The sequence below is a fragment of the Adiantum capillus-veneris genome, chromosome 17 (genome assembly GCF_014529385.1).
Source record: "Adiantum capillus-veneris isolate H3 chromosome 17, ASM1452938v2, whole genome shotgun sequence".
In the NCBI taxonomy this organism is placed as follows: domain Eukaryota; kingdom Viridiplantae; phylum Streptophyta; class Polypodiopsida; order Polypodiales; family Pteridaceae; genus Adiantum; species Adiantum capillus-veneris.
Genome location: NC_140947.1, coordinates 117,195,172 through 117,315,666, shown reverse-complemented (window position 1 = coordinate 117,315,666; position 120,495 = coordinate 117,195,172). Strand labels below are relative to the sequence as shown.

Genomic DNA, 120,495 nt, shown 5'->3' with positions numbered 1-120,495 from the left:
ACGCACATATGATAGTGTTCTAAAATTTGTGACACCTTGACTCATGATGAATATGCCTTCAAGCCTTTTTGGGAACAAGCTCTCTTTACTCAAGGATGTTAAGGTGCTTCAAGAGTGAATTAGTTGATGAGCAAGCATGCTTTGTAATAATCAAGGTTCCTTAAAAGAGGAGTTTCTGAATTGCACCTTGGAAAAAGGTTGGGTGTGGCGAAATTGGAGCTTGATGGAAGCCGCACTAAAGCAAACGAACTTTGGATATGCCTAGTTTCAAGAAAAATGTGGAGCATTGGGGATGAGGCTATGTGTTGAGACTGTCCAAAAAACTATCGACGCAAAAGAGAGTAGGTGGGGTAGGGACAAGCGCGTGCATGTGATAGCACCTATCAATGGGCGAGGCTTGTGAAACAATAGTACTAACAAGCGGTGCAAGGTAGTTGACAAATGGTTTTGGACATGTAAGTGGTTGTACTATGTGACAACATAAAGCCAACGTAAAGCAAGTCTAGGAGCAACACTTATTCCACCAAGAGCTCACAAAAAATGATAAAAGAGCAATGGCCTATAGCGTTGCACAAAGAGGGAAGGACGAGGAGCACCTAGAGCATGTGAATGGGCCAGTGCATCATGATAGTGTTGAGGAAAGGGAGCCGTTCGGATGCAGATGGTGGGGCCAACTTTTAATGATAGTAATATACTCTTCCAATTCTCCCCTTTGATTTTTTCACCAAATAGGGCCAAATGGACAACTAGCAATTGCAATGGTTAAGAGGAGGTGCCAATGGAATCTAGCATAGAGAGATGCTTAAGATCTCATTAGATTAGAAAATATTAATCTAACGTAGTTTATAATACCTATTGATAATAGCTAGGGTAGATACACAAGTGAACCATTGATCAAAATTAAAAGACGAACTAATACTTAATTAATGGCCAATTCACAAAAGAGTATATAGTTGCAAAATAAAGCTTGATTATTAAGCATTAAGGTATACAAAGTGCCCCTAGACAGGTATATAGAAAGAGGCAACCTATTGACATATTAGCATTCAACAAGGCCTGCATGTGGCTGCAAAAGACATGGCTTGTCTACATGTAAGAGGAAGTTCACACACAATGGCCAAGTCTACAAATGCTTTCAGAGGGTGTTCAGCTGCAATAAAAGCTCACACCCAACACTTCTTCCAATGGTTCATGCAGTATAAAGATTCTACAATATTACTCCAATGAGAAAATTACATCCGCAAAATTCTTTTTAGAAGTTATCCCCATAATAAGCTCATTTATTTGACTCAACAGTCATCCTCTCACAAAGTCGCCTGAAATGATTATTTGAATTTGATAAACTCAATGGTTTTTTTGAACAAAATCCTTATGATCAATGCCCCACATACCATATTAAATGCCTCTGCCCATAAGTATTGGTAAAACTTCTATTCCAAAATCAATGGCCTTCTTAGGCCAACTTTTGACAAAGTTATGAAGTCAAAGCACCCAATCTGCGAAGTAGGCTAGAGTGCAATGACTCTCTCTCTCTCTCTCTCTCTCTCTCTCTCTCTCTCTCTCTCATTCTCTCATTATAACAAAGTTCATGACAAGATCCACCGATGAAGCAAACAAGATTACTAGTAGGGACCACGGTATGGATGACTTGCACAGTTGAGGAACAAGAAACTAGAACTTGCTAAAGCATATAAAGCTAAGAAGCAGGCAAACGGGTTGCTATCAACAAAGTAGAGCAGTGATCAAAGAATCCTGTTAGGCAAGAAAGACACCAAGTATGTTACATGAACCACATCCATTTTGTTCTATGTAGCTCATCCTCCTGGAGAACATTTTCTATTTTGCCAGCCTTTACTCCTTTTTATATACCATTTATAGCATTTTGAAGTGGAATGTCGTAACAATCTTGTTCCTGATCTGTCCTTTATGCCCACTTAGGCCTCAATAGGACAATAATAGAACGATAATAACACACACACACACACACACACACACACACACACACAACGCCCACACCAAATTACAAAAATTACAGATTGCACCACGACGAAATCACACAGAAACAACCTGCCTGCTTGATCAGCCAATTGGTATGAAGGACATAACTTGGGGAATTGATAATCAAAATTCCACATTGAAAGAACCAAGATAAACTTTGTCAAAGCAATTGAATGCAAAAGTGCTTTTATCTTTCACAAATTGTGACACAAATGTGCAAAATCAACATACTTTCGCAGTTTGGCTAGTTCCAGGAAAGGGGTTCAGGTTTCTTTATTTCTAATCAGGGTATAGTACCATTACTACTGAAAGCCACTCTCGCCATTATTTCCTTAAAGGGCCCTGAATAGCAGGCACATTAGTAGGCAGTGTAAAAATACCAAAGTTACACCCTAACAGAGGCCTTTTTGAAGTATTCGGAGATAGAATCAGCACTCTCATATGCTCCCTCAACGCATCGGCCAAGAGCAACACCGACAACATAATTTCCACCTAGAAACAGCCCCTCCAAACCTGAACTGTCCAATGCTTTGCGTGCATCATCCAAGATGTCCAGATGACCCACTTCAAATTGTGGAATAGCTTTTGGCCAGACTCTCACTCCAAGGACCTCTGGACTTGGCGCATCAGGTTTTATTAACATCTTCCGCACGTCCTTGTCGACCTGTTTCACAAGCTCTGCTTCATCCTGCAGAGTGAGTGAACTCGCATATTAGCACAAGCTGCTGCATTGCACGTAAACGTGCAACAATAGTTTAGCCCTGTTAGTTAATTTGGATAAACAAGATCAGGGAGCTTAGAAAAAGAAGATGAATTCACAGAGAGAGAGAGAGGCAAGAAGAGGAAAGGGCAATACTTTGCTCGTAATCTCTGTATTTGTAGCACCCCCTATGTAGTTCAGTAACATAACTCGATCAGCAGGAGCCCGGCCAGGAAATAGAGAAGAGGAATAGATTGTGCCTGCAGAAGTATAATATCAATCACAAATACAAGGGTATTATCTCTGAAAGAGCTTACATCTGCACCAATCTTAATAGATTTAGAATTGCAATTAAAAGAAAATAATATACCTAATGTCTCTACTCCTTGACTACGAGGATGAAGCTGGCCAAATCCTTTGAGCTCACCATCAACAAGACGTTCTTCTCTGACGGCAGACTTTGGATAAGAGATTGTAACTGCTGCAACAGGTGGATAATAGAACTTTGCAAGCGAATCTGCTGCCCTTGGCTGAAATGAATTTAAAAAACATTGTAAATTGGTGCACACTGACATTTGAGTACTAACCGCCTCAAACTGCGCCCATGACGTGTGTGGGCAAAACCCCCGTTGTGTCTGCAACCAGTGCTAGGTAGAGAAAGAGAGAGAGCAAAAGAAATGATCAAGCCCACAAAAGTCTTCCCACCTGCATCTTTTCTTAGAATCAGTTCATGCACAATCAACCATGAAGTGAGCTTCCGCAAGGGGTCAGGTTGCCACACTTCACTTTGTGCAATACCCCCCTTAAAAGAAGAGTAATCATCCTTGATTACACTTGCCAACAGACAGTAAACAATAAACCAACTTAGAAGACACCAATTCTATGCAGACATGCAATTTGACTACTCACTAGCACAAAAAACACTCGTCACTGAACAATCGCAATCACATACATATCACTATCCATGTCGAGATCTTAGACATGAATAGTGATCATTATGACTTATTTACCCATGAAATTCAAATCACGCTGATATCTAACGGATGTCTTGATACACTAAATCTCGTCACTCAAGATTCATATCACCTGAATTAGTTAATCAAGATAAAAATGCTACAGAAATTTCATCTTACAAATATACTCAAACAAACACACATTTGCAAGAGTACACGAATCAATCTATTTGAAGGAATTCCACCGTAACATTTTCATATCATGGAAATCCAGCTATGTATACATCATATAAAATCACTCACCGGAGTACTGTAAACCTGTCAACAGTGCGCATCCCCAAAATGTCAAAAGACAGATTGGTAGACTTTATCTATTTCTAGGCAATCTGTAACAAAGGGAGTGAAGTTGCTCCCCTTCTTGTGCAATACGCACTACATGAATCTATTGATTCAATGTGCACTTTGGAATAGTCGAGACCGAACCACAAGCCTAACGGTACAGCTCTAGTATCTGGTATGTGTCAGTTCTCCTCCTCCATCCACTTCGCATCAAGAGCAGGATAGGATAGTTCTTGAACTTGACCAAGTTAGCTTTTCGTCAGTTTCCTTTCCTTGTGCGCTCGTACCTCCTCAGGTAGTATAAGAATCTCCTCAGTTTCTTCTACCTCTCGTTGCTCTTCTAGCTCCCTGTCCTTAAGGTCTCAAAAGACTTACATGAAAGGCATTGCGAATCTTCCAAGTCTTGCGATTTCAGTCTGAAGGAAACATCGTTGATCTATGTTTAAAATTGGAAGGGCCCATACTATCGCTTGGAAAAAGCACTTTCTTCTTTCCATCACCCAATCATCTTCCTCCAGCTGCAAGTCGCATCGATGCTTGCTTGCTGCATTCTTATGCCGTTTTGAGATCTTTGTAAAGCCTCCTAAACCTTTACACATGCAGTCTCTAGATCCTATCCGAAGATCTACCTGAAATATTGTCTTTGGTGCACAATATAGGCATAACCTTCTTGCCACCCTCGATAATCTCAAACGGTGCCTTCCTGATCGAAGTGTAAACAGTGTTGTTCTAAGCAAACTTCACCAATGGTAAATACTTCTCCCACTCAGACTTATTTTCAGAGATGTAGCACTTCAACAACAAGTCTAATACCATTGGTCTGGTCATCTTTGACTATCCATCGGTCAGCAAATGAAATGACAAAGAGAATTTCAGTAAAGTATCCATGTTCCTACACACTGCTCTCCAAAACAAACTGGTAAACCTCAGGTCTATTTGAAACACGTCATGTGCACATCTAACCCTACGTGCACCTGGACAAGCTAACCTCTGATTGGAAGCACCTCTTATAAGTGAGTTCATAAACTTGCTAATAAGTGACATTTTAGCCAGCCAATTAAAATTGTGGGTTTTTTATTGGCATTGCCTGATCCATCTTAAATTCCATATATAAGTGACCCTAGGAGTCACTTCTGAAGCATAAGTCAATACCCTCAGTACAAGCACAAAGTACTTGCAATACCTCAGCATGCTAGCGTTTTTCACCAACACATCTAGCACCCATGTCATTTTTGCCTAGCATCAGCCTACCTTACTCGAGTCAGCCTGCATACCAGATCAGCCCTAGCATTAGTAAAAATTTCAGCCATAACCTACCGTCACAGATCCAGCAATCACGCCAGCGTTTTCAGATTCAGACCTTAGATCAGCGTTTTTTTAGTTTTTAGCCCACCCTCGATGTCGGCCTTAGCATATCAGCCATAGCCTCGTCGAGCTTGTAAATCTCATTCAGCATCCCTGGCTTTTTCTATTTTCAGCCTTTAGCCTCGCAAATGCAAGCACCTACAGCAAGATCCCATCAACATCTTAGCATCTGGGACCATTGTATCAACATTTGTGCAATCTGAAGCAAATACCTCTCTAGCGATAGCGAGGGGGGACCCTTGAAGGGGCATCCGGTGAAGTCTTCTTCTCTCTCTATCCCTCACGGAACCTTCACTCACAATATCTCTCTCTTGTCTCTCTAGTCTTTGCACATCTCATTCAGTAAAAGGAACTCACTCATAAGGAACCTTGAGTATGCATCGAGCACTCATAAACATAAACCACTTTCGCTGCACTTTACAAAACAATAGATATCAGCATCCCATGTAACCGGAAAACATGCGAGACAAATAGCTTGGCCAAATGATCCCATGTAACCGAAAAATATGGGAGGCAAACACCTTTGCCAAAGGATGGGCCTTCACGGTCTTCTTCATTGATACAAAGAGAGCTTGTTTGCAGAATCTGTCCACTAGAGTTAAAATACCATCATGCCCACTCTTTAGTTTGGAAAAATCAAAGATGAAATCCATAGCTATCCTCTCCCATGGTTGGTCAAAATACCATCGTGTTCACTCCTGGGAAGATCAAAGATGAAATCCATAGCTATAATCTCCCATGGTTGGTATGGAATGGGTAACGGCTGAAGGAGTCCTGTCACTTTGTGCTTGTCATACTTCACTTTTTGACACATTATACAAGTGCACACAAACTCATCCAAGTCCTTTCTGATCTCAAGCCAGTAGAAGTAGCGCTCAACAGCCTTAGAGTCGCACCTCAATGCCTCGATGACATGACCAACAAAAGAGGGATTGTGGCACTTCATCAACACCTTAAGCCTTAAACCACGTGTCACACTGAACATAGTCTTTTGCATCAAATAACCTTCTTCGCGAGAATATCCTCATACCGTCTCTCCACTCTATACCTTGTCAAAGATCTCACTAAAATCGCGTATATAGCATACTGTTCCCACATCTCACAAAAATCCTAATGATGTACTGCTGTAACTGGGGATATCCGTGGCTTGCGAGACAAAGCATCTGCAACCACACACTATCTAGAGGTGAAATTAAGACAATATGTTCACCCCTCTCATCTGCTTTTCTGACAACTTTGTATGGGACAAAAAGTACTTCAAACCCTAATGATTTATGCACACTATAAAATTTGTGCCGAAATCATATCAATTGAGTGATCTTCTAGTCTTTCTAAATAGCTCATCCAATAAAACCTCCAATCCAATCGGCACAAGTTTAAAGGAAACTTTAACACACCGACTCTGAAAAACATGAAGTCTCAAATTCATTCATAGGTTGTAGAAAGATCGAGTAAGCAAAAAGACTTGATTTCATTAATTTTAAATAGTCGTATCATGTGCGCATAGCACTTGGGCCACGTGGACAAGCTATTGCTACACGTTGTTGGGAAAACAAGAGCAAGGGACACCTCTATAGCAATGTATCTCAATAGCGCTCAAGACACAAATTTGATACCACAAACCGTATAAAAAAAAACTCCCACAACACAACTCAAAGGTAAGTGATTCTTTGGGACTTTACAAGCATATGCCCACGCAAAAGATCACCATGGAAACTAGGAAGCACCTACCCTGGCATGGATTTTTAGCACATGCCAACCAATGCACTTGAGGAAAAGAGCTTCCCCCTTTACCAAATGATTCTTCAAAACCACAATTTCGAAGTGTATAAACACCACAAAACAAGCGAGCTTCCACAACTCACTTTACACCAAACTGCCTGCGGATTGCCATATCCTGTACCCTGAGGGAAACAGACTGTAATTTTCAAAATTACAACTCCAAAAGGGATGCTTTCAAGCCTAAAAATTTCTCTGCATTTTTTGCAACAAAAGTTTGGAAGACTACAAATTTCAAATCTATGCACCTTTATGTGCAAAATTGGCATGAACAGCAAGCTGCCCAAGCACGACCACATGTAGGCAAGGCTAGTCGAGGGCAAAAAACTACATCAAAAAGCATGGAGGAGACACAACGACCCAAGAACTGCAAAATTTTGATATTTGATTAAACTTTTTTGTGTTTGTGCATGAGTTGCAGTTATATACAAGTCATACTTCAAAAAACTCAGTACCTAGCACTTACAACAACCTGTCAGCTGGTGCTAGTCTAGCGGCTGTACATGTGCTTGCTCTAAAAAGCCCACATGGCGGCTCCACAGCAATTTTCCCAGTCCAACAAGAAGAGGGGTGCCCAAAATGAGGAGGCTGAGTTAACTTTTTAAGTGACTACAGTGTGTGGGTGAGTAGTGGGTGCAGATTTCACAACTTTAATGAAAAGCTTGCCTTCTCCCTTGTCTTATGTAGAGCGATGACTCCGCTCTTGTGCATCTATCTCCCCCTTTGAATACAGAATCGTAATGCCCCACTCGAGGGCTTTTCATCTGTATGTACATTTGTGTGGGTTCATGCGCGATTGCCGAAGCAAGAGCCTCTTGCATAGGTACTGGATTAGCTAGTGGCTAATTCCCGCAGGTAGAGATGGATTCAGAGAGGATTCACGCGAGAAATCTCGTTTGATTCAAAGGAAAAAAAGCCCTATAGGTGCGGGAGCTCAAGGGCTTGCAGATGCGACCGGCGCAGCCTGTTGTGTATTTTTTGTAGGTTTAGGGTTTTGGCCCTAATTGATCCCTAATACCCAGGAGCTTCGAGGAAGCGTTGGGATCACTCTACATGTAATCTGGTGCATTTTTGGGGCAGAAAACAGAGAATTCAACGTGTTGCAAATTCTCGCTAGGTTTGGGAAAGTGTTCGTATGCGTCGAGAAAGTCACCTTTGGCATGGGGATTTTGCTTGTGAAGCCTCCAATTGCTGTTATGCTGCCGAAATCGAGCTAGGGTAGGCCATTTTCAGTCTGGTAAAAACGAGACAGCTCGTAGGAACTTGGAGGTTTTCTCCAAAGTTTTATAAGTATAAAGAAATACCAAAAGGGGCGCCAGTCTTTGGGGCCTATAGGGTGTTGCTCTTTGCTTGGTAGCACACTAGCTCCTAGGCCGTGCTTTGTGTGAAGTGTTAATTTCAATCACAAGTTTATTTGTAAAGTCAAGTGAAGTTTATCAAGTAAAGACTCGGGTGAAAGCTAAAGTCTACCACCCTACGGGCTGGTTTTATGGTTCCGTCGTCGCGACGGAATCACTTTTTTTAAAGAGTGAGCCTTGGTTGGTTTGTGGCGAAGACACAGAGCACAGGAACTTGGAATTGCACTATGGCTGACAGGACAAACAATGCCAAGGAAGAGGGTTCCTCTTCACAGGACAGACAGGCTGTTCCTCCTCTAGTGTTCGAGTGTGGCGAGAGTTCACAACCACCCCTGTCTGTGCCTTTTGTTGATTTGAATGCTCCACAAGGTCAAGGGTTTATGATTTGGCAACTAGACGAGGATGCGTTCAGGACACAGTTGATTGCTGCTGTGAAAGTGTTCTCTCAGTTGGTGCAGAATCCTAGGTTTATGGAATATCCGCAAGCGCCGCCAGTGTCAAGCAGACAAGGCAACCGTCTCATGCAATAGAGCCTGTTGAGGCTCAAGCCCAGGTCCCTTGTGCGTCCCAACAGGTGGGGAGCACTCTCATGTGCGTCACAACAAGGCGGGAAGCACTCTCAAGAAAACTGCTGCTTTCTTGAAAGGCAATGCGCTTATGTCACGTGACACATCCAACCCTATGTGTCCGTGAACAAGCTGCAGCATGATCAAGGTTCAATCAGTCCAACCAGTCTAGATTAGAAGGGACCTGGCACTTTTGTGAGTCTATTCGTAGACCGTGCATGCCCAGTCACTTAGTGTAGATGCATATCCTCTGGTTGCACACAGCATGATCATAAGCATTCCCATCAGAATCCATCAAAATCCTTCAGGAGAATTTTTCAGTGCATTTAGCCTATGTTCCCTATTTTTGACATTTTTCACTATTTATTTTTAAGTGACTTTTGTTGGAAAGTAGGTAGGGCAAATTGAGTAAGTTTGTATATAAGCAAACCTAGACTAGCACTAAATGGCAGAAGAGGCGACAGGAGCCAAGCTCAGCAGGCAACTTCTCCAACAAGACCCCTTGGTGGATTTCCTCCAAGCAAGAAGAATCAACCCTAGCGTTTTCTCATCAACAGATCACCGCGCGGGAAGAACTCAGTACATAGCGTTTTTGCATCAGCATCCTCGCTAGCAGAACCCAACAAACCAACGTTTTTGAAGAGCACCATCAGATAGCGTTTTTGCAGAGCATAAGCCTGGAGTTTTTGCATCTAGACACCATCGCCATAGAACCCAGCAGCTAGCGTTTTGAGAACTTCATCACTTATCCTTTTGGGCACCTTTCAGCAGGGCGTTTGCAGCATTGAAACACCTGCAAGTCTAGCCCTAAAAGACCAGCAAGATTCAGCCTAAAGAGAAGCAGATTCAGCCTTAAGGAACCTCTATTTTCAGCCCTAAACCTGCAGATTTTCAGCGACAAAGACCTCAAGAAACAGCCCCAAAATCAGCGTTTTTGGACTTGCCGCAGATTTCAGCCCATAGCGTTTTTGGACAGCAGATAGAAGATTGCAGATTTCAGCCCTTAGGTCGGTCTCGTCATCCCCGTCGTCATCGCCGACATAGCCTAGACTTGCATCAGTTTCATGCATACAATTTGTACCAGTTTGTGCAATCATAAGTAGACCACTCTCGCTGACGAGAGTGGGGCCTTCGGAGGAGGGTTTTACGTCTCTGGTGTCGTATCTCTCTTCTCTCTCTATCTCTCAGTCTCATACACTTGCATGCACAATGTCCATTCACTTTGTTGTGATCATTGCACTTTCTCATTAAGAACGGAAGGCTCTACCTTCCATAAGAACAAAAGGAACCTTGAGCACAGTTCGGAGCACTCATCTTGAGCAAAGTGCAAACATTCATTCCGCTGCATCTAACAGCTTACATGGTGGACAACACTGTTGATGCAAGGACAGGCACCCGCCACATGGGTATACTTCAAGAAAATGTTTACATCTACGTGGCTGTCAAATGAATTTGAAGCCGATGTCACGACGGATTGACATCAACTCACTGCGGATACTTGCAAGAGCCTACAGGAGTACAATCGGAGGTTCTGTAAAGCGTTGCTCTTAGTCACCTCTTACAGGTTTGTGCCACTCACAGAGCACATTGAGAAGTATTGTTGTGGGCTGCCTAAAGGGCTTTGAGATTACTGTACAAAGAACAGAGTGGCTACCCTCACTCAGCTTATAGACGTTGCCAACACTAGTCTTGCCTTGTTGAAGAGAGAGGACAATGGGTTCAAGGTGGTAAAGTACGTAAGGTACGGTACGTATTCGGTACGACCTGTACGTAGTACCGAATGGATAGAGTTGTTAGGTACGTAAAATTTGTAGGTTTTTTTTTTTTCTAATGCCAAAAACCTACAATATGGTTTGTACTTGATAAAAAAATTCATAAGTATCACTCCAAGGATGTTAGTTCACTATTCTAGAAACCAAGGCAAAGCTTTCATACAAGTTCCTGATCGCGCTTGCCCTCCTTATTCACCACCGCAATGACGTTCATGTGTGCTCTACAGATGCAAGTTGTGTCGAAATGTCTACAAAACTACGTGTTGGGATAAGGCTAAAGAAGGGCAAACCAAAAATTGCTGCCACAATAGAGTTTATTTCCACATTACCCACAACACCGCCCCAAAGGGGGGGGGGGAAAAAAAACGTACAATACGAATCCATACGGTACGGACGTACCGTACCGTACAGATCCGTACATACATACGGATCCTACCTTGGATGGGTTTCAGGGCAACGTGAAAGGGGGTCAACAAAAGAAAATTCGGCAAAGAAGCCCGTTGTGAAAGTGACTCCTAAAGCGTCCCAGGGGTCAGAAAAGGCAAACAGAGGCAAGGACTTTAGCCGAGACGTCTGAAGGACAAGCCAAGAAAAAGAAAAGGAAGCCTTTGTGCACAAATCGTTTTGAGGAGAAGAAGGCTTTACATGCTTTAAGAACAAAAAGCATGTTGGTGTTGTTTTAATGGCTGAGAACAACTGCTTTACATGTGAGCAGCTTGGTCATTTTGTTGCAGATTGTCCCCAGAGGAGGAGGCCAGTTGACTCAGAGGACAGGAAAGGCAAGAAGCCTAAACCCACGACAGGTCTAATGCCAGATATGGTGGGTGATAGGCCAAGTTCAGATGCCAGTGGAGCTATGCGGAGCGTGGGGTAAAGTCAGAGACCAGACAACACTTATCTTCTTTGATCCAGGTGCTAAAACAAACTCTATTTCAACAGAGTTGGTGTCACAAACGGGAGCGCATAGCAATATAAAATATACTCGGATAAATAAAATTTATCACTTAATATTGAAGCCAGAGGATAGAGAGAAATAGATAGATAGAGAGAGATAGAGTGAGAAGATCGACACAGTACTGGGGACCAGAAGATGGGCTGGTCCTCCCCCGTAATAGTATCTTTATTACTGAGGAGAAGTCTATACAAGTACTTGAACCGAACGTATACCACGTTCGTTCTAGAATAAGACTTGATGGTTCCCAGAAGCCTCGGCTTCCGAATCCTAGGGCAAAACCCTATTCCAAGGACCTTCCGTTCCTTATTCCAATTCCTCGAGAATCAAGGTTCTCGCCTCTAGATCTCACTTTCCAGACTCAGGGCATGGCATCCCTGCAACTCTTTTCCAACTCTCTTTCCAGAGTCCTCTTCCCGCAGAACAACTCTGCTTTCCCGGACACGAAGTCCGTACTTGGGAATTCCAACTTCCGGATCACAACTTGAGAGACTACCTCTCTCCGATCCGTGGATCTACTTCCCAAACTCGGGTACGAAACCCTTGGGCTGATCTGGCTCTAGTTCCTCAGATCGCTTTTCTCCTGTAGAGGCTCATACCTTCCTCTGCTCCTACTCCCTCACTAAGAGGAAGTACACCTGCAAACAAATACTCAGAGTTCATAACATGAAAATCGTTACCTTCAAAGTCTCAACGCTCGAAACGCAACTCCGTTCTCGAAAAGCAATTCCTCGGAAGAGATCTCTCCATAGAAAATCCTCTCTTCCAATCCTACACACAAAAGAGGTGTGTTCTCAGGTTCCTTCTCGTAAATCAGCCCCGTCTACGACGTTTATGGGCTGAAAACAGAGAAAAACAGCAACTTGTTGCGATGGAAACACGCTTCGTAGGCACTTCTTCGCGAGGGAACTCACGCACTAGGTCTTGGCGACATCTGGTACACTTGGGGCAGCCATGGGCATCACCGGCAACGTCTTCTTTACGGCTGAAATTTGCAGCAGCATCTCCTCCTTGCAAAGGTTGGTCCCCCCCTCTGAGTGAGGGCATGTGATGCTTTTATAGCTCCTAGCCACGGGCACGAATAGCTGCTCACGTAGAGATCGCGGCCGTTTTTTTTTTTTCAATTGTTTTTTTTCGCTGTTCTGCAAGAAAAAGAGAGAGAAAACGCTGGCTGATCTGTTGCCTTATTTATCAGATGGCCGACATATTTTAAAAATAGTCTGAACCTGCCCAAAAACTCAATAAAACCTTATAAGTTAAAAATAATGCTTTCACAGCCCTTCACAGGCGTCCCTGGATGCAATCACATGCATAGTTGCAATGCAGACATAGACTTCCTCGCGGAAAAGCATCTGCTTTCCCGAAAAGCAATCCCGCTTTCTCAGAAAGCATTTGTTTTTCCTCAAAGTTTCCTCTAAACCCATCTTCATTCAAGTGCTTGCTTTTCCTTGTGCACAATTCCAACACAGTTCGGAATTTCCTCCCGACTATGGATATTCCTTTTCCGATGCACCCGTCAACCACCCTGTGACGCATTAGGAATACCCATCACCTAGTCCTTTCCTACCGAACTTACGGTACAATCTCCTTCACGATGCTCTATGTCACCCATCCTATGACGCATCAGAGATGTCCGTTCCCGGATGGTCGGATACTTCTTTCCGATGCTCCCTGTCACCCATCCGATGTGACGCATCAGAAGTACCCGTTCCTGGTGGCCTTACAGATACTCCCGTTCTCAGTGTTCCCGTCATTACTTTAAATGACGCACTAGGAATACTCTGTACTCGGATGTCTCCAGTGAGAAAAGCCCTCTCACTTAAAATTCCAATAATTCATTTAGAATTATTTTTCCTTCGTGTTCCAAGCGAGAAAACCCTCTCACTTATAAATCCAATAATTCATTTAGAATTCTTTTTCTGTAAAGCCAATTTAGCAACAGTTGGCCATCAAGTTGGGTATTAAAGCTGAAGAGATGGGGTACACAGTAGAGGCAGGGTTGGCATGTCTTGGCCACTCAGAGTGTGTTACTCCTATCATTGGAAAGTTGCGTCTGCATATTCAGTCATATGTGGACACAAAAGAATTTTACATCATGCCACTAGAAGGGTGCGATGCGCGGTTGGGAATCCCGTGGATGGTCCGTACACATGGAGTGTTGGATGTCTTCAACAAAAAGATCACCCTTTAGCATAGGGGCAAAACTCACATCCTGGATGTAAAGCTTAAAGGGGAGTCTGTCCCTATTGTATCTGCTTCGGTTATCACTTCTGTAATTGAGAATCATCTTTCTGCGTACTTGATTTTTGTATGGGATATTTCAGATAATTGTCATTCAAATTTATCTGTGTTAGATAAAGAAAGGTCAACATTTTTGCGAGAGTTTAGTGACTGTTTCTTTGATTCATTACCGTCTCAGTTTGCAGTCGCAAAGGCGTGAGGATCATGCGATAGATTTGGTGTCAGGTTGTAGCCCACCAAATAGGCCTCCCAATAGGGTTAGTGCGGCTCAGCAAAAAGAGATTATGGGCCAAGCAGAGGAGCTACTAGAGAAAGGGCCAATTCAACCTAGTTCTTCACCATTTTACTCCCCAGTGCTTCTAGTGCAAAAGAAGGATGGCTCTTGGCGCATGTGTCTTTATTATTGTGGGTTGAATAAGAATACCATCAAGAACATGTTTCCTATTCCAAGGATTGATGATATTCTTGACCGACTAGAGGGTGCTGCAATTTTCAGCAGGATAGACCTTAAGAGTGGGTACCATTAGATTCGTATTAGGCCAGAGAATGTGCACAAGACTGCGTTTAAGACGACATTTGGTCTGTATGAGTTCTCACTGATGCCATTCGGTCTTACAAATGCTCCTGCTACGTTCAGCTTTTAATCTCTTAAAGGAAAAGATGACTTTGGATCCAGTTATTGTCTTACTAGATCTCAGAAGTCATTTCTGGTCCAGTGTGATGCATGTGGCAATAGTATTGGGCCAGTGTTAATGCAAGATGGTCGGATAGTAGCTTACGAGAGCAGAATCTTACAAGGGCCAGCAAAGACGATGCAAATCTATGAGAAACAGCTATTGGTCGTGATTCATGTGCTTTCTGGTTGGAAGCACTACCTGTTAGGTGCTGATTTTGTTGTCCTGACAGATCATCAGACCTTGCAATACTTCTTGATGCAGTCAAAGTTAGCCGAAAAGCACATGAGATGGGGCAAACATTCTCTCTATGTTCCATTCTCAGATTTTGCATGTGGAAGGCAAGAAGAATGTTGTGGTTGATGCGTTATCAAGAAAGCCACAAATTTTAGCTGTGTCAATTCCTTATCATCATGAGCTTGATGACATGAAGGAACAATATGCTACTGATGAAGATTCTGCAAGGAAGGATCTTTGAACAATTGCAAGATGGGCAATGCCATGAGCACTACCTCCTAAAGGATGGTTTTATGATGATGCACAACAGACTATGTGTCACTAGGCCATTGCGATTGAAGGTTATGGTATGTCCCACCCTATGCAGGGCTCGTGGTATAGATACGATAGTAAAAGCGATCGAGCCATTCTTTTATTGGCCTACTTTGAGGAGAGATGTGGATGCCCTGGTGCAAGCATGTGTGATTTGCCAAAAGGTCAAGTTTGACATGCAAAAGGCACCACGTTACAGCCACTGCCTATTCCAAATAAGCCATGGAAAAGCATTGCTATGGATTTTATCTTTGATCTTCCAAGTACGCCGACAGGGAATGATGGTATATGGACCATTATTTGCAAGTTCAGCAAACAGGGCCATTTTATTCATGGGAGGAAGAAGATAAAATCTGACCAGATTGCACCATTGTTTATGTACAATGTGTTCAAGTATCATGGTATGCCACAATCTATTGTAGGTGATCGTGATGCTCGTATGACGAGCCTATTTTGTAGAGGCTTGTTTGAAAACATGGGCACCACACTCAAGTTTTCATCCTCATTTCATCCACAAACTGATGGGCAGTCCGAAGAGGCTAATTCTATTGTATTAGATCTGCTGAAATGTTAGGTGTCAGATAATAAGGGCAAGTGGGAACAATATCTACCCATGCTTGAGTATGCTTACAACAATACCGTGCATTCGTCAACAGGCAAGGTGTAACAAACTGCTGACGTGTCAAAGCCTAAAGAATGGAGCCAACTTACAGATGCCGGCCGAGGGGCCTAAACCCTAAGAAGAACAAGTAACAGAAGAAGTCCTACCAACTTATGGGGACCCGGTCCGATGGGGCCCCAAGTCACATAAAGGATTAAATAAAGCAGGACCCGCAAACTGATGACATGGCAGTTTTTCCGAAAATTGCGCTGACATGATGACGTGGCATACTGTACGGATTTCCGTGTTTTGCATTGGTAAGATGATGTGGTAGCTATACGAATTTTCGTGATTTACGATGGCAGCTCTTTGGCATTGCTTTTGAACCAGGTGCTTTTGAGTTTGAAGGCTTTTCACTGTAATTGCTTTTTAAGCCAAGGGCCTTTAAATATGAGGTTAGGGCTTATTCTTTGGCATGCTTCCTGGAGAAGGCGCACAGTCTGGAGTACCGGCTTGTACTGAGTTGATGCAATATAAAGAAATACCGAAAGGGGCTCCAAAGTTTGGGGCCAATACTGTCACCAGCGTGTGACTACTATCTATCCTTTTTGTTGATTTCTTTCTTATTATCTATTTACTTTCGCTTTTTGGAAACACCCCTCGGGAAATCTAACTGCCCTGCATTGCATAGCTAGTGTGGAACTGTCCAGAGGGAGTCCAGGCCTGAGGGCAAGAGAGCACTAAGGTTGGACAAGGACTGGTTAGCCAAGTGGGGTCATTGACTAGCCAAAGTGGAATCCTTTGCTACAGAGGCTACATTTCAGTTTTGGATATGGCCGCAGTGTACAAAGAGGGTCGGATGACCTAGAAAGATACAATGGCAGCATCTCCTAAATTTTAGGGAACTGCTATTTTGGGACCTGAAAATGTGTTGACGTCATTACCTCCGGAATGACAAGGGGAACATTTTCTTACTCTGCCGTGAAGTCAACTGGGCAACGGGTTGGGATATTTTTAGACGGCAACCCCGAAACGGGAAAATGCTTATAAATGTGCCAAGTGGCACATTCTGGTGCACTTGCCTCATGCAACAAGAAGTGGCGCTGAATTTAGGAGGGGGAGAGCCTCCTTTTCAGATTTGTCACAGGTTAAGAGCTATGGAGTGCTTACTTTCCCTCTTATGCACAGTGCGGTGCCAGGAGTGATGCCTTGCACGCTACGCACTGCCCTCTCTCTCCCCTTTGGCAGTATGTTATGCCCCTCTAGTGGGCTCTTCATTTGACCAATGTACAGTTGTGTGGGTTCATGCGCGATTGCCGAGGCAAGAGCCTCTTGCACAGGTACTGGATTAGCTAGCGGCTAATTCCCCCGCAGGTATAGGTGAATTCGGAGAGGTTTCACGCCAGAAATCTCGTCCGATTCAAAGGGCAAGGAGCCCTACAGGTGCGGGAGCTCGAGGACTTGCTACGGATGCGACCGGCACGCGAAACGGAGCCCGAAACAGTGAATTACAACCTGCTGTGTATTTTTGCAGGTTTAGGGTTTTGGCCCTAAACGGACCCTAATACCCCCAGGAGGTTCGGGGACGTAAGGGGACCGTTGTACAGGTGATCTGGCGCATTTTCAGGGCTGAAAACAGAGAATTCAGCGTGCTGCAGATTCTCGCCAGGTTTTGCAAAGTGCCCGTATGCGTCGGGAAAGTCATTTAATGCGTGGGAATACTAACCGTGAAGGGTTCTAGTAGAGTTGTGCTGCCGAAATCAGGTTGGAACAATGGAAATTCAGCCGAGTTTGTGCGGGGCAGCTTGTAGGGAACCACAGCGTTTATTCCCTCTTTTGAACAATAAAGAAATACCGAAAGGGGCGCCTAAGTTAGGGGCCAATCTGGTGTCCGTCTACTCATACAGGTGCAATCTAGCAGCCTGTATCCCTCTCCCCTTTGTTGTGTCTAGAAAGTACAGGTAAAATAGACGACTAATAATGGGTGAAAGCTAAATCAAGGTTTGAAGTAAAGTCTACCGCCCTTTTTGGATTGAACAGGCCGGTTTCAAATACTCTCTGGGGTGGAATTCTGCCACTCCGTGTCGCGTGTGCTCTCTCTCTATTTCAATTCAATTGTTATTGAAGTGCTAAAAGTCTGTTCAGTCTGTTCTTTTCTATTGACACGTGGTGCCCGCCTTGTGACAGTGGTATCAGAGCATTAGGCGTGTGCTTTTCTGAAAGCATACCGGTCCTACAAAAGAGGAGACAGAGATATTGGCATTTTTATTTGAGGTATTTCGGCCGCGAACCCGGACTTAGTAGCCACTGCCACCCTTACTTCATTGCGCATCGGGCGCGCTCCCGTCTTCACCACTCATGTCTTACAGGGCATAAGCCAATTAAGATCACTTGCAAGAGAAGGATCCAGATTTGTTTCGAGTCACTGTTTTTCTCAGAAGCAGTGCCATGCAGATGTTGGTGTCTACAGCTACCAAGCAGCATACTCCAAGTACTTGGCCAGCTTTCAAGAGAAAAAAAAATTACCTGAAGTTATATGGTTTCTAACATCTTCCTTCAAAGTGCAACTTCTCGCAGAGTGGGGTATCTTGAAATGCTTGCTATGGAAACCCTAGCAAATTATAACTTGAAATTTCTCGACATCTCTCAGTAGATGTCTCTTCACAAGCAGATGACCTTGGAGATCCAGTGCGATTGCTATCTTGGGACTACCATCGCCGCCAACGTAAACACTATTTGTCCAAGAGCTGATGGACCATGTTGTGCTCGGCTATGACCTTATGGAATGAACCTAACCCTAAGTGTTGGTGCAGGTTTCAGGATGGAAAGTTTGTCGACTTTTCGAGCTCGATTGATGTCGAGATTGCTTTTTAAGTTTGAAATCTGTTTGAGAACTTGTTTGGTGATCCTATTTGGAATGGATGGTATCGGTTTTGAACCTGTCTTGGTGCCACTTTGAATTGTTTGACTCTGGTTTTAATAATGGTTTCAATGATTGGTGATTTTACTTCCGAGTGGAGTAGTGAGAAAATATGTTTGAGAATGCTTGTTCATACTCATGGCCCGGACCCTTGTGGTTATTCGCGGGGGGGAGTATTGAATGAATAAAAAGTGACGTTTTTTTTCACTCATGGCCCGGACCCCTTGTGGTTATTTACGGGGGGAGTATTGAATGATTGAAAAGTGATGTTTTTTTTTACTCATGGCCCGGACCCTTGTGGTTATTTACGGGGGGAGTATTGTTGTTGTGACTCCCGGCCCGGACCTGGATGGTTATGTGGGAGGAGTATTAAGAAGTCTGAGTAGTGGTTACTCTCAGCACCTCCAAACGATGCAGGCTGCGGTCTAGGGGGCGTTTGGTTATAAAAGGCCTTTATATCTCCCGGCCCGGACCTTTTTAGGTTATGCGGGAGGAGTGATGAGGGAGTCGTTGAATATCTCCCGGCCCGGATCTTGTTAGGTTATGCGGGAGGAGTGTTCATTGGCGGCTTTAGTTCTATGTCTTGTAACATGCATATGTGAGCATTTGTGTTGCATTGTGATGTGCCAACCACTGAATATTCCTAATTGGATGAGATTGCATGGGTATGTAGTTTTAGTGCATCAAGACACCCGTGGAAGATCAGTACGGTCTGGGTGTGATGGCTAATTTTACTACGCCGGAATATCAAGACTTCCAATCTGGAGAAAGGAGAAGCTAACTCCTTGATCAAAATAGCCGAAAGGAGATGCTAACTCCTTGATCAAAGGAGCAGAAAGGAGAAGCTAACTCCTTAATAAAAAGAGCAAACTGATTGTCGCTCGAAATGTCCCTCGGAAATTTTTTGAGCTAGCATATGTTGTAATCGCGCACAATTATTCTCTTTCAAGAAGGGGAGATGTAACAAACTGCTGACGTGTCAAAGCCTAAAGAATGGAGCCAACTTACAGATGTCGGCCGATGGGCCTAAACCCTAAGAAGAACAAGTAAAAGAAGAAGTCCTACCAACTTATGAGGACCAAGTGACATAAAGGATTAAAATAAAGTAGGACCCGCAAACTGATGACATGGCAGTTTTCCCGAAAATTGCACTGACATGATGATGTGGCATGCTGTACGGATTTCCGCGTTTTGCGCTGGCAAGATGATGTGGCAGTTGTACGGATTTCCATGATTTACGCTGGCAGCTTTTTGGCATTGCTTTTTGCACCAGATGCTTTTGAGTTTGAAGGCTTTTCACTGTAATTGCTTTTTAGGCCAAGGGCCTTCAAATATGAAGTTAGGGCTCATTCTCTGGCATGCTTCCTGGAGAAGGTGCAGAGTCTGGAGTACGGCTTGTACTAAGTTGATGCCATATAAAAAAATACCGAAAGGGGCGCCAAGGTTTGGGGCCAATACTCTAATTCCACCACTCTGTGTTGCGTGCTCTCTCTCTCTCTCTCTCTCTCTCTCTCTCTCTCTCTCTCTCTCTCTCTCTCTCTCTCTCTCTCTCTCTCTCTCTCTCTCTATTTCAATTCAATTGTTATTGAAGTGCTAAAAATCTGTAGTCTGTTCTTTTCTATTGGCACGTGGTGTTTGCCTTGTGACACAAGGCACCTTTTGAGAGACGTGGCAACTGTTAACTATATCACGAGAACGTGGCAACTGCTAACCTTAGTTGTTGGTTTCTTTCCAATGATTTTGTTTAATTTTTGAGACCCTCTTTTGAAGTTTAAAATGGTTGGACATTTATGGCCAATGTGAACGGTAGTTTCACCCGCAGACGGGAAGTTGGTCGGCACTTGAACTCATATAGTAAGAGGATGTCTAGGCTCAGTTCAAGATCACGTAGTTCCCCACGTCACACTTAGCAAGTTGGTGGATACTAGGAAATGAACTCAATAAAGGCATAGTGCCAAGGTGGGATCACCGAGGGAAAGTACCCAACAGCTGGGCCACATTGCATTTTTTGATGTGGTCCCAGTGGACATAGATATTCAGTTGACCAGTGCGAGTCCAACGGAAGCATCCCCTAAAATTTAGGCAATTGCGATTTTGGACCATAAAATCTGTTCGTGACAAGGGGAACATTTTAGAACTCTGCTGCAAAGTCAATTGGGCAACCAGTCGGGAGATTTTTAAGCGGGAAGCCTAAAAACGGGAAATTACTTGTAAATGTGCCAAGTGGCACTTTTTGGTACACTTCCTTGTAGAAGAAGAGGGCGCTCGATTTCTAGCTCGGAAGGCCTCATTTGCAAGCTTGTCACAGGTTAAGAGCTATTGACTGCAAGTTGTTTATGACATATACAGCTGTGTCAGGCCATATACAACTGTACACAAGAGGGCTCTTCATTTGACTCATGTACAACTGTGTGGTCATATGCATTTTTGCTGAGGCAAGAGCTACTCTGAGAAGGAACAGGAGTAGCTAACTGCTACTCCAAAAGCAGGCACCGGTGAGGGTGATAACCTCACCGTACAGGTGCATATTCAGCGCTGGTTATGTGCTGAATTTGGACTTCTTTTCAGCCATACGGATGCCAGAACCATTGGGAACAGTGCCGCACTGTTAGAGAACAGTTCAGGGACTGTTTAGGGCTGAAAACAGGGCAAAAACCAGTAAATACAGCGTGCTGTATTTACTGTTTTTGGGCAGAGGTCAGAGGGCTTATGTCAGTGGAAGCAAGTTCTAGTAGGTGAATTGGTTTCCGGCAAGTTTTGGGCTGTTATGCTGCCGAAATTTCGCCAGAACAGGTGGTATCTAGTTGGATACACGTAAAGAATTCCCACGACTCTTCTTGTAATTTACCCTCTTAAAGTATAAAGAAATACCAAAAGGGGCGCCAATTTTGGGGCCTACAGGTTGTTGGCATCCGCTCCGAGCATTCTAGCTTCCGAGCTGTGTAGAATGCTCCGAGCTGTGTGTGTGCTTTAAGTGTTGATTCCCGTCGCGGGTTACCTTTCCAAAGCTCTCTCTGTGTGTGTCTAAAGTAAAGAATTTCGGGTGAAAGTTAAAGTTTACCGCCCTACGGGCGGGTTTCACGCTCCTTCTCTCTTCCTCTCTTTGCAAGTTTTGTTCAGTTGTTTCCAGTTCTCTCACATGTGTTGTTGTAGATCTTCGGCTTGGAGTGTCCTAAGTCTATTATAGTGGTATTAGAGCTCAGACGTTCTTCTTCCACGAAGAATCCGATGCCATTTCCACCACACACATAGATTCCGGCAATGAATCTAGCAAGGAGGATACCGTTCAACCTACTCGCATGTGTGAGGAGACCAACGGAGGTGCAGGCTCTTTTGAGGACTCGAGAGCCGAGTATGGCCCTCTTCCGCCGGGCGACCTCGAAAAGATGGAAGCCCAACGACAACTTCAGGTTGACATCTGTGCCAACTAGATGCTCAAATACGCCAAGGATCCGCAGTATGTGAAATTTTTGAAGAATTACTGACTTAACGAGATCTATTCAGGATGGTGGGCGGCTGGCACGCAGCCATTCACCCACCTCTCAAGTCGGCAATGAAACAAAAATCCAAACCGAGTGCAGATAAGCGAAAACTGTATTCACAAGATGAATTTGACAGTTCGGTAAAGCAACACATCAACAAACCATGAAGTCCTCAAACAGCTCTCGAAAGAAAAGTCGTGCAACAGATTACCCCGGCTACCTAGGCCGGAAATTTACATTCGAAGCAGTTAGCAAATCAAAGAAGCGTGTACGCTTTGAGGATGATCCCAGTTCACCTCTGTCTTTAGACAGCTCTGCAAGTTGCTCTTCCTTCGACTCCAACGGGGAGGACGGGAAGCACCGGACGCGAAGAGAGACTCAAAAGAGCAAGAAGAACAAGAACAACCGACAAACCAAGAAGGGAAGACCCCACAAAAACACCCGAAAGCATAGAAAACATTCTGACAGTTCTGATGAGGATACGTCGTCCTCAGACAGTTCTAATTCGGACGACAGTTTGGAAAGGGGTCGAGACGACATCATCGATTGAATCAGTTTGACCATCTTGAGAAGAAGTGTAGGAAGACCAAGGACTTTAAAGAGGGTAGGCAAGCACTTAAGTTCTCTTGGGAAGTAGTGCGGGAGGACCAAGGACTTTAAAGAGGGTGCGCAGGCACTTAAATTTGACACCTTTTCAGAATATAAAAACACCGACAACACTCTTGCTTTCATACAACAGTTCGACATTGTTTTTTCGGGGTCTTTCAGATAAGAAAATGCTCTTCGTACTTTGGAAATACCCAGACTTGGTGGTCCACCCTACCTTTGAGAAAGAACATCATGGGTAAGCTCAAAGGAGTTTTCACCTTTGCATGGCTCACCGAAGAATATGAAGAGGAGGTTATCACAGCCTGGAATGATCTTAGGATGATCAAAGAAGACACCCTAGACGATTACTGCCATATGTTCTGGGATACTTTTCTACCAGATTCGTCCTTCAAGGAAATTACCTTCAAGCAACAAGTTGAGCGGTTTTGTTGTGGTTTGCCCAAGGAGATACGGCGATATTGTTTGCAAAAGAAGGCGTACTCCATTCAACGACTCATGGGTCACGACAAGTAGGGATTCGGTATGTACGCCGGCACACTAACGTCGGACAAGCCAGTGTCTACTCCACGGGGGCCAAACCAATCAAATAGTAACAAGAAGGGGAAGCAACAAAAGAAGAAACCAACCGGCCCTAGATTGTCAGCTTAGGGGGAAAATGTTACAGATGCGGGAAACACGGGCACGTTCTTGCCAAGTGCCCTAACAAAGCATCCAATGATCAGGCCAAGGACAAGCTAGAGAGTTCCAAAGCTGCAGATTAGCAATCAAAGAAAAAAAGACAACGGCAGGACTAGTTCCTGATTTTGTGGGGACTGACCTAGAACAGATCGATGAGAGTACACAGCTCTGCAGAGAGTGGGGCAAAGTACGAGATTAGAAAGTCTTGATCTTCTTGGACGGAGGAGACAAGGCCAACTACATATCCACAAGAAGGGGAAGCAACAAAAGAAGAAACCAACCGGCCCTAGATTGTCAGCTTAGGGGGAGCTGAGTACTACAAAGAGGGAAAATGTTACGGATGCGGGAAACACGGGCACGTTCTTGCCAAGTGCCCTAACAAAGCATCCAATGATCAGGCCAAGGACAAGCTAGAGAGTTCCAAAGCGAAAGATGAGCAACCAAAGAAAAAAATTACAGAGGCAGGACTAGTTCCTTATTTTGTGGGGACTGACCTAGAACAAATCGATGAGCGTACACAGCTCTGCAGAGAGTGGGGCAAAGTACGAGATTAGAAAGTCTTGATCTTCTTGGATGGAGGAGACAAGGCCAACTACATATCCACTCAAGTGGCAGCTTGACTTGGAATGACGCCATAGGAAATGGAACCACCAATGGAGGCAGTTCTAGTGGCACTAGGACGAGATGTGGCCATTACACTTGTCATAGACAAACTTTGGTTGCATTGTCAAGGGTATGTAGGGCACAAGGACTTCTACATCATGCCTCTTGAGGAGGGGTGTGACGTCGTGGTCGACTATAGGGCAAGAACGGCGTCGTGGTCGAGTATAGGGCAAGAAAGGCCACGTTGAAGAATGAGAAGGAAAGAGATTCTACTCGATCTAGGGTAAAAGCGTACAAAGTATCCCTAGTGCGTCATTCAAAGTAATGACGGGAGCACTGAGAACGGGAATATCTATAAGGCCACCAGGAACGGGTACTTCTGATTTGTCACCTCGGATGGGTGACACGGAGCATCGGAAAGAAGTATCCGACCATCCGAGAACGGACATCTCTGATGTGTCATAGGATGGGTAACATAGAGCATCGTGAAGGAGATTGTACAGGAAGTTCGGTAGGAAAAGACTAGGTGATGGGTATTCCTGATGCGTCACAAGGTGCATCCGAAACGGAATAACCATAGTCAGGAGGAATTCCGAACTTGCACAAGGAAAAGCAAGCACTTGAATGAAGATGGTTTCAGAGGAAACTTTGAGGAAAAACAGATGCTTTCTGAGAAAGCGGGATTCCTTTTCGGGAAAGCAGATGCTTTCCCGCGAGGAAGTCTATGTCTGCATTGCAACTGTGCATGTGATTGCATCCAGGGACGCCTGGGAAGTGATGTGAAAGCATTGTTTTTAACTTATAAGGTTTTACTGAGTTTTTGGACAGATTCAGACGATTTTTAAAGATGATCGGCCGCCCACTTAATAAGTGGGCAGCCTATGATTAAATAAAGCAGTAAAAACCAGCCAATGATTTTTCTCTCTTTTTCTGGCAGCAGAGGCAAAAAAAAAAAAACAAAATGAAAAACGGCCGCGATCTCTACGTGTGCAGCCAATGCTCTGCTATCTTTGCCGTGGCCAGGGAAATATAAAAGCATCACACGCCCTCTCCCAGAGGGAGGACCGGTTTTCACAAGGAGGAGATGCTGCTGCAGATTTCAGCCACAAAGAAGACGTTTGCTGGTGATGCCCATGGCTGCCCCAAGTGTACCCGATGTCGCCAGGACACAATGCGCAAGTTCCCTCACAAAGAAGTGCCTACGGAGCGTGTTTCCGTCATGAAGCTGCTGTTTCTCTCTGTTTTCAGTCCATAAACATCGTAGACGGGGCTGATTTACGAGAAGGAACCCGAGAACACACCTCTTTTGTGTGTAGGATTGGAAGAGAGGATTTATCTCTGAGTATTTGATTGCACGTGTACTTCCTCTTCGTGAGGGAGTAGGAGCAGAGGAAGGCATGAGCCTCTGCAAGAGAAAAGCGCTCTGAGGAACTAGAGCCAGATCAGCCCAAGGGTTTCGTACCCGAGTTTTGGGAAGTAGATCCATGGATCTGAGAGAGGTAGACTCTCGAGATGTGATATGGAAGTTGAGATTCCCAAGGGAAGGACTTTGTGTCCAGGAAAGCAGAGTTATTCTGCAGGAAGAGGACTCTAGAGAATAGAGTCGGAAAAGAGTTGCAGGGATGCCATGCCTTGAGTCTGGAAGGTGAGATCCAGAGGTGAGAACCTTGATTCTCAAGGATTTGGAATAAGGAACGGAAGTTCCTTGGAATAGGGTTTGCCCTAGGAATAGGAAGCTGAGGCTTCTAGTAACCATCAAGTCTTATTCTGGAACGAGCGTGGTAATACGTTTGGTTCAAGTGCTTGTATAGACTTCTCCTCAATAATAAAGATACTATTATGGGGGGGGGGACCAGCCCATCTTCTGGTCCAGTACTGTGTCGATCTTCTCACTCTCTCTCTATCTATTTCTCTCTATATACTCTGGCTTCAGTATTAAGTGATAAATTCTATTTATCCGAGTATATTCTATATTGCTATGTGCTCCCTTTTGTGACACATCTGGTCTCCAAAAGCTATCAGTGCAAATTATGGAAATCCGTACAATTGACACGTCAATAACCTGTGCCAATTTCGGATGTCCGTACACTACGAGGTCAGCATGTCAGCGTGATTTGCGGAAGGTCTGTACAACCTGCCATGTCATCAATTTTTACGCAAGTTGATTTTTGTGTGTGTGGCGTCCTGCTTTATTTTATTAATTTGAGCCTCATTGGACGGGGTCCCATAAGTTTGCTGGGGTTTATGGTTTTAATCCTAACCCTTCTTTAATAGCTGGGCCACTCGATGAGGATCTGTAAGTTGGTGAGAACTTCGTCTTCTTCTTGTGCTTCTGCTAGGGTTTAGGCCCCTCGACCACGATCTGCAAGTTGACTGGGGTTAGGGAGCCCTAACCTGTTAGGTCTTCAATGGCTCGACACATCAACAGTTTGTGACATCCCCCCTTCTTGAAAGAAGAGTAATGGTCTGGATTACATTATATTTGCAAAAAAACTCAAGGTAGCCTCAAATATCCGAGGGTCATTTCAAGGGTCATTCAGTTTTTTCATTCCATATCGGAATCCGAAGGTCATTCAATTTTCTCATTCCATATCAGAACTCTTGATATTCTAGCATATAAATTTGCCATCACACGCAAACCACGTTGATTTGTAACGGTGTCTTTATGCACTAAAATTACATACCCAAGCAATCTCACCCAATTAGGAATATTTAGTAGTTGGCACATCACAATGCAACACAAATGCTTACATATGCATGTTACAAGACACATAAATATATATACCTTCATAAGTTCATAATAGTCTGAACTCACGAATTATAAGATGGAATAAAGCACTCATAAAACTATAAAAGCAAGGGACACAAGAAAAGAAAAGAAAAACAAAAACAAACAAACTAAATCAATTTGTTTGCTACGAAACAAAACTAGATAAAACAAAACATTATTAACTTAAAAATGTTTTCATAAAAGGCATGCGTAAAATAAGTTGACGTAACTTATTTGGCTTAAAACAAGTACTCAACTTTAAGCAAAAAAGGATAAGACATCTTAAAAACTTAATTCTCGTAATCAAACTTCACACGCAATAACCATCCCGGTCCAAGCCATGACTGTTGAACGACTCCCTCATCACTCCTCTTGCAGATAACCTAAAGAGGTCCAAGCCATGAGATATAGAGGCCTTTTATAACCAAACACTTCCCAAACCCCAGCTTGCGTCACTTGGAGGTGCTGAGAGTAACCACTGCTCATACTATTTCTTTTTCAATACTTCCCCCATAAATAACTGTCCAAGTCGGGGTCATGAATAACAACAGCACTTTACGAACATTCAATACTCCCTCCGTAAATAACCATCCAGGTCCGGGCCATGAGTAAAAACACCACTCTTTCAATCATTCAATACTCCCCCGCAAATAGCTACAAGGGTCCAAGCCATGAGTATATGCAGGCATTATCAAGCATCAATTTTCTCTTCAATACTCCTCCCGGGAATAAAACATAAGTCATTGAAACCAATATCAAACCCAGAGTAAGACAATCTCCAATTCGCGCCAAAACAGGTTCAAAACAGATAACATCCATTTCAGACAAATTTCAAACAGTATTTTCAAACAGTTTCTCAGACAGATTCTCAAACAAAGTTCAAAAAATGTCTAAATCAAACTCAAAAAGCATTCTCGATGTATCTCGATCACTCGACCTTGAAAAGACGACCGGCTTTCCATCTTGAGACCTCCATCAAATTTAGGGTTCGATTCCTTCCATAAGGTTGTAGCCGACCGCAGCATGGTCCATAAGCTCTTGAATGGTCGAAACTGGCTTGGATAGGCAATGTTCCTATAGCGGTGATGGCCGTCCAATGATATAGCAATCACACTGGGCCTCCAAGGTTATCAACTCGAGGAAAGAAATCTGCTGATACATGTCTAGAAATTTCAAGTTGTAATCTATTAGGGTTTCCGTGGCAAGCATTTCAAGATACCCCACTATGCCAGAAGTTGCACTCGAATGAAAATGTCAAATGTTATGTAACTTCGGGCAAAAAATTTCTTGGAAGCTTACCAAGTCCTTGGAGTGTGCGGCTTGGTAGCTAAAGTCATCTGCCATTGCATGGCACTGACTTTGGGAAAAGCGGTGGCTTGAAAGGTCTTTGATTCTTTTGTGTAGTTCCCCATGGCATAGATGTTGTCAAAATGCACAAGAACTGTAAAACTTTCTCTTTCGTAAAGGAAAACAATTTCTTTGAAATCCGGAAGTGCATCTTTCTTTGTTTGCTCTTAGGAGGACCGATATGCTTTCTAGAAATTACACGACTGAAGCTTTGATACCACTTTAACAAGAGCAAACCACGTGCCAATGAAAAAGAGTAGACTGAAAATTCTTTAGACGCTTCAAAACAACTGAATTGAAAGAGAAACACGGCACACGAGACACAGAGTGGTGGAGTTCCACGTCAAGAGAGCATCGGCCTCAAACCTTGTCGCCCTGCTCTGCATCTCCCAATGGAAACCTACAAGAGAGTTGACATTGGCACATATTTAAAGGCCCCTTCGCCATGAAAAGCAATTTACGTGAAAAGCATCAGATCCTAAAAGCATTAGTCTCCAAAAGCTGTCCGTGCAAATTATGGAAATCCGTACAACCTGCCGCGTCATCAGTTTTTACACATTGATTTTAGGATTGTGGCGTACTGTTTTATTTTATTGATTTGGGCCCCATTGGATGGGGTCCCATAAATTGGCTAGGAATTAGGGTTTTATTCCTAAACCTTCTTCAATAATTGGGCCACTCGACGAGGATCTATAAGTTGGTGAGAGCTTTGTCTTCTTCTTTTGCTTCTGCTAGGGTTTATGTCACCAGCGTGTGACTACTATCTATCCTTTTTGTTGATTTCTTTCTTATTATTTATTTACTTTCACTTTTTGGAAACACCCCTCGGGAAATCTAACTGCCCTGCATTGCATAGCTAGTGTGGAACTGTTTCCCCAGAATTGGCTTCAAAGTTGGGAATTAGACCTGAAGAGATGGGGTATACAGCAGAGGCAGGTTTGGCATGTCCTGGCCATACAGAGGCTGTGACACCCATCATTGGAAAGTTGCGCCTACATATCCAGCTATGTAGATACTGAAGAATTTTACATCATGCCACTTGACGGATGCGATGTGTTGTTAAGTATTCCTTGGTTGTTTCGTGTACAGGGAATCATGGATGCCTACAACAAAAAGATCACTGTACAGAGCAGGGGAAAGACTCACATTCTGGATGTAAAGCTTAAAGGGGAGTCTATTCCCACTGTATCAGCTTCTGCTATTACTTTTGTAATGAAAAAGCATCTTTTTGCGTACTTGGTTTTTGCACGTGAAGTATCAGATTGTGATGAATCAAATTTATCTGTGTTAGATAAAGAAAGGTCAATGTTTTTACAACAGTATAGTGACTGTTTTTCTGATTCATTACCGTCTCAATTACCGCCAGAGAAACCCGAGGACCATGCGATAGATTTGGTGCCAGGCAGTAGCCCACCAAATAAGCCTCCGTACAGGGTTAGTGCGGCTCAGCAGAAAGAGATAATGGGCCAAGTACAGGAGCTATTAGAAAAGGGGCTGATTCAGCCCAGTTCATCCCCATTCTGTTCTCCAGTGTTGTTGGTGCAAAAAAAGGATGGCTCATGGCGTATGTGCATCGACTACCGTGCACTGAACAAGAATACCATCAAGAATAGGTTCCCTATACCTAGAATTGATGATATTCTAGACAAATTAGAAGGAGCAGCTATGTTTAGCAGGATAGATCTAAAGAGTGGGTACCATCAGATCCGCATTAGATCAGAGGATGTGCACAAGACTGCTTTTAGAACAACGTTTGGCCTTTACGAATTTTTAGTGATGCCCTTTGGTCTCACAAATGCTCCTGCTACGTTCAATAGGATGATGGACAGAATTTTCTGTCCACACCAGCAATTTGTTGGTACATTTTTTGATGACATGATAGTCTACTCAAAGAATGAAGAGCATAGGCATCACTTGGCCATTGTGTTCGAAGAGCTACGCAGTCATAGGTTGCTCATCAATGCAAAGAAAAGTAAATTTTTTCTGGAAGAGATCCACTTTCTGGGACACATTGTCTCAAAGGATGGTGTCAGAATGGATCCTGCAAAAGTTGAAGCGATCAAGTCATGGCCAGATTTGAAGACGATGCACGATGTCCGAAGTTTCTTGGGACTATGCTCCTATTACAGAAGGTTTATCCGAAATTTCGTTGAGATTGCTTCACCTTTACATGCTCTTCAAAAGAAGGCAGTCACCTTTAGATGGACACAGAAAGAGATTTCAGCTTTTAATCTCTTAAAGGAACAGATGACTTCAGATCCAGTCATTGTGTTGCCAGATCTTAGGAAGTCATTTGTGGTCGAGTGTGACGCATGTGGTAGTAGCATTTGTGCAGTACTAATGCAAGATGAAAGGGTAGTAGCCTATGAGAGCAGAATTTTGCAAGGGCCAGAGATAACCATGCAGGCCTATGAGAAAGAGTTACTAGCTGTGATTCATGTGCTCTTAAGTTGGAAACAATACCTACTAGGTGTAGATTTCGTTGTCCAAACGGACCATCAGACCTTGCGATACTTCTTGACACAGACAAAGTTATCTGAGAAGCATATGCGATGGGCAAATATCTTGTCCATGTTCCATTTTCAGATTGTGCATGTGGAAGGCAAAAAGAATGTTTTGTGGCTGATGCCTTGTCAAGGAAGCCACAAATTTCAGTTGTGTCAATTCCTTATCATCATGAACTTGATGATATGAGAGAACAGTATGCAAATGATGAAGATTTTGCAAGGGTCTTCGAGCGGCTAATGGATGGACAACGTCATGAACACTATCTTCTTAAAGACGGGTTCATGATGATGCATGGCAGATTGTGTGTCACAAAGCCATTGCGACGCAAAGTTATAGAAGAGAGTCATGTCCCACCGTATGCAGGGCATCGTGGTATCGATGCTACAGTTAAAGCGGTTGAGACATTCTTCTATTGGCCTACATTGAGAAGAGACGTGGATGCCTTTGTGCGAGAATGCCTAATTTGCCAGAAGGTCAAGTTTGATAGGCAAAAGGCACCAGGGTTATTGCAACCACTACCTATTCCAGACAAACCATGGGAAAGTATTGCTATGGATTTTATCTTTGATCTTCCGAGAACGTAGACAAGAAACGATGGTATTTGGACCATTATTTGCAGATTCAGCAAGCAGGCTCATTATTCCTGTCAGGAAGAAGATAAAGCCAGATCAGATGGCACGCTTGTTTATGAGCAATATTTTCAAGTATCATGGCATGCCACAGTCGATTGTTAGTACTGTGATCCACGCATGACAAGTTTGTTCTGGAGAGGCTTGTTTGAGAATATGGGCACAACGCTCAAATTCTCTTCGTCATTTCATCCTCAAACAGATGGGCAGTCAGAAGAGGCAAATTCTACTATCCTAGATCTGCTGAAGTGCTATGTGTCAGAGCATAAAGGAAAGTGGGAGCAGTATTTGCCATTGGTGGAGTATGCATACAATAATACAGTGCATTCATCAACTGGCAAGGCACCTTTTGAGATAGTTGAAGGTGGCAAGAAAGTTCCTCCCATACTGCATACAAAGGACAAGATATTTGAAGCAGATAAGTATGTTCAGGACATGGATGAAATGTACAAGAAGGTCAAAGTGGCCTTAGAAAAGACTAAGGCAAAGCAAAAGAAAGCAGCTGATCGTCACCGTCGTGAAGTGGTATTTTCACTTGGTGATTGGGTGCTTTTACGCTTTGAAAAGGGAAGGTTAAAGAAGATAAAGGGCAAGGAAAGATTGTTTCCAAAGCTCAGCATGCGTTACTATGGGCCTTTTCAAGTGTGCGACATAATCAGTGATGTTGCATATAGGCTAAAATTGCCTGACAGTTGGAAGATTCACAATGCGTTTCACGTGAGTCTTCTCAGACCCTATGTGGGTGATGTGCCAGAAGATATGCCAGCTGAAGATCAGTCGGAAGTCGAGGAACTTGACGAGATCTTGGTCCCGGAACAGATTTTGGCACATAAAGAAAGAAAAGTGAAAGGCAAGGTTGCTAGGCGTTACTTGGTAAAGTTCAAAAACTATCCACCAATGGATGCTAAGTGGATGGAAGAAGGTGAACTTGCAGAGTTGCCAATTGTGTTATCACTTTACCTTGAAGCCTTCGATTTGCAACCTACCTTGATCCCTTGAGTTTCAAAGCTACATGGATTGTCAGTGTGACAATGGCTTCTGAAACAAATGATGTACATGGTATTTAAAGTGAGCTCAAATGAAATACCTGTTACATGAATGTTAGAGTTGTACAGATTGTCAGTTTGGCAATTGCTCTTATGGAATGTCCAAAAGCTTGGTTAGTGCTATAGAAGTGAGTATTTCTTGTCAGTTTGTCAAGAATACAATAATTGCTTCTATTAAAGGGTACATGTGTAACTGCATTCTTAAACTGTTGGTTTGGGTATGCTCGAAAGTGTTACTGGGCCCAACGTGTACTATAAGACAATGGCAAAATGTGTAGCTACCATTTTGTCATTGGAAAGTTAGTGACTCAAAGCAATGGCAGAGTGCGAAGCTACCACTATGTCGTTGGGACAGGGTTCACACGCAGGCAATACATGTGTCGACGAGGTGTTGAATACACCGGGGTTGACAATGAGCATGTATGTGTCGTACATGTGTCAACGAGTGTTGAATACATCAGTGTTGACTGTGAGCATGTACGACATAGATGCAAACGAGGACGTTTGAGATTTCAAGAGCGGGGTATGTCACCAGTGTGTGACTACTATCTATCCTTTTTGTTGATTTCTTTCTTATTATTTATTTACTTTCACTTTTTGGAAACACCCCTCGGGAAATCTAACTGCCCTGCATTGCATAGCTAGTGTGGAACTGTCCAGAGGGAGTCCAAGCCTGAGGGCAAGAGAGCACTAAGATTGGACAAGGACTATGGTTAGCCAAAGTGGGGTCATTGACTAGCCAAAGTGGAATCCTTTGCTACAGAGGCTACATTTCAGTTTTGGGTGTGGCTGCAGTGTACAAAGGGGGTCAGATGACCTAGAAAGATACAATGGCAGCATCTCCTAAAATTTAGGGAACTGCTATTTTGGGACCTGAAAATGTGTTTGCGTCATTACCTCCGGAATGATAAGGAGAACATTTTCTTACTCTGCCGTGAAGTCAACTGGGCAACCGGTTGGGAGATTTTTAGGCGGCAACCCCGAAACGGGAAAATGCTTGTAAATGCGCCAAGTGGCACATTCTGGTGCACTTTCCTCATGCAAGAGAAGGTGGCGCTGAATTTTAAGCTGGGAGAGGCACATTTTCAGATTTTGTCACAGGTTAAGAGCTATGGAGTGCTTGCTTTCCCTCCTATGTACAGTGTGGTGCCAGGAGTGATGCCCTGCACGCTACGCACTGCCCTCTATCTCCCCTATGGCAGTATGTTATGCCCCTCTAGTGGGCTTTTCAATTGACCAATGTACAGTTGTGTGGGTTCATGCGCGATTGCCGAGGCAAGAGCCTCTTGCACAGGTACTGGATTAGCTAGCGGCTAATCCCCTGCAGGTACAGGTAAATTCGGAGAGGTTTCACGCCAGAAATCTCGTCCGATTCAAAGGGCAAGTAGCCCTACAAGTGCGGGAGCTCGAGGACTTGCTACGGATGCGATCGGCACGCGAAACGGAGCCCAAAACAGTAAATTACAGCCTGCTGTGTATTTTTGCAGGTTTAGGGTTTTGGCCCTAAACGGTCCCTAATACCCCCAGGAGGTTCGGGGACGCGAGGGGACCACTGTACAGGTGATTTGGCGCATTTTCGGGGCTGAAAACAGAGAATTCAGCGTGCTGCAGATTCTCGCCAAGTTTTGCAAAGTGCTCGTATGCGTCGGGAAAATCGTTCAATGCGTGGGAATACTGACTGTGAAGGGTCCTTGTACAGTTATGCTGCCGAAATCGGGCCGGAACAGTTGAAATTCAGCCAAGCTTGTGCGGGGCAGCTTATAGGGAACCACAGCGTATATTCCCTCTTTTAAGCAATAAAGAAATACCGAAAGGGGCGCCTAAGTTAAGGGCCAATCTGGTGTCGGTCTTCTCATACAGGTGCAATCTAGCAACCTGTATCCCTTTCCCCTTTGTTGTGTCTTGAAAGTACAGGTAGAATAGACGACTAATAATGGGTGAAAGCTAAATTAAGGTTTGAAGTAAAGTCTACCGCCCTTTTTGGATTGAACAGGCCGGTTCCAGTTTAGGCCCCTTGACTGGGATATGCAGGTTGGCTAGGGTTAGGCTCGGGGAGCCCTAATCCGTTAGGTCTTCAATGGCTTGACACGTCAACAGTTTGTGGCATTACAACAATGGGAGTATACGTGCTCTTCTGCGTCTGTATGGACTTTGGCATATTGTACGTATAGGTTTGAACTTGGCAAATGTAGAGGAGTGGTAGACCTTTGGTCTAATCTCAGGGAGTTTGCTTGAGAGGCTAGGTCCTATTGGACCCCAATGGCTTCTTTGGCAAACATGATCCTCAAGTGATGACCTTTTCGGCATAGTAACAGGGGACGCCCTTTTTCGGGCTTCCCGTCCCCACTTTTCCGTCCCCACTTGCCGTCCCGCTCTCTTTTTTACACTAAAAATCCATTTCAGCCCCGTCCCCCGTCCCCCGTTCCCCCGTCCCGGAATGCGTCCCTTGTGACTATGCTTTTCGGTCTTCCGACTCTCAGCATTTTGAGTTTACTGATGGTGTGATTCTCTTTAAGTCTCGAGCCTATGAGATTCAAGTTTTGCTATTCAGTTACAAAGGAAGAAGCAGTTTTACTCCAAGTTGTCTCAATTTCTTTCTGGTGTTACTTATTCACTTTTCCCAGGATTGAGCGGGAAGGGGGCTCTCGAGGGGAGCTCTCCGCTTTCACTCTAAAGCTTTCAGTGATAGCGCTTCCACTGTTCCAATAAGGGGTTGAGTCAATTGTTACCTGAGAGCGTACTTTTGAGGATGCTTCTCTTCCAAAGGGGGCTTCCAAGTTATAATCTTCAGTTGATTACCGATGCTCCATTCAACGGAGTACAATGCACGGTGCCTTCTAGTACTTGGTTTTCATGCTCTCTTCTTGCGGCTTTAGATGGTGTGCTTTAGCCCACAATGTATTTAGTATCTTGGCGGATGTTTTTTTTTAGCCACTTCGGTGGTTGCTTCGTCTCTCACATTTGTGGTGAGATAGTTGCTCTTCCCAATGTATCCAAGGAGTAGTTCCTGTGCCTTGTCCTCCAGATTGATCCCTGGGGACTCTACCATTCAAGACACACCATGTTGCCATCTTTGATGCAGGCCTAGGAGAGTAGAGGATTCACATACAATGGCAGCCTTGAGTTGTGTATCCTCTCTCTCCAGATCCATCTTGTTGCCGGGAGGAGATGCATTTCACCATGTGGATGTTGCCTATGTTGAGGCCCAGGCAATGGTCGCGTGTGCAGGAGTAGATGGCAGTTGCAGTCGCAATTGTGTGTACCTTGGGTCTATCCATTGGAGCATGTCAGATCTATGCCGGACCACCCTTGGTCACTTGTATTGAGTAGTTTGTTATAAGCATGGAGAACCTTTCTTCTACAGTCCTCCACTACTCCCTTGCATCCAGCTCTTGATATATGTCCCTTTTTATTCCCTGCATTACTGGTGCTTTTCCCCCTACAATTCTTAATCCTGTTATATACCAGGGTTTTTCACTACCAGTTTGGTTGTGTGTAATGCCTACGGACTATTGTAATGCCTTCAGGCTTTTTGTAATTTTGTTCATGTAATACAAAGGGTTCAAGCCCCACTTTTTTTCCATTTTAAACAAATAGAGAGAGAATGCATGCTTGTATACCGATAGTGGACGCAGAATGTTGCTTGCAACATAAGAAGGGACAGTCAGTAGAACAGATTTTGTTGAGATCAACTTCATGCCCTCCGGAGTCACATAGACCAACTCAAATCCACCTCCTGAAGCCCTTTGTATAGACTCCAGCTTCCAATTTAGTTTGATGTTGCTGCCTAATCTGATGAAATATAGAAAACATTGTAAGTAGATGATCGACATAAAGACAATTTGTTAAGAAGGGCAAAAGGCAGTTTACCATTCTGCTCTTACTTTTCTGCAATAGCTTTTGGCAGAGTCGTTAACCCTTTTCGAAAAGATCCAACTGTTTGTCCCTTTGGTTTAGGAAGCCTCCTGTATCAAAATTCGTGTGTTAAACGTCAACTCTATGTGTGTTCATTCAGTATCAATGAGCAACGCTAAGGTATATGGGATGTAATTGAACCGCTCAAAAGCAAAGACACGGAATCGCTTTGCAAGACAGCAACTGACGACTATCAACATGATACATCAAGCAGAGCTGCCATGTGGATGGCAATGCACCAAGGTTCTGCCTTCCCTTTGATGATCAGACTAGATGGAATGTAGTAAGTCTCCTGCTATACAAACAATCCAAATAGGTCAGAAAGAGGAATGGTTAGGTATGGAATGGACAAATCGTATTTCCAACCTTAAGTGGTAAGTCATGACATTGGCATAAAGGCAATCAGCCTCTTTGATGATGTTTTCTAGGCAGACCATGTCACCTTTGCATTCTTGGTTAGAATTAATCAAAACCCTAGTATGCTTCCCCTCCCCCCCCCCCCCACCCCCCAAAAGAAAAAGATCCTTCCATTACACTGGTGGACAGTATTGCCATCTAGGCGCACCATGAACCATGGTGAAGAATGGCCCTTGGTGCCAGAGTCTCGACGCTCCCACATGCAGTCGGAGCTAACCTGAAATCTCTCAAGCTCGCCCTTAAGGGTATGGACTAGCTACCGCCAAATGTTGCTGAAACGAACACTAGGAGGATCACCCGGCTTCACGTACCGCCTAAAGACACACATCGGACAAACCACCCAACCATAGCGACCATCCGACACCACCCCAAGGACGTAGGCGTGCACCTATCAGACAAAGCGTCCCATACCACCCGGCCTCACCTGCTCGAGGTGACTTCGCGTTAGCCTCACGGGCTAACCACTGGCACTCTACCAATGGGGGTTGATAACTACAAATGAGGCCTTGGCCTCCCTTTTATAAAAAAGGCCGGCCACATTGGCCGGGTTCACACTATATCCGTTGTCACGAGGACGTGGCAACTGCTTACCTTAGTTGTTGGTTTCTTTCTGATGATTTTTATTTGATTTTTAGGACCCTCTTTTTGAAGTTGCAAATGGCCGGACATTGTATGGCCAATATGAAACTGCTGACTGCAGAGTGTTTCACCTGCAGACGGGAAGGCCTTGTCGCCACGAGTTGATTGGACCGAGCGGCAATGGAATCCGAGCATTAAAAGTATGTCTAGGCTCAGTTCAAAGTCATTTAGGCCCCTCGCCACACTTAAGTGTTGGTGGGTACTCGTAAATTAACTCAAAAGAGGCATCATGGACACATGGCAGCACCAAAAGGCGCAGAAGTCAAAATTCAACCACCTCATGCTAGATTGGGCGCCCCAATTTGGGCAGCTAGGAGCTGTTTTTCTTCCTCATTGTGACCTGCAGAGTGTGTGTGAGTAGTTGGTGCATGTGACGAAGCTTTAAAGAAAAGCTTGCCTTCTCCCTTGCACTATGTAGCGCGATGATTCCGCTCTCGCGCACCTCTTTCCCATTTTGAATACAGAATCCTGATGCCCCCGCTCGGGGGCTACTCATCTGTATGTACAATTATGTGGGTTCATGCGCGTATGCCGAGGCAAGAGCCTCTTGTCCAGGTACTGGATTAGCTAATTGCTAATTCCCCGCAGGTACAGGTACAGGTAAATTCGGAGAGATTTCTCGCAAGAAATCTCGACCGATTCAAAGGGCAAGTAGCCCAACAAGTGCAGGATGCGTTCGGCTTACGAAACGGAGCCTAAAACAGAAAATTACAGCCTGCTGTGTAAATTTTCAGGTTTAGGGTTTCGGCCCTGATCGGTCCCTAATACCCCCAGGAGATCCGGGGAGCGAGGGGATCGTTAAATAGGTGATTTGGCGCAATTTCATGGCACAAAATAGAGAATTCAGTGTGTTGCAGATTCTCGCCAAGTTTTGTAAAGTGTCCGTATGCGCGGGAAAGTCATCCATTGCGCGGGGATTTTGTATGTGAAGTGTCCTAGTACAGTTATGCTATCAAAATCGGGCCAGAATAGGTCTTTTTCAATTCGAATTATGCGGGACAGCTCGTAGGAAATCGCAAGTTTTATTCCCTTTTTGATAAGAATAAAGAAACACCGAAAGGGGTGTCACAAAAATATGGAAGCGTAAACTGACTTTTAATTGTACTTCAAATACTCAAGAGAATTGGAGAGAGAGAGAGAGAGAGAGAGAGAGAGGAAAAGCTTGACACTTCATTGGGGACCAGAAGATGGGTTGGTCCCCCCCCCATAAAGAGAATATCTTTATTACTATGGGAGAATCTTTACAAGCACAGGAACGGGGCGAAAGCCCGTCCGCTATTCTTTCTTGGCCTTTTTCTGCTTCTGACTGAGAGAGTAGAAGAACTGCTCTCTGACTATTGAGAGGATCTATCCTCTTCTGCGAGATTTTGGGGAGCTCTCGTAGGGGAGAATCTACCTTCCACAAAACTCATCGGAAGCTCTCACGAATGAGGGCCTATCTTCCGCTAATTGTGCCACTTTGGACGTAATCATTCCTACAATCAACCAACCACAGAAACATGCAAAACACACACACACACACACACACGCTTGCTGTAATTTTCTGCACATAACCAGAAATTGTTACCTAAGCGTGTTCCAATGCCAAAATGGAGGTCCTTTTCGCGATGGAAATGCTCCAAACTTGGTGTATGTGTAGAGTAGGTAGTGGGGAATGAGATTCTATTAAGACTTTGCTGAAATTCACCCTAATACAAGTGATTAGGGGCTGAAAACAGGGAATTTGCAGCAGCTAGACAAGGGAGAAAGAGAGTTTTCTACTACTTTACGTGATGAAACTTCTCCCAAAGTTGCATGCAACCATGAGAGGCCTTGTTCTAGGTGATGGGTGCTCAGAGGCTCCACATACACCACAAGGTACTGCTCTCAAGCTTCAATGGAGAGCTTCACTGCGTAGAGGATGGTCAACTTGGGGAGGTAGTGCACTGCCAACCTGGCAAGAGGGGGAGGGGCTGCTCTCTTATAGCCTCCCAGAAGACGGGGCGCTAGCATGAAAAGAGAGAGAGAGAGAGAGAGAGAGAGAGAGAGAGAGAGAGAGAGATTGCATGGGAAAGTGTGCCAAGTGGCACACTTACTTTAAAATTTAAAAACCATTCAACTTTTGACTTTAAAAATCCTATGCTAGTTAATGAAATGTGCAATTAAGTGCACAACTGCACACATAGATGCAACAAATGAAAACGTTAGCTGCTCCCTAGCGCATTGCCATGCCAGCAATGCTCTGGCATTACATATTCGCACTTTTCCGGCCATTTGGTCCAGCGCAAATCATTTAAGAATACTTTTAGCTAACTTATCCTAAGGCCGTAAAATAATTAAGCCTTAGGGTTAATAGTCTAAGGACCCCATCTCATTCCTATGCTTGCACTAGCGCGCGTAATTTTCTGAGCCTGAAATCTGAGGCTACTATCTACCCCTTCATTGAAGACCCGATTTCCCAGTCGCTAGGGCTTCACGGTATTTTCTGCTAGGGTCTCCATGAGGTGCTCTAGCCCAAACTTGGGCGCACCTGAGGCCCAAGAAACTGCTAGATCTATTCTGATGTGCACACAACTAATTAGATAATTCTTTTCTCGTAAATAAATTAATTATTTACAAAGTCTGACATAGTTACAAGGGGCGCTGGTCTTTGGGGCCAACACGTTGTCAGCGTTTGCTTGGAGCGCTCTAGCTTCCAAAGCCGTGTGTGTTCGAAGTGTTAATTCCAGCCACACGTTTTATTTGCAAAGTTTCTCTATGTCCTAAAGTCTAAAGTTTCGGGTGAAAGCCAAAGTCTACCGCCCTACGGGCCAGTTTCATGGTTCCATTGCCGCGATCGAATCACTTTTTCCTCAAAGAATGAGCCTTGGTTGGATTCCGACGAAGACACAGAGTACATGATCTCGGAATTACGCTATGGCCGACCAAGGGAAAGGCATCATGGAAGAAGGTTCCTCTTCGCAAGACAGGCAAGTAATACCTATGGTGTTTGAGGTTGGCTAGAGTTCTAGGCCACCCCTGTCTGTACCTTTTAATGATATGAATGCTCCACCAGTGTAGGGCTTTATGATTGGGCAACTTGAAGATGATGCATTCAGGACTCAGTTGGTTGCTATTGTGAATGTTTTCACTCGACTGGTGCAAGAACCCAAGGTTTATGAAGTTTTTACAAGCACCACCAGTGCCACAACAGACAAGGCAGCTCACATAGCCAGTAGAGCCCATTGAGGCTCAAGCCCAGGTCCTTCGTTCGTCCCAGCAGGGAGCACTCGCATGTTGCGGAGTCTGTTGGGGTTCCAAAACAGGTTCCCTCTGTAACAGGCTTGGACAAGAATCTACCGCGACACGACAAGAATTCACTTCAAAACAGTTCACAATTTGATTCGACACCGGCTCGACGGAGTTCTGTGCCAAGAGGTATTGGCCCCAAAGAGTGGCGCCCCTTTTGGTCTAGGGTTATGCCACATCATTGGTTTGTGACATACCCCCCTCTTGAAAGCATTGTAATCGCCCTCGATTACGCCTGCAAAACAGACACAGGCCATAAACTGTCTTAGCAGACACTGACTGTTAGTACCGATGCACTAGGAACACACATTTAGCACATGTACCAATCGACAGTCACATAACACGACATTTTTGACATCACATGACAAATCACATTCAAAATTCATTCAGATCTGAGACCATGATTAATCGGCAACGTATTTAGCAATCGCATCTAGATCCACTCGAGACCTCATGGATTCACTAATCCTTATTGCAACCATGTCTATCGAGACCTTTCAGACCAAAATGCTGCAGTCATTTCGTCTATCAGTTCTCGCACTTAAACAAGTCAAGAACAAACCAGTATCATATTATCGGGAATTCCAGTTCATAAAGTCATACAGCAAAATACCGTCAGCTCACAGTATCCTCGAAACTCAAAAGAGACATCAGTGACTTTAGTATCTGAAAATTGAGGCAATTTGTTGACAAAGGAGCGAAGAGACTCCCCTCTCGTGCATACCGGCTGCACCAGATTCCGCCCAAGCTGAGTTCGGGATTCCATTTAGAATAGACTATGCTAATCCAAATGCTTCGAGGTAAAGATTCACAATCTGAGGAGTATCTGCTAGGTCCTCCTCCTCCATCCACTTTGCATCCAATGCGAGATAATTCTTGAATTTAACCAAGAACCTTCTTATCGCTTTACCCTTTATCTTTCTGTCTTTATGTGCCAATATCTGTTCGGTAACAAGGATCTCCTCGTTTTCTTCCACTTCGGGTTGCTCATCAGGCTCCCCATCTTCGGACACATCGCCTTTAAAAGGCTTCAAGAGACTCACATGAAAAGCATTGTGAATTCTCCAAGTATCGGGCAGCTTCAATCGAAAGGAGACATCATTTATCTTTTCGAAAATTTGGAAAGGTTATAGTATCTCATGCTAAGCTTTGGAAAAAACCGCTCCTTTCTCTTTTTCTTTCTCGGACATGCCTTCTCAAAAGGTAAGAGCACCCAATCGTTCTCCTTTAATTTCAAATCGCGACGATGGCGATCTGCTGCCTTTTTGTCTTTCTTGAGATTTCTGCAAAGCCTCGCAGACCTTGGCAAAAGCCGTGTCCAAGTCACGCGTGTGTTCGTCAGCTTCAAAAATCTTATCTTTCGTGCTTAGGAAGGGTGGAACCTTCGTAGCACCTTCAATAATCTCAAATGGCGCCTTCCCCGTCGAAGAGTGTATCGTGTTATTATAGGCAAATTCCAACAAAGGTAAATACTTTTCCCATCGAGTCTTCTAATCTGAGATGTAAGACTTCAATAAATCTAGTACCACTTAATTAGCAATCTCTGATTGCCCGTCAGTCTACATGGAACAATGACGAGAATTGCAACCGCGTGCCAATGTTCTCCCAAATAGCCTTCCAAAACAAACTCGTGAATCTGGGGTCCTTGTCGAAGACAATTGTCTCAAGCATGCCATGTAATCTGAAGATCTGGGCCACAAACAGTCTTGCTAATTGATCCGGCTTGACTGTCTTCTTCACTGGAATGAAATGAGCTTGCTTGCTAAATCTGTCAATAACAGTCCAGATACCATTGTGACCACTCTGTGTTCTTGGGAGATAAAAAATGAAATCCATTGCAATACTTTCCCCGGGGCGGGTGGGTATGGGTTAAGGCTGTAACAATCCCTGTGCTTTATGCCTATCAAACTTGACCTTCTGGCATACCAAGCAACTGCGTACAAAATCGTCCACATCATAGTTACCCGGAACCGGAAATCACAACAAGGAACGGGGAACGGCAACATGCATGAAATGCCATTCCCTGTTTCAGATACTCATGTTTGAAACACGGAACGGGAAATTGGGATGGGAACGGGGAACAGGGACTTGAAAATGGCCATTCCTTGTAACTATGGTCCACATCCTTCCTGAGTCCCAGTCAAAAGAAGTATCTCTCCACACCCTTCAAGGTGGTAGCAATGTCGTGGTGACCTGTAAAAGGTGGACAGTGGCATTCGGTTAAACCTTTTCCCTCAACGGCTGTGTAACGCACTACATCGTTTTCCTCATCAAGTAGCCATCCCGAATGGAATATCCCGCTACTACCTCCCTATTCCGTATTCGAGTGAAAATATCTGCAAAATCTGTATCTATCGCATATTTATCGACCATATCCTCGAAGCTCCTATGGTGTATCGCGGAAATAGCCAGGACCAACGGCTTCCAAGACAAAGCATCCGCCACCAAGTTCTTCTGTCCACGCACATGGACAATCTGGAAGTGAAACTGTGACAAGATGTTCGCCCACCGCATCTACTTTTCCGATAGCTGCTTCTGTGACAAGTAGTAGTGTAAACTCTGATGGTCTGTGAAGACAATAAAATCCACTCCGAGTAGGTAATGTCGCAACTCAGTAAGAGCATGGATAACCGCCAAAAGCTCTTAGCTCTTTCTCATAAATCTGTACTGTTAATTCTGGCCTTGAAAATAATTCGCTTTCGTAGGCAATGACATGGACTTCTTGCATTAAGACCGCACCCAGACTATGACCACAAGCATCACAGTATACTTCGAATGACTTTTGCAAATCCGGCAAAGTCAAAACTGGTCCTGTAATCAATTTCTCTTTCAATATGTCACCTCTATGGGTCCCACAAGAAAGGGACTCCTTTCTGTGTCAAGATATGCAAAGGGGAAGCAACCTCTGCAAACTTTCTAATGAACCGCTTGTAGTACGAACACAAGTCCAAGAAGCTTCTAACTTCATGGACATTCTTCAAATCGGGCCAATCACGGATAGTCTCTATCTTGGCCGGGTCTATCTGCACTCCTGCTGCTAAGACAATGTGTCCCAAAAAGTGTATCTCGGATAGGAAAATTTCACTTTTCTTCGCATTAATCACCAACTTCTGATCTTGTAATGGCTGAAAGACCTGTGGTAGATATGCTCTACGTTCTGTCTCACCCTTGGAGAAAACAATGATGTCGTCAAAGAAAGTGCCAACAAATAGTCTGTACTCTCGAAAAATCCTGTCCATTATCCGGTTAAATGTCACTGGAGCATTGGTTAGGCCAAAAGGCATCACCAAAAACTCAAAATAACCCAAAAGTCATCCGAAAAGCTATCTCGTAGACATCTCCCGGCGCGATTTGGATCTGATGATATCCACTCTTCAAATCGATCCTGCTAAAACACGAGGATCTGTGTAGTAAATCAAGAATATCATCGATCCTAGGAATCGGAAATCTGTTCTTGATGGTGATTTTGTTGAGAGCTCTATAATCGATGCACATTCTCCAAGATCCGTCTTTCTTCAAAACCAACAACACTGGAGAGCAGTAAGGTGAAGTACTAGGCTGGACAAGACGTTTTTCCAAGAGGTCTTTCACTTGGTTCATAATTTCTTCGTTCTGGGCTCGGCTATACGATAAGGTGGCCGGTTTGGTGGTGTGCTTCCAGGTATCAGATCAATGGTATGATCCTCAGGACGAGCGGGTGCTAACTCGCTTGGCAGGCCCTCTGAAAAGCAATCGGCATGAGTGTGGAGAAAATCTTGGCGTTCTTTATTAAGTTCACACATATTTGTCCTATTCTCATCATTCAACTCTTTCAAAAAAATTGAGTAAACAAACAGACTGGATTTCATTAATTTTGAAACGGCCGAAGCTGATACAATAGGGACAGACTCTCCCTTAAGTTTCACATCAAGTACAATGGTTCGGCCCTTCTCTGTAGTCAAAGTCGCTTTTCTCGCCCGATAGTCGACCACTGCGTTGTTCTTATGGTACCAAGGAATTCCTGGAGGACATCACAACCTTCCAAGGGCATTATGTAGAAGTCCTCGTGCCCCAAATACCCCTGACAATGCAACCAAAGTTTGCCAATGACAAGTGTAATGGCTACGTCCTTGCCGAGTGCCGCTAGAACTGCCTCTGCCAATGGTCCCATCCGATCGGGTGTGATCTCGAGCCGCGCCGCCAATTCAGGTGAAATGAAGTTGGCCTTGGCTCCTCCTTTCAAAGAAAATCAGGGCTTCTTGGTCTTTCACTTTACCCAAAGCTCGGCAAAGTTCTGTACTCTCATCAATCGTGCTTGGGTCAATACCCATGCAATCTGGAACCAGTCCTGCTTTCATCTTGCCTTTTCGTCCACGTTCCTCAGCTACTTTTGAACCCTCAGGCCTGTCTTCATCTTTGTCATTATGTTCTTTCGGTGCCTTTTTAGGGAACTTCGCGGAGATATGCCCAGTTTCCCCGCATCCAAAGCACTTCCCTTCTTTGATGTAGTTAGCTCTCTCTTAAAGAGTAAGCTTGGGTCGTGCATCCTTTTCTTTCTTTTTTGGGTTGCTCTTCTTCTTTCTACTTTGATTGTTCGAAGTCTGTTCGATCCTTTGCGTCATGATTTCATATGTGGGGTAGGTCAAATTGCCTGAATGAATGGCAAAACCCCGTTTCGCATGACTCATCGGTTCCTGAATGGAATCTGACTTTTGCTCTAGGCACTGATCTCGAATCTCTGTAGGAAGTCCCAAGGTAAACCGCTCAATCGATTTTTTGAATGAGATCTTCTTAAATGAAGAAGCTGGTAGAAAAGAGCTCCACGATCTCTCGTAATATGCGTCCATTGTATCCTTCTTAGTCATGCGAAGATGGTTCCAAGCAGTTCGTATGTCGCATTCGTACTCCTGAGTCAACCAAGAAGAAATAAAAAGCCTCTTAAATCTCAGTCATTTAACTGGCGCTTTCTTGTTCAATAGAAGAGTGGACCACCAAGTTGGAGCATTTCCCTTGAACTAAGAGGTAGCCCTCCGAATCTTGGAGTGCTCTGAGTAATGTCCTCTAGAGAAAGCTATGTCAAACTGCTGTATGAAGGCCGAAGCCTTCGAAGCATCTCAAAATCCAGAAAACGTGTGTCAAATTTAATTGACTCTCCACCTTCTTTACACTCTCGAACTTTCTTGCTTTTATCTTCCAGAAAGTCATACTGGTTGGCTTTATAAAAATTCTTCTTCCTTGCATAAAATCTGTTGTCGTCAAAGTCCGAACTATCCGAAGACGAGTCCTCTGTAGAATTGTCCGAAATTGGGCAAGATTTAGACTTCTTTGCCTTTTTCTTACCCTTTCCGAAGCGTTGCTTTTTGCTCCGCTTTTTCCCTTTTCTGTCTTCTTCGCTCGAGTCATAGCAGCTAAAAGAACTGTCAGAAGAAGAAGAAGAACTGGGTACTCCTTTGAAATGCACATGCTTCTTCTGCTTTTTGTCGTGCTTTTCGGCTTTGTTCTGCGCGTCAAAAAGCTGGCTAATCCGTGCATCAACCACCTCTTCTAATTCTTGCTCTGTAAACATCCTTGGAGCAGGAGGTGGCTCCATGGTTTGCCGCCACTGTGAGTGCACCTTGTCGAAGGAGGTCTGGGTGAAAAATTTTGCAAGTTTAGGGTCCTTCGCAAAATTCATCATCAGCATTGTCGCATCATCGACCAATCTCCGATGTTCCATCTCTTTAAGCTCCGGCTGAGTGGGCGGAGGCGGGCCGTACTTCTTGCGTGAATCTTCTTCGTGATCTCTTCCCGCATCTCAGGATGCAAAGGAAGTCGATTGTCCTTTGCTTGAATTCATAAGTGTCGCGTAAAAAGGATCGGATTTCCTAGTAGAAGAGAAATCAGCCGCGCTTTGATACCACTGTAACAGACTTGGACACTCCAAGTCAAGAATCTACCGTGACACGACAGGAATTCACTTCAAAACAGTTCACTATTTGATTCGACACCGGCCCGTGTCACAAGATGGGCACCACGTGCCAATAGAAAAGAACAGACTGAACAACTTTAAGCACTTCAAATAACAACTGAACTGAGAGAAAGAGAGAGACAACACGCGACACGGAGTGGCAGAATTCCACCCCAGAGAGTATTGGCCCCAAACCTTGACGCCCCTTTCGGTATTTCTTTATAATGCATCGACACAGTACAAGCCGATACTCCAGACTCTGCACCTTCTCCAGGAAGCATGCCAGAGAATGAGCCCTAACCTCATATTTAAAGGCCCTTGGCCTAAAAAGCAATTACAATGAAAAGCCTTCAAACTTAAAAGCATCTGGTCCAAAAGCAAAGCCAAAAAGCTGCCAACGTAAATTACGGAAATCCGTACAGCCTGCCACGTCATCAGCCTGCGCAAAACGCGGAAATCTCCCTGCTGCCCTTGGGTTTAGGATTAGGGTTTTTACAGTTTTAGGGTTTTTGGCAACAAAATTAGGATTTGCAGGTTTTTAGGGTTAGGATTTCCAAAATTAGGGTTTCAACAATTTTAGGGTTAGGGTTTCCATAATTAGGGTTTCAGCCATTAGGGTTTTTGGCAGAAATTAGGGTTATGGTTTCTGCTCTCGGGCAACCACGTTATCACTTTGTGACACTTCTTCTGTTACTTGTTCTTCTTAGGGTTTAGGCCCCTTGGCCGGTAGTTGCGTTCTTCAATAGGTCGACACTTCAACAGTTTGTTACAACCCGACGGAGTTCCATGCAGCTTCTTTCTGCTCTTTTGATCAAGGAGTTAGCTTCTCCTTTCGGCTGTTTTGATCAAGGAGTTAGCTTCTCCTTTCCACTGTTTGGATCAAGGAGTTAGCTTCTCCTTTCTGCTCTTTTGATCAAGGAGTTAGCTTCTCCTTTTTGCACTTTTGATCAAGGAGTTAGCTTCTCCTTTCATCCAAATGGGAACTCTTGATATTCCGACGTAGTAAAATTAGCTATCACACCCAGACCGTACTGATCTTGGGTGTCTTGCTGCACTAAAATTACATACCCAGACAATCTCATCCAATTAGGAATATTCATTAATTTGCACATCACAATGCAACACAAATGCTTACATATGCATGCTACAAGACACAACAAACAGCGCCGCTGAGCACTCCTCCGAGACAAACGGTCTGCAGTATGAAGCTACTCAACGACTACCCGTCACTCCCCCCGCAAATAACCTAAAAAGGTCCGGGCCATGAGCTTAGAGAATTGTACAACCAAACACTCCCCAGACCCCAGTCTGCGTCGCTTGGAGGTTCAAGCATACAACCAAACGCTCCCCAGGCATCGGCCTGCGTCGTTCGGAGGTTTTCTAGCATACAACAGAACGCTCCCTAAGCATCGGCCTGCGTCATTCCGAGGTTCAAACAATACCAAAACAGTATTTCTCACTTCTCCACCCGGGAGTAAAATCACCAATCATTGAAACCAGTATCAAACCAGAGTCAAACAATTCAAATCGACACCAAAACAAGTTCAAAACAAATACCATCCATTTCAAACAAATTCCAAATAGGATCACCAAACAAGATCAAACAGAACTCAAACTTCAAGAGCAATCTCGACATCAGTCAAGCTCGAAAAGTCGACTGACTTTCCATCTTGAAACTTGCACCAAAAATTAGGTTAGATTCCTTCCATGAGGTCGTAACCGAGCACAGCATGGTCCATCAGCTCTTGGACAAACAGTGTTGCTTTGGCGGCGATGGTAGTCCCAAGAGATTGCAATCACACCAAACTTCCAAGGTCATCTGCTCGTGGAGAGACGTCTACTGAGAGATGTCGAGAAATTTCAAGATATAATGTGCTAGGGTGTCCATGGCAAGCATTTCAGGATACCCCACTCTGCCGGAAGTTGCACTCCGAAGGAAGATGTCAAAAACCATATAACTTCGGACAAATTTTTTTCTTGAAAGCTTGCCAAGTACTTGGAGTGTGCGGCTTGGTAGCTATAGACATCAACATCTACATGGCACTGCTTTTGAGAAAAACAGTGACTCAAAACAAATATCGGATCCTTCTTTGCAAGTGATCTTAATAGCTTATGCCTTGTAAGACATGAGCGATGAAGACGGGAGCGCGCCCGATGCGCAATGAAGTAAGGGTGGGAGTGGCTAATAAGTCCGGGATCGGAGACCGAAGATACCTCAAATAAAATTTCAATAGCTTTGTCTGCTCTTTTGTAGGACCGGTATGCTTTCAAAAAAGCACACGCCTGATGCTCTGATACCACTGTCACAAGACGGGCACCACGTGCCAATAGAAAAGAACAGACTGAACAACTTTAAGCACTTCAAATAACAATTGAACTGAGAGAGAGAGAGAGAGAGAGAGAGAGACAACACGCGACACGGAGTGGCGGAATCCACCACAGAGAGTATTGGCCCCAAACCTTGGCGCCCCTTTCGGTATTTCTGTGTATTGTATCAACACAGTACAAGCCGATACTCCAGACTCTGCACCTTCTCCAGGAACCATGCCAGAAAATGAGCCCTAACCTCATATTAAAAGGCCCTTGGCCTAAAAAGCAATTACAATGAAAAGCCTTCAAACTTAAAAGCATCTGGTCCAAAAGCAAAGCCAAAAAGCTGCCAACGTAAATCACGAAAATCCGTACAGCCTGCCACGTCATCAACCAACGCAAAACACGGAAATCTCCCTGCTGCCCTTAGGGTTAGGATTAGGGTTTTTGCAGTTTTAGGATTTTTGGCAACAAAATTAGGATTTGCAAGTTTTAGGGTTAGGATTTCCAAAATTAGGGTTTCAACAATTTTAGGGTTAGGGTTTTCATAATTAGGGTTTCAGCCATTAGGGTTTCTGGCAAAAATTAGGGTTATGGATTCTGCTCTCGGGCAACCACGTCATCACTTTGTGACACTTCTTCTGCTACTTGTTCTTCTTAGGGTTTAGGCCCCTCGGCCGGTAGTTGCGTTCTTCAGTAGGTCAACACTTCAGCAGTTTGTTAGTATTGGCCCCAAAGACTGGCGCCTCTTTTGGTCTAGGGTTATGCCACGTCACTGGTTTGTGACACCCTCCGTCCTTGAACAAGTGGTTGGGACGCCAATTCCACAGGTTTTGCCAGTTCAGCCCACCACCTTTCACAGTCCACATGTTGCATTAAATGGACAAGAACCAGTTTCCATGCAATGTATCAGGTTTTTCCACGACCCACGATACATCCTAGGTATTTCGGGGGTGGATCTGTGTTCCAAAGTATGGTAGGTTATGCACCTTGAAACCAGCAATATATACCAGGAACAGTCTTTGGGGGTATGCAAGGCATGATGCCGAACCCCATGTATGGTAGTATTGGCATGCAGCAAGGGTTTCAATGCAATCAAGGTCAATGTGCCACAAGGCAATTTTGGCATGGCTGGTTTCTCTGGACAGCAACCAGACATGGGACCAACGACGCCAAGGGGCACCGATCATGTTGCAGACACTTCCCTCCGACAATTTGGGAGTATTGGAAAAGCCAGAGGCATACAAAGAAGGTGGTGCAGCGTTAAAGTTTGACACTTCAATGGTTTCAAGGACAAGACAAAGGCTCTCACTTTCCTCCTACAGTTTGATACAGCTTATGCAGGGGGGAATTTTACAGAGGCTTCTAAGATAAGAAAAGCTACCAACTTCTTGAAAGGAAATGCGTGTTCATGGTGGACGATCGTCTTGATGCAAGGACAGGCACCCGCCACATGGGTATACTTCAAGCAAATGTTTGCATCTGCGTGGCTGTTAAATGAATTCGATGTCGAAGTTAAGACAGATTGGCACCAACTCTCTGCAGCTACTTGCAAGAGCTTAGAGAAGTACAATCGGAAGTTCTGTAAAGCGTTGCTCTCAGTAACTTCCTACAAGTTCGTGCCATTGACAGAGCAAATAGAAAAATACTGTTACGGGCTGCCTAAAGGGCTCAAAAACTACTTTACAAAGAATAGTGTGGCCACCCTTCCCCAGCTCATGGAGGTTGCCAACACTAGAAACGACTTGAAGGGGGAACACAATGGATTCCAGGGCAATGTCAAAGGGGGCCAGCATAAGAAAAATTCAGCAAAGAAGCCCTTTGTGAAAACGGCTCCTGAAGCATCACAGGGGTCAGAAAAGGTCAACAAGGACAAGGACTCAGTCGAGACTTCTGGAGTGCAGGCAAAGAAACAGGAAAGGAAGCCTTTTGTGCATAAGTCGCTCGAGGAAAAGAAGGCCTTGATGGCTAAGAATAAATGCTTTATATGCGAGTAGCCTGGTCACTTTGCTACAGATTGTCCACAAAGGAAAAGACCAGCCGACTCAGATGATAAAGAGAACAAGAAAGGGAAGAAGCCCAAGCCCACGGCAGGTTAGGTGCCAAACATGGTGGACGACAAGCCAAGCACGAATGCTAGCGAGTTATGCAGAGCGTGGGGTAAAGTCAGAGACCAGACGGCACTTATCTTTTTTGATCCACATGCCAAAGCGAACTTTATCTCACCAGAATTAGCTATGAAGCTGGACATCAAAGCTGAAGAGATGGGATATGGCAGAGGCATGGTTGGCATGTCCTAGCCACTCAGAGTGTGTTACTCCCATTCTTGGAAAGTTGCATCTGCATATTCAGTCATATGTGGACACAAAAGAGTTTTACATCACGCCATTGGAAGGGTGCAGATGCGTTGTTGGGAATTGTGTGGATGTTCCAAACACATGGCATGCTGGATGTCTATGACAAAACGATCACCCTTCAACATAGGGGCAAAACTCATGTTTTGGATGTAAAGCTTAAAGGCGAGTCTATCCCTATTGTATCTACTTCAACTATCACTTTTGTAATTAAAAATCACCTTTCTGCGAACTTGATTTTTGCACGTAATGTTTCAGATAATTGTCAGTCAAATATATCTGTGTTAGTAAAGAAAGGTCAGCATTTTTGCGAGAGTCTAGTGACTATTTTTCTAATTCATTACCGTCGCAATTGTGGCAAAAGAGGCCTGAGGACCATGTGATAGATTTGGTGCCAAGGTGTAGCCCACCAAACAGACCTCCCTACAAGGTTATTGCGGCTCGGCAGAAAGAGATTATGGGCCAAGTAGAGGAGCTTCTAGAGAAGGGGCTAATTCAGCCTAGTTCTTCACCTTTTTGCTCCCCAGTGCTCCTAGTGCAAAAGAAAAAAGCCTCTTGGCGCATGTGTATTGACTACCGTGCGTTGAATAAGGATATCATAAAGAAAAGGTTTCCTATCCCAAGGATTGACGATATTCTTGACCCTTTAGAGGGTGCTGCAATTTTCAACATGATAGACCTTAAGAGTGGGTACCATCAGATTCGTATAAGGCCAGAGGATGTGCGCAAGACTGCGTTTAGAACGACATTTGGTCTTTATGAGTTCCTAGTGATGCCATTTGGTCTTACAAATGCTCTTGCTACGTTCAATAGGATGATCGACCGGATTTTCTGCTCGCATCAACAGTTTGTTGGCACATTCTTTGATGACATGATCGTCTACTCGAAGAATGAAGAGGAGCACAGGTGTCACTTGACCATTGTGTCCTAAGAGTTATGCAGTCACAGGTTACTTGTCAATCCTAAGAAAAGTGAATTCTTCTTGGAAGACATCCACTTTCTGGGCCACAGTGTCAAAGGATGGTGTCCGAATGGATCCCGCAAAGGTTGAAGCTATTAAGACATGGCCAAACTTGAAGACTATGCACGATGTCCGAAGCTTCTTAGGATTGTGCTCATACTACAGAAGGTTTATCAAGAATTTTGCAGAGATAGCTTCACCTCTTCATGCTTGCAAAAGAAAGAGGTCACTTTCAGATGGACCCAAAAAGAGATTTCAGCTTTCACTCTCTTACAAGAAAAGTTGACTTCAGATCCCAAGATTGTTTTACTAGATCTTAGGAAGTCATTTGTGGTCGAGTGTGATGGGTGTGGCAATAGCATCGGAGCAGTGCTAATGCAAGATGGACGGGTAGTAGCTTTATGAAAGCAGAATTTTGCAAGGGCCAGAGACTATGCAAACCTACTAGAAAGAGCTTTTGGCCGTGATTCATGCGCTTTCTAGTTGGAAGCACTACCTCTTAGGTGCTGATTTTGTTGTCCTGACATACCATCAGACCTTGCATACTTCTTGACACAGTCAAAGTTATCCGAAAAGCATATGCGATGGGCAAACATTCTTTCTATGTTCCACTTCCAGATTATGCATGTGGAAGGCAAGAAGAATGTTGTGGCTGATGCGTTATCAAGAAAGCCACAAATTTCAGCGGTGTCAATTCCTTATTATCACGAGCTAGATGACATGAAGGAACAATATGCTACAGATGAAGAGTTCGCAAGGATTTTTGAGCAAGTGCAAGAAGGACAACGTCATAACACTACCTCCTCAGAGACAGTTTATGACAATGCATGGCAGACTTTGTGTCATGCTAGAAAGTCATGTCCCACCGTATGCAGGGCATCGTGGTATTGATGCGACAGTTAAAGCGGTAGAGACATTCTTTTATTGGCCTACTTTGAGGAGAGATATGGAGGCCTTTGTGCGAGCATGCATCATTTGCCAAAAGGTCAAAGTTCTGGGAACAGAGTTGGAAAAGAGTTGCAGGGATGCCATGCCCTGAGTCTGGAAGGTGAGATCTAGAGGCGAGAACCTTGATTCTAAGAGTCCTCAAGAAAGTATACGTAGCAAGGAGAGGACTGCGCATTTGTAAAAAAGTGAATAATAACGTGTCTGCAGCCTGAGGCATCGAGCAACGACACTGTGAACTTGGCTAGTTGCCATAAAGTCTGTACCAGATCTGTAATTTCAAGGTTCCCCGTGTGATGAGAGAACTCAAGGGCCTGAGTTTGAAGCCAACCAAGTGACAAATCCAAGGCCCGCTCCTGCTGGTCCCGACCACAAAGTGGAAAGAGTATCCCATTGCAGAGTCTAAAGCATTTGTATCGCGTGCCGTAAGAAACAGGACATAAACCCGAAAGCAAGCCACCTCTAAGTCAGCATGGGGGTTGCCAAGAAACCAAGTGAAAGCGTAGCTGAAGAGGTCCCACTACCTACTGAGGTCGAAACTCGAGAGGCCCCTTGGAATAGCCCCAAAGGCTGAGGTCTCAACCAAGAGAGGAGGTCGAAGGTGCAACGGAAAAAGAGTGAATCGGGTGATGAACTTGTCTGCAACCATGAGCAAACCTCCTCTCCGGACCCGGCAACCAAGGGATCTCCGATCTATCGCCATAGATCTCCTCGCACTCAAACTCCTAGCGCAAACCACCCACCGTACGGGCATGGGAATAACCTTAAAGTCAATGTCACACCGTAGAGGGTGTGGTGTGTACACACCGGGGAAAGGGAGCAAGAGGGAGAGAAATCGCAAGGCAAAAAAGCTGGAGAGAGAGAGATCGTAGGCGGTGAAAAATGCTGGAGTGAGACCGCACACTGCAAAACACTAGCAACGATAGAGAGTGTGTGCCAAACGCTGGTACTTTGCATTGATCACAACATGCCAAAAATACAAGGGAGAGGTCGCCTATATAGGGCAATTGGTAAATTGCCCTACTTGCTAGCAGAAAACCCCATGACCCTAATAACTTGAAAAAAATGCTAATAAATATGTCAACTCACTAAAAGTGACCAACCGTCACAAAATGATGACGTGGCATGTCCGCCCTGAAAATTGACAAGATTTAAAGATATAAGTTGACTTGTTCCAACTTATAGGGTCCCGTCCAATGGGCCCTAGGGAGACAAAAATTATTAAAAAAGCCAAATCGCGTGGATGTGCTTACATGGCAGGGCTGTACGGACATCTCCGCGGTTTACGTTGACTACTGACGTGGCACTATACAAATTTCCGCAATTTGCAGCTTTTGGGCGCCAGTTTTTGGACTAGATGCCTTTGAGACTAAAGCTTTTCATGTAACAGCTTTTGAGAAGGCCAAGAGCCTTTATAAGAACTGTCAGGGTCTCTCTTTCTCTCAAACTTGCCTGGGAGCACTGAGCAGAGAGGACCCTCAGACTTTGTACTTTGCTCAAGCATTAATAGAAAAATAAATACCGAGAGAGGTGCCAAGACTTTGGGGCCAATACCTCTGGGCACGGAACTACGACAGGCCGTGTCGCCTCTCTCTCTCTCTCTCTCTCTCTCTCTCTCTCTCTCTCTATATATATATATATATATATATATATATATATATATATATATATATATATATATATATATATACACACACACATTAAAGTTCAGTGATTTTGAAGTTTCTGTCCTGTAACACCTACTACACATATTTAATAGCAGAATTGTAGAGAACTAGAGACTCTTAACCCCGGGAAACCCGAGGAACGGGGATCCCACCTCATGCCGGCCTACCAAGTGAGCAACATCGTGGAGTGCACGTCTACCTCAGATACAACCGGGCACAAACACAAAACAGTCCTCACTCCCTGATCTGCTCCTAGGCCTTGATCTGCTCCTGGGAGATACTGGAGCTACAATAGGACAGGAATCTGAACTCTAACACCCCCTCTCAGCTCCACGACGGGAAACAAGTCCAAGGGAGCTAGCATGAGAGGATGATGTCGCATGTGGAAGGGGTTTGGTGAAGATATCAGCTAGGTTATTTGACGTCACGATGTACTCTAGTTGGATAGAACTATCCTTGATCTTCTCACGAACAAAATGGTATCATATCTCCCCCTTTGCGCCCTTTGGTGTGTCGGGAACAAAAAATGGTATTGTATCTCTATATGCTTGGTCCGGGCATGGACCACCGAATTCCTCACAATGGCTATACAACTCTGGTTGTCAACGTACATGATTGTCATTTGCAGGGGAAATCCCGTCTCCGAAAGTAGCCTCCCTAACCACATTGACTCACATGTAGCACTGCAAGCAACCCTGTACTCTAATAGTCGACCATCATCCATCCGGATCTCCACCCCGGTCTAAATCACTCCATCCTTGTAGAATGATCTTCGAGTCTGTACCTCCATTTGCAAAGTGAATGCCTAATGACTTGGTCGCCTTTAAATACTACAGAGTCCGCAGAGCCTGCTCCAAATGTGACTTTGCGGGTTTCTGCATGAAAAAACCGAGAAGTCCCACCGGAAAACTGAAATCATACCGAGTGTTGAGAACACAAATGAGAGAACCCACCAGTTTTCGATACTTTGTAGCATCTGCTACATCTGGGGGGGTCATACTGTGACAACTTCTGATTGGGATCCATATGGGTTGAGATAGGTTTGCACTTAGTCATACCAGATGCTTCTAATAACTCTTGGATATAGCGCTCCTAAGAGAGAAAGATGCCCCCCTCTGTCTGCCATGTGTTCCAATCCAAGAAAGTAATGAAGCAAGACGAGATCTGTCATCTCAAATCCTAAGCCAAGGTCTCCATAGTACTGCGGATGTGTTGAACATGGCTACTTGTAATCACAAGATCATCCACATAGAGGATAACAAGTGTAACCGGTCCTCCCTCACAGTAAATGTATAAATATGGGTCTGTAGAAGATCGTCGAAAGAAGTGTCGTGGAAAGAAAGAGTCTATGTTCTAGTACCACGCTCGAGGGACTTGCTTCAGGCCACAAAGAACTTTTAGCAATCTACATACCATGTCTGTGAAATCTAAATCCTGAAACCCTGGAGATTGCTCCACATACACCTCCTCCTGTAAGACACCATTGAGGAATGCCGAAACAACATCCATCGGAAACATGGGCCACCCGAAAAAGGCAGCAAGGGAAAAACTATCCGAATGGTCGCTATCCTCACAATCGGTGCAAAGGTCTCGTCACAGTCGACGCCAGGTTTCTGAGAAAAGCCCTTGGCAACTATCCTTGCCTTGTGCTTGTCCACAGAACCATCACATTTGTACTTGGTCTTGTAGACCCATTTGACACCAATCACCTTCCGCTTGGCAAGCCGCGGAACCAACTCTCAAGTGTTGTTCTTCTTGATGGAATCAAGTTCTTTCTGCATGGCCAACTTCCACTTCGCTTGTGAAAGCGCCTCCTCAACTGTCATAGGATCTCCATCCTTGATCATTATTGACATCAAAGCATAGTTCACCTCTAATAAAGTCCCATCTGTCTCAGCAAATCGAAGTCGCTCAGAGCGTCGTGTAGTATGGCTTCATGCCAATCAGGTGGAAAATCTGAAGTCGCTGCATCTTGCAAGGTCTCCAATAGCCACTTCAGTAACTTGTCAGACTTGCTCCCCGGGGGAGGCGCTACTGGTATAAGTGGCTCTAACTTTGCACTATGATTAGAACCACTATCATCTGCATCATTTGAAATGGTTGTATCCTCCTCTGTAGCCTGAGGGACAGGGGTAGTGTTACAAAATGATGACGTGGCACTATTGCCCAGGACAGAGGAAAGATGAGGCGGCAACAGGCTGTACGGACAAGCTCGAGATTTGCACTGACAGGCTGACATGGCAAACAATACGGATTTCCACATTATGCGTTGACAGCTGATGACATGGCAGGCTATACGGAATTCTGTAAATTGCGCTGGCTGCTTTTTATGGTAGATTTTGGGACCAAATGCTTTTGGGACGGACAATTTGCTTTTGAGTTTACAGCTTTTGGGGCTCTCCTTTTGGGCATCCCTTGTAAGTTTATAAGAGCCCCTGGGGCCTCACTCTGCAAAGCATCTGGACGCAAAGTTTGAGAGCAGAGGTCCCTTGGGAATTGTACTTTGCTTTGATTAATGATAAAGAAATACCAAAAGAAGCCCCAGACTTTGGGGCCAATACTCGAAACTCCGCCGGGCCCTCTCTCTCTCTCTCTCTCTCTCTCTCTCTCTCTCTCTCATTATCCTAGTTTAATTTATTTTGTTAATCTGACTTTGTATCAGATACACCGCATTGTAACTTCCTGGTCTGTGTTGCTATTGATTTCACTCTTGCAGTGTCCAAGCCTGTTACACTGGTATCAGAGCTCAGAAAGATTCTTCTCCTACGGAGGATCCGATCTTTTTTGCAACACAGTTTTTTTGTGAAAGAATCTGTGTCACGACTCCGGACTCATCAGCCACTCCCACCCTTCGTACATCGCACAACGGGCGCACTATTGTCTTCATCGCTCTGTGTTAGAGGGCATAATCCATAAAGAACTCGAGATTACACATGGGTTCTCACGGAGAATCTAAGAGAGAGAACACCTCTCGCTGGGTAGGCAGAGAAAAGTTGAACTCCGACACGGGAACTGAAGAAAGGAATGAAGATTTGAACAAATCCTTGGCACGAAAGTTTGCCAGAATGGAGGTTGACTTATGTGTGGAAAGATTGATCAAGTACTGTAGAGACTCGAGATTTGTGAAACACTTGAAGGATTACCAGATTGATGAGATTTACTCGAGATGGCGTGAGGCCATTGATTCTCCTCTCAAATCAGGAGGAAAGTTGAAAGGACAGACAATTGCAGACAAGCGGAACTTGTACTCGCAGAAAGAGCTGGACAGAATTCTTGAAAAGAAGATGAACCAGAGGACCACCAGAAGATAAGCCAGAGAGTTACCGGGTAGCAGCTGAGCGCGGAAGAAAGGAAAGATGAAAGCAAGATTGGGACCAAATTTTGTGGGGACCGTCGACCTTGATAAGATGAACGAAAATACTGAACTTTGAGCAGCATGGGGCAAAGTGCAAAGACCAGGAAAACCTTATCTTCTTTGATGGAGAAGCCAAGTCCAACCTCAACCGAATTGGCGGCTCGATTTGGAATTACCCCCAAGAAAATGGGGCCACAGGCCAGGGCTGTTCTAGAGGCACCCGGATGGGATGTTGCCATTCACTTGTCATTGGCAAACTACGTTTGCATTGTCAAGGGTATTTAGGGCACGAGGACTTTTACATCATGCCTTTGGAAGGCTGTGATGTCCTCCGAGGAATCCCTTGGTTCCCCAAGAACAGTACCGTGGTCGATTATAGGGCAAGGAAAGTCATCTTGAAGAATGAGATGGGCAAAGAGATTGTACTTGATGGAAAACTAAAAGGCGAGTCCATCCCACTTGATGAAATCCAAAAACAAAATTGTTTACCCGATTTTCTTGAAAGAATGGAATGATGATCAAAGTTGCGGCCTTCGCGTCCTGAAGATCATATGATTGTTTCCCAACAGTACACCACCAAACCGGCCACCTTACAAAGTTAGCCGAGCCCAAAATGAAGAAATAATGAACCAAAACAGATCGATGATATACTCGATAGACTTCTTCTACTTGCCGAATTAATCTGAAGAGTGGTTATCATCAGATCCGAATTGCTCTTGGACACGTCTATAAGATAGCTTTCAAGACGACTTTTGATTTATACGGATATTTGGTAATGCCATTTGACCTTACGATTGCACCGGCTACCTTCAACCGTATGATGGACATAATGTTTAGAGAGTACCGATCATTTGTGGGCACTTTCTTTGACGACATCATCATCTTCTCCAAGAATAAAGCAAAACACAAACGCCACCTATTGCAAGTCTTCCAAGCATTGTGGAAACATAGATTGGTTATGAATGCCAAAAAGAGCGAATTTTTATTGCCTGAGATACATTTCTTGGGACACATTGTCTCAGCAGAAGGGGTAAAGATGGATCCGGCCAAAGTTGCAACTATTCATCATTGGCCTGATTTGAAAAATGTTCACGAGGTTCGAAGCTTATCTGGGCTTGTGCTCGTATTATCGGCGGTTTCTTTGCAAATTTGCTGCGATAGCTTCTCCTTTGCATATGCTGACTCAGAAAGGAGTTCCTTTTACTTGGGGACTGACAAAGATTGCAGCCTTTCAAACTCTCAAGGAAAAGTTGACTACGAGACCAGTGTTGGCCTTACCAAACTTGCAAAAGCAATTTGAAGTTTACTGTAATTTTTAAAATACTTACAAAAATTGGCTTTTATACCTTAGCCAAGGTTTCAATGGTCAAAACTAATAATCTAAGAGCTCTAACTAAAGATAGGTTGATACAGTCTGGAAGCTTGTAGCCCCCGCTCATCAATTACACTGTTTATCTGGAAAGTAGGAGTTACAACATTCCCGATTTATCAAAATAATAAGTGTTTTTACAATAAAATCTCTGAAAAATGCTATCCAAGTTAGCTTCCTACTAACATCCCCCCCTCCTTGACTGTGTCGCCCCTTGACACAGCTTCATGGACTAAAGTAGGGCCATGGCTGCTCCTCGTAACTCTCCCAACACTTGTGATGCCCTCTTGGGCTAAATACGACGTTGGTCTGAAAAGTTTGGGAGCAGTCTTGATGCAAGAAGGCCATGTAATTGTTTATGAGAGCAGGATGTTTTTACGGCCTGGAATGGTTGCACAAATTTATGAGAAAGAGCTTTTGGCAGTTATCCATGCTCTTACGCAATGGCAACACTATCTTCTCGGAGACGACTTTACAGTCTTTATAGATCACAAGAGTTTAAGCTACTTCTTGTAGATCACCAGAGTTTATTTGTCGCAGAAGCAGCTTTCAAAAAAGTAGATGCAGTGGGCTAGCATCTTGTCACAATTTCATTTCTAGATAGTCCATGTTCGCGGACAGAAGACTTTAGTGGCAGATGCGTTGTCTAGAAAGCATAGTAACAGGGGACGGAGGGGACGGACCCTAGGGACGGGGGACGCCCATTTCCAGGACGGGGACGGGTCGGGACGGACGGAAAAAGAGCTGCCAAGTGGGAACGCAAGCAAAACGTCCCGGGGACGGCAGGGGATGGGAGGGGACTTTTTTAAAAATTTGAAAACCTGATCATTTCTAGAGGCTAGTTTCTCTCCAATAGCCATATGTTTGAACTGCAAAGCATCCCAATGGCAATAAAAGCCACCCTTTGGGTCCTCATTTCTCGATGTTTTATTAGCACATTTGCGTCTATATGACTCGTGTTCTTTGGTCTATTTAGTGTAAATTTGTGGTCAGAGTGATGCTCTATTTGTGTGGAATGTGTATAGGTCAAAAAATGCCAAAAAAACTCTCTTTTTTTTTTTGTCGTCCCGAACCCCGTCCCCGTTCCCGACCCCGACCCGCCGTCCCATGTAACTATGCTAGAAAGCCCTTGATTTTGGCTATTTACGCAATACATCATCAAAGCTTCGAGGATATGGTAGGTCAGTATGCCAAAGATCTTGATTTTGCGGATATCTTTTCATCGGATACAAAGTGGAGAGATAGTTCCAGGCTATTTCATACGGGATGGCTACAGCAGTTCAGGGAAAAGGTTTTGACAGAGTGCCATTGTCCACCTTTTTCCGGCCACCATGGCATAGATACCACCTTGAAGGGTATTCACCGATACTTTTACTGGCCGAGGCTCAAAAAGGATGTGGACGAGTTTGTTGGCAGTTGCTTAGTATGCCAAAAGGTCAAGTTTGACAGGCATACGGCACCAACATTTCCACAGCCTTTACCGATACCCTCCCGTTCCTGGGAAAGCATTGCCATGGATTTTATTTTTTATCTTCCCAAGACTCAAAGTGGGCAGGATGGCTTTTGGACAATCATCGATAGATTCAGTAAACAGGCCCACTTCATTCCCAAGACACTTAAGCTAGATCATTTGGCAAAATTGTTTGTCCAAATAAAAGAAAAGATAAATGAGGTCTCCTTCAGACTCAAGCTCCCCGATACTTGGAAGATTCACAATGCATTTCATGTGAGTCTATTGAAGCCTTTTAAAGGTTATGTGCCCGATGATGGGGAGCCTGATGAGCAACCCGAAGTGGAGGAAAGCGACGAGATACTCGTTCCAGAACAAATTTTGGCACACAAGGACAGAAAGATAAAAGGTAGATCGATTAGGCACTTCTTGGTTAAATTCAAGAACTATCTTGCAGTGGATGCGAAGTAGATGGAGGAGGAGGACCTAGCAGATACTCCTCAGATTTTGGAACTTTACCTTGAAGCATTAGGTTTAGCATAGTCTACTCCGATAGAACCCCGACTTCGACGAGGGTGAATCTAGTGCAACTGGTTTGCACAAGAAGGGAGTCACTCCACTCCTTTGTCAACGGATTACCCCGATTTTGAATAGAGTCACTGATGTTCCCTTTGGGTTTCAGGGATACTAAAGGGTTGAGTAGTATTCTGATGTATGACTTTATAACAGGAATTCCCGAAAATGAAAATGATTGATTTGTACTTGACTTGTTTGAGTGCAGGAACTAAAAGACGAAATGACTGCAGCATTTCAATCTCATAAATCTTTATAGACATGATTGCAATAAGTATTAGTTAATTAGGCATCCATGAGGTCCGGAATGGATCTAGATGCGATTACTAAATACGTTGCCGATTGGTCATGGTTTGAGATTTGGAATAAATTTGTCTGTGATTTGTCATGTGATGTCCAGTGATGTGACTGTCGTTTTATACAAGTGCTAGATGTGTCGTGTCTAGTGAGTCGGTACTATCAATCAGTGTCTACTAAGACAGATCATGGTCTCTGCCTGTTTTGCATGCATAATCGAGGGCGATTACAATTCTTTCAAGAGGGGGGTATGTCACAAACTGATGACATGGCAGGCTCCCGAACACAAACACACACAACTGTTGATGTGGCAGATTCCCGAAAAATGCATTGTCTACTGACGTGGCAGTGTACGGACAGCAATGTACGCACGCCCGCTTTATGCGCTGACGTGGCAGTAGTACGGAAACCCGCTTTTCGCGCTGGCTGTACGGATCTCCGCAAATTGCGCTGATAGGCCGTACAGATTTTCCGCAAATTATGCTGCAAGTTTTTGGGCAGTTTCGCTTTTGAGTTTATCTTTTTGGGACTACTATTGGGCATTCCTTGTAAGAATAAATAAGCCCACGGACCTCACTCTTCAGAGCATCTGGATGCAGAGATTGAGAGTGAGCACCTGCAGGCCCAGTTGTACTTTACACACAGATTAATATAAAAATAAATACCGAAAGGGGCGCCAGTCTTTGGGGCCAATACCTCTTGGCACGGAACTACACCGGGTCGTGTCGTCTCTTGTAAATTGTTTTGAAGTAAATCTCTGCTATGTCGCGGTAGAATCATGACTTGGGGTGTCCAAGTTTGTTACACATCAAGCAGGGAACCAATCAAACGTATCTAAACAACTATGGATGTGCGCGCCAATCCATTGTTGTTGGTCAAATTATAGACAAGATGTGTTCCACTGTCACAAAGTGATGACGTCGCCAGACAGCAAAAACCCTAATTTTTGCCAAAAACCCTAAAATTCCTACAAACCCTAATTTCTACTAGAAACCCTAAATTCTGGAAATCGCGGAGGCTAAAAAATAAAATATTTTAAATATAAAAATAAAAATGATGAGCAACGCGAATTTTGCTTTTTTTATTAAAAAAAAAAGAGAAAAGACTCTCTAAGAGAGAGAGAGAACTGATGCTTTTTATTTTAAAAGCTTTTGGGGCTCTGCTTTTGGGCATCCCTTGTATCTTTAAATAAGTGGTGAGGGCTTCACTTCTCAGAGCATCTGGACGCAGAATCTGAGAGTGAAACCCTAGCCACTCTCTTGTACTTTGATCTGATTAATATAAAAAGAAATACCGAAAGGGGCGCCAGTCTTTGGGGCCAATATCTCTAGGCACGGAACTCCGCCGGGCCAATGAAAATCTATTGTGATCTGTGAATTGTTTTGAAGTGGTTATTTGGTGTTGTCGCGGTTGATTCTTGACTTGGAGTGTCCAAGTCTATTACAGTGGTATCAGAGCACAGCCGATTTCTCTTCTACGGGAAATCCGATCCCCGAAAATTTTTTTCCGCGGCACCTATGGCTTCAGGCAATGATCAGTCAACTCCCTCTGCATCTGGAGATGCGGGCTGGGATCACAACGAAGATTCAGACAGAGAGTATGGCCCACCTTGGCCTACTCAGGCGGAGCAAAGAGAGATGAAGCGTCGTCAATTGACTGGCGATGCAATAAAGATGATGCTCAATTTTGCCAAGGACCCGAAGATGGCAAAATATATGAACCAGACCTCTTTGGAAGAGGTACAGATGGAGTGGCAAAGAACCACACCACCACTCCCGAAACCCGCTCCCAAGAAACCTTCTGCCTCCAAGAAATATACGGAGAAGGAACTGGAGGATGTGGTTGATGAACGGATTGCTCAGCTTTTCGACGTGCAAAAGAAAGGCAAAAAGCACGGCAAAAAGCAGAAGAAAGGCACTGACTTCCCGGGATATTTGGGTCGTTGGTCGACATTTGACAAGGCAAAGCAATTGAAGAAGCGCGTCAAGTTTGAAGACCTACCCAGTTTTTCTTCTTCTTCTTCTGACAGTTCTTCTAGCTCTTCAGACACGAGCGAAGAAGACAGGAAAAGCAAAAAGTGAAGCGAGAAACAACGCTTCGGAAAGGGCAAGAAAAAGGCAAGGAAGTCTAAGTCTCGCCCAGTGAGTGACACTGCTACAGAGGACTCGTCTACGGACAGTTCAGACTCTGACAACGGAAACTTTTATGCGAACAAGAAGAATTTTTACAAAGCCAACCAGTATGACTTTCTTGAAGATAAAAGCAAGAAAGTCCGAGAGTTTAAGGAAGGTGGCCACTCAGTCAAGTTTGATACTTTTTCAGGATACTCAGATGCTTCGAAGGCTTTGTCTTTTATACAGCAGTTTGACATTGCTTTCGTGGGAGGACGCTATTCAGAGCACTCCAAGATTCAGAGAGCTGCCTCTTACTGTAAGAGGAATGCTCGTACTTGGTGGTCCACGCTTCTTTTAAACAAGACTGCGCCAGTTAAATGGCTGAAATTTAAGAAGCTTTTTATTTCTTCTTGGTTAACGCAAGAATATGAATGAGATATACGAGCTGCTTGGAACCATCTTCGGATGACCAAGAATGACACAATCAATGCTTATTGTGAAAGATTCTGGAGCTCTTTTCTACCCGCCTCTTCATTCAAGAAGATTTCAGAGAACAGATTGAGCGGTTTACCTTGGGTCTACCTACAGAGATCCGAGATCACTGCTTGGAATAGAAGTCGGCTTCTATTTAGGAGTTGATGAGTCATGCGAAGTGGGGCTTTGCCATTCACTCTGGCAGTTTGACCTACCCCACAGATAAGGCCATGACACAACGAGCCGAACAAACACAACTTCTGGGAATGAAAGTAGAAAGAAAAAGAGCAACCCAGAGAAAAAGGATGCACGACCCAAGCTTACTCCTGAGGAGAGAGCTCGCTTCATCAGAGAGGGGAAGTGCTTTGGATGCGGGGAACATGGACATATCTCCGCGAAGTGCCCTAAAAAGGCACAGAAAGAACAGAATGATAAAGACGACGATAGGCCTGAGAGTTCGAGAGCAGCTGAGGAATGTGGCAAAAAAGGCAGATAGAAAAGCAGAACTAGTACCACATGGCGTGGGACCTACACCGAATCTAATGAATGAAAGTACAAACTTTGCCGCTTTTGGGGCAAAGTGAAGGATCAGGAAGCTCTTTTGAAGGAGCCAAGGCCAACTTCTTTTCACTTGGAATTGGCGGCTCGATTTGGAATTACGCCCGACAGACTGACGCCACAAGTGGAGGTAGTTCGACTGCACCCGGATGGGATGTTGCCATTACACCGAGCATTGGCAAACTTTGTTTGCAATAACAGGGGTGTTCAAGGCACGCGAGTGACGTTCTACTCAGGATCCCTTGGTACCACAAGAACTACGCCGTGGTTGACTACCAGGCCGAGAAAGCGACTTTGATAAATGAAGGGCTTAGAGATTGTACTTGATAAACTTCAGTTTCTTACTCATTCTTTTGGGAGAGAACTGAACGATGGATAAAGGTTGAATATGTTTTGACCTGATCTAAAGAACGCCAAGATTTTTCTCCACACTCATGCCGATTGCTTTTCAGAGGGCCTGAAGATCATACCATTGATCTGATACCTGGAAGCACGTCATCGAACCGGCCACCCTACAGTGTGAGCCGAGCACAGAATGAAGAGATTATGAACCGAGTGAAAGACCTCTTGGAAAAGGGTCTTGTCCAACCTAGTACTTCACCGTATTGCTCTCCAGTGTTGTTGGTTTTAAAGAAAGACGGATCTTGGAGAATGTGCATCGATTATAGCACTCTCAACAAAATCACCATCAAGAACAGATTTCCAATTCCTAGGATCGATGATATACTCGACAGGTTACAGGGATCCTCATGCTTTAGCAGGATTGACTTGAAGAGTGGATATCATCAGATCAGGATAGCGCCGAGAGATGTCTACAAGACAGCTTTTCGGACAACTTTTGGGTTATTTGAGTTTTTGGTGATGCCTTTTGGCTTAACCAATGCTCCTGCGACATTTAACCGGATGATGGACAGGATTTTTCAAGAGTACAGGCTATTTGTTGGCACTTTCTTTGACGACATCATTGTTTTCTCCAAGAATGAGGCAAAACACAAAGATCATCTGCTTCAAGTCTTTCAGGCATTACGAGATCACACGTTAGTGATTAATGCAAAGAAAAGTGAATTTTCCTACCAGAGATACACTTTTTGGGACACATTGTGTCAGCAGAGCAGGAGTGCAAATAGACCCGGCAAGATAGAGACTATCCGTGATTGGCCTGATTTGAGGAATGTCCATGAAGTTAGAAGCTTCTTGGGATTGTGTTCGTACTACAGGCGGTTCATACGAAAGTTTGCAGAGGTTGCTTCCCCTTTGCATACCTTGACATAGAAAGAAGTACCTTTTTCGTGGGGACCCACAGAGGTGACTGCCTTTCGGACATTGAAAGAGAAATTGACTACGGGACCTATTTTGACTTTGCCGGACTTGCAGAAGTCATTTGAAGTATACTGTGATGCTTGTGGTCGTAGTCTGGGTGCGGTCTTGATGCAAGAAGGCCATGTCATAGCTTACGAGAGCCGTTTGTTCTCTAGGCCGGAGATGACAGCACAGATCTATGAGAAAGAGCTTTTGGCCGTTATCCATGCTCTTATTCAATGGCGGCATTACCTACTCGGAGCAGATTTTACTGTCTTTACAGACCATCAGAGTTTGCGCTACTTCTTGTCACAGAAGCAGCTTTCGGAAAAGCAGATGCGGTGGGCGAACATCTTGTCACAGTTCCACTTCCAGATTGTCTATGTGCAAGGACAGAAGAATGTGGTGGCAGATGCTTTGGTATTTCCGCGATACATCATAGGAGCTTCGAGGATATGGTCGATCAGTATGCCACAGATACAGATTTTGCAGATATTTTCACAAGGATACGGGATGGGGAGACAGTAGCGGGATACTCCCTTCGGGAAGGCTGCTTGATGAGAAAGACTATGTTGTGCGTTACACAGCCGTTGAGGGATAAGGTTATGACTGAATGCCACTGTCCACCTTTTACGGGTCACCGCGGCATTGCTACCACCATGAAAGGGGTAGAGAGATACTTCTTTTGGCCGTGACTCAAAAAGGACGTGGAAGAGTTGTGAGCAATATTCCAGAAGGTCAAGTTTGACAGGCATAAGACCCAGGGATTGTTACACCCTTTTACCCATACCCACCCGCCCCTGGGAAAGTATTGAAATGAATTTCATTTTTGATCTCCCAATTACACAGAATGATCACGATGATTTTCCGATTACATGGCACGTCTGAGACGATTGTCTCCGACAAAGACCCCAGATTTATGAGTTTGTTTTGAAAGGCAATTTGGGAGAACATTGGCACGCGGTTGCAGTTCTCGTCATCGTTCCTCTTGCAGACTGACGGGCAATCTGAGATTGCCAATTCAGTGGTTTTAGATTTATTGAAGTCTTGTATCTCGGATCAGAAGACTCAATGGGAAAAGAACTTACCTTTGGTGGAATCTGCCTACAATAACGCGATACACTCTTCGACGGGGAAGACGCCATGTGAGATTGTTGAAAGTGCCGCGAAGGTTCCATCCTTCCTGAGCACGAAAGATTAGATATTTGAAGCGGATAAATATTCGGGAAATTTGGATACGGCTATTGCCAAGGTTCGCGAGACTTTGTAGGAGTCTCAAAAACGACAGAAAAAGGCAACGGATCGCCATCGTCGTGACTTGAAATTGAAGGAGTGGTTGGGTGCTCTTACGTTTTGAGAAGGCACGCCTACGAAAGAAAAAGGGAAAGGAGAGGCTTTTTCCAAAGCTTAGTATGCGATACTACGAACCTTTCCAGATCACTGACAAGATAAATGATGTCTCCTTCCGATTGAAACTGCCAGATACTTGGAGGATTCACAATGCATTGCATGTGAGTCTCTTGAAACCTGTTAAGGGTGATATGCCTGATGATGGGGAGTCTGATGAGCAACCCGAAGTGGAAGAAAAGGAGGAGATCCTTGTTCCTGAACAGATTTTGGCACATAACGATACGAAGAAAGGTAAAGTCCGAAGGCGGTTCTTGGTTAAGTTCAAGAACTTTCCTGCATTTGATGCGAAGTGGATAGAGGAGGAGGACCTAGCAGATACTCCTCGGATTGTGAAACTTTACCTCGATGTTTTGGTTTAGCATAGTCTACTCCAAACGGAACCCAAAATTCAGCTTGGCCGGAGATCTGGTGCAGTGGGATGCACAAGAGGGGAGTCACTCCGCTCCCTTGTCAACAGATGCCTCGATTTTGATACTAAAGTCACTGATGTCTCTTTGAGCTTCAGGGATAATGAGAGCTGGTGTTCCTAGTATGTATGTACTAACAGTCAATGTCTGCTAAGACGGTTTATGGCTTTGTCGGTTTTGCAGGCGTAATCACAGTCGATTACAATGCTTTCAAGAGGGGGGTATGTCACAAAGTGATGACGTGGCGGATAGCAGAAACCCTAAAATTCCTGCAAACCCTAATTTCTGCCAGAAACCCTAATTTCTGAAAATCGCGGAGGCTAAAAAAAAAATTATTTTAAAAATAAAAATAAAAATGATGAGCGACGCGAATTTTGCTTTTTTTATAAAAAAAGAGAAAAGACTCTCTAAGAGAGAGAGAACTGATGCTTTTTATTTTAAAAGCTTTTGGGGCTCTGCTTTTGGGCATCCCTTGTATCTTTAAATAAGTGGTAAGGGCTTCACTTCTCAAAGCATCTAGAGACAGAGTCTGAGAGTGAAACCCTAGCCACTCTCTTGTACTTTGATCTGATTAATATAAAAAGAAATACCGAAAGGGGCGCTAGTCTTTGGGGCCAATATCTCTAGGCACGGAACTCCGCCGGGCCAATGCAAATCTATTGTGATCTGTGAATTGTTTTGAAGTGGTTATTTGGTGTTGTCGCGATTGATTCTTGACTTGGAGTGTCCAAGTCTGTTACATCCACAGTTCATTATCTTCGAGTATTTTGGATGTAATGTGTTCAGAGTTCATGAATGGGGATTCTTGGAGGTAGTGTGGTTTACACTTCAAACTTTCTAAAAGGCAACTTATGCTCAAGATGGCAATCTTCTAAGGTACAAAGTTGAGGGTAGCAAATCCGAGATGTATCCAATACTCTGCAGCTACTGGGGTGTCCATGGTATGTCCATGGTAGCTTCTTCCTCAACTTGATTTCACTATTTATGTCCACTGTGAGTTGGAGAGAGGGTGTTTTGGCATCTCAAGTGAACTGCCCAGAGTGATCCCATTATTTATTTTGGCTTTTAAAATTTAGGTATTTGTTTTACTTATTTGTTAAAGTCTGGGTAGGGAAATTTATTGAGGTGGGTATGTGTGTGACCCCTTGTCCCCATTGTATATTGTATTAGTTATTCATTGCCAAGGTTGATTGGTTCAAGAGACTCTCTCTCTCTCTCTCTCTCTCTCTCTCTCTCTCTCTCTCTCTCTCTCTCTCTCTCTCTCTCTGCTTTTGCATCGTCGACTTTGTCAGACGGATCTATGGCGGTCTCCTGTTGCAAAGGTCCAAAGCAGTTTCCCATGGGAACCGACTCCTGCAGAGGAACAATATAACGGCCACCAGAGAAGCGTAGCCCTACCGATGACGGCCACAAACCTGGTGTCAGCCCTCCTCAATCTAGCCATCTGTTGTTGCTAAAGCTGGATCTCAAGGGTCTCCATAGCCGTGGATTTGAGGGGGGGAGGGGGAGGGAGACTTGGAGCTTTGTGGAGAGCCAGTCCTACGAACTTGCTATGGAGCGAGCCGAGCTCTCCTGGGTGGAGAGGCCTTTGCAAGATGGCCTATTTGTCTGCAAATGAAGCACTGGTTCCGGAGGCCCCAATACTCCACACTCAATCCGATCCAACCACCGCTCACCCAAGACAACAAAACCATCTTCGGCCACAGTCACCGGAACTAGAAATCGGAACGGGGAACGACGAACAACAATGGGTATGAAATACTATAATGAGAAGTTGGAATGGGAACGGAGAATAGAGACCTGAAAATGGCCATTCCCTGTAACTATGCTCGCACGTGAATGTGTCTCACGAACAAGAACCGGTAACTCCGCGGCCTTGGCCCCGACAACTGATGTTGAAGTATGCGAGGTCTTCAAGACCGTCCGAATCATGCAACCAATCCTAGAAAGCAAGGAAATATACTCCCGCCTCAAGCCTCAGAAGCAAACTGAGATAGCAAGATCTGCCTCCTCGTCAAGCACATCTGAAATCGGATCAAAGTCGTGGTGCCACTGTCAGAAGTAAGCTCGAACCGCTCGAACACAAAGCGGGCTCATTGATATCACTTTGGTTGCCACCTTTGGAGACTCAAACTCTATCTCGTAATAGCCTCTCCCAAGAATCTGCACATCAATGATCTTTGCCCACTTTGGTGAGGAGCCGAGTCTAGAGCAAGTCCCGAACCTCACCTCTACTGGCCGTGTGCCAACAATCTTGCAAATGACCGAGGTGGCTTGAAGTCGTTCCACCTCGGCCACCAAGCTCGCTTGCTCTTCTGGCGAAAGAGCAAGTCGAAGGGGTTGGCTCCGTCGTGTCGAACGAGGGGCTTCAGTAGAGTCTCTCCAAGGTGGAGCAAGGGCCACCATTCTGTGTCTATTGATGTTAAGGAGAGGACGAAGACGACGATGAAAGCCACCAGTAGGCAGCAGGTTGCCCACGGCAGGGGGAAGGCGGGGCGGCGGGGGGGGATGATGATGGCAAGAGAAGCAGCAGCAGCCTGCCCCTTTTAGGCTTATTAACCTCATTTCACAATAGTACATTAACCGTTTCAAAAAACTTGAAACATACGGATCTCTCGGTGGAGCAAAATTGTTTCTCTTCTCTTGAATCAACTTGAAAGTTCCTCCAATAATACTCCCACCCATTTCTTCAAGTCTCCACACTCTTCCGAAGGCAGCCTTCATGCTCAACTTTGCTGGATTTCCTGCATAGACACCTGATGTACAAATAAATGAGAGCGGAAACAAATTATTTGAGCTACCGATCTTACTCAAAGTTGAATGAGCATTCATAAAAGAGCAACCTTTGAAAAGAAAAAAGACATGTAACCTGAACAAAAAGGTTCAATTAATCTTTCAAAAACTTCAGCTCCAAGATTACGCCGAACAAACTCCTCAACCGATTCTTCACGTCCCTACAACCATAATCCATTCACAATTTGAAGTGCTGTCTTTAATTTGTATTAAGTTCTAGTAACCGAATTTCATAAGCTCTTCATGATGGACGAGATTACCCACAGGTGGAGGAGGCCGTAAGCCAAGGGCACCTAAACCAGCTCTCAGCTTGCCTTGAATACTCATAAGGTCAAAGAAAGGTAAGTCTGTGGGCCCTGCAGGCACTGGCCGCAATTTTCCTTGCCAGAAGACAAAGCGTGGAGCAGTTGGATCCCCAAGAACCAGTTCATCTTTCAAGCCAGTGTCGACCTGTTACAACATAATCTCATCTTTCAAATGGGTGATGTCAATAAACAATTACTTTTATTTCCGAAGATGAGCTGTTGTTTTCCAGTAAGTCAGAAATAATGTCAGAGAACTGGACTTGCAGTGTTTATATAAAACACTCATGTCTATTAACCCTTGATGGAACAATCAGGATTTACCACTACAAGACCAACTATACTTCTGTTTCTGTCTTGTCTGAACTGTCCCTATAAACAGAGCTTTTTTCCTGTGTTCAAGTGTCATACTGATTACATCCAATATCAAATTTTCAAATAAACTAGAAACTTACGATGTTGTCGAGACTAAATTTAGAAGCAATCAAAACGAAGGTGCAAAATCATATCTAACAAGAGTACAACAAGAACGACACCAAAAAAGAATTCCACACACAAAAAACAAACTTCAAATAATAAATGCATTTCAAATCCTAGAATGTTTCAAGTTTAAAAAAAATTGTAACATGCTTCAACGCAACTATGTTTGCATGGTCATGGACAACACAAACTGGTGCATGTGTGAGTGCATGCATACATGCATGTATGTGTGTACCCGTGTGGGCACTCATGCACAACTCAAAAGTCTTCTTCCTCTCCAGAATAACAATGCAGGTCACGATCAAGTGACAAAATGCAAAAATCATATTCCTCTATAGAATATGACAAAATTTTAGCGGAGGAAACATACCACCATTGTGAGCATGGGATCACTAGGCTGGAAGCTGTTGGGGCCTTCCTCCCATAGGTAGTCCCCCTTTTGCACAGTCGTGATATTACCACCGACTCTGTCTCTAGCTTCAGTGACCAAAACACTCTTTACATCACCAGAATGCTTGGTTGCAAGCGCTTGCGCTGTGCACAAGCCAGAGATACCAGCGCCCACTATCACACAATCATACTTCTCTTTATTCTGAGTTTTCTCTGTTGTTGGAGAAGGGGGGGCAACAGCCTGTTGATCATAAACCTGGAAACAGTGAGCTTTCTTGTGATGCTGATCTGTGCTAAGAGTAGCGTCAGGGTTGGGGCTTCTGCGGTCGGGACTAGGTTTTCGATGGCTCCAATACGGAAACTTCACAGATGAGCGTTTGTGAGGAGGGGTGAGAATAGAGTAAGGTGAAAGCGAGGCTTGAAACGGCGGCGGGTGTGTGAGGAAGGTGGAGGAAGCGGACCACAGTAGAGAAGCAGCCACCTCCATGCCAACACGCTGTTGAAAGTGCCACGATGAAGACAAACGTACAAAGTTCAAATGCAGAAAACTGTACAAGCAAAACTACCTACTGGCTACTCATTTCCTTCCAAGATTCCTCTCGATTCCCTCCCAACCCCACTTCTTGCCACGTGCACCCTTATAAAAGTAAAACATTCGAACCCACTAGGCAATTTCTGGTGCTCCCCCAGGAAGCGGGGACGTTGAGTTGATCTAGGCCTACATGGGCAACCCATGCAATGAAAAAACCCCTCCGTCTATGCTCGTCTCTTGTGCGCCTACCCACCGCCCTCAATCCGTGCTCGTCTCTAGCACATCCACCGATTTTCTACTTGTTGTCCTACGTGCACATCCTCTCCTCTCTGACTGTTGCGTTGCCCAATTCCCTGGCACCGTATCTTGTTTGATTCTTTATAATTTCTAATTTTATGTGATTGGGTCCCTCCTCCTCGCCCAAGTGCGAGCAGTGGGCACCCAGCCTTACGCGTCGAGACTTGGGACTAGGTAGTTTGAACCCCCCCCCACCCCCCCCCCCCCCCCCCCCCCCCCCCCACCAAGGACTAAATATCACGGGGTCTTTAATGAAGACCTCGTCATGGAATCGACGGTGAAGAGAGAGGCACACAAATCTTGAGACGAGCGGGCGACCAATAAAATTTGTGCATGGGCACTGGGCTGGGATTCAAACCCATCACCCTGGTGTTGAGAGCATGGTGGTTTAACAACACAGGCGCGTGACTTTTGGTGTCCCATATGATCATTTTAAAACTTATAAAGTAAACTTTTTTGGGCAAAAGTAAACTATAACCAAAAAAGTAAACTCGGACACGTCTGTTTAAAATCGATTGGCCGAGCTTACCTAGCGTCTCGTGTAGCCAGCTTTCCGCCGTGGATCCCACGATGGAGTCTTCATTGAAGACCCCGTGTTCTTTAGTCTTGACACCCCCCCCCCACACACAACTTGATATGGCAGGACCTTTAGGCCACTCCAAACGCATGGTGTCCACACACTTTTCAACATAAATCGAGGACGAGGCATTAAGCTCAAAACCTCATGCGTACGTCGCCATACAAGCTATCCACCTAAACAATCATACTCTTTGTTACAGAGGTGGTAGAAACTGTATACAACATTGTGTGAAGTGAAGAGGCTGGAGTTTGTAGCTGGGTGGTGAGTTTTCAACACGCCATTGAATGAACGTCTTTGTTTTTTGGACGGTCTTGAAAGAGTTGAGAAGAGTCATGGGCAAGGAAGTGGAGAAATGGAGAGGGTGAGAGAGGGAGATAAGGGTGGCACTCCATAAAGAAGCAAGGGAAGCAAGGGAGAGCATTGCGCAGCTTTCTTGTCTCAATTTTCATCAGTGCCAGGTTGGCCAAGGCCTCGTGGGAGACAACATTGGAGGAGGAGGCAGTCGTGATTGGCCACCTGCACGAGAGAGAGAGAGAGAGAGAGAGAGAGAGAGAGAGAGAGAGAGAGAGACCCTGGCAAGGCTTGAGTGAATGCTACAGGCCAGGGTGAGGGAGTTGGGGAAGTGCTCTTGCCACACTCATTAGCGTCCATTTGATAAGCTATCTGGCCCGCAGGATTCACCAATAGGGAGATGTCACGTGCACCAAAATTGCCTTTTGAACCCTATATGTGGGACCCTCCTGTGAAAAATTACCTTTCTTTCCTTATAAAACCCCCTTATTGTACACTCACATGCTACCATATGGTTCTCCTTAGTGCATGCCCTGTGCTATCTAGTGCTCGATAATCTCTCACAATCTTGATAAGCTATTCGTGCCCCCTTGATAAGCGATAAGGTGATAAGGTCTTCACCACAACTATAAGCTACCAAGGCTTGGGATAAGCTACCATAACCTGATAAGCTATCAAGGTCAATTATAAGCTTTCAAAGGTAGTGATAAGTTATCCCACTTGGAGCTTGCTTATCACAAGAGTTAAAGGGGTATTCTTATGGAGATGTGACTAAGAGACCACCCAATGATCGTGAACTCGAGTCTACTCATTAAGCAGATAAAGTTTTAGAAATTGAGCTATTTTGGGCCGAAAGGTGCTCAAAGCACCTTCGATTGATCTCCTACGATCTCTCATAGCAAGCCGGATCAAATCAAGCAAAGTTTCACACTCGATGATGACGGGCAAAAATGTGTGAAATTTTATTATGAGTTCATTTGGGGTGCCATATACACTTTTTTTACTCATTGGCAATCAAAGTGCATCATTTTAGTCCTTGGGAATGCAAGTTGTCACCATATGCTACTTGATGCTTTCATATGCTGGTGGTTTGCATTTGTTGAAAATTAATTTATGCATTGCAAATTGCATTGGGAATGCGTGAATTTGCTTACTTAAAGTGGCACGTGCATGAGTTAGAGTTATATGTTGATATTCATGCACTTGAGATCTGGTGTCATTGTATTTATGACACAGAGTTTAAATTTTACATAGATGAGCACACCTTGAAGTATTTTTGTACTCAACTTGATTTGAGAGGCCATCAAGGTAGATGGGCTCACTTGATTGCTGAATTTCATATGGAAATTTTGTACAAAACGGGCAAGGATAGCACATGGGTTGTTACAACTCTTATAGCTTTTAGAAATATAACTGGCAAAGTATTTCTATGGATTTTATAGTGGCACTACAAAGAACTTTAAAGAGACAAGGACTCTATTTTGGTAGTGCTCTATTGTCTCCACAAGATGGCTCACTTTATTTCTACTGTAGAGATTGTGGCAACTCCACAAGTCACGGGTTTGTTTATTCATAGTATTTTTAGACTCTATGGATTACCTCAATCCTCAATTTCAGATAGAGATCAAAAGTTCATAGGACATTTTTGGCAGCAAGTGTTTGCTAAGTTGAATGTCACTTTAAATCTAAGTAGTGGTGATCACCCTAAGACAGATGGTCAGACAAAAAAGGTGAGTCAAATTTTAGAAGATATGTTAAGAGCCTATGTGTCTGACAGACAAACACATTGGGATACATATCTTCCTTTGATGGAATTTTGTCATAGAAAATAATATCTAACTTTACCAAACGATATTCTCATATTAAACTGATCATTTAATATGGGAAGATAAAAGGGGAACAAGAGTTAGGATATAGATATGTGCTTCTAAACCTATCTCAACAGGGGACCAAAAGGAGAAATGTTTACATCTCAATAGGGGTTCAAAAGGAGACGGTCTACCAAAGAGCAATGTGCAATAAGTTCTTCTAGATTTACCTCAGCAAGGGACCAAGAGGAGAGATGGTTATATCTCAATAGGGTCCAAAAGGAGGTAGTCTATCAAAGAGTAATGTGCATCTAATGGAGCTTAAAAGACCTTAGGGTTAGCTTCATTAAAGACCTTCAAAAGTTAGTGTTAAAAAGTTACGCAAGCTAGGGCTAACCTTGAGGTGGGAATCCTACCCAAGCATGAGATGCTAAGATGCTTAAAGTGGTTGTGGGAACCTTGCCCAAAGCTTAAGGTGATTTTTATGCTTAAATGACTAAGGTTCTTTAAGTGTTCAATTTAAGAGAAACTCTCAAGAGGCATAAAATGTTTCCATGCTTGATTGACTAAGTGCTTGAAGTAAACCAAATGACTTAATAAGCATAAAAGACACATGTTCAAATGATCCTCCACATGTGGCCTTCATGATGTGCTTGAATCCTATTGGATAGGTTTTAAAGGGGTCCAATGAGAATTTAGATACATAAAAATAAGTAATTAAGTTCTTTCTCTCGAAGAGGACATATGTCTCAAATGAAATAATTAAATAATACAAGAGAGAGAGAGAGGGAGGGAGAGAGAAAGGTGTGGACCAAGCATGAGAGGGGGGTATACTCTCCCACACACACACACACACACACACACATTCTCTCATTGTGGGGAGTGCAAAGTGCAAGAGCTCTATCTCCTTCTCCAAGCTTGTTGAGAAGTGGAGAGCTTACACCAACACTCTTGGCTATGGAATGCAAATCCAATCAAAAGCCATGCTTCAATGCTTAAGCTTGTCATCTTCTTCATCTTCATTACTATGCTATTATGCTATGCTAAGCAAAAAGAGTAATGATAAGTGAGAAACTATTTCTTTCTCCTATGGATGATTCTTCTTCCTCTTCCCTACCTTCATTCCCCGCTAGCTCTCTCCACCTTCGAAGGTGTTTGAGGCCTTGGGATAGTTAATGATTTTTACAAAATTTATGTTATGCTTGTGATGCATGAATCTTTCCATATTCATAGCATCACCAAGGTCACAAGGAACACAAAGATTGTATTGTACCAAGTCTCTCTTGATGGGAGAATCTATAATGCAAACGCCTTTTGGAGGGGGGACCGGCTCCAAGTAACTCCGGTCCTCAATTATTATCATTTTCTCTAATACTCTCTCTCTTACAAAAGTATTGTTCATGCCAAGTTAATTAAGTACTATGTTTATGTTGCTACCATCAATTAAGTTCACCCTCTATGTTCTCAAAGTGATCTCACAAAAATGCTCACTTTAATTCTCTGAATTCTGCTATTCTCAAAGTTCAAAAGCCATTTCCATTACATTGGTATCAAAGCATTTAGTTTCTCTTTTTTTGTTTAAGAAGAGAGGTCCATAAATAGCCTATTAATGGTTGATTTTGTTAATTATATTAGGGTAAGTGGGAATGGGATCTATTATCGGTTTTGTTGAGCCCACTATGTGGGATATGGTGCATAGCTCGGGAGCTTTGTTCTTAATAATTGGGTCTTTTTAGACTTGCCTATGATTTTACCATTATTGAGCCATAAGAAGTCCGAAAGGGGCTATCCCTCGGTAACTTTTCTATGTTAGACCCACCCTACTACTCTCTATAATTAACCAATTCGAGCCGTGGATGTACTTACTTAAGTGCTTATTTTCAAAGGCTAAGAGGAGTAGCAACTAAGGTTTTAAATTGCCAAAGGATACACTAAGTAAAGACATAAGTATAATTAGCATGGTTGAAAATAACCAAGAGAGTAGAATGAACATTAATAACTTTGATTTTGCACACGAAGGTGCTAATGATGATGCCCCCATGTTTATCAATTATCTTGTTACTAGGTTGCATCAAGCTATGGGCAACCCTACTTTGCAAGCCAAAGTTACTCAACAACTTCGTGCTTATGGGATTTTCCTTCCTCTCCAAGAGGCGAGAGAGCTTAGGAGGCCTCTTGATGAGAGGAGGAATCCAAAGAACAAGAAAGTAATGAATTCCTAAGTTCCTCTGAAGATGTGGCTCCATGAAGACAACGGTCTAGACGATCGCTAACTCCTCCCATGAGGAAACGGTCAACACACAGTCCTTCTCCTCGTCACTCCAAAAGGGAAGATAGGAAACAAAGGAAGAAAAGGTCAAGAAAGAGGTCACCCTCTTCTCCCTCTTCTTCACCTTCCTCCTCTCTCGAAGAAAGCAATAGTTATTCTCCTAGAGAATACAAGAGGAGAGGACATCGCAAAACTTACCTTGCATGGCGAAGGTCCCAAAAGCTTAAGAAATTTAAAGAGGGAGGAAGAGTATTTCTTTTCTCACCTATGATGGCACCTTGGATGCGGCCTTTGGAGACGAGGACTTCATGGAGTCCTCCAAGCTACGCCATGTAGCTATGCACTTCGAAAAATCTGCTTGTCAATGGTGGGCTATCCTTCGTAGCAACGGCAAGGCCCCAAAGACGTGGAAAACTCTATGAGTTTCCATCATGAAGCAATTCCTTGCAAGCGATGCCAAGGACAAAGTGCTCACCGAATGGCAAAGTTTGAAGCTACTCTTCAATGAGCTAGCCACAAATATGTAGACAAGTTTTGCGATTTACATCTCAAAGCTACAATCTTTCAAAGGATAGAATTCGGACAAAAGCAACAATTTTGTGCGGGATTACCTTGTGTGGGATTACCTGATGAAATGGCCGAGTATATCAACTCACAATGGCCTAGCACTATCACCGAAGTCATCCACCACACTATGGTTGCTTCAAGGATCAATTTCCAACAAGGGGCGAGAAGAAATTTCAAGCCCATGGAAAACAAGGATCGAAATAAGCTAAAGGGAAGAGCAATGCTCAAAACTCTTCCCAAGGCAACACCAACACCAACAACAACAAGTCTAAGGAGAAAGGAGCTTACAAAGGTAAAAATAACCTCTCTCCCAAAGAATTAGAGGCATTTTATAAAGACCATAAATGCTTTAAGTGTGGGGAGCAAGGACATGGTTATCGTTCTTGCCCCAAAAGAAACATACTCAATGACACTCCTAGAGCTTCCATGGTTGAAGCTCCAAAAGAGGATACTCATTGCAAAGGCTCACCCCTCTGCTATGCTTGGGGAAAACTAAGGGAGCATGATGCCTTCATCTTGTTTGACCCTAGCTCTACTCACAACTTCATATCAACGGAGTTGGCCACCAAGTTGGGCATTCAAGCTTTTGAGATGGGAGATACTGTAATTGCTGACACAGCTTTCAAGGGATAGCAAGCCTCCATTACTCTCTTGATTGGGAAGTTGAAGCTTCATGTCCAAAGCTACGTCAACAAAGAAGACTTTTTTTAATCTCTCCTCTCCAACATGAGGATGTTATCCTAGGGGCACCATGGTTCAACCGCATGGCTGCCAACGTGAAGTTCCTTGAAAGGAGAATCTACTTCACCTACAGGAAAAAGAGCATATACATAGATGCTAATGATTCGGGGAGCACCACATCCTTGGTAAATATGCTTACTTTTGATAATTCAATGAAAAGCTCTATTTTTGCGTATATGATTTTTGTTAGAGAATCTGTAAATGATTCTAATGTTTTCACAAGTAGTAGTAAAGGGAATGTTCTTAAATGGATTCCAAGATGTTTCATTGATGACATCCCTAGTGAGCTACCTCCAAAACAAGGGGATGATGACCATGCAATAGAGTTTCTATTAGGAAACTCACCGCCTAATAAACCTCCTTATTGAGTTTTACAAGCTCAACATCATGAGGCAAGTGCATGAATACATTGGAAAAAGGGATGGTGAGACCTAGATTCTCTCCATTCTGTTCACCAATACTTTTAGTGCAAAAGAAAGATAGCACATATCACATGTGTGTCGACTATAGAGCACTAAATAGGATCACTTTAAATAATAAAAAATTTCATGTGCCGCGGGTAGAAGATCTATTTGATAAGTTACAAGTTTTGGCCTGACAAATGCTCCAGCAGCATTCAAACTCACGATGGACAAAAATCTTCAGGCCACTCAAATTCTCTTGAGGAGTACAAGTGACACCTCTAGGTAATCTTCAAGTTGTGAGAGAGAATAAGCTTTTCATTAATCAAAAGAAAAGTGAATTTTCCCTCCAAGAGATTCAATATTTAGGTCACATTATCTCTCAAGATGGTATCTATATGAATCCATCAAAGTTGGAGGTAATAAAAGCATGGCCTAATCCAAGGAATCCACATGAGCTAAGAAGCTTTATTGGTATGTGTGCATACTATAGACGCTTCATAGCAAAATTTTCTCAGATAGCAAGACCATTACATGACTTAACAAAGAAGAACGTTAAGTATTCATGGACTGCTAAGGAGCAAAATGCTTTTGACAAGTTCAAAGAGAAGCTTACCTCTCAACCAGTCCTCATGCTTCCGGATCTCTCAAAGCCATTTGAGGTCCAATGTCATGCTTGTGGTGATTGCGTTGGAGCAGTTTTGCTTCAAGAAGGGCATACCATAGCATATGAGAGCCAAAGGCTCAATGCCGATGAACGGGTCTTGGGCATATGTGAAAAAGAGCTTTTAGCTATTCTACATGCCCTAGACACATGGAAGCACTATCTCTTGGGGGCTTCATTCATCCTATGAATGGATCACAAAGTCTCAAGTATTTCATGACACAAACCAAGCTTTCTGACAAACAAATGAGGTGGACAACTTTTCTTTCGCAATTTAAATTTCATATTGCTCACATTGTTGACAAGCACAATCAAGTGGTCGATGCACTTTCACAACGGCCAAGGGTAAATGTGGCATCTATAGCAACTCACAATGATCTATCTTTTATGATATATGAGTATGCTACTGACCAAGACTTTAAGTAGGTAATTGCAACCTTTGCATTAGGGAAGAAAAAAAAAGAACCATTCACCTTGAAGGATGGTTATCTTCCAAATGGCAAAATGCTATGTGTTACTCACCAATACAATAAGAAAGTCATGTATGAATTCGATGCTTCTCCTTACGCGGAGAAAAGAGGGATTCCATAATTTACTCTTCGAGGAGTAGAAATGTATTTTTGTTGGTCTACCATGAAAAGTAAACATACAAGAGTATGTTTCAAAATGTGTGGTATACCAAAAATTGAATTTTGATCGAGGGAAGCAACTTGGATTGTTTCAGTCGACAGGATTAGCAAGAAAACACACTCTATGTCTGTCAAAAAGACTATTAAGGCACATCAAATAGCAACCCTCTTTAGATCTCAAATTTTCAAGTATCATGGCTTGTCAACATCCATAGTGTCGGACAAAGAGCCTAGAATGACCAATTATTTCTAGAAGGGTCTCTTTGAGAATCTAGAAAGTAGATTAAATTTCTCTTTCAGCCTATCATCCACAAACGGATGACCAAAGTGAAATAACTAATCTAACAATTCTTGAATCTACTAAAATCCTATGTCATGGAAGTAGATCAACGTTCTCAATGAGAGAAGTGCCTACCTCTTATAGAGTATGCGTACAATGACATTGTACATATTTCAATGGGGAAAGCCCCTTTCGAGGTTAAAGAGGGAAGATCCAAAAGTCCCTTACTACTTAAAGTATATGAGAAGATCTTCACTGCTGATGAATATAGCCAAGACTTACCAAAGATTAAAAAGGTTATATCCATCTCACAGCAAAGGCAAAAATGGATGTTGTTAATAAGCACAGAAGAGCCTTAGCCTTTAAAAAAAATGATTGGGTCTTGCTAAAGTTTCTCAAGGCTCATCTAAGTCATACTACGGGCAAGAATCCTATGAACAAGAGTATTATGATAAACTAGCAAAAAGATACCATGGTCCTTTGTTTTAAAATTCTTAAGCCAATCAATGAGATGGATTATCAATTAAAGTTGCCCAACCATTGGCTCATTCACAATGTTAACCATGTGATCCCACTCAAGCCTTACAAAGGAGAGGCACAAAAAGAACCAATATAATTGAGGACCCGCCAGAGATCGAAGATCAAGAAGAGGCGTTGCAGCTTGAATTGATTCTTCGACACGAAGACAAGGTACGAAGAAATGGTAACGTTATCCAATGATATCTTGTTAAGTAGAATTATCCTTTTAAAGATGCTAGATGAATGCAAGGAACCTAGCTTAAGGATAATATGAACCTTGTCAATGCTTACAATGCTACACTAGAGTAAGCAAATGAAAACTCATTTTAAATGAACAATGTTTTTGTCTTTAAGACTCATTCTCTCTCTTTTATTGTGCACAAAAATCAAGAAGTATGCATGCTTAGGATCATGTTTGTGGTCACGACGTCTCCCAAATACCAAGTAGAACTTGTCGCTCTACTTTGAAAGTACGATATGGACTAAAGAGCAGACATGCTTACGGCAGCTAAGTCTCCCGAGCACCAAATGGATTTTTCATCCATTCTGGAATGATGTCGTAGGGTAAAAGGGATCCTCTACCCGCTAAGAAACATGAACTAGACTAGGCTTTATCTTCTCTACCTCATAGTCGAGGGCGACTATGATTTCAAGAGAGAGGCAATGTCATAAAAAGAAATATCTAACTTTACCAAATGATTTTCTCATATTAAACTGATCATCTAATATGGGAAGATAAAAGGGGAACAAGAGTTAGGATATAGATATGTGCTTCTAGACCTATCTTAACAAGGGACCAAAAGGAGAAATAGTTGCATCTCAATAGGGTCCAAAAGGAGACGGTCTACCAAGACCAATGTGCAATAAGTTCCTCTAGATTTACCTCGGCAAGGGACCAAGAGGAGAGATGGTTACATCTCAATATGGTCCAAAAGGAGGTAGTTTATCAAAGAGTAACGTGCATCTAATGGAGCTTAAAAGACCTTAGGGTTAGCTTCATTAAAGACCTCCAAAAGTTAGTGTTAAAGCTAAGGCTAACCTTGAGGTGGAAATTCTACCCAAGCATGAGATGCTAAGATGCTTAAAGTGGTTTTGGGAACCTTGCCCAAAGCTTAAGGTGATTTTTATGCTTAAATGACTAAGGTTCTTTAAGTGTTCAATTTAAAAAGAAACTCTCAAGAGGCATAAAAAGTTTCCATGCTTGATTGACTAAGTGCTTGAAGTAAACCAAATGACTTAATAAGCATAAAAGACACATGTTCAAATGATCCTCCACATGTGGCCCTCATGATGTGCTTGAATCCTATTGGATAGGTTTTAAATGGGTCCAATGAGAATTTAGATACATAAAAATAAATAATTAAGTTCTTTCTCTCAAAGAGGAAAAAGAGGACACATGTCCGAATGAAATAAATAATACGAGAGAGAGAGAGAGAGAGAGAGAGAGAGAGAGAGGGGAGGGAGAGAGAAAGGTGTGGACCAAGCATGAGAGGGGGGTATACTCCCCCCCCCCACACACACACACATTCTCTCATTGTGGGGAGTGCAAAGTGCAAGAGCTCCATCTCCTTCTCCAAGCTTGTTGAGAAGTGGAGAGCCTACACCAACACTCTTGGCTATGGAATGCAAATCCAACCAAGAGCCATGCTTCAATGCTTAAGCTTGTCATCTTCTCCATATTCATTACTATGCGATTATGCTATGCTAAGCAAGAAGAGTGATGATAAGTGAGGAACTATTTCTTTCTCCTATGGATGATTCTTCTTCCTCTTCCCTACCTTCATTCCCCGCTAGCTCTTTCCACCTTGGAAGGTGTTTGAGGCCTAGGGATAGTTAATCCTTTTTGCAAAGTTTATATTATGCTCGTGATGCTTGAATCTTTTCATCTTCATAGCATCATCAAGGTCACAAGGAACACAAAGATTGTATTGTACCAAGTCTCTCTTGATGGGAGAATCTGTAATACAAATGCCTTTAGGATGGGGGACCAGCTCCAAGTAAATCCGGTCCTCAACTATTGTCATTTTCTCTAATACTCTCTCTCTTGCAAAAGTATTGTTTATGCCAAGTTAATTAAGTACTATGTTTATGTTGCTACCATCAATTAAGTTCACCCTCTATGTTCTCAAAGTGATCTCACAAAAATGCTCACTTTAATTCTCTTAATTCCGCTATTCTCAAAGTTCATAGGCCATTTCCATTACAGAGTTTTCTTATAATAGTCATCCAAGTCGAGCTATGGGATTTACACCATTTGAAATGATATATTGTATGACCCCTCTGGCTCCATACGCGGAGTGTGACCATGCTTATGAATCATTGAAAAACACCTTGACTAGCGCTCCTATTCTACGAGTGCCCCATTGGAATGTAATTTTCCATGTGCATATTGAGATTTTAGGTTCTAAGGCTAGTTGCCTTGCCACAACAAGCTTTCTTACCAAGATGCACGTCATGCTAACTTAGCCAAGAAAAGGTTTCAACAAGCAGCTAATAGGACTAAAAGTTATGCAAAAATAAAAAAAGATATTTTAGGGCCTTTGAAGAAGGAGAAAAAGTGTTTCTCCAAGTTCTTTAAAGGTCTACTTCCTTGTTGACAATAAGGTGTTGCAAGCTTTCACCAAAGTACTGTGTCTTTGGAAGATTATAAAAAGCTTAGTGACGTGTTAGTGATGTGGCCTATAAACTATAATTATCTTCACAATCTCAGAGTTCATTCAGTGTTTCATGTTAGTAAATTGGAAAAAAATTATTTCTAAAGACAATAATGTAAATTAATGAAACTGTTCTTTTACGGAATCTCCACCGTATGACCATAGTTCATATAAGATACTAGATATGAGAGACAAATGGTTGAGAAACAATATTCTCCAAGAATTTCTAGTTGCTTGGAAAGATCTTCCACTTATTGATTCTACATGGGAATGAGAGGACTTCACTTGTTAACACTTCCCTGCAATTTTCTCATTGAGGACAAGAGAAGTAGCTACTATGATTGGATAAGAGAAGGTTTTTTGTGAGGCAATAAAAAACGTGAGCAAAGAAAATCGAGTAAGAATATGGCAACAACAAAAGAAATCAAGAAAAAAATGTTGACTGGTTATGATTGTATGCACTTGGTCTATGTAAGTTGGGATGCATAGAACTTATGGTTGACCATTGATTCATTTATCTTTGTTAGAGATTCTATAGCTTGATCACATCAGCTATTTACACCTACACTCTGTTCCAACCACATTCCAACTTTCTTATATTCACATAATTGACTTCTTTATATACTACCCATGGACACATATACACCTAGATAGATCTAGAAAAGCCCATAGTCATCTAGAAAGAAAAATACAGTTCAAAGACATATGGTCGTTGTGTCATAATAATCAATATCTAATTCTCCTAAATGATTTTCTCATGTTAAACTGATCATTTAATATGGGGAAGTGCCAGGGGAGAAAAAGCTAGAATATTGGTTAAGCTAGCAGACCGGCCACAATAGGGATCCAAAGGAGGGAAAATAGGGATCCAAAGGGGGGGCCATCTGCAAAAGAGCCATGTGCAAGAATGGGCTAAAAAGACCCTAAGGTTCAACCCATTAAGACTTCCAAAATGCTAAGGTTCCAAAATTCAAAGGTTGTGTCCAAAGGTCAACCATGGGGGAATTGGATGCTTTGTGTGTGTCAAAAAAAGTCTTTACGAATCCCTACTTAGGAGGGGGCAAGCCTTGCTTGTAGGGGATGAGAGAGAAAGCCACACACACACACACACACACACACACACACACACAAGCTCCCTTTAAACAAAGGGAATGAGGGACACATGTCAGCTCCCTAGGCCAGATGCCCACAAGGTGTACCCAATTCCTATTGGATGGCCTTGGAGGTGGACCAATGAGAATTAGGCTAGAGTAAATCTAGTTTAATCAATTTAAAAACACTTAATAAAAGAAACAATGAGAATTAAGTCCTCTAGAAGACTATTGGGTGGATAGTCTCCCAAGGGGTCCAATGAGCATTCAACAGCCCAATGGCTTGCCTGATTCCTATTGGCCAGGAGGCAAAGGGGTCCAATGAGAGTTTAGCTGAATTATTAAATTACCTAAATCTCTCACAAAAGGGGAAAGGGGGACACATTTCAGAAGGCTATCACTTATACTGCTTAATTACTATTGGCTAGGCCTGGGGAGGTCCAATGAGAGTAGAGCATGAGCAAATAGCAAGAGGGGTCGACCGAGAGAGAGAGAGAGAGGGATGATTTTTGCAAGGCATTATCACACACGCACTCACACAATCTCATGTGTGAAGTAAAGAAGACTCTCTCTCCTTCTCAAGCTTTAATGGAAAGCTTACCACCTACTCCAAGCTTGTGAGAAGGGAGGCCTACACCAACAACTCTTGGCTTTGTGATGCAAATCCAACCAAGAGCCAAGATTCAATGCATGCTCATCTCCTCTACCATGCTAATTACTAAGCTAAGCTATGCTAATATGAGTGATTATGTGAGGAGATGTACATCTTTCTCGTAAGAATACTCCTTCTTCCTCTTAATCTACTCTCATACCTTGCTAGCTCTCACCATCTTCGAAGGTGTGTGAGGTCTTGGGTCTGAGACCGGGGATAATTGATGTTGTGTTTGCTACGTGTTTTGCTTAGTGCATGAAGCTTTCATCTTCATTGCACTAGCTAGTCTTGAAGGAACACAAAGAATTGTATTGTACAATGTCTCTCTTGATGGGAGAAACCATAATACAAAGCCTTTTGGAGGGGGGACCGGCTCCATGCAAATCCGGTCCTCAAATGTTGTCAATAGCTTAATTTCTCTCTCTTTTGAAAGTGTTGTTCATTCTATTTAACTAGGTGTTATGCTTTTTGTTGCTCTCTCCACCCAAGCACTCTTGTAATTCTCATTAGGAATCTATTCAAATGAAATGCCCACTATGTTCATGCTAATTTCTGCTACACACAAGTTTTTAGGCCATTAAATGTTACATTGGTATCAGAGCAAAAGGTTTCTCTTTTCTTGCTCAAGAAGGGAGGTCCTCAAGCTAGCTATAAATGGTTGGTATTAGTAATTGCATGTGAGTAAGTAGAATAGGGATTTTACAACCTTGCAGTGCGCCTGCCTTCGTGCAGTTAACGGGGCATCACCGTCCAGAGCTATGGTCTTAATAGTGGAGTCCCACGGGGCTTGCCTACAGCTTAACCACTATTGAGCTATTAGAAGCTTGATAGGAGCCGGTGCTGTTTTGGTGTTGAACGACCCTCTCTTCTATTCCTTGCAATGAATGGTATTCAAGCCACGGGTATAGTAGCTTGAGTGCTTTTTCTAAAGGGGTAAAGAGGAGTAGCAACTAGGGCTTGAAGTGCCAAAGTATGCCTAAAAAGTTTACACCTATAAGTTGTGAGAATGGCTGACAATAGTAAAGAGAGTGAAATTAATGTTGATAACTTTGATTTTGCTAATGAGCAAGCTACTAATCATGCTCCGATACTTGTTAACTATCTTGTTTCTAGGCTTCAACAAGCCATGGGCAATCCATCTCTCCAAAGTGAAGTGCAACGGCAGCTCCGTGCTCATGGGATTCTCCAAGCTCACCACCATGACGAGAGAACACCTAGGAAGCCTCCTTGTGAGACTTCCAAAAGAGGTCTTTCTCCGATTCGGGAAGAAGAAGAGAATCCATATGAAGGCCTCAAGAATTTACTTCTTGATGATGCATCTCCTTCCCAAAGGAGAACTCAAGAGCCTCCACCGAAGGAACGAGAAATAAGTGAGTCTCCCGCCACCTCGGCGGAGATGGCTCCACGAAGACGGCGGGCTAAACGCTCTCCATCACCACCAAAGCGGAGAAGACCATCGCACCCTTCTCCACACCATAATTCAAAGAGGGATGATAAAAAGCAAGAGAAGAAAAAGGCGAGAAAGAGGACACCCTCTTTTCTATCTTCTTCATCCTCTTCCTCTTATGAAAGTGATGGTGAAGATGACGAAGATCAAGACAAGAAAAAGGCGAGAAAGAGGTCACCCTCTTCTCCACCCTCCTCAAATTCTTCACCTTTTGAAGAAAACGACGGTGCAACTTTTGAACCATAAAAAAGAAGAGGCCATAGGAAATCCTATGCCACGTGGAAGAGGTCGTCCAAGCTCAAGAAGTTCAAAGAGGGAGGGAAGAGCATCTCTTTCCTTACCTATGATGGCACATTTGGTGCTACGGACAAAGTCTTGGCCTTTATCCAACAATTTGATGCGGCGTTTGGAGATGAGGGCTTCACGGAGTCCTCTAAGCTACGCCATGTAGCTATGCACTTTCAAAAGTCCGCCAGGCAATGGTGGTCTAGCCTACGAGTCAACGGTGAAGCCCCCACGAACATGGAAAGCTTTAAGAGCTTCCATTATGAAGCAGTTTTTGGCCACCAATGCCAAAGACAAAGTACTCACCGAATGGCGAAGCTTAAAGCTCTCTCCCTATGAATCCATCCACAAATATGTAGACAAGTTTTGGGACCTACAACTCAAAGCCACTGTCTTCAAAAAGTTGGATTTTGGAGAGCAAAAAAAACAATTTTGTGCGGGCTTAACTGAAGAAATGGCGGAGTATGTCAACTCCCAAAGGCCACGTACCATATCGGCGGTAATACACCATACTATGGTGGCCTCTCGAATCAATTTCCAAACGGGGGCTAAAAGAAATAATAAGCCCACGGAAAACAAGGGTTCCAACGAGCCTAAGGGGAAGGACAATGTCCAAAAGTCTCCTAAGGGCAACTTGAACAAAGCTAAAGAGAAGGGAGTTTACGAAGGTAAAAACAAACTCTCTCCTGAAGAGCTTGAGCGTTATCGCAAGGATAACCAATGTTTCAAGTGCGGCGAACAAGGGCATGTGTACCGCGCTTGTCCCCAAAAGAACAACCGCCAAGATACTCCTAGAGCTACCTTGGTTGAAATCCAAGAGGAGGAGACTCACCAAACTCACCACAAAGGATCTCCTCTATGCCATGCTTGGGGAAAGGTAAGAGAACATGATGCTTTTATTCTCTTTGACCCTGGTTCTACTCACAATTTTATAACCAAGCTAGGCATACAAGCCTATGAGATGGGAGATGTTCTACCCGCAGACAGTGCTTTCAAGGGGCAAGAAGCTTCAGCCACTCCCTTAATTGGGAAATTGACGCTTCATGTCCAAAGCTATGTGGACAAAGAGGACTTCTTTATCTCTCCTTTCAAGCATGAGGATGTAATCCTAGGGGCACCATGGTTTGACCGCCTGGCTGCCAATGTTAAATTTCCTGAAAGGAGAATCTCCTTTAAGTTCAGGGAAAAAGACATGTATATAGATGCTAAGGAAATGGGTAACACTATCCCCATTGTACATACACCGGCTTTCAACAAGTCAATAAAAGCTCTATTTCCGTGTACATGATTTTTGTTAAAGATTCTCAAAATGAACCTAATGCTTTAGCAAAAGAAAATAAAAGCAACCAAAAGGAATTAGAGTTATCCAATTTTCTCAAGGGGTTTCAAGATGTTTGTATTGACGACATCCCTTGTGAGCTACCTCCTAAACGAGGTAATGATGACCATGCAATTGAACTTCTTCCAGGAAGTTCACCGCCTAACAAACCTCCTTATAGAGTTTCTCAAGCTCAACAAGAGGAGATTATGCGGCAAGTGCATGAGTTAGTTGAGAAGGGCATGGTTAGGCCTAGCTCATCTCCATTTTGCTCCCCTGTGCTATTAGTGCAAACGAAAGACGGCACATATCGTATGTGTGTCGACTATAGAGCACTAAATAGGATCACTATCAAGAATAGGTTTCCCGTTCCACGGGTAGAAGACCTATTTGATAAGCTACAAGGATCGACCTACATCAGTAGGATTGACCTAAAAAGTGGCTATCATCAAATAAGGATAGTTGATCAAGACATTGTAAAGACCGCATTTCGCACCACATTTGGTCTTTACGAATACATTGTCATGCCTTTTGGCTTGACTAATGCACCAGCCACATTCAACCGCTTGATGGAGATGTTGTTCAGACCTCATCGAACCTTCACTGGAGTGTTATTTGATGATATTATCATCTACTCTAATTCATTAGACAAACACAAGCAACACCTCCAGGTAATATTTCAAGTTTTAAGAGAGAATAAACTTTATGTTAATCGAAAGAAAAGTGAATTTTTCTTGCAAGAGATTCAGTATTCAGGTCACATTATCTCTCAAGATGGCATCCAAATGGATCCATCAAAGTTAGAGGTAATAAAAGGATGGCCTAAACCAAAGAATCTTCATGAACTAAGAAGCTTTGTAGGTATGTGAGCATACTATAGATGCTTCATAGAAAAGTTCTCACAAATTGTGGGACCATTACATGACCTAACAAAGAAAAGTGTTAGGTATACATGGTCTGCTAAGGAGAACAATGCTTTCGAAAAGCTTAAAGAATAGCTTATCTCTCAACCTGTGCTTACACTACCGGATCTCTCAAAACCATTTGAGGTCCAATGTGATGCTTGTGGTGATTGCCTTGGAGCTGTTTTGCTCCAAGAAGGGCACGCCATAGGCTATGAAAGTCGAAGGCTCGACCCTGTTGAGCAAGCTCTAGGCATATATGAAAAGAAACTCCTTGCAGTTCTACATGCCTTAGACTCATGGAAGCACTATTTATTGGGGACTCCTTTCATTCTGCGACGAACGAATCACCAAAGTCTTAAGTACTTCATGACGCAGACCAAGCTCTCCGACAAACAAATGAGGTGGGCAAGTTTCCTTTCGCAATTTCATTTTCATATTGCTCACATTGCTGGCAAGCATAATCAAGTAGCTGATGCACTCTCAAGACGGCCGAGAGTGAATGCGGTTTCCATAGCAACTCACAATGATCTATCTTCAATGATAGATGAGTATGCTATTGATCCCGATTTTAGAGATGTGATCTCAACCCTTGCATTAGGGAAGAAAGAAGAACCATTTACTTTACAAGATGGTTATCTTCTCTATGGCAATAGACTATGTGTTACTAACTCACTACGTGAGAAAGTAATGTATAAATCTCATGCTCCACCTTATGCGGGGCATATACGGATTCAGTCTACCTTAAAGGAATTGAAACATATTTCTATTGGCCTACCATGAAAGTGAACATACAAGAGTATGTTTCTAAATGTGCGGTATGCCAAAAGACAAAATTTGATAGAGGGAAGCAACTTGGATTGCTTCAACCCTTGCCAATCCCTAATTCACCATGGGAGAGCATATCCATGGATTTTATCTTTGGATTGCCTAAGTCTATCCATGGGAATACGGGAATATGGACGATAGTAGACAGGTTTAGTAAACAAGTTCATTTTATACCTATCAAAAAGACTATCAAAGCCCATCAAATGGCAACCCTCTTCATTTCACAAATTTTCAAGTACCATGGCTTGCCAATGTCCATAGTGTCGGATAGAGATCCTAGAATGACCATTAATTTCTGGAAGGGTCTCTTTGAGAATTTAGGGACAAGACTAAACTTCTCTTCGGCCTATCATCCCCAAACGGATGGCCAAAGTGAAATAGCTAACCTAACAATTCTCGATCTACTAAAAGCCTATGTAACGGAAGTAGATCAAAGATCCCAATGGGATAAGTACTTACCCTTAGTGGAGTATGCTTACAATAACACTGTACATACTTCCATGGGAAAAGCACCTTTCGAGGTAATTAAGGGAAGATAAAAAAGTCCCTTGCTACTTAAGGTACATGGGAAGATCTTCGCTGCAGATGAGTATAGCCGCCACCTACAAGAATCTTTTCAAAAGATTAAGGATGCTATCTCTATCTCACAACAAAGGCAAAAGGCTGTTGCTGACAAGCAGAGAAGAGCCCAAGCCTTTAAAGAAAATGATTGGGTCTTGTTAAAGTTTCCCAAGGCTCGATTAAGGCACACGACGGGCAAGAATCCTACGGGACACCAAAAGTACTATGCTAAACTAGCAAAATGGTACTATGGTCCCTTCCATATTCTTAGGCCAATCAATGAGATGGCCTATCAACTCATGTTGCCCAATCATTGGCTCATACACAATGCTTTCCATGTGAGCGTATTAAAGCCTTACAAAGGAGATCCACCTCAAGAACCAACTATTGAAGACCCATCGAAGATCGAGGACCAAGAGGAGGTGCTGCACACCCGAGTCCATTCTCCGACATGAAGACAAGGTACTAAGAGGTGGTAAGACTATCCGACAATATCTTATTAAGTTTAAGAATTATCCTTTTGAAGATGCTAGATGGATGCAAGGCATACAATTAAAGGATAACCTAATTCTTGTCAATGCTTACAATGCTTCCCAAGAGTAAGCAAATGTACAAAATGTTAAAAATGAACAAAGTTTTTGTTTTATAAGACTCTCTTTTTCTTTATTGTGCACAAAAATGAAGTAGTATGCATGCTTAGATCAAGTTTGCGGAGACGACGTCTCCCAAACACCAAGTAGAGCTTGTCACTCTACTATGGAAGATTGATAGGACTAATGTGGAGGCATGCTTGCAGCAGCCTCAGGCTCTCAAGCACCAAATGGACTAGTCATCCATTGTGGAATGATGGAATAGGGTAACATAGGGATCCTCTACCCGCTAAGAAAAGGACTCATGAATATGCTTTATCTTCTCTACACCATAGTCGAGGACGACTATGATTTCAAGAGAGAGGTAATGTCATAATAATCAATATCTAATTCTCCTAAATGGTTTTCTCATGTTAAACTGATCATTTAATATGGGGAAGTGCAAGGGGAGAAAAAGCTAGAATATTGGTTAAGCTAGTAGACCGGCCATAGTAGGGATCCAAAGGAGGGAAAATAGGGATCCAAAGGGGGGGCCATCTGCAAAAGAGCCATGTGCAACAATGGGCTAAAAAGACCCTAAGGTTCAGCCCATTAAGACTTCCAAAATGCTAAGGTTCCAAAATTCAAAGGTTGTGTCCAAAGGTCAACCATGGGGGAATTGGATGCTTTGTGTGTGTCAAAAAAAGTCTTTACGAATCCCTACTTAGGAGGGGGCGAGCCTTGCTTGTAGGGGATGAGAGAGAAAGCCACACACACACACACAAGCTCCCTTTACACAAAGGGAATGAGGGACACATGTCAGCTCCCTAGGCCAGATGCCCACAAGGTGTACCCAATTCCTATTGGATGGCCTTGGAGGTGGACCAATGAGAATTAGGCTAGAGTAAATCTAATTAATTTAACCACAATGAGTTTCATTGGAATCAGGTTTGCACATTTTAGGGTCATAACCATGCTTCTTAAACTCCATCCATGTGGCCCCATGTGCAGTCTGAATCTCCTCCACTCATGCCTACAACTTTGGAACCCCAATAATGGTAAATTTTTCCATTGCGGCTTGTTCATCCACCCCTTATCTTCCATAGCTTGCTCATACACTTTTCAAAACTTGGACATGTACTAGCCTTCAAACCACCCCAATTTATATGTTGCAACTTGCTTAGCTTCTCGAATTTTGGCCTCCATCTCTCTATTTGTACTTCGATTCATTATCTGCTGATGCTGCAAATGTTGTTGGTGCATCATCACAACAAAGGGTTGCAGGGAAACACACATAGCTTGGAGAAGATGAAGGAAGCTCAAGGCACACAACAAAGAGTGTATTAATTAGTGTGCAATGAAAAGATGAGATAGCCCTAGAGTGATGGCCTATATACAATGCACAGGGAAAAAGCCTCCTAGTGAGGAAAAAAAATGCCCCCGTGGTCCTAAGTGTGTTCACACACATCACTACCACATGTATATGGTAACAAATCCCCCCTGGGAGTGATGCGATGAACGAGAGCTGGCACATAGAGTATAGGGAAGTGCCATGCCCTGAGGACATGACCAGTCCATAAAGGGGAGTAAGCCCAAAGATTTGCGAAAAGCTTCAAACTTCTCATGAGACAATGCCTTTGTGAAAAGATCTCAAGGTTGTCCTGTGTTGGCACATAAGCCAAGTTGATCTCTCCTACTAAGAGTCTCTCCCTGACATAGTGATAATGCACCTCAATGTGCTTTGTGCAAGCATAAAAAATTGTGTTCCTCGCAACTGCCAATGTGCTCTGACTGTCAGTGTAGATGATGTTGGCAGCAATGTCCTTTCCAACACCCAAATCATCCATAAGGTGTTTGAGCCATACACACTAAACCATAGCTGTGAAAACTGCCCTATACTCAGCCTCACAACTGGAAGTGGCCACATTAGTTTTCTTCTTGCTCAACCATGATATACATGAGGTGTCGAGCATGAAACAAAAACCACTCGTGGACAGTTGCGTGTCATAACAACCAGATCAATTTGAGTGCGAAAAAGAACGTAAATCTGGTGGCAATGATCCCCCCTTGGGATAAAACAACCCAAGATGTGAAGTGCCACTCAAATAGCAAAAGATCCGCTTGATAGCCTGCCAATGTTTAGACCATGGTAAGCACTGTCAAGCACTGTGACAAAAGCCTTGTTTGACCAAATGAGTGTCAGCTTTCTCATATCAAGTAGGAGGAGATTGATTCAACATACAAAGCTTTCTTACATTTGCACACTTTAACCTCTTGTTCTTTCTTGAAAAAACCGCGAGGCTGCATTACATAAACTTCCTCAAATATGTCACCATTCAAGAAAGCAATAACAATGTCTGATTGATGTACATCCCAACCAAAATGAGTTGCCAATGCACATAGAAAACACACAGTAGTCATGCAATAAGTGGGAGCAAAAGTCTCTTTATAATCTATACCTTTTTGATGTGCATAACCCTTTGCAACAAGTCGAGCCTTATAGCAATCAATCTCACCATCCGGCTTGCGTTTCAACTTGTAAACCCACTTTGTACCAATGGGCTTTTTGCCAAGAGGAAAATCACATAAAGTCTATGTGTCATTTTTTTATTGCATGGCAACCATCCAATTTTTTGAATTTTGTGCTTCATCAAAAGATAGAGGTTCCTCAACATCACATAAGCTAGAAACAGCCAAAGCATAACAATCTGATAAAGCCAAAGAGTATGACTAGAAAAAGGTGCATCCAATTTATTATCATGCAAAGTATGCACCATCCATTTTGGCATCCCTCTAGCCTGTGCTCATTCTTAGCCCTTTCCTCATCAAGTACATCATATACATCTGCATCAAAAATTGGTTGATTGGTAACATTTTCAAAAAACCCCATAGGCTGTACATTTGCCTCATTTGAATTTACATTCAAACTTCCACCACTGAAAAGAGGCAACAAAATCTCATAAATATCCTGTGAGCTAACATTACTATCTCAAGTACATGACAACAAGGGTTGAACAAAATCTTCCACAAACACAACATCCTGTGAGACCAAGATACGCTTTGTTTGTGGATGGTATACCTTGTAACCTTTGCTTTCAACACTATAACAAAAAAAAATGCGTTTGATAGTCTTATCATCCAATCTTTTGCGTTGGATTTGTGGGACCAAAGCATAAGCCAAACATCCAATTTTTTGCGTTGTGTTTGTGGCACCAAAGCATAAGCCAAACAGTAAAAAACACACATGTGCTCAATAGAAGGATTTCTATCATGCCATGCTTCATAATGAGTCAAAGACTGCAAAGCTTTAGGACACCTGGTAAGTACACAAGTGGCACACATGATAGCCTCAAGCCAAAACAAATGTGGAAAAGCTTGACTTTTGACCATACATCGTGCCATTTTCATAAGCCACCTATTTTTCCTTTTAGCAACATCATTTTTCTGAGGTGTATATGAAACTTTACATTGGTGTTTCATCCCACGACTAGCCAAAACTGCATTATATTCATGAGACGTATCTCCCCCCCTCGATCAGAACGGAGGGTGCCCATAATACATTTCAAGACGTTTTCAGTCGTAGCTAGAAATTGCTCAAAGCACATAAACACTTCGGACTTTACTTTAAGCGGATACACCCATGCATGCCTGGAGTAATCATCAATAAAAGTCACGAAATACAGGTAATTGCCCAAGGATGGAGTTTGCATGGGCCCACAAACATCGCTATGCAAAATATGCAACCTGCATGTAGCCCTTACTTAACCATCCTTTGGAAATTTTGAACGTTGCAGGCGAAGTCATTTCTGACAGTTCCCTTTTGCAAACTGTTCTTGATGCCTTGCAAAATTCTTACCAGACTTTTGCTAGTACTTAGAGACTTATGACCCAATGAAAGCCTGAAATTGTCAAGTTTGATGCATTATGCATATTGCTATTGCAAGAGTCATTTTCCAAAACAACAGGGCTAAACAACGTGCAGTTGAGGCTTTTATTGTTGCTCAAGGAAAGGTGGTAACATCAATGTAGCCACTTCTCATGGTTCTTCTGCGAGTGGTAAATCACCTGTTTCTAATGCTTCTACTAGCAACACTACTTGGGAATTGTGGTGAAAAAGGAAAAAAGAAGATGCATTGTCATTATTGTAAAGCTAATGATCACTTGATCAAGCAATGTCCAAAGTTGAAGGTAAAAGAGGCTAAGAAGAAAGAGGCTGATTTCATTACAAGTGCAACTATTGTTGAGTCTTTTGTAAAAGGAGATTATGATGCTAATGTTGATGCAGAATGGGCTTTTAGTGTAGAGTGCACTTATGATCCTTCTATCCATGATGCATGTATGTCTGTTGTTGCAGATGCTCATGTGTGGTACTTTGACAGTGGTGCTACAAAGCACATTACCTCTCATCGTGACTTGTTTATCTCTCTCGAGGGTGTCCCTCATGGGAATTCGGTCACTTGTGCCAAAAATGCCTCTTATCCGGTCAAGGGAGCTGGAAAGATTGTGCTGAGCAGTTCTTTCACACTTGTTGATGCAATTTATGTACCTCGGATGAAGAAGAACCTTTTGTCTGTATCTGCACTTGCTAGACTTGGTCTTGTTGTGAAATTTGTGGATGACAAATGTATAATTCATGATCTCAGTTTTGGTGATGAGATTGATGCATCAGGCATTTTATGTCATGGGCTGTATAACCTCACTTTTTATGACAAATGCGGGTAGAATTTTGCAAATGCAGTTGTGGATTCCAAGGCTATTTCAAATGCAAAACTTTGGCATGCATGTTTTGGGCATCTGAATTTTGCTAATTTGTTGCGTTTGCAAAAGTTTTATATGGTTGCTTCTTTGTCACCTCTTGAAGCACCTGTGAAGCATGTTTGTGAAGGCTATACATCCTTGGTGTCCATTTTATCTTCCTCATGCATAATCTTTGATTCCAACTCTTTACGCAACAAAGCAATTTTTGCCTCATTACAACTTGCATAAAAACCACCCACAATATCCCAAGCCTGTTTTGCAGATTTAGCTGAACGAACGTGAGTAGTAATAGTGTGCTTCATAGATAATGCAATCAATGCATGAGCCTGTGCATCTCTTACATCCCAACAAGCTTGCTCAACTATAGGCAAAACAACTCTAATAGCAGCAATGCTGCCACCAAAAACTGCAACACCCTCAACTCCCCCTATATCCATAGAACCAAGATGTACATCAATGCCCTGCACAATATCCCAGACACCCTTTGACACAAGAACATGTGGAATCATGTAAACCCACATTGGGTAATTGTATCCATCCAATCTATCCGCAAGCAGTAAACATCTTGAATACATCTGTGTTGTTGTCAGCCATGGCGAATGCCTGCACCTGATGTGAAAACTGCCCAAAAAGAGGAGAAACAAAGTGGGACTAATGTGTGCTATATAGCACAACCCAAAGAAGGCTATAAGGGACCTGTTATGTAGACAACGACACTAGCAGAAATTTTGCACAAAATGACAAAATGGTATGCGCAACACTACTTGTAGTGAAAACGGAGGCCGAAATGAGCCCAAATGAAAAATCTAAGTAGAACAAGCTCTACGAGATTTCTCAAAGTATTTGTCAACCTACTGATTCTCACCGAAGCTCACTGAAATTGCAGAAAGTGAGCAGGTGTGTGTTGTCGATGCTGGTGACGAGGAAGCCCGGGAGGACACAACCTGCTATGATACCAATTGTTGGAAATAGGGTTACAGAGAAACGCAAACAGCTTGAGGAAGACGAAGGAAGCTTAAGGCACACAATAGAGAGTGTATTACTTAGTGTGCAATGAAAATATGAGATAACCCTAGAGTGATGGACGTATATACAATGCACGGGGAAAAAAACGTCCCAGTGAGGGAAAAAATGCCCCGGTGATCCTAAGTGTGTTCACACACATCACTACCACATGTATATGGTAACATACAATACCTATTGCATACACATATCTTGGCTTGTAGACATGGATAACTCCATCCACCCCAATCAAGTTCATGTCAGGTTCACCAAATTGTCAGAGTGCACTAAGTTCAAGGGGAGACTGGGAAGATAGCAAGCCTCTGGATGTGGATGGAGAGTGTCTTAGGGCTAAAACCAAGCATATAGGGTGTAGCTAAAGGTAATCAAGAGCTAATAACAAAATATTAATGTGGTTAGAGACTAATTGCAAGAGATGATAGATATTTAGTGAATAGATTATGATTAGTAGCAATAGGAAACAAAATTCAACACAAGATTTAGACTTGCAAACAACAGAAGCTTCCAATAATGATATCTAATAACCCTATGTACAACTTGATTGCATACGCCACTATGGTGTGCACCTCGATTTGAAATCCCCCAAACCAAAAATCCTCAACCCAAAACAATCGGTAGGCTAAGCTCTCTCGTAAGCAAGGCACTTGCAAAGCACAAATCCCATCATTTATAGCTCCCTTGTTTGTTAATCCCAAGATTTTGATGGAGAAAACCTTGAATCCTCAAGCCAGAGAGCAGAAGCAAGAAAAATCAAGCAAGATTTCTCTCCTACTTCCCTTATTTCTCCTTGTCGAGAGTTCTCCACCTTCAAAAGCACTATAAGTACACAAGAAGAAGAAGAAGTTCTTCTCTCCTTGCTTGTTCTGGATGATGAAATTTTTCCTTTACTTCCTTGCTCGTTGATCACATGAAGAACAAGAAGAATAAAACTTATTCCTCCTTCTTCCTTTGCTTGCTCCTAAATTGCCTAAAGTCTGCTCATAGCTCATCCTCTTCTTCCTCAAAATTGTTTCCCAAAAATGTCAAAAACTGCCTACACATGTCCTTTTTATAGCTTCTTTTGAAAATATCAAAAAGGAAAATATTTTCTTTTTGCTTGATTCACTATTTTTAGCCCTTCTCTTCTTCTAATTTCCCACCACTATGAATCCTCTTATTAGAGACTTCAAGGTGATCCCTCACAGGTTGTCACGATGTCGTGACAATCCTCGATGGGTGCCATTCTCCTTAGCCACATGTGCATAAAGGGAGCCTCCTTTATGTGCCCCCTACATGTGAAACCACCCTTAAACTAGCCACCTTGGAGCACCAACAGCTCTACCATATGAAACGCCGTTGCATGTGCTCACACAACACCCATCTTGTGGGTGGGGTGAGCTCTCCATAGGCGCTTCTTCCCCGTTGAGATTATTGTAGAGAAAGCCAAATAACACTTGCTAGTGCAACACCCACCATGGATGTGAGTGGGGTGAGCTCCCCATGGGAGCTTCTTCCCCTTTGAGTTTGTATTTCGCAAGAAAAGCTCCCCATGTGGGTTAAGTAAAGAGCCATGTGGTGATTTTCAAAGGCCTCCCCTTTTTATATTTCACAGTCACAAAAAAAACTCTTAAAATTTAATCCTTTTGTGCTTAATTGGCTACCATTTTCCCATTCTGAGCCAGATTAGGTCGTAATAAAACCAAGCAAACCCTTGATCCCAAGGCCCGCAACTCAAGCATAGAATTAGGCTTGCAAAATATCAAATCCATTCATCCTTGCAGGTATTTTCATCGTCTAATGAATCCAAGAATGCAAAAAACTTGTTCAATATTGGTTGAAATGAGCATAAGTTAATCAATTTGGGAATGATTGAAGGTGCTATAAAGCTCAACTAATCTCGATCTTGCTAAGATTCACATAAACACAGACTTCACAATGTAAATTGGTAAAAACCCACTTCTTCTAGTCAATCTAGCATGCATCCAACCCCTCTAAAAGCCTTAACTTAGTAAAATTGGCAATATCAGCCTTGTTTTGGGTCTGATGAGAGCTCAAAAACATTGATCATGACTGTATTGACGAAACCTTTCAAATTGGTTACATTTTCAGCAAGAAAAATTCCAACTTGTATTCAGCATACATACCATGCACCGCATCTCAATGGGTCAGTAAAAATGCATTCCATTAGCTTCAAATTTTTCCAACCCTTCTTGTAAAACCTCATTTGACGAATATTTTAACCAATCAATGGCATCATGGAACATCGGCATAAACCATAAACTAAGCATCACCCCAAAATACATTATGATCTAGACTTTTCACGCCGTGCCCAGAAAATGGCATGACATCCATCCCCATTGATAATGTACATCCTCCAACATGTGCCAACCTTAGAAATCATCCAAATTAACATTTTCATGAGAAAAACCATCTTCTTCATCCACATCCTGGTCTTCAAGCACATCCAACCTTACTTATTCAAATTGAATCTCTGCATCCTGCTTCTTGTACAATTTGGCATGCTTACTTGCAATTAAAACCTTCAGCTTCGTACCATCTAGTTCGCACAACCTGTAAGTAGCATTGGAAAAATCATTCTTGACCACATATGGGCTTAACCATTTTGTGCATAGCTATGTGCTAGTTTTCCACATATGGTTAACCACAGATGGGCCAAACCACCATTTAACCATCTTTGCATAGCTATGTACTAGTTCTAGCTTATGATAGCAATTTTCCAAACTGTTATCATAAGCTAGAATGCGATCCCCTTCATGAATAGCACTTGGCCTAGCATGTCCTTATTGTCAAGCACTCTTATTATTTAGACACGCATCTTTTAACTTTACCTTTGTTGCTTCAATATCTTTGCTTATCTTCTCTTGTTGATGAATCCTAAAAGCAAGCAATTTTTCTCTACTTAACCTCGCATACCAAAGCAATACACTCCATGTAGTTATTGCCTACTTTGTAGGCATAATAAGATTTTGTCCATACACAAACTTTGATGGCATAAACTCTATAATTGTACTGTGTGCAGTGCAATCCACCCATAAAGCATAAGGCAATAGCCGAGTCCATTCTTCAATTAGTCCTCTACATGCTTTAGCCAAAGCTTTGATAATGGAATGATGTCTCCTCTCACTCTTACCATTCGGTAAGGGCTATGTAAGGCCAAGGGAAAACCTAGGGGGGTCGAGGACCCATGCCAAGGGCTTGCTGCTAGGTGTGGATAGTGGATTCTACATATGGATGTCCAAGGGCCTTTATAAAGGGTGGTAGGATGGAGAATCCTCAAGGAAGTTTCTTGAGTCCTTAGATTGGTATCAAAGCTCAAGGGAGGGGGGGAGCTATGGAGGAGGGAAAAAGTAGACATAGAGGTTATGCATGGTTTCTCTCTCTCTCTCTCTCTCTCTCTCTCTCTCTCTCTCTCTCTCTCTCTCTCTCTCTCTCTCTCTTTACGATTTACGAGCAGCTTTGTGAGGTGGTCCTCCCCTGGGAAAAGGGTGACCCTGTGGGAGGGTGTTAGAATCTAGACTTGCCCTACACAAGCACGTCCGCGGCCTCATTCGCCCCACATATTTTCAACAACAGGTTTGCAACAGGTCATGGACTATTTGGGAGCAGGTCCACAGTAGGTCGTGGCGTGTTCAGGTCCGCAAGAATGGCATTTGTTTCCCCACAAGCAGGTTTGTAGGTGCTCGGCCTGCAGAAGGTCTTGCTTGACACAGCATCCGGATAACAATCCCCTGAGCCAATGCAAATGATGTTTGCATTTTTTGTTTTGTTGTTCTCTTCTCAAACCTGTCTGTGGTTCCTACAGGGTTTTTCTTAAGTTCTTCTTGGTGTATACCATCCCAAGCATAGGGATGAATACCCCAAAGACACCTACGAGAACACAACTGAGTTTTGTAGGGGTGCTGCTAGCAGCCCCTAGCAAACTCGATTGCATTACTCAGCTTCAAGCAACTCTTGATCGAGTCATGGAAGAGAATTTTGAGCTCAAAAATCGCCTTAGCAAGTTAGAAGAACGCTTCAATTCCATGGTTGACCTCGCCACCGACAAGGTAAAGGAGGTTGAGGCAAAGGTTAGCCAAGCTCACTCAGAAACCATCACTGAAGTGAAGACTTGTGTATCAAAGGAGCTTTGCAAATGAAGACTTCAAGAAGAGAATGCCCTTAAGGTCCACATTGGTGGGCTTCCCTCACCGTGGTGCACCATTGAAAACACCCTTGAAGAAGCAATTACCAAGCTCAATGACATTCTTCAACCACTCAACATCAAGCCAGAGGCCGTCGCTTGGATCAATGACACACATCGACATGTGTGTCCCGAGCATTGCGTCCTTACTTTCAAGGACAAAGACGAGCGATTGAAATTTCTATGTCAATCTCGTCTCCTCAAAGGAATAAAGCTTTGGATTACTGAGGAGTTGACAACGAATCAACTCAAAATTAAAAAAGGAGGAGTTCAAGAAGATGTTTGAAGCCCACAAACAAGGTAAATGGGTAGTCTACCGAGGCGGTAAAACTATCATTCAAGAATTTCGAACTCCAAAAGGGGCTCTCCCCTCAACTACTCCCCCTTAGGTTTCTGTTCCCTTTCTTTTATAGAGGGTTTTAATTCCTTTTTCTGGTGGAGCTTCGATCGGTTTGCGATGGCTACAGTGATCACAAGAAATGCCTCTTTTACACATGAAGACAATGTTGCACTTGCAAAAAAGAGAGCATGGCTGGTGCCAAATAGGAGCACCTCTGCACGTGAAACAAAAATCACCATTTCGACGGAGTTTGAAAATGCATTCACAACCACGCGCAAGCTTCTTCTTCTTTTTCTACGTTGCTTGCACGTTGCCGAGATATGGAAGCTTGGTTTTTCACACTTGTAAGCAAGATACATAAAGGGTGCCCTATTTTGAGCGCCCTCCCCTATCAAGGGTTGTATCCCATGTGAGCCGCAAGGAGAGTAGCAACCAAACATGACTTGACTCATGCCTGTGAGGAGATGATGCAAGGCATGCAGAAGGTTTTCCGTTTTTGAAATTACAGAACCCTTGAATCCATGCAAGGCATGGTGGTGGTCGTGGAGTGCCATAGACATGCAAGGCATGCCAACAAAAGGATCTACACCACACACCATGAAAAACATGCGAACAATAGGTATAGATTCTACAAGCTTCAATTTGGGTTGCGAATTAAAAAAGGCCCTCGATAGCAAAAAGTACATCTATTGGAAAGCAATAGATGTATTACTTGAACCAAGTAAATGTATCTGACACAGAATTTATTGATACTCTTCTTGATTGAAATGTTTTCAATTATTATCATGGAAAGGCAAGTTGACATGAGTACTTCATCAGGACACTTAGATGAACAAGGTCATTTAATGTGAGCAAGCTCTCCAACAAGGGTTTATAGCACCCAAGTTTTTATCAGCATAGCTCTCAAGGAGGGCAAATCTTGTACATCTCAAGGCGGATCGATAAGTACATTTGAATTAGCAATTTCACTTCTACATTTTTATGATTTGTACATAACTATCCAAAGTAAAGCATGACAAGGCTATGATGATGCAAAGGCAAGGCCTTTTGTTACCCTTTTCGAGAGGTGCCAAAGGTTTGGCATCATGACTCTACTGTTTAAGTAGAAGGCAAAGATATTACTCTACCTACCTCAGAATTTGGGGCTTCTATAATGTTCCTTAACCGACAAAAGTACCAAAGGTTAATGTACAAATTCAACTTCCAAAGTTGATCAATCATTATTAGACATGGTAGACTATGTTGGTCACCGTTAGCCGCTAGTTTCAACAATTTCCATGCAAAGTCTTACCAAGGGGTTTGACAATGTAGATTATAGCCAAGGGGTTTGGATTGCAAAGGCAACACCCAAGGTTACTAGTGCACTACTGCTTCATTCTTACTAATCTTTCAATTAGTGTTCCTAGGTCTTTGCAGGTGGGAAATTTGGGCATGTGCATTTGGCTACGGGTAAGTGAACACTATGTTCAACCTTCAAGTACGAATCTGATTTGGTTTTATTTCATTTAAGAATATGTTTTTGTTTATTTTCCCAAGTAGGACGTATAAGCTTCGATGTTTTCATCCATTTTGCTCTTCAGACACATGACAAGGTCATGTAGGAGCAAAGTATTTTGGGCCGTAGTGTCCAAATTATATTTTTGCATTATGCAGTTATGGACCTACATGTAGGGTTTGGTTTGGCACTGTTGTTAGTCACATGGTGTGAAACATGGTCTAGGAACTCATGGAGTTTGGTTTAGCCAGTGTGGAGTAATGTATATGAGGGTTCCTCTCGCTCACGTCTCTCTGGGACTAACACTGGCGCTTGGTTCCTAATGATGTGTCGTGAGAGAATCCCTAGGTGCTGGTCACATCTGTTTGTTAGACCATTTTGAGCACACAGTACAAATAACAATTTTAGTGTCAAAAAATTATCAGGTACTAAGTATATACTTGTGGAGGTTACAAGTATGGTAAAAAACATTGACGGATGGTTGTTTACATACATAGCAAGGCTATTTTTTGTTGCTGAAACTGTTTCATTGTTGGAACTTAGATGTGTTTGAGTTTTTACATTCTATTATGGTCCAACTTTTGTCGTAAGGCTTTTGCATACGTATCATGGAAATTCTTGTCATGAAAATGCAGGCTCAAATAAGTTTGTGTTGAATGCATGCATGCTAGGTGTTATGGGCCCTAGTGTTTAACACAATTTTGTTTGGAAAGGCATGAAAATTCATGGACATGATAGCTTGTGAAGCTTATTGCAACATAGGTGCAATATTTCTATGACATTTATTGTGGATCTATCAACTACCATACGAGTGGAGAACTCGGTATGGGTGTTTGTAGAATCAATGGTCTAAACTATGACAGTTTATTCCAATCAAGTTGGTCAATCACAACCGTATAGATTATATAAATTCCACCACATTTTGGTGAGTAATTGCGAACCCATGTTTACCAGTCCTTTTTTGGCCTGTTTGTAAACGGTTGGGGAGATACAACAATACAAATTACCACTCTTATAGAGACAGATAGGCAGGTAAGTATATTTCTAGTGCTAAAGGATATGCTAAGAGCATATGTTAGCAAGAAGCACTAAAGGATATGCTAAGAGCATACATTAGCAAAAAGCGACACAAATATTTATTGTTAGGTTGTCTACCTTGATCATCAGTTCTGATGAGGTTGCTCACTAATGAGAAATGACACTAAGTCAAGGACAACATGTCACTTTTATGGAAAGTTGAGAAGAGGTATTATTGAATGTTACAGTCTCTCTAGAAAGCATAACTCCTGGTCATGCATCTAGACACCTCTTTATTGTGGTAACTCATTTATAATACTCAAGTGAGTTATAAATAGAGTCTACACACTAAGTTGGATATGGGCCAATTACACAAGATGCTTGCAAAGGGACAACAATGTGGAAAATTAATATATTCTTCTTGGTTTCATTGAACCTCCTACTGAACCGGCCAAGGGCAAACCTAGGGGGGTCACGAACCCAACAGGCCAAGGGCCGGTTGTTAGGTGTGGATAGGGGATTCTACATATGGATGGCGAAGGGCCTATATAAAGGGTGGTAGGGTAGAGAATCCTCAAGGCAGTTCTCTAGAGGCTACCTTGATACCCATACAAGCAAAAACATCTCTTGCCTCATCAGCATCCAGCTCACCCTTATCCATAGTAATCTTACCAACACATTAATACTTGCATATCGCATCACTAAGAAAAAACTTGCTTACCACACTTGTAGCTTTAGTTTTCAAAAATCTCCCTTCAACTTGGTTTGTTGAGTCCTCTCTGGAAATCACAATGTATGTCATCTACCATAAACCTGTAGGCATGGTAATCAAATCGACAACCCACTTGAAATGCATAGCTAATGGATATGTGGGATGCATACCATCATGATTCTTCACATTAGAGTACATCTGGCATACCTATAGGCATGGTTATCAAATCAAAAACCCACTTGAAATGCATAAATAGTGGATATGTGGGATGCAATCCATCACGATGCTTTATATTAGAGTACATCTAACATACAAGTTTTAACAAATTGCACATCTTTGTATATGCCTTTTTACCAATACATGTGACATCTAACATACAACACAAGTTTTAGCAAATTGAACCACATCTTTGTACATGCCTTTCTACCAATACCAATCCTTGATATTGCTTGAACACCCCTATATCCTACCCATAGAGACTCGTGAAACTCTTTAATTATATGTAATTGTGTTGCCCTATATCAAACCACCTGTTAAGGAGTTCCCCTTTCTTGCTTTGGATGCCTCCATAGGAAACCATCAAAGACTTTGTGTAAGCAATCCATCTCAAAATAGCTATGTCAAGGGTAGAACAACTCGTGATCATTCCCATCAAAGGCAAACAATCTGTCTCTACAATCATAGAAGCATCAACGAAGTACTCCTTGTCGTCCCTTAGGAAGGTTGCAACACCTCAAAGCTTTTTTCCCCCCTATGGATATATTCTTTACTGAGCGCTTAACACATTTGCACCAAATCTAATTGCATACCCTTTTTCATGGCATCATCTAATGCAACAACCCATCCAAGCCATCCAATACCTGTAGGATTGGTGTTGAATGTCATAATAATTGGCTTCTTGCATTTGTAATCTACTTTCCTTAGCATAAGAGCCATTTGCAACATCTTTTTTAGCTTTTGAACAACCTTCGTATGCTCTTCTCTCCAAAAAAAACCTTTGTTCCTTTTGTAGCAATCGATATAAGACCTCTAGAACATGAGCAACATGTTAGTAAAGGAAACAAATCACAACATTAAGAATTATCCTAAACTAGCAACAAAAGAAGCCATAAGAAAGATGTTGGGTAAATGCGGCCGACGGGTGCCCATGTGAACCTAACTCATTAACTCTTACACACTAACCCTTCATTGTTCATATATACACAAAAGAATAAAGAGACACAAGCTAATGGCATTACAGCTGTGTGTTTCCCCCAATTGTGCTTCCTTCTTCTTCTCCTTCCCCCTTCCTTGCACACACTTGCACGGGGCAACCGCCCTGCAACTGGTATCATAAGAGCCATTTGCAACATCTTTTTTAGCTTTTGAACAACCTTCGTATGCTCTTCTCTCCAAAAAAAACCTTTGTTCCTTTTGTAGCAATCGATATAAGACCTCTAGAACATGAGCAACATGTTAGTCAAGGAAACAAATCACAACATTAAGAATTATCCTAAACTAGCAACAAAAGAAGCCATAAGAAAGATGTTGGGTAAATGCGGCCGATGGGTGCCCATGTGAACCTAACTCATTAACTCTTACACATTAACCCTTCATTGTTCATATATACACAAAAGAATAAAGAGACACAAGCTAATGGCATTACAGCTGTGTGTTTCCCCCAATTGTGCTTCCTTCTTCTTCTCCTTCCCCCTTCCTTGCACACACTTGCACGGGGCAACCGCCCTGCAACTGGTATCATAGCAAGTCGCCTTCCCGTTCCTGCTCCTGCATGTGCAGACCCTCCAAGTCAGAGCTTGGATCAAGCAAGGGAGATCTCTGCAGAGCTTTGAGCAAGTAGACATAGCAAAAGATTTGAAATGTGGTCAAGCAAGGGGATTTGCAAGGCATGTGAAGGGCTTGTAGGGAAAAATTGGAATCTAAAGGTAGAATCGAGCAAGTGAATAGAGGATCAAAGGCTAAGCTAAGGAGCTGCTCAACAAGTTGGGCAAAATTCTGCAAGGCCAAGCAAGTGCATCTTGCTTAAGCTGAAATCGACAATGAGCAAAATCGACAGCAAATTGTAGTGCTGGAGTCGGGCAGTGCAACATCAGGTAGCAGTAGAGGTGAGCAAAATCGATAGTAGCACAATTAATCTCCAATTGTGTGACTTGCATGTGTGCACCCATGCATGCATGCATGTGCACGTGTACACACACACACACACACACACACACACACACACACACACACACACTAGTATACTAGTCATAAGTGGTTTTTTAAAGAAAAACTTCCAAAAAAATTGCCCCCCCCCCTGGTTGCATAATAAAGACAACCTGGGAGTTGGTCCCCGCTTAAACCAAAGCGTGAAGTAATATCATTACATGGGGTAGGCGGCCCCTGTCCACTCTCGATCACCTTCCCCAGGCTATGGCGCTTACAGGCTCGTGCAAATTGAGGGTGGCTGATTGCATTCAAAATTGATGGCTATGGGAGCGTGCATGACATCCTATAAATATAGAGGTGAGGGCAAGCTCTGGCCCTCACTTAGCCCTGGAGTAGGTTTTTTTTCTGCTCATTTTTTTCGCTGCTGTCTGATCTTGATAAAATGGAGCTTGCAGCTCAAGAAACACAGGTACCTTACTACAAAGCTTCGGTTTTTTGTTTTAATGTTGTGGCAGTACCTTGCATAGTAAGAAAGATGTCGTCTACGCTGTGTATATGTCGTAGACTTAGAGAGACAAAATGTCTTTGCCTAGCATTTGAGCAAAATAATGAAGCTTCTTTGAAGCACCTGCATGCAATATAGGTGTCGGTTCTGAGAAAAACCGCTGCATAATCATAACATGGGCATTATTTGTTGGCCTTGGGATTGCTTGTGCATAAAAAGCAACTGGTTTTTTATATTGTACCAATGGGGATAAACACCTGACGGGATGGTGTTACCTCTAGAAATGGCCATATTGGTTTTTTTCAGCCGCTTACCTGCGTTTCGTGGTAAGGTACTTGAGTATGGGCTTTTGGTTATGGGTTTTTGTAGTAAGGTACCTGGTTATGGATTTTTGGCACGGTTGGCTTCAACTGGGAGACTATTGATATAAATACGGTTAACTGTTTTTTTCAAACTACTGGACCGGGGCATGATTAGCATGTGCCTAAAGGCCTAGTTTGCATAAAATGGGCTAAGTTACTGTCAAACACATGCTCGGACTGTCTCTTGCTCGAGTACTGGCTCTTTCTCGAGCAGTCGCTGGTTTGTAGCTACTGGTTTCTTTGGCTCTGCAAGTTGTACGCTACTGGTTGTTATACTGGCGTTTGTGCGCATACTGGTTGATTGGGGCTCTGTTCTTAACCATTGCAGGGCGTTAATTTACATTTTTTTGACATATTGCATGACGTGCAGGATTGGAAGTTATGTGTTAAAAACAACTTGTGTTAGCTTGGCGTGATAAATTGCTGGGCTTAAGTACAGCTTGGCACTTGTAATTTCATAAAAAAACAAATGGTTGGGGTGTTATTCACTGCATCTAGTACCTTTGGTTGATAAACAAGTAAGGTATCTCACTCAGTCAAGGGCCGGAAACTGTCGTTCTTGTAAAGTGGATAATGACTTGTGGATATCTTGGCATTATAAAGGTAAGTATATGGTTGGTATTTTCAGCTTTGGCATAGCTTCCAAGCTATGATACAAAAAATTGGGATTCCATGTGCTAGAAAAGGTCGGACATGACCTATCTTTAAATAAAGGGATACCAATGACTCCATGGGATTACTAAGTCTGAAGGTAAGTATATGGTTGCTATTTTTGGGCTTAAGCATAGTTACCGAGCTATGGATCTTGAAATGTTTTGGACTCTTGGTGGACTTCACCACTCACATTAAAAAGTAAAATGTATCACTCATTTAAAAAAAAAAAGACTACTAAATAACCTAGCTTGTCTAAAGTAATTAAATCCTATAAGATGGACATGGATAACAAATGATATGGTCCATTGATACCTGTAATACACATCCAAGGCTAACTGAATTGTTGTCTTGTTTGGATGGATGCAGGTAAGGACTCTATCTTATCTTGGAGGGTTTCTTTTCTTTGGCAAGAAAACCTTACTGTAATGAAATACTCACTGAGGAACGGGGAAGTTCTTTTACTACTAATCTTACGGAAAGAGGATCTCTTTCCTACAATCATTGTAACTAAATAATTCTGATATTGAGTTATTTTTGTACATATCAGTTCATTATTCCTTGGCCAGCTGTCTTTTGAATGTAAAAATTCAATTATGTCTTATTAGTTAAGATTTAAAAAACTACACACACACACACACACACACACACACACACACACACACACACACACACACACACACACACACACACACACACACACACACACACACACACACACACACACACACACACACACACACACACACACACACACACACACAGACACAGAGTCGACATAGCATCGACATTGATAGGTTTTTTTACATTAGTTTTTCGACAGAACATTGAAGTTTTTTTTATTATAAATGACTCTACATTAGGGTGGGTGCACAACCCCCTCCTTCTCTACCATCGGCTCGAGATTATGATTCACACACACCCTTGACAAAGTTTGGCCTCGATTGAGAGAGAGAGAGAGAGAGAGAGAGAGAGAGAGAGAGAGAGAGAGAGAGAGAGAGAGAGAGAGAGAGAGAGAGAGAGAGAGAGGAAGTTTTATACTCGAGACACGTATCTTCGATCGCCATTTTAGAGCACCAAATGTTCTTCATCAACGTGTTAGCTCAGAAATTCCCCAAGCATCAATTTGGCATGACACCTTCGAGCATCCACGGGTTTCATGCGATTTTGGCATAGAGAGCAGGAGAGATAGGGCATAGGCTTTTTGGGCACTCCATGTTGGCGTTTGAAATCGACATGCATGACCACCCTTTAGATTTTTCACTCGATTGGCATAGTTTTGATTTTGACCTTTCTACGGCTACTCGACTAGCATATTTTCGTTCGCGATGGCAAAAATCGGCATCGAATTCCATAGTCTACACCAACACGCAAGTTTATAGGGGAGCTTTTGAGCCCACGTACACCCAATCTCTATAGGTTTTCAAACCCGCACGGGTACAACGCCTTTTAGGAATTCTTGGTAGTCATTTTGACACCAATTTTCTCTACAGATGGTCATGCATTGACAAATGCATACTTTCTTGAGCACACACAGTGCCATCGAGCTGTTTTGAGAGCAGTTATCACCGTAGGAATAACCTCTTGGAAAAATTAAAGAAAAATGATTTTTTCTTGACTAGTTCACCGGAGGTGAAAGGTAGAGGGAGAACCTAGTGGTAAAGGGAAGGGAAAATATGTAAATGTGAAAAGAAAAGATATGATGTGGTTGTGGAGCCATGCACCCATGATTCAAGGGTCATGAGTGGCTCATATCATCATGGCTTTGGAGCCATATGATGATTCAAACAAATGGGACCCAAGTGGAAGACTTGGAAGCTCTTGGACTCAAGCTATGGAGGAAGGAGTGAAGACAACACAAGTGATGATGGAGCTAATTGGTCAACAAATCACTTGGAAGGAGCTTCTTCATTGGTTGAATGTCCCTAATCAAGCTTCATTTGTACAAATTACACTTGGATCTTAACCTCACTCCTAATCACTCTCTTTCCTATATAAAGAGGCCTTCCCCTTTGTAATTTCAAGCCTCCCTCAGCCCCATTGAGCCTTTGTATCACTCACCATGAGCCCATAAGCTCATTCATTCACTCTATTCTTGCACATCCTAGAGTGCAAATTGTTTCATGCTAGTAACCTCTCCTCCTCTTACTTAGGTTAATTAAGAGAAATGTTTTATATGTGTGTGAGACTGCTTGATGTGATCTTGGCTAATCCTTGAGTGATTGTTTGGTAATCTATATGCTATTTGTGTTGGGAGTGTTTGAAGTCATCCATTCCTTGTACACACACTACGGTTAATGCTTCATTCATAGTGATCTCTCTCTCTCTCTCTCTCTCTCTCTCTCTCTCTCTCTCTCTCTCTCTCTTTGTGTAGCGGTCCTAGTCCACGCTTCCAAGACTAGGTGGTGCCCTCATCTCATTTCCCTTGTGGCGCAATGGAGTTTGTTTTGGTGTAGAGGCCGCCATTCCAAATTTCCTTCGTCAACACTTTCGTGATACAGGTTGCTGGAGTACCCTTTTTTGGTATCCTCGCCATAGGGTATGTATATGGATGAACACTTTTGCTTTTGACACTGAGTTGTGGTCACATGACACTTTGTTACGTCAGTCTTATGCCCAGTGGTTGCTTTTGTTAGTTTAGGCATTGATTTTGTCCTGTCAGGTTTGAGAATTTTCTCCCCGTACAGAGGAGACTTTGCCGGATTTTTCCCGTGAGACGACCATTTGCGTTCTTGACACACTTAACTGCTTAGAGCTAGTGATTCTATGGCATTTTGTCTTGAGTTTCTACTCTTGTTTTAGGGGAAACTCTGCAAAATTATCCCATCAATTTTTTCCATAAACTTTTGGTTTTCCCTTGAGTTATGGCTCCTAGTAGTGCTTTGAAAAGGCAAGACTACTACATAAAGAAGTTTGATGGAACAAATTTTATGATTTGAAAGCAACATATGCTTGACGTCTTGGTCAACAAGGGCCTAGTAGCGCCATTGAAAGAGCTAGAGAGAAAGCTTACACTGATGATTAGTGGGGAGAGTTAGATGCCCGTGTTATGGCCATGATTATATTACATCTTGGCAAGACCATATTCTTCACGATTATGGATAAGACTATACCACGAGAGCGTTGGGACTATCTATGCATAGCTTGGGATAAAAAAACTGCTTCTAACAAATTTTTCTTGATGAAGAAACTTATGCGTTTGAATATGAAAGAAAATATATGAAAGAAGGTACCAGTGTTAGTGCACACTTGAATGAGTTTAATAGCATCTTTTCTCAATTGACATCAAAAGGGTTGAATCTTGATGATGAAATGAAGGACATTTTATTGTTATGCTCTTTGCCTTCTTCTTGGGATACATTCAATACTACGATTAGTAACTCCACACCAAGCCGTAAAGTAAGATTCGATGATGTTACTAGTGCATTGCTCACCAAGGAGATTAGACGTCAATCTCTTGATAGTGGTGGGCATGGAGATGCATATATGGCAAGTGGCCATAATCGCCATAGGCAAAGAGGTGGACGTAGCCGCAGATGTGGTCATTCACATGATTGTAAGGATCGCCACAATTGTAGCAAGAGTCGAGGCCGTGACTTGAGAAATGTAGAACGCTGTCATTGTGGTAATAAAGACCATTTAAAAAAAGATTTTTTGTGTTTTATAGCGTGAAAAGGGCAAAGCTATTGTGAAGTCTGACGCTCCAAAGAGCAGTGTAAACATAGAGGAGATCAATGTGGTTGAATCTCCACCTCCAGAGGTTGTTCTTGACGTGCAACAGTCATAAGATGTGTTTGTTCTCACTTTCAATTTGAGTCCAAATGCATTATGGGCTCTTGATGAGTGTTATGCGCAAAATTGGATCATTGATTCAGGTGTCAGTTTCCATGTTACTCCCCATAGGGAGTGGTTCTCCACATATACTGCTATGCATGGTGCCATCAAGCTTGGAGATTCTTATCAGCTTGATAAATGCAATATGGGAGATGCCAAGTTATGCATGACAAATGGCACCAAATTTATGCTTCATGGAGTCAGACATGTTCCTAAATTGACTAAGAGTTTGGTGTCAGTTGGTCAGCTTGATTTTTTAGACTATACTACTGTTTTTGGCAATGGTTCTTGGCTTGAGCATAAAGTAGATTTTGTGAGTGAGCATGTGCGTGCATGCGGGGAAGGGGAGAAGCACAAGATGCTGTGGGTGGAGCAGCCTCAGGAACTAATGAGTGAGGAACTCCTTATTCTTATGTATACAAAGAATAAGGAAGTGTACATACGGTGGATGGGCGGCCGGACACCGGACATCCGGCCCTAGGCAAAGGTGCAATGCCTTTACCCCAACAAACTCCCACTTAAAGGCGATGCGCCGATAAGTGAGACCTACTAGCTAAACTACTAGTATGCACAAGAACTAGGTGAGAGATTCTCTCAACCTATGCCCACTGGCTCACTCTATAGATCTACACGCAGTCGTATCGGCTCTGGTTGTAGGCGAGTGTATGTACTCATGCTAGAGACTTCATCTAATCCCACTGTATGGTTTGCAAAACTCCACTATGCATCATGCTAGTGTCATCCATCGCACAATTGACAACCCCTGCTGCAAATACTCCCATTGCAGCTGCGAGGTCGGGCCTCGACACTAACAAGTCAAACATGAAACGCCCGAACGCTGACAAAATCTGCGCAAACCTGGTTGTAGTCGCCTCCCCTATTCTATCTTGCAATCACTGCATCATCAGGACTACCCATCACGTATGGATGTGTCAACACCGACACTGGAAACCTACGTCCTTGTCACCCATAGGCAAAACTGTGCGTCCTCGCACCAACTCATCAGCCTCTAACATGAGCATATCAAACAACTCCATCTCTGTCATCTCTGTCTGTGTCTCTAGGGAGCAGACCTACTCTGCCTCTGCTTGCACAAACTTTGACAACACTTTTTGTGTCGCACTAGAGCGCTGCCGCTCTATCTATGTCTCTAAAAAGTCTACTGGCACGTCTTGCACTACTAAATGCTCTGTCTCGTGAGCATGGTGGAGCCCACATGCAAAGGAGACACGTCTTGTCTCTTGCTCAAAGCATGCCAACAACAAAATCAAGACTATGCGGTCTCAAACCTCAGATACATGCATAGGATATACCAAGCCTTTGTGGGCTCCTCTGGCAATCACTAATGAACCGCAATGAATGTGGAAAGACTGCTCTCTAAGCAGTACCTAAAAACCAAAGTCTGCTAATTGTATCACTGAGTGTACTGCAAAGACTGTGCAACCTGTGAGCAAAATCACTGGCAAACTAACACACACTACCTTATCGATTGGTAAACATGTCAATCGAAAAAATTGTACAAGAGTTGTGCACGCTCAAGGGAAAACCCGCTCTAGAATGGGCCATCAGAGCCGTATGTGTCGATATGTGTTGTCGAAGCCGAAAAACTGGAAAATCATCGAAGTCGAAATGCCGGGGAGACTACGTCGGAGTCGTGGGCTGCTCTGGATGGAGGTAGGGGAGAGCTAATGCCACTCTCGCTCTATCATCTCCTGCTAATGTCGAGATCTGGATGCCAATGTGCCAGGGGCAATCGTCGTCGATGTCTTCTTCTATCGCCAGACGGAAGCACGCTAGCCGAATAGTCGCGTGATCGGTGTGGAAATCGATGTCGGAACGGCTAATCGCCGATGCTTGAGATCGATGCCGAGCCAATGCAAAACGACGAGAAGAACGCTAAAGCTGAGCCGCCAAAATAGTGTAAAAAAACTGATGCTAATAGTCAATGCTTGAAGCTGTAGAGGAGGAATGCCGAGAAAATCGTCCGGGAGAAACACTCTCAACCAGGATGTCGTAGTCCGGGCCAAAGAGGAATCGCCAAGTCGTAGTCATCAAAAACCTAAATCCCTGTTCTCGCTCTCTCTCCACTCGATCACACTCTCTCAAGCCCTCTCTCTCTCACAGCACTCTCTCACTTGCTCGCTCTCTCTCACGCTCTCTCTAGCGATGAGAGGATCTCTGTCTGGTTCCTTTCTTTCCCTCAACTCACACTTTCTCGGGCTTGTGTGAGTGGGGGGCCTAACTGGCGAGTCGATGATGGGGAAAGAGGGGTGTCGAGGGCTTGTGATGGGAATGGACCCTTGCACACAAAAGATAGTGTGCAAGGTCAATTAAAAAAAAATCAATTTTATTTTGCAGAACTATCGAAATGCGACTCTGTCTGTTGTCAGATGAGTGTGTGTGTGTGTGTGTGTGTGTGTGTGTGTGTGTGTGTGTGTATGCACCACCACCACCACATGCTTTGCTGAATTTGGCTGCTGCGCAATTTGAGTATAACTCAATTGTGAACAACAAGACATGGGACTTGGTTGAATTTACAGAATGCAAGCACGCCTTACCTTGCAAATGGGTTAACAAGAAGAAGTTTTCATATGATGATCCTAAAGCTAAGTACAAGGCTAGATTGATTACTAAGGGATTCAAGCAGCAAAAGGGAGTTGATTTTGATGAAATCTTCTCGTCACTGGTGAAGATGACTACATTGCGTACAATGCTTGGCCTAGTAGCCATAGAGGACATGGAGCTTGTCCAAATGGATGTGAAGACACCTTTTCTTCACGGGGATTTAGAAGAGGATGTTTACATGAAGAAACTTGAAGGTTTTGAACAGCCTAGCAGGGAGGAGCTTGTATGTAAACTCAAGAAAGCACTTTATGGCTTAAAGCAAATTTCTAGACAATGGTATAGAAAATTTGATGCTTTTATGCGTCCCAGTGTTTTAGAAGGAGTCAAGAGGATCACTCCTTGTATACAAAGAAACCCAGTGATGGTTCTTTGGTTCTCATTTTATATGTACATGACATGCTCATTGCATGAAAGACCACTGAGGAGATTGCCAAAGTGAAATAAATGTTGAGCGGAAACTTTGCTACTATGAAAGATCTGGGCCAAGCAAATCATTTTCTTGGTATGCGTATCAAGTGGGATAGGAAAAGAGACAATTTTGAGTTATCTTAGAAATCCTATATCCACAAAGTCTTGCAGCATTTTAATATGCAAGGGAAGGTAGTGAGTACTCCACTACCATCATATTTGAAACTTAACAAGGAATATTCTCCCAAGTGAGATGCTGAGAGAGAAGAAATGGAAAATGTGCCATACTCTTCAGTTGTAGGCAATCTTATGTATGCTATGGTATCTATAGGCCAGACATTGCATTTGCAGTGGGAGTGCTTAGTTGGTATACGCTTCGGCAATAGTGATGCATCTATTGTTGTTTACACGGATGTAGATTATGCGGGTTGCAGAGATAGTAGGAGATCTACGTCCGGCTACATTTTCATATTTGCAGGAGGAGCCATTTCTTGGAGATCATCTCTCCAAGATTGTACGTCTTCTTCCACTATAGAGGCTAAAGTATGTTGCAGTGTCAGATGCTAGCATAGAAGCTATATGGTTGGCACGTTTAGTGGGATACCTATACATTCAACAGGTTCCAGTTTTGCATTATGATAGTCAGAGTGCCATTGCTTTGGCAAGGAATTCCCTATTTCATTCAAGTCAAAGCACATTGAGGTGAGGTATCATATCATTTGGGATGCATTGACGGATAAGTGCTTGGAACTTGTCAAGGTCCACACTGACAACAACCTAGTAGATGCCCTTACAAAGAGCCTAGCTACGGAGAGATTTGCACATTGCATTGAGTTAATGGGTGTAGATTGAGAAGTTTTGTACAAGGATGAAGCTGTCGTGTGTCACGATTGTACATACCGGATATAATTGCCACTTACGGCCACATCGACCTTTAAGTGGGATATTGTGGGGTAAAGGCCATGTGATTGGGTGCCCATGTGAACCTAACTCATTAACTCTTACATACTAACCCTTCATTGTTCATCTATACACAACCTTCCTTGAACACACTCGCACGGGACAACCGCCCTTCAAAAGAGGCACAAATGGCCATTACAAGTGCTTCTTCTAATGCAAATTTTGTGTAGAGTATACATTCTAGAGTGGAGATGAAGTATACATTTGTCATTATGACCCTTTTGTTCAGGATGCAATGTATGTATGGTAGTGACCATAGATTGACATGTATGGTACTTTGAAAATTGTGCTACGAAGCACGTCATATCTCATCATGATATGTTCACTCTTCTTAAGGTTATCCCTAACAAGAATACTATTATGTGTGTTAGTATTGCCTCTTATCCATTCAAGGGAGCAAGATATTGTGTGGTTATTGACATGATTCATAGCTATTTCATACTTCTTGATGCAATGTATGCACCTAGGATCAAGAAGCACTTATTATCTATTTCTACATATGTGAAAGATTCAACATACACTATTTTTAATTCAATTACTAGTTTGAATTGAAAGATTTAGCATGCACATTTTGGTCTTCTAAATATTGCCAATTTGTTGCATATGCAAAAAATTGAGGCGGTTGTTTTGTTGCATCCAGAGTCACCATTTTGACATGTATCTAAAGTATATTTTGAGAAAAAAGGAGCATTCTAAGTATACATAGGTCGGTACAATGTAAGCTACTCACAAATTGCAACTTGTCCACTTTGACATTGGTGGACTGTGCATATATCATCTTTTATGAGCCATTTATACTTGAGGACTTTCAATGATGACTACTCAAGGCATCCTTGTATACATACAATTAAGACAAAGATTGAAGTTCTTTGTGCTTTAAGAAAATTATGTGTATGGCCCAAAGTGTATATGGTGTAACATGATCACCCTTCGTTTTATATATATAGAGAGAGAGAGAGAGAGAGAGAGAGAGAGAGAGAGAGAGAGAGAGAGAGAGAGAGATGAAATGAAATGATATATTAACGTCTACAAAAGGCCAAAATGACCTATGAGACTAACAAGTTACAAATTGGTCAATCTAATACAAAGTCTGTGTGCTGAAAGAAAGACAAACATCCTAAACAAAATTTTGTAGTGAAAATGAAAGTGGGAGAAAGACTAGAGACTCTCTAGTCAATACAAAGGCATGCCCATATGGTTTTTGGCTTGAGGCTACTTGTGTGATGTGTATGTACTTAGCAAGTGTCTCACAAAGGTCTTGCATTGTATCACTTTGCATGAAGCTTAACGAGCAAGACGACTTCATTTGGTCACTTGCATGTCTTTGATTATTTCACCTGCACTTTAGCACTTGAGGAAAAATAATAAAATTAGACAATAAGGCTATGAAATATATTTTTGTGTATAATTTTGAAAGCAAGGGCCACAAGTTGTATCATTTGCAAAACCAAACAGACAATTATACACCTAAAAAAATGTGTGACACACTATTGACTCTTTGTACTAGTGGTTGACAATCACACGTAGAGCATGATCAAGCAAAAACAATATAAGCCTATGCAAGTTTCAAATGATGAAATAGATAATCTTATTCTTGATTAAAATGTGCATAAAGTACTAGATGAGAACAGGGTTGATGATGAGGAGGCTAAAAGTAAGCCAAAATGGCTAGTGCATACATTAGATGATTGTAAATTGGATGCACCTAGTTGTATTCATACTAGTTTAGTTGTCTCGTTTTGGACTATAATCCATTGCTATTTGTATGGAGACACATTTAAATCTTAGTATGTAGGATGATCAAGATCATGTTGACGGCATCATTTTTCTACAAGCCGTTGGTTACCATGGTAATGTATGCAATGCAAAGTCGGGGGACATTCAATTTGCAATCTCATAGGTGAGAAATTTTATGCATAGAATACACTTTAGGCATTTTTAGGCTACAAGTAGATCTTTTGTTGAGTGGAAATATATATCTTGGGTTGCTTTACCTGGCAAGGGGGAATCATTACTACCAAATTTTCATGGTTCTTGGGTGAGGCTATCTTGGTTGCTATGACACTCATGTGTCCACAAATGATGTTTGCTTCAAGCTTGATAGTGTTGGGGTATAGGCGTTTGTGCCTTGCCCGGCCGCCCAGAGTCTGGGCGCCCACTAACTTGTATACCTTATACATAGCATAAGTGTATAGGGGGCTGCTCACTCTTTGGAGTCTCCCCACCCACATCGTGTGTGTGTATCCTTCTCTCTCTTTCACTCTCCGTCTGTGGTGCTCCCCGATCCCCTTCAATTGGTATCAGAGCGACTGGTGTGAGAGCGTAGATGGACGGCTTCGCGATGAACTCGTCAGCTATGGCGGAGAGGTCACAGATCTGAGCAAAGAAATAGAGGAGGCTTGTGGGAAGCCATACAGAGGCTTGCAGGAGAGCTCTCAGGAGCTTCCTAGTGCTCACAGATCAGAGTTCCTCTACAGATCAGCCCACAGTGTACATCATTTTCCCTCTTCGGGCAAGCTTTGCAATGGCTACATCGGCGACAGATTGGAGCTTGGAGCTTCCATAGACATGGGAGCATTGTGAGATTGATGCATTCAGCTCATGCATCGAGGTGGGAAGTGAGTTTGAGCCTTGCTATGAGCTCAAAGAAGCACAAAAGAAAGTCGTTCAGTTTTTGGCAGTTTGACAGTAGTCTACTGTTTTGCTCATAACTTGAGCTACAGAGCTCTGATTCCAAAACTTTTTGGTTCAAAACGGAGCTGGCTTTGAGCTCTACGACTTTGTAGAAGGAATTGTTTTCTAATTCAGAGTGCAAGTGGGTCTGAAATTAAAAACACAGAGACTGTTTTTCATGACAGTTTTGGGCTCTGTTGTTTTATTTGCTGCAGACAGCTTACCCGTGTACACTGCAGGTAGCAGGCACATATGAGGCATTACAAGATCGGGTTTGACTCCCAGGTACAGGTTGAGTCTAGTACTCCCACAGGTGTTGCCAGTTGCAGTTGAGTGGTTCTTCTGCAGTGTTGTGGCTTGCATACATGGTGTTTGAGCGGGTAATGCTCTATGTATGCTTATGTGATGAGCAGTAGATCTTGTGAGCAAGTGCAGAGGTTGGTTATGGATGACATGTATGATCACCTGTGGTACTCTTTGTGAGCATTTGTTGGACACAGGTTTGCAGAGCTTATGCATGTATGTTGAGTGTAGTTTGATGCGCATTGATTGCTCATTGTATTGAGCTTGCAGGACAATGGTTATTTTGTGTTGATAGCCATTGTGCGTCGAGACTCTGGCGAAATTTTCCCAGGAGTTTTATGTGTATCATTTATGCGATCTAGGTAGAGATTGCGGGTTGCACTCAGCATTTGTGTGCGGTGTTCTCTGCAGGTGGGCGATTTGTGCGTGTGTATGCATCGATACCGCACAGTGTGGGCTTGGTGATTAGCTCACAGATGTATCTCTATGACGGCGTGTGTGCAGG

At 43.1% G+C, this 120,495-nt stretch overlaps 1 protein-coding gene and 1 pseudogene across 1 annotated transcript; one reads left to right on the top strand and one right to left on the bottom strand.

Annotated features, from left to right (window-relative positions):
- Positions 1–2,154: 2,154 nt before the first annotated feature.
- Positions 2,155–72,667, bottom strand: LOC147437948 (protoporphyrinogen oxidase, chloroplastic-like). Its single transcript, XM_086487340.1, has 9 exons — positions 72,092–72,667; positions 71,204–71,389; positions 71,016–71,100; positions 70,755–70,902; positions 36,324–36,404; positions 36,060–36,231; positions 3,069–3,228; positions 2,855–2,958; positions 2,155–2,686 (listed from the first exon to the last, which is right to left on the bottom strand). The coding sequence occupies exons 1-9, from the start codon at positions 72,596–72,598 to the stop codon at positions 2,384–2,386; spliced, it is 1,746 nt and encodes a 581-aa protein (XP_086343466.1). The 5' UTR covers positions 72,599–72,667; the 3' UTR covers positions 2,155–2,383.
- Positions 72,668–101,625: 28,958 nt separating this feature from the next.
- On the top strand, positions 101,626–102,346 carry LOC147437947 (uncharacterized; annotated as a pseudogene).
- Positions 102,347–120,495: the final 18,149 nt, after the last annotated feature.

Excerpts from the sequence above, each read along its gene's own strand:
- LOC147437948 (XM_086487340.1), bottom strand. The coding sequence starts at position 72,598 with ATGGAGGTGGCTGCTTCTCTACTGTGGTCCGCTTCCTCCACCTTCCTC. Across the intron at positions 70,903-71,015 it reads AATTGAACCTTTTTGTTCAG|GTGTCTATGCAGGAAATCCA; the intron begins GTTACATGTCTT and ends TTTGTACATCAG. Across the intron at positions 36,232-36,323 it reads CCAAAAGCTATTGCAGAAAA|ATTAGGCAGCAACATCAAAC; the intron begins GTAAGAGCAGAA and ends ATATTTCATCAG.